The sequence below is a fragment of the Cajanus cajan genome, chromosome 11 (assembly GCF_000230855.2).
Source record: "Cajanus cajan strain Asha chromosome 11, NIPB_CcT2T_4, whole genome shotgun sequence".
NCBI classification, from domain to species: Eukaryota; Viridiplantae; Streptophyta; class Magnoliopsida; order Fabales; family Fabaceae; genus Cajanus; species Cajanus cajan.
Window position 1 is genome coordinate 12,152,115 of NC_138527.1, and position 144,179 is coordinate 12,296,293.

Genomic DNA, 144,179 nt, shown 5'->3' on the forward strand with positions numbered 1-144,179 from the left:
GGCGCGGTTGTTGGCTTACACTTGATAACGAACGGCGTGCGATCCATTCTTTGAACATACGCATCGATTAATTCTTTCTTTTTATTAATGTTTATTAATGATTTACTAGGAGGGATGTATGAAATGTAAACCTAGATCCCTCCATGATCTTTGATAAGAATGCATGATATGAGATGATGACGATGAATATGCATGCATTGTGTTTATTCAACTAAGCATTATCATGTTTTTAGGATGTCCCTAAGATGATGCATGATATTGCTTGGTTTGGATAAATAACCCTTTTTTCCTTTTTTTGGGTATTTTGTTTTTTGTATTTTTTTTGGGTGAAAAGGGAAACTACCTATATGAATGTGATGAAGGTAGATGTTAACACCATGCAATGGAAGATTCTTATTCCTATTTATTCTTATTTTAAAAAGGAATGTTGTATGTTTAAAAGGTGCAATGTATGCTCAAACAATTTCACATAATCAATGCACAAACAATTCACTCATCCACGAACAGTCACGAGCGAATCACGAGGTAGGGGTATCCTGCAGAAAAGTGCATATTCAAGGTGGATCTAACTGTTCTCACCGGTCTGAGGCCCCCAAGGTGCCCCCATTATAGGGACCCAATTCCTCTCGTCGTAAGCCGATGGAAAGCTCCAACGCACTGTCGGACTCGAGTTCATGGTTATCACCTTGAGTGATGCTTTCCGACAACGGTCTACGGGCACCTATAGACCCATTCGACAACCGGCCGTACTAACATCCACTCCCTATGGCTTACCACTCATGCCCCCGGGTATAGAGGGAACTGTTGTGTGCAAAGGTTTGTGTGCAATTTATATTTCAAACAATTGCGAGAATTTAAACATACAACAGTTATTAAAGCCATATAGATAAAACATATTATCATACAAACAAGGGGTAATAAAGTAATTTTAACTATTTTTTGTTAAAAATAATCTGTCACTAAATGGGACTGACTCTCGAGGCTTCCCCAGTGAAGTCGCCATCTGTCGCCACCGGCCCGAAACGGGCTTTCGGCATTCGCGAAGGATGGTTGGACTCTTTTATTTGTTTAAAAATATGGATTGCTAGAATGACTTATTCTCAAACTGAGACCTTGTCAAACGAGCAATTTTATTAAAAGGCTCACCAATCCATGTTAATCCCAAGCGGGACCCTCCATGGATTAGCGGTTTTCATAAAAAGGAAGGGTTCATGGAGTCGCCACCAATGTTTTACTCAAAACATTGGAAAAAGAAGTTTAAGGCAATCGATTCAAAAATCGACTTCAGCCATGACAACCAGAGTCGGGTAAGGGAGTCGGTTACGCGTGGGGAAGGTGTTAGCACCCCACAGCGCCCCTTTCGGGTTCCCTATGACAGATTATTTAACAATAATAGTGCGAAATTACTAAATTACCCCTATTTATTCTAAGCGATTATAAATTAACTATCTACATGATGACAGTTAAATATACACACAGAAAGCAGTAAAAGGAAGGTCTTAAGAAGAAACCTTTGAAGCGTGCTTTTATATTCAAGTAAAACTGGGAAGCTTTTTGGCGTTCCCTCGCTCTACAAGCCCGCTCGCTCCCTCCTAGAAAATTTTAACTATGGAAATCCGGAGGATTTCCCTTCGACTCAGTTCGAGACTCAAGCAAAAAGCTCAGAACTCGAGAACTTTGTCGAATCAACTCTCCGAGTGATTTCTAGGCAGAGCACTGCTCAAAAAAACCCAGAATACTCAAGAAGAGGGTTAAAACTCAGTGTAAAAGTGTCAAATGACGTCAAATTGACGTCATATTTATAGGAATGAGGCGCAGTACGCCCCCTGGGGTCAATACGGGCGTATTGAAGTTTTTGAACTTCAATACGGCCGTATTGAATTCAGTACGGCCGTATTGAAGTTCAAAGACTTCAATACGGGCGTACTGAGTTCGCCGCGGCCGTATTGCAGTTCAAAATACTCAATACGGCCGTAGTGAACCTCTGGGAGGCCGTATTGAGCTTCATTCCTCCCACTTTTCTTATTTTTGCTATCCTAAGACCTCTAGACCTACAGAGAACCCTCCTAGGGCCTTCCAGGAGTCCTTCTGGCTGATCTTCCTTCAGTCTTTGAGAGTCTTCTAGCTTTATTTCCGACCCGGACAATTTTAGGGGTCTACACTTCCATAGCTTTTATCTTTTGAGCTCGTGTGAGTACGGGATGTTGAAAATCCACCTTTAAGGGATAAGATAATTTCCTATTAAGCTTATTTAAATGATAATGCATGAAGGAGGTCTCTCAACAAAGACTTGGTAGCCACTCCTTTGAACGTGAAATTAAAGTGTCCCTTTTTGTAATTTTTTACGATGTAACAAAGGTCACACAAATTGGAGTTCATCAGTCTTTGTGAGAAATCTCCTAGTGATCCTAGGAATGTATGTGGTATGCATGTCCCTCCTTTTTAATTTCTTTTTTTTATTATTTTTTTTTTGAAAAATGCATGATGTCCCCATTTTAAAGAGGCGATGTATGATTCTCACAGATCTTATTTTCACACTAGGTTTTCTCTCACATGATAATGCATTTTTATTTATTTTTTTTTTTTTTTGTGTTTTTTCTTTACCTTAGGGGAATTATAAAAAATAAATGAGTGGTTTGAATAGACAAAATGCAACAAACATATGCTCATACAATCCACAAGCAGTCGCGTATAAATCCATGGTTTGTGGTCCCTGTTAAGAAAAGTGCATTGTATAGGGCGGTTCTAATTATCCTCACTTTGGTCTTAAGGTCCCCAAGGTGCCCCCATTATAGGGACCCAGTATTTCTGTCGCCGTCACCTGGCAAACTCTAAGGTCTATCGCAGTATTTCGGGCTAGAGTAACCGGTTATCACCTTGAGTGTGATTTCCGACAAGGCTCGCAGGCTCCAAGGCCAAACTTGGGTCGGTCGTACGTCAACCACTCCCTATGTTTAATACCCTCATGCCCCCAGGTGTAGGGGGAACTGTTGTGTGCAAAGGTTTGTGTACAATTTTTTATTCCAAACATGTGCGAAATTTAAATAAACAAACAGCTATCAAAGCCAAACAAAGAAAACAAACAAGGTAAAGGGGAAAGATATTTAAATTATTATTCTTATTTTATTAACTTCATCATTTATTTGGGTCTGGCCCTCTTAAAACTTCCCCAGTGGAGTCGCCATCTGTCGCAACTCAAAAAATTTTTATCTCGCGACCTATAGTTTAGACATCCTTTTAAAGATCTCATCAATTAAAGAATGCCCGGACACCAGACTAATCCTTAATCAATGGTTTTGAAAATAGGTTCATGGAGTCGCCACCAATATTTTACTCAAAACATTGAAAAAAGAAAAGGTTTTTTTAAGGTCCAGTAATGGCCTTGATAACCAGAATTGGATTCGGGGGTCGATTACGAGTAGAGAAGGTATTAAGCACCCCTACAACGCCCTAAATCGGTACCCTATGATGAAATTAACATGATAAGAATTAATAAATTAAATATTAAATCCCCTTTATTAATGTTTATTTACATGCTTAAAATATAAATTAAGTGATTAACCCTAAAATATCTACATTATGACGATTATTATAACAAAAAAGAGAGAAAGATGAGAAATAAAAGGAAGAGAAGAAGATTGACAGAAATACCTCTTGAACGAGCTTTATTGAATCTTCAAATATGGAGAAGGTGCTTTGTGGCGACCTTTCACACTACAGTATGCCTCACAGATTTCAAGAAATACAATAGGAGGGAGAGAGAAGATAGAGATGCGACACAAATCTCAAGAAATACAATAGAAGGGAGAGAGATAGAGAATTTTCGTGCTCAAAGGAGTCTTATTCAAAATTTCTCTGGCCGACTGGAGAACTGTGCCCGAGTCTTCTATTTATAGGTATCAGAAGAGGGCCAGAATGGCCCGTTTCGAATCTGGAACGGCCCGTTCTGGGCTGTCCGTTATGGGTAAAATAAGAATCTAGAACGGCCCGTTCCACAAGTGGAACAGCCCGTTCTGGGTTCGAATTTTACTTACAACAAGGTGCTCCAGAACGGCTCGTTCCAAACTAGGGTTTTAGGCCCATTTGATGATTTGAAACGGCCCGTTCCAGTATTAGAATGACCTGTTCTGGGCAAGTCTGTTATGGGCAAAATAAGAATCTGGAACGGATCGTTCCTAAAGTGGAACGGCTCGTTCTGGGATCAAATCTTGCTTATAAAAAACAGTTTTGGAATGGGCCGTTCTGGTTTGGGAACAGCCCGTTCCGGTCTTGGGAACGGACCATTCTGGTCTTGGAACAGCCCGTTCTGGGCTACTAAAACCAACTTATTTAGGCTTTAGGTCTTCTGATGTCATGGCCTGTTGTTTCCATGCTTCGGGAGCTCCTTTTCTTGATAATAGACGTTTGTTTCATTGCTTTTGTGAGCCCGGACGAAATTGGGTGTCTACAATGATGACTTTGCAAAAGTAATTTTACTTTCCTTTCTATTACCAAATTTTGTAAATGTCTTTGATATTTCACCTTGCTTGCAATCATTCTTAACTACAAACATTTTCTAATGTAATTTTATGAATATTATTTTATGTTGGAATTCTTATCTATTTATTTATTTTTTGCAAAAAATAATGTTTAATTAAATTTTGTATGAGTATGGGACAGGTATAGGTATATCCGATACTTGATGAGTACGAAGAAGGGAACACAAATTTCGTACCCGTTGGGTATGGGAACAAGGATAGATATAGGGTACGGAAACGAGGGCGAGGACAAGTATAGAGAAACTCATACCTACCCCACCGTGCGTTGTTTCTGTCTCACACACATATAAGTACACCCACGCACATGATTCTTGATCTGATTTTTAACATGGTATTAGAGCTAAGTTTTGAAATCGAGCTACTTCTTTCAGTAATTTTTTCATACCTAAGAGAGAGAAAAAATGAGCACACAATTATGATACATAAATCCTTCTAATTGGATTAATTGGATTTTATGTCATGTTGATAGGTGCATCTTCTCACTTTTGTCAAAGAAGTTAACCCTATTGTGTCACCCTTCTGTGAAACACCTCTTGAAGCAGTTGTTATTTATTTGTATCTCCTTAGCACCAATAATACAAACATTTTCTTTATTGACTATGTGTTGTAACAAAGCCTTTACACTTGTATATGGATATTGGACCAATGACTTTGTTGTTCAATCGTATGATGACTTTGCAAAAGTAATTTTACTTTCCTTTCTATTACCAAATTTTTTAAATGTCTTTGATATTTCACCTTGCTTGCAATGGGTCTTAATTACAAACATTTTCTAATGTAATTTTATGAATATTATTTTATGTTGGAATTCTTATTTTTATTTTTTTTTTGCAAAAAATAATATTTAATTAAATTTTGTATGAGTATGCGACAGGTATAGGTATATCCGATACTTGACGAGTACGAAGATGGGAACACAAATTTCGTACCCGTTGGGTATGGGAACAAGGATAGATATAGGGTATGGAAATGAGGGCGAGGACAAGTATAGAGAAACTCATACCTACCCCACTGTGCGTTGTTGTTATCCCTAATTCTATTTAAACATAAGAAAATGTTTTTTTTTATATACTTTTTGTCCCTTTTTTTTATCTTTCGCGTTTTCTGTCTCACACACATATAAGTACACTCATGCACATGATTCTTGATATGAGTTTTAACATGGTATTAGAGCTAAGTTTTGAAATCGAGCTACTTCTTTCAGTAACTTTTTCATACCTAAGAGAAAAAAAAATAAAATGAGCACACAATTATGATACATAAATCCTTCTAATTGGATTAATTGGATTTTGTGTCATGTTGATAGGTGCATCTTCTCACTTTTGTTAAATAAGTTGACCCTATTGTGTCACCCTTCTGTGGAACACCTCTTGAAGCAATTGTTATTTATTTGTATCTCCTTAGCACCACTAATACAAACATTTTCTTTATTGACTATGTGTTGTAACAAAGCCTTTACACTTGTATATGGATATTGGACCAATGACTTTGTTGTTCAATGGTATGATGACTTTGCAAAAGTAATTTTACTTTTCTTTCTATTACCAAATTTTGCAAAAGTAACCTCACCTTTCTCATATGTGATTTTCTCTCTCTGGTGCCTTACTACAAACTTAACTTCATAACCAGGGTTTGAACATGACCCAACACTATACTTCTCAAAAGATGATTTACAACCTCTTAATCACATGCCATCACCATCAATCTCCACATTTGAAGTTTTTCCTGAAGCATAACTTCTCTAATAATCGATGAACTTCTATTTTTCTGATCACATGGGGTACTAGACACCTCCAAATATTTCTTTTATGGTAGAATGCTTGAGACTTTTTTGGTAACACAACTTTCCCATGAGTAACCCTTGTGACTAATGAACTTATTTTTGGATCACATGGTTTGCTAGATACTTCCCTATTCTTTTGAGTGTTCTTAGATGTAAGTGTGCCCCTTGTAGTGCATTCACTTGTCTTTTGATCAAAACTTGAACTAGTTGAATTGCTACAACTAACCATGAACTTAGTTTTTCCTCTTGCATTACGTTCAAAAACCAACCCTGACTTCCCACTCAACAATCCTTTTGGTCTGTTAACATTTAATTTTGATTTGGGTTTCACTTACAAACTAAAGCCAGAACCTTGTTGGAAGCCTCTTCAACTCATACCTTTTTGTTTATCTAACAAAATATTTAGATCAACACCTTCCCACTTCTTGTTGTTATAGTGTTTGCCCCTTGATCTTGAGACAAAAGAAGGAAGTTCTAGCGAATTTACCCCCTACAAATCAACTCCTAATGTTAATATCTTCTCACTACTCTGAGAAAAGTTAGATTTTAACTTTCCAGAAGACATCGGTGGAATGGGTGACTTGAGTAGAACCAATCATCATCATTTTTTTCAACACTGCTAGATTTAGGTTTAAGATTCAAATCCACCCATATTTGTGCTTTAATATGCTCTAGAAAAGCTTAGTGATCGATGGCCTTCTACTTGGATACGAACCATGCTCAACTCCTATGGACCCCAAATTGAAGCTATGTAAAGATTCAAGCACTCCAATTACTAATCCATCATCCTACTTAAGACTTATTGGCATGCTTCTCTACCTCACAGATACCAGACCTAATATTTGTTATGTTATGAGCAAGCTCAACTAACATGTTGATGCTTCTACTAATGTGCATTACTCGACAACACTATCAATTACCAAGCTGCTACTAGGGTACTTTGCTACATTAAGAACACTTCTGGTGCAGGCATGTTCTTTCCCAGAAATTATAATTTATGCTTAAAGGGATTCATTGATTCAAATTGGGGGTCTTGCATTGATACTCGTCGTTCTATCACAAGTTTTTTCTTCTTCCTTGGAAATGCTCCCATCTCTTGGAAAAGTAAGAAGCAATTAGTCATCTCCAAGTCCTCTCCTGAGGCAAAGTATTGAGCTTTAGCACAAGGCACTTGTGTAGCTCAATGGTTTCTTTATCTTTTTCAGGACTTGCTAATTGATCACCCACACCGGATTGCTTTACATTATGATAATCAGTCTACCCTTCATATTGTAGCAAACCCAATCTCCCACAAGCACACTAGACACAATGAGCTTGACTACCATATTGTTCGAGACACATTACAAGCTGGAGTCATACAGCTTCTCTTTGTTGCTAAATAGGACCAAATTGTAGATATTTTAACAAAGCCTTTGCAATCTGTCCCTTTCTCCACTTTGTATTCCAAGCTTGGAATGTTAGATATACATTCCAACTTTAAGGGGTGTTAACTAATATTATTAATTTGGCTAATTTCAAACATTCAATTAATTTATCTAATCATAGTTAATTACAAAGTTAATTTAGGTAGTTTTATGTGTATATATACTTTGTATATTTTGTTTTGACACAAGAAAATAAGGTTTTTTTTTTGCATCTTTCATATTCTCTCTCGCACATGATTCTTGATTTGAAGTTTTAACTAGAGCCAAACTCAACTTCAAGAAAGGTACAGTAGAAACTCTTTAAATTAATAATATCAGAACCGGAGAAATTTATTAATTTAGAGAGTTATTAATTTATCGATAAATTAATAATTATTAATTTAAAGAGGATGACAGCGAAGATGATACAGCGAAGATGATACAGCGAAGATGATACAATGTCTTTGGAGCCTGTTACGCAAAAGGAAGCACTTATGGCATCAAACACTCTTCACAACTTTATGATACAATCCAAAAATACAACACCTGAGCTATTGGATGCAATAAAAAAAGTTAGAGATGAGATCCAAATAGACTTGAATTTTAAAGGAAAACAGACAACTATTGAATCATATTTCAATAGAGTGTAATATATTTTTTTCAGTTTCTATGAATTATTAATTTATGATTTTCTTGGGACCGAAAATTATAAAGGGATCTCCCGAAAAATTATTATCTTATTATTTGATCAATTTTTTCAATTTTTTACATTAGCCCAAGTCAGGACCGGACAAATTTATTATTTTAGAGAATTTATTAATTTACCAAATATTAATTTAAAGAGTTTCTACTGTACTCATATTAACAAAATTCCATTTACCATTGGTTTTAGTAATTTTTTATGTTTAAAGATTTTACATGTTAAATGGTTACTCTTTCTTTAATCATGAAATAGGTACAAAATAGTACTTAACATAATCTATTTCTTAATAAAACCAAAATCCAAACAAATTAAGGTTTTTATAAAGTAGGTATCCTTTTTTCATCATAGTCTATTTCATAATTAAAATCAAAAATTGAATCTTGAACAATTTGATTAAAAGACACAAGTCATTATTACTTGTATCATCTAATGTTAGTATTAAATGGTTAATTTTTATGTTAAATGGATGAAAATTTATCAAAACTTGTTATTTCTATCTAAAGCAATAAATCAGGTAGATATATCGCGTGATAATATCCATTTTTGATCCTATATTATGGGCATCCAATCAAAACTATGTTATCATACCTGCAGACATGAAATGACCAACAGAAAGGAGCACAAAACTGATGTAGATATATATCCAGAGGACAAGGAGTCCACCTTAAAATATAAAAATTCAGTGATTAGATTCATTTAGTTAAATTTGGCTTATTATTCTAAGACCGGAAGATACAAGATTCCAATAAGGCCATAGAAGGCATAATTCTAAATCACTTGAATGACGATAAGTTTCAACTTTAGGTACCAAAAAAACTAATAACATAACATTCAGATCTGAACCCATAAGCCATGTTGCCTAGGCTTGTTAAAATGGAAAAGGACGAGCATAATTCTAGCTCATCTCTTCTCCCTCACAACGCCTCAAAGCCTACAAGAATTCTAGTAAAGGAAAAGAACACGATAACAACGTTACAAAATCATAAATAAGATGAAACCACTGAACCTAGGAGGTTATTACCCCATTTTCCAGGTCATGGCAAAGTTTTTACCCACAGGGATGTTCAATCCCTTCAAAGCTACCATCACAGTCTTCGTTTCTCCTTCTCCCTCACTGTTCAAGTACTCATGTTCTAATGTACTAACTTTCACATTTGAGACACCAATCAGTGGCTTTCCATCTATCTCAAGAGAAGACACTGCCCCACTTCCTTCCAATCCCAACACAGATATAGATTCAATGATCCAACCTTTCTCCAGAGCAAACTTGCCCTCTTGGACTTCTGACCAAACTTTCACAGCTCCTTGATTCACAGTTGCATGGAGATCAACATAGGTTGAGTAGCCATTTCCAAGGTTCATTTCTGGCAATTCATCATCATCAAGGAAAAGGTTCCCGTTAGCCTCGCCTTCAGTCGCGCCAGATGGGAAGGTTACAATGAGGGTGAAGGGTGTCATTCTAGCATCCTTAGAGACCATTCCACCTTGCTGCATTGGAAGAATGGTATTCTGATACAGATGCACATTGACCACATGCAGAGGTGCGTCAAGGGTGACGTAGACCCCGTCCTTCGATGTAATGGTGTGTGTCCAATCAAGTAAACTGTACCAGCTACCAGGAGGAAAGAGAGCTTTCACTTGTGTTTTACCCTGCTCAAGCACTGGAGAAATCATGAGACTACTTCCTAGCAAGAATTGGGTGCTAAGGCCATAACACTCGGTGTAAGTTGGGAATGAGAAGAAAAGAGGTCTAGCAATTGGGGCTCCACTGACATGAGCTTCATAGTTCAGGGTGTAAAGGAATGGAAGTAGCTTATACCTTATACCTAAAGCATTTCTAGCAGACTCAGCTACTGATTGCCATTGGTAAAGCTCCTGTCTAGGGGAGTAGTAGTTTGCATGGTCCCTTGAGAAAGGGTAGAAAGCCCCTACTTCAATCCATCTATTGCATAGTTCTTCAGTTGGCTGCGGATAGAAGCCACATATATCTGAACCCACCATTGGCACCCCAAATATGCCAAAATTGAGCATTGTGGATATTGAGTACTTCAAGTTCTCCCATGTGCCTTGATTGTCACCAGTCCAATGTGCAGCATATTTGCCCGAACCAACATAAGTGGAACGCGACAAAATAAAGGGCCTCTTTCCTTGAAGCCCTTGAAGCCCCTTGTGAGTTGCAACGGATTGAGAGAAGCCATAAAGACTGTGAGCATCATACTCTAGAACACCATTGTAGTGGTATGCACTAGTGGCTATTGTTTTGAAGCCAACAGGAGCTTTAATTCCCGAGGCATTAATCTTGTATGGAGGTTCGTCCCACCGTGTTTTGGTAATGTTCTTGCAATCCAAGCAACATATCCATCCAGGTCCTGTTCCAGTTGGGCACTTCCCCTTGGGGATTTTGCACTTTCCAGAACAGAAGTTTGAAACTTCGTTCATGTCAATCCAAAGGCCATCAACAGGGACAAGTTCATGGAAGCGACGGATCTCATCAACCCACCAAGAAACTGTCTTTGGATTAAGAAAATCAGGAAAGTTTACTGCACCAGGCCAAACTTGAGCCAAGAAGGGTTCGCCGTCATACTTGATAAAAACATCATTAGCTATACCCCTTTGATATACACCATAACTGGTGTTAACAGAAATTCCAGGGTCGATAATGACAACGTATTTCATGCCAATGTTGTGTATCTTGTCCAAGAAGTTCAAAAGCTTTGGACGAGGGTAATTGACTGGGTTGAGTGTGAAGTCCTTTTTCCCATCCATGTGATCGTCATCATTCCATATCACATCAAGTGGGATTTGAGCCTTCTTGTAGTTCTCCACAACATCTTCTACCACTGATAGATTGTGATATCCCCATCTGCATTGGTGGAATCCTATAATACCAAATAAATGAGGACATCAGTTAACTACATTAACAAAAACTTCGAAACCACTTTCAACTAGATCTGCAATCATAAGGACCAAATGCTACCCACCCCTTTCATTTAATTGACAAATGAAGTAGATTCTTGTGAATGATACCAGTCAAAATACTTTTAGAAGAACTTCATGCACCACTCTCAATTAGATCTGGAATCATAAGGACCAAATGCTACCCACCCTTTTAATTTAATTGACAAATGAAGTAGCATCATGTATTGTGAATGTAGCAAATTATAGTTAAAACAATGACTCCATGAAAAAATTAGATTTCAAAAGAGTGCAGTTACAAGACAGAATATTTCATGATTTCACCCAATTCATTAAACTTTAAAAGTTATACTCTCTCAATACACTTATGGTCAGTACGGCACAGAGTTAAAATTGAAGATGAAAGTCATTGGATCGATTTTATTTTCACCTTAATTTTTACCCCAACTGTAGTAATTGATGGGTCAATTTCGTCTATCATCAAGGAAGCTTATCTTTAAAAGGACAGGAAAATCTTGCCCAATGTTAGTGCTGTTGACCCACAATCCGATACAAATATGAATATGATTTCTCTCCCAAGAAAAAGAAACAAAGTGATAGACCACGTGTACGCAATGATAGTCCTTGACCAGGACCCACAGATTGCTTTGTAGAAGCATGTCACAAATGTCAAATTCTTGACTCCAAAGTATATCAAAAAAGATGAATTCTTTTTATATGGTAAAGTTAAGTTTCCAACTTTTAAGTGGAACCTTATCTTTCCATGTGGACCTAAAAGGTATTAAATTACTCAACTACTAAAATTGGACGTACAATAGTTAGCCAAGATCCAAATCTTCCCAAGGGTGATAAATAATTAAAAGATCTTTGCAGACCTAACTTTATAAAACAAATCAGAACATCCTCTATCATACAATTATAGATAAGCTAAAGCAGAAAACATGACTCATTGCATTCTCAACTGCATTATTCACATCAACAGAATGATCTCAGAATCATGAATCGAAAAAGACTGAAAGTGAAATCAAATAGTCTCAGATTTGATAACATTTGTTTCTTTCAATTTAGTCAAAGCCCAGCATATTGGATCTCATTAAGTATTTGCATCTAGCAAGCCTAGTTTTCCCAATTAATAATTATTAAATCTACATAAATAGAGAATATTAATAGCACCCAAACCAATATCACCAATATCATATATATACCGAGTCTGATTAGATACAAGTTTAAAAGAACTTTTAAGAGCTTCTCCACTATAAATAAAGAGCTCTTCCCTGTTGAGAAGCTATTAAAAGTTCTTCTAAGCCAGTATTCAAACATACTCTAAGTAGAATACCCAACATTAAAAATAAAAGAGTGACATAATGAATCATACCAAAAGCCCAGTAAGGCATTGGAGCTGGTCTTCCAATTAAGGTAGTGTACTGATCAACAACATTGAGAGGACTAGGCCCAGAGAAGAAGTAAAAGTCGAAAACACCTCCAATAATCTTGTATGTAAGAGAAGTTCCTGTGTAGAAAACATCCATTCCATTGCTATTAAGCAACAGAACAGCATGTGCAGAAGCCTTGCCACCTGCATTTCTGAGATCCATATACACAGGGTGTGATCCATACAGATCAGCATTGAGATTAATAGCTGATATGTCAGTGGTGTATAAAGTGTAAGGGTCATTTGGGTATAGCTTGATCCCGTGCGGCTGTGTATTCTCTCCCAAACCATACAAAGAGGCATCCTTAGGCAATTTGGTGGAAATCTCAAGGTACTGGTCCTTGAAAACAAGGGAACTAAAAGGGTCAGAATCACCAGAGGAGGAATCAAAAAGGGTCTCACCATTGGACTTCCTTTTCACTGAAAAGCTAAAGGGATCTGGAGTGTAGCTGAACAGAAGCTCAGAGCCAGAATACTCAGAGACTGTTATAGGGTTCTTCCTGAACTTCCCAATGCTTTGACTCAAAGGTGGTGGTTGCTCCCTTGGCAAAAGATTGTAGGGAACCTCCCACCTTTGCTTTTGTGCATCGGTTATGTGTACCCTTAAACGGTTCTCTGCCTCATGCCTGCAAAATCAAGACCAATGAACAATGAACAAGGACAAAAATTTTATTTAAAAAAAAAGCTTTTTTTTTAATAAAAACACAATTTTTTAGGTAAATACTAATAATGCTTGGGAAAATGCAAAAGGGTACTTTAGAAAAAGGAAAATGTAGATTCATGTGCATAGTGGTGGTGGTGGGAGTGGTGACTTACTTGACATAGAACCTAAGAAGGGGAATGTCAGGGCCATAGATTTTGGTCTTCTGCTTAACTTGGAGGATCCCTATAAGGCCACCATCTGGGGTCTCTTCAATGGAGACAAGACGGTAGCCTTGGCCAATTTTTGTGGCATTTTTGGAAGAAGAAGTGGCTCCAGCTGCTACACACAGCAGAGTTAGGAGAAGAGAAAAGAGAGCTACACGGTTGGGAGAAACCATAGCTAAGCTCACTATGGAGTAATGCAGTGAGGCAGCTACTGTGAGGGTAGCAATGGTGTGTATAAATAACCAGCTAGATAGATGTTGATGTGTAGCAAATTACCCTCTTACCCATCACTGGATTGTTAATATACCTGCGGGAAAATGTAAGGGTCATTTTAGAGATAATAACGTGTGAGATAAGAATTTAGAACCAAGTCAGAAAAACGTGTATCAATATTCTCTCCATATCCAAAAGAAATACTAAAGAGGAACTTCTAATTAATTGAAGTGATTCTGGCTTAAATATGAATAATAAAGATGAACTTCTAATTAATTAAAGTGATTCTGGCTTAAATATGGAATTTTGAGTATTAGATAAGCTTCCAAACATGCCTAGTATGTAACTTGGTATCCAAAGTAGGAAATTTTTTTAGAGAAATTCTATGATACCCCTCAATTTTTTATAGGTGTTATTTTAGTTCTTAAAATTTGACTTCTATTACACGTTAATTTTATGAGTTATCGTGAAAGAGTGAAGTACAAATTTAATTTGTTAACCCTCATAAAAAAAATAAAGGAAAAGTATAAAGATTCTTGTGCTATCATTCAGTTACACATTATGTATAATAAATTTATTAATTTTTATAACAATTATTATATGAATAATAACTCATAAAATAATTTATTAATTATTATAAGAGCATTATATGAAAAAAAAATTATAGGATAATTTAGTATCGTTCATTGTGAATAATGTTATATTACTTTTACAAATCTTCTTAGTATTTTATAGAAGAAGTATTAAATGATGAAGGTAATATATTTAAGTACTATTCTTGTTTTTATTATATAGTTTTTTTTATTCGTCACTTTGTATCACTCATTATAATGTTCTTCATTTATGTCATTTTATTTTTTAAAAAAATAAAAAGTAATTGAAGAATTTTATTGTAGAATTATTGATACCTTAAAAAAATGGTATTATAATTTAAGAGTTGTGTGATAAGATCAACTTCATAACTTGAATACAATAATAGATGTTTTTGAAGGTTTTCATCAAGGATTTATTGGAGATAAATATCATATTGAGATAAAATTAAGACAAAAATTATTTGAAATAAGATGTTATTCTCTCAAAATAAGATATTTAAACAAGTATTTTTAAAGAATGAACAAAGATTTTATTTCCTAAATTGTCTCAATGTCTCATTTCTCATAATAACAAATAATTTTTTTATACTAAATTAACCTTCTATTTTATAATTAAGAACTAAATTAAATATAAATTTCTATATAAAAATACAAGAATAGTCGTAGTAGGAGTTTTATTTTAGTCAATATATTATTTATGTGAAATTTTTATTGACTTTATTGAAGTTTTTATTGACTTTATTGATTAATTTTATAAAATAATGTGGTTAATTATCTTTAGTAAATTTCCTTTTCTAACTGTTTTTATTTATAAGGCTCAATCTTGAAATTTTATTTTATCCAACTTTACTCTAATCAATTACATGATGGTGGTCATTATATGACTTTATCATTTTATTCGAGTATAATTAATATCACATGATTAATCATTAAATTAAATGTCAATTGTAACATAAGAAATTTATTAATTATAAGTTATAATCCCCATTCTACACTCTACTATAGCCTCTACTGTTAATTTCACAGTATGTATTTTCTTAAAATAACTTCTTCTTTTTAATATAAAAAGTTTCTTAAAATAATATGGTGTTACCTTCCGACAAATCTCAGAATTTAGACAAAAGTTTGTCTTGTTATATATTTTTGTCCAAATGACATTAAGAGAAGGAGTGAGTTATCGGATGCATGTGATTGTGTGTGTGATCGAGGCAATTTCTCATGGAGAGTGGGCCAAAGGGTCCCACGAGCCTCATTTGTTTCTTTCTTTAATATTTCTCTCTGTGGACCCATTTTTCCTATGCATCGCAGATTTTTCTCACCATTGCTGCAAGAATTTCCTATGCACTAATGCAGGGGATCACTCGCATGGGATATAAATGACGTTTCAATAATTTTTCTAAAAAGAGAAGAAAATAAACTATAAAAAAAACAAATTAAATTTCTCTCGAAAGAACATTAATTTCTATACAATGAATATAAAGATTTGTTTGAATTTTTCAAAAGTAATTTTTATTTATGTATAAATTATTTTTTTATTGACCATGTGTATCTTCTGTTAGAAATAATTTTGTTTGAATTAAGTAGGATCAAATAATAAATTTCTCGTATATCCAATATTTGAACTTCAAATCACTTTAACCTAAAGTAATTTTAGAGTTGTTCCAACTTCAAGTTCACTAATTTTGATAGGATCACTATATATAAAGTATTGTCTGTTTTGACGTTCGCTCAATAGTCATGATTTTATTGTGAAGGTATTTTGACCGATTCAAAATCACTAATTAAACTAAAATAACTTTAGAGTTGTTTTGATCTCAAGTCGTTAGCATCATTGATAGGATCCTGCATTTGAGGTACTTTTTGTATTAATACTCGTTGACTTGTCACAATTTTATCTTTAAAAAGATATCTTGATGACTTAAAGATATGAGGATATTTATAATCGACTTATTGGATACTTGACTCCTATATAATGTTAGACTTTATAACATACCAAAACACGCCCCCTAATCAAAGCTAATGGGCATAAGTGGTCTAGATCTTTTTACTAGTGTCAATGTTTTCAATCTTAAATCCACCGACCTTTTTAGAATCAACACCTTTAAGGTATCTTCCATTTTAGTATTCATTGGATTGTTACAATTTTACTATTGAAAAAACATGTTGATGAATTAAAGCAAGAAAGTGTTTATAAACTATCATTGATCTCAACTCTTAAACGATGAGACTTTACGACATATCGAAGTAAAAGAATTAATTTGTCGCATTATATATTAATTTGACCTAAGCAACCATTTGGTGTGAGAAATGTTTTAACTTCCTTGAAGATTTTAAATCAAGAATCTTGGTTTCACCTTACAAAGAAGAAGAAACTCATTTTTTTTAAATAATTATTTTGTAAAAAATATTTCTATACTCAAGAAAATAATATTGTAACCAAACATAAAAAATTTTATTTTTCAAGAAGGCTATATAAATTTTCCTAGAAATATTTATGAGTACCAAATGGATTTTAGCAATTTTCAAAAATCATAATTCTTAAGATTTGAAATTTTCAAAAATCATGAATTTTGGATATGAAAAAATCTCTCTCACCAAACATTAAGTGAAATTTATCTTGTTTTTTTTAACTTATTTTTTCTTCCATAAATTTATCCCAAGATGACGGAAGGAAAGAATCCTATATAAGCTTGTATTTCAATGCATATTTTTTAATCGAACAAATTTTATTTATTTATTTTAATAAAATCCAACAAATTACTGTAGAAAGTTGAAATGAGGATAGAGAATAAGAAAATGGCCGACGAAACGCATAGTGGACAAAATTCATATGTCGTCGTGACTTGATTAACACTTTCTGTTTCCAGTTTTTAATGCATTTTATATTATGAAATGAAATTGATGCAATATTTATTAAATAAAAATAAAAACATTAAACCACACTATCTATCGTTACCAAAAACAAAGAGTGCGCTACCAAAAAAAAAAAACTACAAAGAGTGTGTTATTACTTTAGTGTTTAAAAAATAAATAATATAAAAAGCTATAAATTACGTGTTTAAAACACTTAGACATTGTGTGCATCATGTTTAGAAAGAAAAAAAAATCTAGGGACGTAAATAGTAGTAAAAAAATAGTATATATTAAAAAATGAGACGTAAACAAGACGGTGTTTGCGTTTGGAATAAGAAAAAGAGGCGTGATTCTCGCCAGCTGAAATTCAGATAGATCACGTTTGCTTCCCTGACCGTACACATTAACTTCTCCATCCGCTTCAGCTATGGATTTAATTAAGTGAGGCTACTTCTACAGTACTTGTTCCATCATTCACTCATGAAATCTCTTCGTCTCTTCTTCATCTATATTTTTTTAGGTTAAAAATGTTTTACACAAAGTCATGTTAATATTTCTTTTACATATTTTTTTAACAATATTATTCCACCCAAGATTGTGTGTGTAGAATTTTAAATTCGTTGAATCCAAACTTCAAATAGTTTTAATTATGAAAAATATTTAATTATGTAAATTATAAGATGATGGAAAGTCATATCATCTCGTCTTATCAGTCTTGAAGATGTACGACTTCTATTTTGTCTGGAATGTTTCTTCGTCTTGTGTTATCCAACGACTGATGATTGTTTTGTTGACCTATATGTGGTTGACAATTGAGCTTCGTCTGATGTATATTTGGTGCTGAGCCAACTTTGTCTTGGTCTTAATTTGCTCTTGTTACTGATTTCTTATATTGCTATTTGGATTGTTCTTGTCATATCTTCATTTGGTATTCATTATCGTCTGGTGCGCAAGTCATGATCCTTATATTATTTGGCTTGATTTGTCCAGTCTTTGTTTTGCTTGACCCTGCTTCATGCTTTAGTTTTGCCTTTTCTTATACATATCTAAAACACTACTATACAAGTTAGTAATGACAATATGTATTATATTTGTCATATTCAAAATTTCGCTGAGAATTGCTTCGTTTGACTTAATAATCTACCTCTTTTTGATGATGACAAATATAATCTATCAATTTGTTTCAGATATATAGCATATGTACAGATTTATGACAATCAAGAAAATTTATATATTTCATACATCATATAAATTACTAGGTATTTTAGGGTACTAAGGCTCTCCCCCTTAGTATGTGCTCTCCCCCTCACATGATTATTCGTACTTCTTCCTGAGGTAGATTTGATAGATTCTTTTTAATTTCTTCTCCTTTGTAATCATCAAATAGTAATAGGGGTTTGTTACTCGCCTATCAGTTCCATTCCTAGCCTATCTCTTAGCCAGATATATCTATCTTCTTGAAGAGGTTTGGTAAAGATATCAGCTAATTGTTCCTCTATTTTAACATACACTAGATCGAAGGTTCCTTTTTGCACATGATCTATAATGAAATGATGTTTAATCTCAATATGTTAACTCCTAGAATGCAAAACAGGGTTTTTAGAAATACTAATTGTAGTAGTGTTATGACAGAGTACAAGAATACTACTTTCATATGTCGTAGTCTTCCAGCTGATGTTTGATACAAAGCAGCTACATAAGACATTGTCCTATAGCGACATACTCAGCTTCGCAAGTTGATAAGGCAATCGTGCTTTGCCTTTTGCTAGTCCATGAAACTAAGTAGCGACTAAGAAAGTGACATCCTCCACTAGTGCTTTTTCTCTCCCATTTATCCCCTACATAATCTGCATCACAATATCCTAATAGGGAGAAATTCTAGCTTTTATAGAAGTTGATTCCCAGGTTATTTGTTCCTTTAAGATATCTCAAAATGCGTTTAACAACTTGTAAATGTATCTCCTTAGGTCTCACTTGAAATCTGGTGCAGACGCAGACGTTGAACATAATGTCAGGTCTGGATGCCATTAGGTACAAGAGTGAGCCTACCATTCCTCGGTACGTGGTGCTATCTATGTCTGGTGAGTCTTCGTCCAGACCTAGAGTTGTAGATGGATGCATTAGAGTCTTCATTAGTTTTGCATCATCCATCTTATACTTCTTCAGTAGCTCTTTTGTATATTTCGTCTGATGAATTTTGATTCTTTCGTCTGATTGGACGATTTGGAGTCCTACAAAGAACTTTAGTTCTCCCATCATGCTCATCTCAAATTCATCCTGCATAAGCTTGGAAAACTCTTGACAGAGATTGTCATTAGTAGCTCCAAATATTATGTAATTTACATAAATTTGAACTATTATGAAATCATCTTTTAGTTCTTTTCTAAATAGGGTGCTGTCAATTTTTCCTCTTATGAAATTGTTGTTTGTTAGAAAAAAGCTTAATTTGTTGTACCACGCTCGTGGTGCTTGTTTCAGTCCATACAAAGCTTTGTTTAATTTGAAAACATGAGATGGAAGCAAATCGCTTTCAAACCCAGGGGGTTTGTTTACGTAAACTTCTTCTGAAATTGTTCCATTTAAAAATACGCTTTTAACATCCATTTGATACAATTTCATACCAGTGAATGCAACAAAAGCAAGTAATATTCCAATGGCTTCTATTCTAGCAACAAGTGCAAAAGTTTCAGTAAAGTCTATACCTTCTTGTTGTGAGTATCCTTTTGCTACTAACCTTGCTTTATTTCTTACCACATTTCCTGATTCGTCTAGCTTGTTTTTGTATACCCATTTTGTGCCAATTATTGTTCTATCTTCTGGAGCTTATACGAGTTTCCAGACATTATTCTTTTGGAATTGGGTGAGTTCTTCTTGCATGGCTTGGACCCAGCTATCGTTTGATAGGGCTTCGTCCGTGGTTTTCAGTTCAATTTGAGATAACAGCGCAATTTGTGCTTGGGTTTTGAATGAGCTTCTCGTTCTTACTGCATCTTTTGCCTCGCCAATGATCTGCTCTCGAGGATGATGAGCCTTCATCTGCTAGTTTTGATTGACAGGCTCTCTTTTTTCTTTGTCATCCTATTGACCTTTGATTCCTTCAGACTCATCTTCTTTTGATGGATTTTTATTTACCTGCATATTCTCAAAGAAGGTTCCTAGCTCTGATATTTCTTTATCAGGCTTATTTTCGTCAAATTTAACGTGAATGGCTTCTTCAACAGTTCTAGTTCTGTTATTGAAGACTCTATAGGCTCTTGACCTTTCAAAGTATCCAAGTAGGATGCCCTCATCGATTTTTGAGTCAAATTTGCCTAAGTTATCCTTAGTATTTAAAATGAAGCATTTGCATCCAGATGGATGAAAGTATGATATGTTGGGTGCTCGTCCCTTCCACAATTCATAGGGAGTTTTCTTCAAGACAGGTCTAAGATATATTCTGCTTTGTATATAGCAGGAAGTATTAACTTCTTCTGCCTAGAAATGTTTGGGAGTTGAAAAATCATTTAATAGAGTTCTTGCCATTTCTTGTAAAGACCGATTCTTTCTTTCTACAACTTCATTTTGCTGTGGAGTTCTAGGGGTTGAAAAATTGTGTTTAATTCCATTTTCTTCACAAAAATCTTGAAACTGTTCGTTTTCAAATTCTCCCCCATGATCACTTCTTATAGACGCAATTGATATTCTTTTTTTTCGTTTTTGAATTATTTTACAAAATATATGGAATACCTTGAAGGACTCATCCTCGTGGGTTATAAACAACACCCATGTCCATCTAGTATAGTCATCAACAATGACTAGTCCATATCTTTTACCACTGACAGATGCAGTCCTAGTGGGACCAAATAGATCCATGTGGAGCAGTTCAAGAGGTCTTGAGGTGGAAACATGATTTTTACTTTCGAACAAACTTTTAACTTGTTTCCCCTTTTGACATGCTTCACATAGGTTATTCGACTAGTACACAAGACTCGGTAGACCTTTTACGAGGTTATGCTTTTTTAGCTTTGAGATTAATCTCAGACTTGCATGACTGAGCTTCCTGTGCTACAACCACTGGTTTTCATATGATACTAGACAATCAACATTTTGATTTTCTAGTTCATTAGGCATTATTTTGTACAAGTTATTTCATCTGTTAGTTGTAAATAATATGGATGAATCAGTTTGACTAACGGTGCATTTATTTTTGTTGAAGGAAACTTTGTAACCACTGTCACATAACTGACTTATGCTCAGCAGGTTATGTGTCAATCCTTTAACATACAAGACATTATCAATGGTGATGGAGGAATTTATACCTATTTTACCTATCCCCATGATTTGTCCTTTCTATCCTCCTCCGAATGTGACTAGGCCTCCTTTCTTGGACCTGAGGTCTAGGAACATAGACCTTTCACCTGTCATGTGTCGCGAGCAGCCACTATCCAGGTACCATGACTAGACACTTCCTCTTCTTGTTAAACAGATCTACAACAGGTATTATTTCAATCTTTGGTACCCTAATGGATTTGGGTCCATAAATGTTAGTGTTTGAGGTTTTGGAATACCCCTTCTTGTGCAAGTTACTACACTAAGGCGTGAAATGCCCATTATAAGTAGGATATGCAGATGTACTTGCTTTGTTTTCTGATTCAGAATCAACATATCCTAATCCATACTTATCATTTTTACTCTTAGAGTATTTCAAGAGATTTTCAAGGTTCTTAGTTCCTAGAGTGAACTTTGATAAATCATATTTTAGTGTTTCAATTTCTTTGTTTAGCAGTTTTGTTTCTTTAAGTCTTTTTTCTGATTCTTTTGATAATTTTGCATTTTCATTTTTGAGCAAAAGATTTTCTTCAAGTAGTTCAGAAATTCTTTTCTTCTGTTCTTTGTATGCTGTAGAGATCTTAGCAGAATCAAGTAGAAGCTGATTATATGCATGCTAAAGATCTTTGAAATCAGATTCACTAACCTCTTCATCATCAGATTCGGATGATGAGTCTGTGTCTTCCAAGAGGCATATGTTTGTCTGTTCATCATCTTTAGATGATGTTGTGTCTAGGTCTTCCCAGGTATCATGGCCTTCTTCTTCTTGTGGAGAGTTGACTTCTTCTTTTCTTTCTCATTTTCTTTTTCTAACTCTAGACATTATGTTTTGTAATGTCCAGGTTTCTTGCGTTCATAACACAGTGGCTATGCCTTTTCTCTTGGAGTTCTGTTGTATTTTCTCCAACGTGATCCTCCGTTTTCCTTCATCATAGAATATATTTTTCTAGACAAGAGGGATATCTCATCGTCTGAATCACACGTATCTTCGTCACAACTCTCGTCGGACGCTTCTTCTGCCTTTAAGGCTTTTGAGGATGATGATGTAGGTTTCGTTTTTTGTACACTCAATGCAATGGACTTTTGTTTTCTTCCTTCTTTATCTTATTGTAGCTCCATCTCATGGACTTTGAGTAGTCCTATTAGTTCTTCCAATGAGAGCTTTTCAAGATCTTTGGATGCTCTCAGAGTGGTGACTTTGGGTCTCCACTTCCTGGGTAGACTACGAAGCAATTAGTCAATATGATTAAAATTATCATAAGTCCTACCTAGAAAAGAGAGTTCATTTACAATAGTTGAAATCTTCCAAACATAGTTTGGATAGATTTGTTCTCTTCCATCTCGAAGAGTTCGTACTTACGGACCAACAAGCTTAGCTTGTTGCGTTTTACCTCCAAGGATCCCTCATAATTTATGGCTAGGGTATCCCACATTTGTTTGGCACTCCTGAAGCTGTGTACTTTGGTGTATTCTTCCTCGGTTAGAGCACACATGATTGCGTTTCTAGCTTTGGAGTTTAGCACAAATCTTTATTTTTGATTTTTATTCCAACATCCCTTGGGTATTTCCCTGCCATCATCATCGTGCGGAAATGTAGTCTCCCTGTTCTACAACCTCCCACATGTCTATGTGACATGCGTCAAAGAATGCGATCATTCTTTGTTTCCAGTAGTCGTATTTGGTTCCTCTGAAGAGAGGTGGACAATTTACTGCCTGCCCTTCGTTAGATGAAAAACACACAGAAGAGGGGTTGAATGTGTGTGAACGAAGGATTTTAAAAATGTTTTCGCAAAGCTGCTACTTTCTGTCAGAAAATAATATTTTGAGTGTGTAAGGAAAGTGCAAGATTGGTAAAAGGAAACTTGCGTCCGAAGATCTATCATCTGTTCAAAAATGGTTACCTATGTCAAAAAAATATAAATTCGTGTAAATATTGTTTAGAGAATAGGTAGTAGTGGATGAAGTTCTTCAGTGTGATAAATCAATAAAAGTAAAACTAAGTTTCTAGTTCAAATAACAATGCACAGAGTTTTTATACTGGTTCACTCTTTCTGAGCTACGTTCAGTCTCCTTCAACTGAAGGGTTCCACCAATCACAAAGGATTACAAGTATTCTTAACCACTTCTAGTTCGTCAACTCCACTTGTTGACGCTAGTATTCTTAAACCACTTCTGGTTGCCCGAGTATTCTCAACCACTCCTGGTTGATCAACTTCACTTGCTGACGCTAGTATTCTTAAACCACTTATGGTTCTTCAAGTATTCTTTTACTAGCCTCTTCAGGCTTTACAGACGATAGATGTTTTGAGTGTGTATGTGACTCTCACAGAGAGGATAAAATGGTTTCTACACTCATTAAGGTATTCAACCTTAGTTTTACAAGAATGTGTTTAGAGTGTGTATATAACTCTCACAGAGAGGATAAAATGGTTTCTACACTCACTAAGATAAACTATCTTAGTTTTACACATATATTCAAATTTGAACAAGAAGAGAGGTGAGATTGTTTTGACCCTTGTTTTTGCTTATTGCTTATTGCTTCTCTTCTACTTCTTTTCTTCTCAGGTCTTGATATTTATAGCCTCGTGATAAATCTTCCCGTTGTTTGAATTTGAATGTGTCTATTGAGGCGGAGCTTTCCGTTGGTGCAGATAAACGTTCGCATGGCTACATAGATCTTTTTCATTTAATGCGTTCGATTTTGCATTGAATGCTTTGCTTGCTAAATTTGTGTTACGTGAAGTCCTTTGCGTAATTTGTTCCCTTTTATTTTTGACTTCAATCATGACCTAGGTATATTTGTCCTTTTTCTGTCATTGTAGTTGCGGAGGCATTGCCTTTCTCTGAAAAGTAGGTGTACTTGTCCTGACACACAACTTTGACTTGTGAATTCACACTCTTGAATTTTTCTTCTTTCTTTTCATATCTTTGATAACTCCGTGTGCTTTTCTTATGAATAGAGATGATGTATGATCTTCTTCGTTGTGACTAGTGGACTTTAGACGCTTCCTCACCATGCTTCGTTTGCGTTTGGCAATTTGAGTTTGCGTCTAAGAATTAGACTTTGACTTTGTCATCTCGTCTGATCAGTCTTGAAGGTGTACGACTTTTATTTCATCTAGAATGTTTCTTCATCTTGTGTTATCCAATGACTGATGATCATTTTGTTGACCTATATGTGGTTGACCATTGAGCTTCGTCTGATGTATATTTGGTGCTGAGCCAACTTTATCTTGGTCTTAATTTGCTCTTGTTTCTGATTTCTTATGTTGCGCTTGTAACACCCCAATTTTCAAAAAGGTTATTATTATTATTATTAGATGGTATTTGGTCATAATTATTTTAATAATTATAGAGGAATATTATTTTGTACGTTTTAAATAATTATTATTTTGGACAATTATTTTGTACGTATTAAATAAGTATTTTTATTAGCATTTTTAAATAAATATTTATATGTTTTAAGAGAAGGTTGATTTTATATGATATTTTGTTATTGAAATTATATTATTATATTTAGGGTCAGAAATATATTATTATTATAGAGAAAAAATATTTTATAATATACATGTATTTATTTTATTTAATTATTTTGAGGAAAATTAGAAGTGGGTTAGAAGAGAAGGAAAATGGGTTGGGTTGACCCAGTCCAATGGATTAATTTTAAGAAAGGAGTCAGGTGGTGTTAACCCTATCTGCCTCATTTGCGTTCTGAAGGGTTAGGGAAAAAAAGAGGAGAAACAAAGAGCTCTAAGGAAGAGTACTCAGGAACGATCTTAGATCACACCAAGACCATTCATCTTCTGCTCATCCAGGTACGGGGGAGATGGGTTTCTTCATATGTGAATATAGGGGTGTTCGGGTAGTGAGGGCAATCCCTAAGTCCCTCTAGGAACTCTATTTAAAATTCTGAACGATTATATGTGCAATCGATGTTCTAAATTCTTAATTCATTTGGAAGAACTTATTTCTTGAATTGTCTTTGAATTCCATTGGGGCTTTCTTGTTAATTCTTTATCCTTAAATTTGATGACTTGAATTTTATGTGTTAAGAAGAGTTTAGATTTTTTTTGTAAAACCAATGGAAACCAATTTTTGAGGCTTGAGATGTGTATGGATTGATTTGGAACGTATGAAGAATATAAATGGAGTTAAACTGAACCAACGGGGTGTAGAAGTAGTGAAAATTGGTAAAAACCTTGTTGAAACTCGTAAAACGCAGGTTTAAATTTCACAGAGGGGAGTCTGGGCAGAGATTTGGGCGCTCAGCGCCAGTTTTGGGCGTCGTCGGGCGTCGGGACCCCGACATACTTTTGTAATTTTGCGATATCTTTCTGTGTAGTTATCCAAATCGAGTGTCGTTTGTTTTGTTAGAAACTAGACATCTGGGGATACCATTTAGACACAAGAATCGTGTAAAAATATTAATATTTGATCAAGTTATGTGAGTTTCAATTTGAGCCTTCCAATCTGTGTGCGAACCACAACATCAATTTTTGTGAGCCCTGAATGGTAATCTAAACGACTTTATTAGGATTTGTGTTCTTCATGAAAGTTGTAGATATTTATGTTAGGATTCTAATGGAGTTGGGATCACTTAGAAAGGATATGTATATCTCGAGTTATGGTTAAATTATTAACTGAATGTCATAGATATTGTGATGTGTGTGAAGAATTATGTGAAATTTGTGGTCTATGATGTTGATAACTAAATGATAGGTACCTAGCATGTGAGGATGATATTGCATGGATTGTTATTGACATGTGATGATGTTATATAATGGAGATGCATTAATTATGAGTTACGTGGGATGCATGAGTTGCATGAGACTTATGAGTTGCATGTGGTGCTTGAGAAGCCAGACGTGGCTATATTGCATTGGACCCTGGGCCCAGAGAGGGGTTGAGACAGGGGGGACCATGACGGGAGGCATTCCATGCGTGGGCCGTTGGGTGTTTAACTGCGCAGCTCACTGGCCACAGAGGGTTTAACGGTGGGTGGATTGCCTTTGCACGGGCCGCTGGGTGTTTAACCGTGCAACATACCGGCCCTGGGAGGGTGTGAGAACGGTATGCCCGCATTGGCAACAACTAAGGGAATTGACGAGGTACGCCCATTGTGCGGAGTGCCAAGTTGAGACTCTTAGGAGAGGAGATGTGTATGAGCATATAGTGAGCATGTGTATGAAAGCTTGTATGATTGAAAAAAAATGATGTTTAGTAATTATATGAGATGTATTTGTTGTTTATAGTTAATGATGATATTTTGGTGCACGGTGTGGGGTGGGAATTGGGTAGCTCTATGTTCATATATGATGTTATCTATCTCTCACCGTCCTGTTTTTATGTGGTTTTCTTTTAGGTGAAGATGAAGGCACTCATAGTGTTGAGTTCTAAAGGGAAAGGGTTCTGCTCTGATAGGATGTGACATTGGGGCATGAATTTAGGATGCTTTAGTTATGAATTGTTATTTGTCGTTTGAGGAGACTTATTTTTAGGAGTTTTATATTCACCTTATATTTGTAAATTCTGGATCCCTTTCATTTTTCTTTAGAGACCTTGATAATTTTCTTTTAAGAGTAAAACTTTATTATTATTATTATTATTATTATTATTATTTCTATTTATTTCAAGACTTGTGAACCTATGAGTTTTTATTAAAATATGTGGACCCTTCTTGATGTTATATTTATTGAATTATTCTTATTGTTGTTACTTATCTATTATGGGGTAGAAGGGTGTCACATTTAGTGGTATCAGAGCAGGTCGATCCAATCGGCCGTGAGTTATGAGTCTACTATGCTTGTTTGGTAGATGAATGATGGAATATGTTTTGCTTTATGATGAGGATAATGATGATGATGATGATGTTTCCCTTGTGTTGTTAGTGTTGTGCTTACACTTATATTATTTTCTCAGAATTTGGCTGAAAGACATGATATAGCTTAGTTGAGGCTATTCATGATTGCTTATTTGTTTTGATACTTCTTGCTTACGTAAGAAGTAGTGGTTGAGTGATATCCTTGTGTTGCAATCATATGTGCGAGTAGTGATAGACGAGATATTGTGCTAATATTTTAGGAACTATTGAGGCCTTAGCTTTGGTTAAGACATTAATTTTTTTTAGTGTATTAAGAGTTTACGATTGGTGGAATTTTTGAAAGCTATAGTTGTAGCGATTGAATCCAAGGATGATGTATGTTGAGAATTGGAGTTTTGGTATTCTTAAGGAGAGATTGAAGTGTTGATGATTTCTAGAGTTTGATGGTTGTATGTTGACCTTTTATGGTTTAGGTAGTATGTGAATTTTATTTTCTAAGTCTTTTGTACTGAATATGTGAGTTGTTTGGTTTAGATTTGTAGTGGGAAACTTTGATATGAAGTTGAGGTGTGAGTTTGGAAGGGTTGAGGTATTTTTGTGGCCTTAGATATATTGATACACTAATGCTGTTTGGTGTAGAGGATATTTTCGCTACAGTTTTGTTGTGCCAGTATGAGTACTGTATTGACAGATTTAGATTTTATGGTCTTCACAAAGGTTGTAGCCGTGGACGTTATCTTTCCAATGGAACTAGAATCAGGTAAAAGGGAGGTCTAGAACTTCAGTTATAGCTACTTTGGTGATCAAAGGTCTAGCTGTAAGCGCCGAATATATCTGCTGCGGTTTTTGAAATTTTTAGCTAAGAAGAGGATCTTTTAGAATTTTATGTCTTCATAAGAGTTTTAACTTATTCTCTTAGCTTTCTTTTGAGATAGGTTTGAGATCATTTGGATGAGTATAACTCTCTAGGTATCATTTTCTTTGATCATTGTTGAAGGGATATGTATGGTGTCATGATATTTTTGAATCGTTAGACAATGCAAGGATAAAAAAATTGATTTTTGTCATGATTCTAAGATGTTAGGTGGATTGAGAGGTTGTTTAAGATTGTATGATGTTATGTGGTAAAGTTGATTCATGCTTTATGGTGTAAACGATGATTGATTCGTATATGCTTAGGGATAGTATATATGAAGATTTTAAAGTAGGTATTCTAATATGATTTGATATGCATGTATGTATATATGAGGATAGATGACTTTATGGATCAATTAGTGGATGTTTGTGTATTAATGAGATTGATCTTAGGATGTGATATCACCATATTAAGAGTTAAGTGTGAAGATATATCCAAGATAAATTTAGGATAGATTATCTAAGTATGATTTTTGACTGTATGAGATGAGTGTTCTAGGCCATGTAATTTTCTTGCGGAGGTATAACGTAGATCTATCTAAGATAGAAGTTGTGCTTAAGTGAGAGATACATGAGTCTATTAGAGAGGTTATGAGTTTCTTGGATTAGCTCATTGTTGTTGGATATTTATTGAGTAACTTTCTAAGATAGCATTACCTTTGAACATATTGAGTAAGAAGAGTGTTATTTTTGTGTGAGATAGTAAGTGTGATAGTAGTTTCCAAATTCTTAAGGAAAGATCGACTAGTGCGCTAGTGTGAGCATTGGCCGATCTTAGTAAGCCTTTTGTGATATATAGTTATGCTTCTAAAGATATGTTTGGGAGGAGTATTGTGACAAGAAGGAAAGGTAGTAGGTTATGATTTTAGGCAATTGAAAATTCATGAGAGGAATTTTCTTATCTATGACCTTGAGTTAGTAGCTTTAATATTTATACTAAGATTTGGAGACATTATGTATATGATTCTAAGCTTGAAGTATTTTTTGATCGTTAGAGCCTTAATTATCTGTTGACCGAGTAGTTAATTATGTGACTAAAAAGATAGTTTAATTTCTAGAGGACTAATATTTCAAACTTAGTTGTTAATTGAGTAAAGCTATTATGGTGACCGATGTTTTGTGTAGGAAACCTTTATATTTATCTTCCCTTATGATTAGAGAGATGAATCCTTTTGGCTCAAATTAGAGATTTAAGTTTGGCTTATAAGGTTACTCTTAGTAGTGTGAGACTAAGTATGACTTGAGTAACGAATGGATTGTTGAAGGAAATTGGAGAAGCACAATTTTGGTGACAAGATATGAGGCTATAGGATAAGGTGATGGATAAGAGTTTGACTTGGGTGTAGATGGAGTGGTGAAATTAGAGATCTGATATGTATACCTAGTGAACTTGCTTAGGTGCTTAATCTTTAGAGATGATCATAGAAGTAAAACCAATGTTGTAGCAGATGCCTTGATTATGATAACCTCTGGTATATCGTTTATGATGATTTAAGGGTTGGATTTGATTGAAGAATTTAGAGACTTATGCTTTGTGTGTGAGATTATCCTTAGGAGCATTGAATTGATTATGTTGAAAGTGACTAGTGAATTAATGGATGAGATTAGAGAAGCCTGGGAGTTAGAGCCTTTCTTAGAGAACCAAGTGGAAAAGATTGGTAGGAGTGTAGATAATTTTTTTGAGTAGAATCGATGTTATTTTGAGGTGCAAGAACAAATTTGGGTGCTTAGTAACCTTCAATTAAGAAAGATGATTTTAGAGGAAGGACATTCATTTAGGAGCTACTGAGATGTATCGGGACCTTAGGAGGATGTATCAGAGTGGTGCAGCGGAAGCATGGTGGCCTAAGGTGAAGAGAGGAGTAGAGAAATTGTATGCTCGTGTTTAGTATGCAAGAAGTCTTTTGGAATTTTGTAGCACTTAGACGTCCCATTTTGGAACTGTAATGGTGAGTGGATAGACCTTAATTGTAGGTTTGTCTGAGATACTTAAGAGATCGATTCTATTTGTGTTTTAGTGGATAGACTCGCCAAGTTTACTTGTTTTACCTTTAGATATCCTTTGGTGAAATTGATAGAGTTGTACATCAATAAGGTAGTGAGGTTGCATAAGGATTAGAAAGTAAGAAGAGAGAAGTCTACCATTACAAAAATTTCGGGGACGAAATTTCTTAAAGGAGGGGAGTATTGTAACACCCCAATTTTCAAAAAGGTTATTATTATTATTATTAGATGGTATTTGGTCATAATTATTTTAATAATTATAGAGGAATATTATTTTGTACGTTTTAAATAATTATTATTTTGGACAATTATTTTGTACGTATTAAATAAGTATTTTTATTAGCATTTTTAAATAAATATTTATATGTTTTAAGAGAAGGTTGATTTTATATGATATTTTGTTATTGAAATTATATTATTATATTTAGGGTCAGAAATATATTATTATTATAGAGAAAAAATATTTTATAATATACATGTATTTATTTTATTTAATTATTTTGAGGAAAATTAGAAGTGGGTTAGAAGAGAAGGAAAATGGGTTGGGTTGACCCAGTCCAATGGATTAATTTTAAGAAAGGAGTCAGGTGGTGTTAACCCTATCTGCCTCATTTGCGTTCTGAAGGGTTAGGGAAAAAAGAGGAGAAACAAAGAGCTCTAAGGAAGAGTACTCAGGAACGATCTTAGATCACACCAAGACCATTCATCTTCTGCTCATCCAGGTACGGGGGAGATGGGTTTCTTCATATGTGAATATAGGGGTGTTCGGGTAGTGAGGGCAATCCCTAAGTCCCTCTAGGAACTCTATTTAAAATTCTGAACAATTATCTGTGCAATCGATGTTCTAAATTCTTAATTCATTTGGAAGAACTTATTTCTTGAATTGTCTTTGAATTCCATTGGGGCTTTCTTGTTAATTCTTTATCCTTAAATTTGATGACTTGAATTTTATGTGTTAAGAAGAGTTTAGATTTTTTTTGTAAAACCAATGGAAACCAATTTTTGAGGCTTGAGATGTGTATGGATTGATTTGGAACGTATGAAGAATATAAATGGAGTTAAACTGAACCAACGGGGTGTAGAAGTAGTGAAAATTGGTAAAAACCTTGTTGAAACTCGTAAAACGCAGGTTTAAATTTCACAGAGGGGAGTCTGGGCAGAGATTTGGGCGCTCAGCGCCAGTTTTGGGCGTCGGGCGTCGGGACCCCGACATATGTTTGTAAGTTTGCGATATCTTTCTATGTAGTTATCCAAATCGAGTGCCGTTTGTTTTGTTAGAAACTAGACATCTGGGGTTACCATTTAGAGACAAGAATCGTGTAAACATATTAATATTTGATCAAGTTATGTGAGTTGCAATTTTAGCCTTCCAATCTGTGTGCGAACCACAACATCAATTTTTGTGAGCCCTGAATGGTAACCTAAACGACTTTATTAGGATTTGTGTTCTTCATGAAAGTTGTAGATATTGATGTTAGGATTCTAATGGAGTTGGGAGCACTTAGAAAGGATATGTATATCTCGAGTTATGGTTAAATTATTAACTGAATGTCATAGATATTGTGATGTGTGAAGAATTATGTGAAATTTGTGGTCTATGATGTTGATAACTTAATGATAGGTACCTAGCATGTGAGGATGATATTGCATGGATTGTTATTGACATGTGATGATGTTATATAATGGAGATGCATTAATTATGAGTTACGTGGGATGCATGAGTTGCATGAGACTTATGAGTTGCATGTGGTGCTTGAGAAGCCAGACGTGGCTATATTGCATTAGACCCTGGGCCCAGAGAGGGTTTGAGACAGGGGGGGACCATGACGGGAGGCATTCCATGCGTTGGCCGTTGGGTGTTTAACTGCGCAGCTCACTGGCCACAGAGGGTTTAACGGTGGGTGGATTGCCTTTGCACGGGCCGCTGGGTGTTTAACTGTGCAACATACCGGCCCTGGGAGGGTGTGAGAACGGTATGCCCGCATTGGCAACAACTAAGGGAATTGACGAGGTACGCCCATTGTGCGGAGTGCCAAGTTGAGACTCTTAGGAGAGGAGATGTGTATGAGCATATAGTGAGCATGTGTATGAAAGCTTGTATGATTGAAAAAAAATGATGTTTAGTAATTATATGAGATGTATTTGTTGTTTATAGTTAATGATGATATTTTGGTGCACGGTGTGGGGTGGGAATTGGGTAGCTCTATGTTCATATATGATGTTATCTATCTCTCACCGTCCTGTTTTTATGTGGTTTTCTTTTAGGTGAAGATGAAGGCACTCATAGTGTTGAGTTCTAAAGGGAAAGGGTTCTGCTCTGATAGGATGTGACATTGGGGCATGAATTTAGGATGCTTTAGTTATGAATTGTTATTTGTCGTTTGAGGAGACTTATTTTTAGGAGTTTTATATTCACCTTATATTTGTAAATTCTGGATCCCTTTCATTTTTCTTTAGAGACCTTGATAATTTTCTTTTAAGAGTAAAACTTTATTATTATTATTATTATTATTATTTCTATTTATTTCAAGACTTGTGAACCTATGAGTTTTTATTAAAATATGTGGACCCTTCTTGATGTTATATTTATTGAATTATTCTTATTGTTGTTATTTATCTATTATGGGGTAGAAGGGTGTCACAGCGCTTTGGATTGTTCTCGGCATATCTTCGTTTGGTATTCATTGTCATCCGGTGTGCAAGTCATGATCCTTATATTATTTGGCTTGATTTGTCCGATCTTTGTTTTGCTTGACCCTACTTCATGCTTTAGTTTTCCTTGTTCTTATACATATCTGAAATACTACTACACAGGTTAGTAATAACAATATGTATTATATTTTTCATATTCAAAATTTTGCTGAGAATTGCTTCGTCTGACTTAACACCCTCTTATGCTTAACTACTAGTAGACCAAATATTATTTTTTTAGTTGGATTATGTGCTAGATTTTAGTCTTTAACTTAAGGACCACACTTAACAATCATAAAAAGAATCTTTAGATATTTTATTGGAACTATTAATCATGGCTTATGGTTTGAGAAATGATGAAAGTTTGACATAATAGGGTATAATGATGTTGACTTTGCTAGTGACAAAGTTAAAAGAAAAAAAAACAAGTGGAACTTGTTAAGTTTAGGAAGTTCCCTTGTATCATGGTGATCAAAGAAATAAGCAATAATTACTTTATCCACTATAAAAGCTGAGTATGTAGCTATAGTTGCATGTTGCACACAAGTGATCTGGATTAGACAATAACTCTTGGATTACTCACTCAAATTTGAAAGGATTCCTATCTTATGTGATAATACTAGTGTAATTAAATTGATCAAGAATCACATTCAACACTTCAGATCAAAGCATATTGATATCAACATCATTTCATAAGAGATCACGTTTATGAAAGAGACATTGAAATAAAGTTCATTGAAACCAAGTTTCAATTAGTTGATATCTTCACCAAACCACTCTCAAAAAAATAAGTTCAATTTTATTAAAGAAAAATTAAATATTAAATGTATAGATTGCATTGTGAGTGATATTATGCCCTAGTTATTTCAAATTCATGAATGAATTCTATGATATGATTGTGCAACTGGATACACAGTAAAAGTATAACTTTTGATTAAGTGCACCTTCTAAAGAGTATAAGATAATATTTTTAATTAAAAATTAAATAGAACGATTTAGTCATGGGGGCTTATTGGTAATAAAATATTACTATTATAGCCCCAATAGTAACTTCCTTGGAAGTTTCAAGAGTAATTAAACGCTTTTTCACTCTTCTATTACTATTTGAATGGAACAGTAAATCCCATGTTGTCTCTCAACTTCTTTCAACCTCTTCCAATCTTCTTTTCCACATTCTCTTCCTCCCAATCTACTCCAACCCATTCATTCTCTTTCTTTGAAAATGTCCAAATCATGTCTTATTCCCAACGCCTATTGACAGAAGAAAAAGGCAAAAGGATTACATCTCCAGAATGTGTCACTCTTTCCAACAATAATGATGATGTATGAATTCTTGACTCACCACCAAAACCCACTAGGGTGGTCTTCAAAACTCCTAAGGGGATGTCCATAAAGAACATAAAAACGCGCACACTAAAGAGGAAGTGTGAAAGCAAACTCTATTCAATGATAAAGACCTTTTTAATGTCTTTAACAAGTCTTGGAAAGATTAAAGGGTTGTTTATAGTCATACTACCAATTTGAAGGACATCAAGCAAGTAGGCAGGAATCTCCTTTGTTTTGTCAAGAAATAAGGATGGAAGAAGTTCCTCAAGCTTAAAAGACCAGTCTACCCTAGATTGGTAAGGTTTTATGCTAGTGCAAAGCTAGATGAATATGTCAACCACTACAAGAAAATGACAATTTTGCGACAGTTATATGGCCTACATTGCGACGGTTAGAACTGCCGCAAAGACAATATTGCGACGGTTTGGGAACCGTCGCAGAATTGTCCGTCACCAGGCAATTTTGCGACGGTTATCAGAACTGTTGCACAAACCGTCACAAACTTGGAATTGCGACCCTTTCATCAATTGTCGCACCAACTGCCTCTAAATTAATATTACGACTCTTTTTTTACTTGTCGAAAATTATAATTTTTTTTTTAATTTTAATAAATTTATTAATGTAACAATCCTCATATTTGACCTCTCAAGGGTTCTATTTCACAATATTTCACTATTTAGCGTATTTTATCGTTACTTGTGCAATTTCTGGGAAACTTCCCAGAAGGTCACCCATCCCTGTACTACTCCAAGTCAAGCACGCTTAACTGTAAAGTTATAATGAGTAGGCTACCCAAATGTATATGTATGTTGTTATAGTATAACTTGTACAAATTTATTCATTTAAGTTATTCTCAAATATACAATCTCATATTTGTACTATAATAATAATATATAATAATTTTATATTATGAATAATAATAATAATAGTAATAATAATAATAATAATAATATATTTAGTTATTCTTTATTTATATGTACTTACTTTTATAATTAACATCTACTTATTTCTATTTAAAATTATAATTTAAATTATTTAATTTTATAATTTATAATGATAACATAATTTATAAAATTATAAATATTTATTTATTACATACTTATAAATTAAATTTTAATATTTTAAATAATTATTAATTAATTTAATATATTTATTTACCTTAAATCAAACATATAAAATTCAAAAAAATATATTTATCCTTGTTTTATTCTCTAATTATCAACTATTAATAAAATACTAACTTAAAATCTTATCTAATTATATATAATATTCTCATATCAAATTTTAAAGCAGATATTAGTTATACAAAAATATTAAGATCATATAGTAAATTGTCAATAAGATTTTAGTTAAATAATTTAAAATAATTAATGTTTCAATTATATTGTTAATTAGCAAATAATTTATTCCAAAACTAATTAAATTTTTTATATTAATTATTAGTAAAATTTAATAACTTTTAAATTAACATTTAATTGGATCGATGAAATTCAACACACCATGAGTTATTGAGCGGAATAACTTTACCAAGAATTATTTTGTAAGTTATCTTAAATCAAATATATAATATTCAAAAAATGTATTTATCCTTGTTTTATTTTTTAATTATCAACCATTAATAAAATACTAACTTAAAATCTTATCTAATAATATCATAATATTTTCATATCAAATTTAAAACCAGTTCTTACATTTTCGACAAATATAAATTTTTCTGAAATATTCCATCAATAATATTATAGCTTTTCCTACAACAATTTTCTCATCGAAAATATAAATTTTCCTACAGATTGAATTTAATTTTATAAGAAATCATCTTCGATTAATATAACATTTTGTATATATGATTTAAAAGTAAAAGATATTCAATTTAGCGGTTGAATTTACAAAATTCACATTTAATATAAAGTTATTGAGCCGTGTAACACTTAGTAAAATTTACACGATGTAATTATAACCCCCCTCATATATATATATATATATATATTAAATGTGACTTTTACTAAGTATTACACCGCTCAATAACTTTATATTAAATGTAAATTTGGTAAATCCAACTGTTAGATTGAAAGTTCATATCTCTCATAGATTATATATACAAAACTTTATATTAATCCAAGATGATTTGATACTTCATTTTTATAAAACAAAATTGATGTAATATATTCATTTCAAAATACACTAAAATATAAACACTTTGATTACCTTCCAGTTGTTCAATTTTAACAAAATTTGATATACACTTATAAAGTGATATGAACTTTCAATTTAACGGTTGGATTTACAAAATTCACATTTAATATAAAGTTATTGAGCGTCATAATACTTAGTGAAAGTTACACCGGTAGAATTGTTATTATAAGATATTTTAAAATAAATTATCATCTAAAAATATATATTAGATATTAAAAACATATTTATATCATAAATAAATTAAACTAGATTTTTATAAAATTTAACATATTTATTTTTATATTTTTAATAGTATTATAAAGATGGAATTTAAAATAAAACTTATAAAATTTAACATTGTAAATTATTCAATAATATGTGATCTGATAACTCAAAAATTAAGTTATAAAATGATAATTATATTTATTTATATACTCTAACACATCTTACATACAAGATAAATTCATATGTTTGTTAAAAGATAAATTTATATTCTAGTCACGATTTTGAAATTATATAAAGAAAAAAAAATCGTGTACCTCATATTAAAGGAAGTATATATAAAATTGTTAATAAAATATAAGTTTATTAAGATAATATACATAATACTTAAAAAAAATTTAAATTTTAATAAAAAAAATTGTCTTGTAGATTGCGACGGTTTATAGTAAACCGTCGCAATGCTGAAAATTTTGCGACGGTTTATGACTAACTGTCGCAATGTTAAAAAAAATTTGCGACGGTTTATGATTAACTGTCTCAATCTTCAACAAATTTTGCGAAGGTTTATCAAAAATCGTCGCAAAATTGTTCAACATTGCGACGCTTTATCGTAAACTGTCGCAAAATTTGTAGAACATTGCGACGGTTTATCACGGTTTTAAAATACTGTCGTATGAAGGGTCGCAATATCAAAGCGACGACGGTTTCTAGATAACCATCGCAATTTGTTCGTCACAATTTATCATTTTCCTTGTAGTGAACATTATATTAGTATATCTCAAGGGGACTAATATCTTGCTTATTATGAATATCTGGGAAAGATTCTAAGATTACCAACTAATGGATTGGAATTATGGAGAAATTGGTATGAGACATTATAGGTCTTAAAGAAAAAGGTTTTAAAGTAGGTTCTAGAGATGGGCAAACAAGAGTTGAAAGCCTCCAACTTGAAGACTTTTGGAAGAATAGTTCATAATATATGCTTCATTTGTTATTGCTAAGGGCTGAGACTTTCCAAGAAGTCATAGATTGGAAAGCCCGGACACCAGACTAATCCTTAATTAATGGTTTTGAAAATAGGTTCATGGAGTCGCCACCAATGTTTTACTCAAAACATTGGAAAAGGAAAAGGTTTTTTAAAAGTCCAATATTGGCCTTGATAACCAGAATTAGGTTCGGGGGTCGGTTACGTGAAGGGAAGGTATTAAGCACCCCTACAACGCCCTTAATTGGTACCCTATGATGAAATTAACACAATAAGAATTAATAAATTAAACATTGAATCCCCTTTATTAATGTTTATTTACATGCTTAAAATATAAATTAAGCGATTAACCCTAAAATATCTACATTATGACGTTTATTATAACAAAAAAAGAGATAAAGATGAGGAATAAAAGGAAGAGAAGAAGATTGACTGAAATACCTCTTGAACAAACTTTATTGAATCTTCAAATATGGAGAAGGTGCTTTGTGGCTACCTTTCACACTATAGTATGCCTCACAAATCTCAAGAAATACAATAGGAGGGAGAGAGGAGATAAAGATGCGACACAAATCTCAAGAAATACAATAGAAGGGAGAGAGATAGAGAATTTTCGTGCTCAAAGGAGTCTTATTTGAAATTTCTCTGGCCATCTTGAGAACTGTGCTTGAGGCTTCTATTTATAGGAATCAGAAGGGGGCTAGAAAGGCCTGTTCTAGATTCGGAACGGCCCGTTCTGGGCCAATCATTATGTGCATATTACTTACCCTGGAATGGCCCATTCTGAAAACGGAATGGCCCATTCCAGCGTGGAAATTAACACAAATTTTTCCTTTCCAGAACGGCCCGTTCCAAATTTGGCTTGTTTGGAACGACCCATTCTGGTATTGGAACGGCCCGTTCCAGCCAAGACTTTTTAGGTGTTTTAGTCACGTTGGAACGACCTGTTCTGATATTGGAATGACCCATTCTGAGGTTCGGAACGGCCCGTTTTGATTTTGGAACAGCCCGTTCCGGGCTACTAAAACCACCTTATTTGGCCTTTAGGCCTTCTGATATCCTGTCTTGTTGTTTGCCTGCTTCGAAAGCTCCTTCCCTTCATAACGGAGGTCTATTTCCTTGTTTGAGTGCTCCCGGACGAAATTGGGTGTCTATAGTTCTATAGTATGTTGTAATCTTCTTGGGTATATTGATCCTCAAGCTTAGTGACTACCACATCACCTTGTGTTATGATCCTCCATAGGGGGTATTGGGTGGTCTTAATGAACATTTCTATTCAGTCCTTCCAGTATGGTAGTCTTCTCCATTGAAGGCTATAGGCCTTGTAAGAGATGTTCCTTCTGGTAGATAATGTCTTTCACTACTTCCCCTCTGGATCTTTTTCCTTTAGCACTATTAGATGCTCAACCCCATCAAAGGCTGAATTGTGACACCAAACTATGGAGAAAAAATAAATATTAGAAGGGGGATTGAATAATGTATATAAAAATATTGCACGTTTTCAAGTATGTGAAGTAGTATCTATAATAATGTATATATGAGTAATCAATAAGCACAATGTTTTTATACTGGTTGACCTCAACCATCGAGGCTACGTCTAGTTCTTAATCCAACCAGATTAAGTTCCACTAACTTTTAGTAAAGTTATAAGTATTCTTTTACCAAGCCACTTTTGGCTCAAACAAGTGTTCTTTGATTGACCTCTTAAAGGCATTATCTAAGTATTTTTTTTTTCAGACAAGCCTTTCTAGGCTCAAACCTAAGTATTCTTTTACAGACAAGTCTCTCTAAGCTCAAACCCAAGTATTCTTTTATAGTCAAGCCTCCACTAGGATATGTCAAATATGATTTAGAAGTTAAAACAAAAACATATGCATCTTCTTCGTATGAAAAGAACAGACATTTTACATCCAAGTGCAGTCACATGCACAAGATGAGGGATTCCAAAACCTCTAGTGCTAACACTCATGGACCCAAATCCATTTGGGTACCAAAGACTGAAATAATCCTTATTGCAAATTTATTCAACAAGAACAAAAAATGTACAGTCATGGTACCTGGATAGTGGTACTTGCGACACATGATGGTCGAAAGGTCTATGTTCCTAGACTTCAAGTCCAAGAAAGGAGGGCAAGTTAAGTTTGGAGGAGGACAGAAAGGACTTATCATGTGGATAGGTAAAATAGGTATCAACTGCTCTATATCCATTGATAATGTTCTGTATGTTAAAGGACTAATGCATAATCTACTAAGCATAAGTTAATTGTGTGATAGTGGTTATGAGGTATCCTTCCTCAAAGATAAATGTACTGTTAGTCAACCTGATTCATCTATATTATTTATAGTTAACAGATGCAACAACCTGTATAAAATTATGCTTAACAAACTAGAAAATTAGGATGTTGATTGTCTAGTCTTATATGAAAATTAGTGGATCTGGCACTAGAAAATTGGTCATGCAAGCTAGAGATTAATCTCAAAACTGAAAAAGCATAACCTCGTAAGAGGACTACCAAATCTTGTACATCAATCGAACAATGTATGTGAAGCATGTCAAAGGGGAAACAAATTAAAAGTTCATTTCAAAGTACAAATCATGTTTCCACCTCAAAACCTTTTGAACTGCTCCACATAGACTTATTCGAACCCACTAGGAAAACATTTCTAATTGGTAAAAGATATGGATTGGTCATTGTGGATGACTACGCTAGATGGACATGGGTGTTGTTCATAACCCACAAGGATGAGTCTTTTAAGGTATTCCATGTATTCTTGATGAGTCAATATTTTCCCCTATTTTCTTACCTTTCTCTACTTATTTTAATCTCTGATTTGTGCTTAATTGTTTATATTCTGCATTGTTTTCTATTTGGGCTTTAATTGGACCGGTAATTCATATTTTAACTAATTTGAATTTTCTGAATCTAATAATTCCAAATTTTATTTTTAGGGCAGTTTAATAATTATTTCGGCTTGGAATTAATTTCTGGACTTCAAGTGGAGCTGCCACGTCATCTTCCATGTCACTGCTACACCATTTTCCATCTCATCATTCATTTTTAGTTTTTTAGTCTATTTTATTGTAGTTGGGTCAAACTTGTAATTGTTGGGGGGCCCAATTCATTTTTTCTCATAGGACCCTAGGGTAGGGCTGACTTGGCAGCCACTAGATGAGGGGTCTGATGTGACTACGTGAACAGGAGCCTCTCTTTGTTTTTGGTTTTTATGTTTTCTCTCTTGTCGCTGCCTCTTGCATTTTGCTTCCCTCTGGTTCTGGGTTCTTTTACGTTTTGCACTCTAAGTGAGCTACCATTTTTGTTTTGCTTTTCTTTTCTCTGGTTGTAGAACTTGAGCATTTATATTTGAAGAATACAAATTACTCTTCATTTTTTTGCTCTCCTTCCTTGCATTTTCGTTTCTATTTTCACTCTATTTTCGTTTTAATGGAAGGCTAAAAACCCTTGGGTTGGCTCCTTGAGCAGATTGCAATATCTATTTGAGGTTTTATTTATATTTGAATCTGTGTTCTGCTTTGTTCTTCTTCATTGAATCTCTGAAACATTTCTGCAACCTGTTCATGCTTAATGAATCAGGTTGCTCACAAGTTGCTTAATCTTGTGGGGAGGTTTAATGTTATATACGTTTTCTTAATTCGTGTAGGGAAATCTTGAGTTAATCTTCGCTTAGTTGGTTAACTCGGATGGAACAAGGATTAAGTTATGAACAGAGAAATCTTTTGAGAACCAGGGATAAAAGAATTGCAATCTGAACAGGGAACCAAACCCCCCCCCCACTTCGTGTGTTTAAGCCTTTAACAGTAAAAGACGGTCCTTGGGAGACGACCTAGGAGTCACTTCCTAGTACTACATTTAATTGCATTTATTTGACCGGATACGGCTTCGATCAAATTTGGCGCCGTTTCCGGGGACCATCGGTTCCTGTTAAAGGCTGTGTGTTATTTGTTTTTGTTGTGTGTTTAGTGTTTTAAGAGTTTCTATTATGTTATGTGTGTAGTGTATTAGTGTATCAGTTTTTGCCTCAATTTTGTATGTATGAATTTTGTGTATCAGTTTAGTGCTTGCGTTTTTGTGTCTCATTATATTTTATGTTGTGTATTTGTGTTTGTTATTAGTCTCTCCAGGTGTAGCAAGTGAGCCAGCTGAAGAATTCATGTTGTTAAGTCTGATGAACAGTAAACCAATGGAACAGTTTTTGGTGCATTTGCTGTCTGATATCTATTGCATTCCATAGCTCATTGACCAATTATTTTGATTCCATTTGGTGTGCTAAATCATTGCTGTGTTGTGTTGAGTTTAAGTTTTTGCATGTGTTATTTAATTTAGAATCTGAAAAATCAACTGAAAAGAAAATCTGGTGCATTTTGGCTCAAAATCTGGTGCGTTTTGGCTCAAAATCTGGTGCGTTTTGGCTCAAAATCTGGTGCATTTTGCTATGTTTTTGGTGCGTTTTCTGGTCTATTTTTGGTGCGTGTTCTGTTTTGGTTTGGGCATTCTCAGTTTTGGCTGCCTACTACTCCTTTGTTCGGGTGCCAAAAATGTGGGAAATTGGTGTGCAAGTGTTGCAAAATCTGGTGCAATTTGGTGCGTGTGAATAGTGCCAGAATTTTTCAATTAATTGTGATTTTTGGTTTTGATAGCTACACTTGTTATTTTTACCTAATTTTTTTTGTGGCAACTTATTTCAACCTATATTTTGTGTAAAAAATAGCTAGGGCACCCAGTTTGGTCAAAATTTGGAGATACCAAAATTTTTGAAAATTGTTTTCACCAAAACTTCAAAGGGCCATAACTTTGGCTCTGGTTATCGGAATTAGGCAAACTTTTTTTTCATTTTGTGTAGAAAAAAAAGATCTATCAAACCCACATAGGTACGCCATGTGGCCCCAGCTAGATCTTCAAAAAAACGTCGTTTACTATTTCTTTTTTATTTTTGAAGTTTTATTTCACTATTTTTCCAAACTTTTCTTAAGTAGTTCATGTAGCTAGGCTTTGAGTTTTGTTCTCAAATTTTTTGTGGTAGTTTCTAATGATTTAAGGATGATGTTGGTGCATTATTTTTAAGGGTTTCCAAATTGGCATGAAAATTCTAATGAATTTTGTGGTAGTTTTTACTGTTGACGGTTACTACTCATGCATGTGTTTCATGTAGTGCATGACTAGGAGCAACCCTGATTTTTTTGCATCCATTTGATCCTGAGATTGATAGGACATTCCATAGATTAATTAGAGAGCATATCATTCCATCTTTAGATAGTGTTAGTCATAGCCATAGTGATAGTCTTAGTGATAGTCTTAGTGTAAGTGTTCCATCTGAACTTGATTCAAGTCAACCCGAAAACATGGGTGAACATAATGGACCCCGTGAGAGGACTCTTAGGGAGATGGCTGCACTTGATTTCACATATGAGAGTCTATGCATTCAATATCCTGAGGAAGATGTTCCTTTTGTGCTTAAAACTGGACTAATCCATTTGTTGCCTAAGTTTCATGGTCGTGCAGGTGAGGATCCACACAAGCATCTCAAGGAGTTCCACATAGTTTGTTCCACCATGAGGCCTCATAATGTCCCTGAAGATCACATCTACCTAAAGGCATTCCCTTTTTCATTAGAGGATCTTGCCAAGGACTGATTGTACTATCTGGCTCCTGGTTCAATAACAGGTTGGGATGACTTGAAGAGAGTGTTCCTCGAACAATTCTTCCCTGCATCTAGGACCACTGCAATCCGGAAAGACATATATGGAATTAGGCAACTCACGGGGGAGAGCTTATACGAGTACTGGGAGAGATTCAAGAGGCTGTGTGCTAGCTGCCCTCACCATCAAATTTCTGAGCAGTTATTATTGCAATATTTCTATGAGGGGTTGAACATAATGGATAGAAGCATGATTGATGCAGCTAGTGGAAGAGTTTTAGGAGATATGACACCTGCTTATGCTAGAGGGCTGATTGAAAAAATGGCATCCAACTCAGAACAATTCAATATGAGGAGTGATGCCATAGTTGTGAGGGGTGTGCATGATGTGGTAGCCTCAGATTCCACTGAACACAAAAAGCTGGAGAGTAAGATTGATGCTCTCACCACCTTGGTTTCACAACTGGCTGCAAATCAAAAATCAGCTCCACCACCAGCAAAAGTATATGGCATCTGCACTTCTATTAGTCATCCAACAGATGCTTGTCCCTCCTTGCAAGACTCTTCTACAGGTCCTGATGCCCCACAAGCATATGCTGCCAACATTTACAACAATAGACCTCCACAATAGCAACAACAGAATTATGATATGTCTTCCAATAGATACAATCCTGGTTGGAGGAATCATCCTAACTTGAGGTGGGGAAACTCTCAGCAGCAGCAAAATCCACCACCTTTCCAGAATAATCCCTCAAGTTCTACATACCAGCCTCCTCAACAGAGACTTCCTGCACCACCAGCTCCTCAACCTTCTACTTCTGAACCTTCATTGGAGGAGTTAGTGAGGCAGATGACTCTTCAAAATATGCAATTCCAGCAAGAGACCAGAGCTTCCATACAGAGTTTGACAAATCAGATGGGGCAGATGGCTACTCAGCTGAATCAGGCACAGTCTCAAAATTCAGACAAGTTGCCTTCACAGACTGTGCAGAATCCAAAAAATGTAAGTGCCATCACATTGAGGTCAAGCAAACAGATTGACATACCCACTACAGTACCTCCACCTCCATCATTTGCACCTGTGACAGTGCTAGTTCCATCATCTACACCTGAGAAAATTGACAAACCAGTTGGTGCCCAAAATTTTCATGCATGTGGACCTTCTTCCAGCACCAATTTTGATTTGCAGCAGCCTCCGATCCCTCTTCCATTTCCGCCAAAATCAATTCCAACCAAAAAGATGGAAGAGGTGGATAAGGAGATATTGGAGACCTTCAGGAAGGTGGAGGTGAACATACCTCTGCTGGATGCCATCAAGCAAATTCCCAGATATGCTAAGTTCCTGAAAGACTTGTGCACCCACAAGAGGAAGCTGAAGGGCAATGAGCAAATCAGCATGGGTAGAAATGTCTCAACACTCATAGGTAAATCTGTTCCACATATTCCTGAAAAGTGTAAGGACCCAGGTACATTTTGTGTACCTTGCATTATTGGTAACAATAAATTTGAAAATGCCATGCTTGATTTAGGAGCTTCAATTAATGTCATGCCTCTGTCTATTTTTAATTCTTTGTCTCTTGGTACTTTGCAACCTACGGGTGTGGTCATTCAGTTGGCCAATAGGAGTGTTGCCCACCCCACAGGTTTTGTAAAGGATGTCTTGGTTCAGGTTGGTGAACTAATTTTTCCCGCTGATTTTTATGTTCTTGATATGGAGGATGGATTCTCCCATGGTTCTGTCCCAATCATTTTAGGCAGACCATTTTTGAAAACAGCTCAGACCAAGATTGATGTTTATGTTGGCACCTTGTCTATGGAATTTGGTGATATTGTTGTTCATTTTAACATTTTGGATGCCATGAAATTTCCTTCTGAAGCGCATTCTATTTTTCGTGTTGAATTGATTGATGATCTAGTTGATGAACACATTCATGATTTCGATTCTTCTCATGCTAAGAAGCATTCATTTTCACTTGATTTGTATAACTGTCTTTCATGCATTGAGTTTGAGTCTGAATCTAAATATCAATCTGAATGTGAAACTGATTATGAGGCATCTGAATTTGACACTTTGGGTGCTGTACCTCTTGCTCTTGATTTTATACAGTCCGAATGCACTAACCATGTTGCAGGAAGTACAAAAGAATCTGACTTGCAGGTTGAGGTACAGGCTGCGGAACCCCTTCTCCCTTTTTTGGTTCCTTCTGATGTTCAGCCACCACCCACACCAGAATTGAAGCCTCTTCTAGAGAACCTCAAGTATGCTTACTTGGAGGATAATGAGAATTTTCCAGTGATCATTTCCACCTCCCTTGATGCTGTTCAAGAGGAGAAATTGTTGAAGGTTCTAAAAAAGCATAAGAAAGCCATCGGTTGGACCCTACCAGACATTCCTGGTATCAGTCCATCCACATGCATGCACAGGATATTATTGCAGGATGGATCTAAACCAGTGAGATAGCCTCAGAGGAGACTTAACCCAGTGATTTTGGAAGTTGTGAAGAAAGAGGTCACCAAGCTTCTGCAGGCTGGGATCATCTATCCCATTTCAGATAGTCAGTGGGTGAGTCTGGTTCAGGTGGTCCCCAAGAAGACAGGCCTCACTGTTGTTAAGAATGAGAGGGATGAGCTCATACCCACCAGAGTCCAAAATAGTTGGAGGGTCTGTATTGACTACCGGAGGCTCAGCCAAGCAACAAGGAAGGATCATTTTCCTCTGCCCTTCATTGATCAGATGCTTGAGCGTCTGGCAGGTAAATCTCATTACTATTTTCTTGATGGGTTCTCTGGTTATTTTCAGATTCATATTACTCCTGAGGATCAGGAGAAGACCACATTCACCTGCCCTTTTGGTACTTTTGCCTATAGAAGGATGCCTTTTGGCCTATGCAATGCCCCTGGCACATTCTAGCAGTGCATGCTCAGTATTTTTAGTGATTTTCTTGAAAATTGCATAGAGGTGTTTATGGATGATTTTACTGTTTATGGATCCTCTTTTGATGCATGTTTGGATAGTTTGGATAGAGTTTTAAATAGATGCATTGAGACTAACCTTGTTCTTATTTTTGAGAAATGTCATTTTATGATAGAGCAGGGTATAGTTTTAGGGCATATCATTTCTAGTCGAGGCATTCAGGTTGACCCTGCAAAGATATCTGTCATTGCACAATTGCCTTACCCCTCTTGCATGCGAGAGGTGCGATCTCTTCTTGGCCATGCAGGTTTCTACAGGCGTTTCATTAAGGACTTCAGCAAGAAAGCCCTTCCATTATCCAGCTTGCTTCAGAAGGATATTGAATTTGATTTTGATGACAGGTGCAAGGAGGCGTTTGATTGCCTCAAGAGAGCCTTAACCACCACTCCTATCATTCAGGCACTAGACTGGACAGTTCCCTTTGAGCTGATGTGTGATGCTTCAAATTATGCACTGGGGGCTGTCCTAGCATAGAGGGTTGACAAATCACCTAGGGTGATATACTACGCTTCTAGGACATTGGATGCTGCTCAAGCAAATTACACGGCCACGGAAAAGGAACTTTTAGCTATTGTTTTTGCACTTGATAAATTTCGATCATATTTGCTTGGTTCTTGTGTCGTTGTTTTTACAGATCATGCAGCTCTGAAGTACCTATTGAAGAAGGCTGACTCGAAGCCTAGGCTGATCAGATGGATGCTCTGGCTTCAAGAGTTTGACTTGGACATCCGTGACAGGAGCAGAACACAAAACTTGGTGGCAGACCATCTCAGCAGGATTGAGAGAGCTGAGGATGAGGACACTTTGCCCATTCAGGATGATTTTCCTGATGAACACTTGTTAACAGTTTCTATTCCTTCCCCCACCCCTTGGTTTGCGAACATTCTCAATTATTTAGTTGCTTCTATTTTTCCTCCTTTAGGATCTAGAGCTCAGATTGATAAACTTAAGAGTGATGCTAAACATTATGTTTGGGATGACCCCTATTTGTGGAAGTTTTGCAGTGATCAGGTAATCAGGAGATGCTTGCTGGACCATGAGATTGACTCGGTCTTGCAGTTCTGTCATTCTTCTGCATCTGGTGGTCATCTTGGCATTCAGAGGACAGCTCGCAAGGTGCTTGACTGTGGTTTTTACTGGCCCACCATCTTTAAGGATGCGTGGAAGATTTGCAGCATTTGTGAGCAGTGTCAGAGAGCAGGAGGAGCCCTTTCTTGGAGACAGCAGATGCCTCAGCAACCCATGCTATTCTATAAAGTCTTTGATGTCTAGGGTATAGATTTCATGGGTCCTTTTCCTGTCTCTTTTGGTTTTTCATATATTCTCCTAGCTTTTGATTATGTTTCAAAATGGTTGGAAGCCAAAGCCACCAGAACTAATAATGCTCAGGTTGTTGTGGATTTTGTCAGATCTAACATATTCTGCAGGTTTGGAGTACCCAGAGCTATTATTAGTGATCAGGGCACCCATTTTTGTAACAGATCCATGCAGGCTTTGCTCAAGAAGTATGGGGTTGTTCATAGACTCTCTACACCCTACCACCCCCAGACTAATGGGCAAGCTGAGATTTCAAATAGGGAGATCAAGAGGATCCTAGAGAAGATTGTGCAGCCCAACAGGAAAGATTGGAGAAATAGGCTAGTGGATGCTCTCTGGGCACATAGGACTGCTTACAAAGCACCCATAGGGATGTCTCCTTATCGGGTTGTCTTTGGCAAAGCATGTCAGCTTCCTGTGGAGATAGAGCACCGAGTGTCGCCACCGGCCCAAACGGGCCTCGGCGGTCGCGAAGACGGTCGAGCTCTCTTTTATTTTAGTTTGAAAATGTATTGGATTATTAGAACGACTTGTTCTCAAACTGAGACCTTGTCGATCTTATCCAATTTATTTATTAAATGTCTCACCAATCCATGTTAATCCCAAGCGGGACCCTCCATGGATTAGTGGTTTTCGTAGTAAAAGGGTTCGTGGAGTCGCCACCAATGTTTTACTCAAAACATTGGAAAAAGGGATAAGGCAATTGATTTTATAAATCAACTTTGGCCATTACAACCAGAGTTGGGTAAGGGAGTCGGTTACGCGTGGGGAAGGTGTTAGCACCCCACAGCGCCCCTTTCGGGTTCCCTATGACAGATTATTTCTAAAATAACAGTGTAAAATTACTAAATTACCCCTATTTATTCTAAGCAATTATAAATTAACTATCTACATGATGACAGTTTAAATATGCACACAGAAAGCAGTAAAAGGAAGGATTTAAGAAGAAACCTCTTGAAGCGTGCTTTTATATATTGAGTAAAACTGGGAAGCTTTTTGGCGTTCCCTCGCTCTACAAGCTCGCTCGCTCCTTCCTAAAAACTTTTAACTATGGAAATCCGGAGGATTTCCCTTCGACTAGGTTCGATCCTCAAGCAAAATGGCTCGGGGCTCAAGAACTTTGTCGGATCAACTCTCCGAGTGATTTCTAGGGCAGAACACTGCTCAAAAACCCCAGAATACTCAAGGAGAGGGTTGAAACTATCTGAAAAAGTCCGGAATGACGTCCAATTGACGTCATATTTATAGGGAATAGGCGCAATACGGGCTACAGAATCAATACGGCCGTATTGAAATTTTTGAACTTCAATACGGCCGTATTGAATTCAATACGGCCGTATTGAAATTCAGAAATTTCAATGCGCCCGTATTGAGTTCACTGCGGCTGTATTGAAACTTCAATACGGCCGTATTGATTTCATTACGGCCGTATTGAAGTTTCAGAAACTTCAATACGCCGTATTAAGTTCACTGCGGCCGTATTGAAGCTTCAATACGGCCGTATTAAGTTCAGTACGGCCGTATTGGGCTTCATTCCCTCCACTTCCTTATTTTGAGCTATTCTAAGACCTCTAGACCTACAGAGAACCCTCCTAGGGCCTTCCAGGAGTCCTTCTGGCTGATCTTCCTTCAGTCTTCGAGAGTCTTCAAGCTTTATTTCCGACCCGGACAATTTTAGGGGTCTACAGTTGCCCCCCCTTTACTTAGTTGGACGGCCTTTTGGTGTACCGGCTGACAAGTAAAGGAGTTGACCCAATTGTCCGGGTGATGCGCCGACCTTCTGACTTGTAGCGTCTTCCGGTGGAAAATTGTCGAGTAGCCTCTCCAGGTTTTGCTTTGCTTGCTGCCCAAGCTGGAAGCTGTGAGTACCGCTTCTCCAGGCTTAGCTTCACTCTTTGTTCGAGCCGGAAGCTAAGTACCCTTGTGACAACGGTAGCAGTGTGAGTTTCGCCTCTCCAGGCTTAGTCTCGCTCTTTGTTCGAGCCGGAAACTAAGCACCTTTGTGACGACGGTGAGCAGTGTGAGTTTCGCCTCTCCAGGCTTTGTCTCGCTTGCTGCCCAAGTTGGAAGCTGTGAGTACTGCCTCTCTAGGCTTAGCTTCACTCTTTGTTCGAGCCGGAAACTAAGCACCTTTGTGACGACGGTGAGCAGTGTGAGTTTCGCCTCTCCAGGCTTTGTCTCGCTTGCTGCCCAAGCTGGAAGCTGTGAGTACCGCCTCTCCAGGCTTAGCTTCACTCTTTGTTCGAGCCGGAAGCTAAGTACCCTTGTGACAACGGTAAGCAGTGAGTACCTCCTTTCCAGAGATAGCTTCGCTCATTGCTCGAGCCGGAAGCTGCATACCTCCGTGTTTGTGACGACGGGGGTAGCGTGAATATCTCCTTTTCAGGGATTTGTGATGATTTTGTCTCCACAGTCCACGATGCTGCTTCGACGGTTATTTTTCGATTTTTGTGCCACTGAGGGCTGGATAACGCAGGGATCCGTCTAGGGGATGTGCAGTTACTCATAGGTTCTTGTGTCCCAACTTTCCATTACGTAGTTGGTGCCCACTGGGGAATTTCTGATTCCTTTGGGTGCAGACACAAAGATGCTCTTTCTGATGTGAGCGGTGCCTTATGATTGGCTGACGTCCTTTCGACGTTGGTGGAGTATCCCGGTTATCCTTGTTCAGGTGTCTCTTTTGGTTTTCTGATTTTGCTGCCTCTGTGTAGGCTGTTATCCACTGGGGGATTTTGTCATTGATTTTGATTAGCCTCTTCTGTTAGGCATATCACCTTGATGTTCAATGATTGGCTGAGAGCCAGATTCCACTTGGGGAATGATTATTGATCTTTTTGATTTTTTCTCTTTTTGAAGGGGTGCCTCTTGAGTAGGCGACTGGGGATTTGAAGTTCAGTGTTCGGCTGAGTGCCAAATTCCGCTTGGGAAATGGTTATTGATATATTTTTTTTGATTTTTCTCCTTTTGCAGGGATGCCTCTGAGTAGGCGATTGGGGAATGAGGGATCTTATGTATCCCAGAGTATTATTTAGGAAGCCTCTGCAGGCTTAGCCTCACTCAGCGCTTTGAGTTGGAGAGCTATCTTCACTGAGGAAGTTTAAGTCCTTTGACTTGGATATTCTGCTTGGGAGATCGTACTTCCATTGGGGATTTTGACGATCTTGCTTGATAGCTCTTGCTGGGGATTTTGAATCCAAGAGCATGAGTTGAGGTTCCCTCTGGGGAGTATTATTTCTGCGAGCCTCTCCAGGCTCATTGACTCTGTACAGTTGGGGGAGTATTATTTCTGCAAGCCTCTCCAGGCTTTAGTTATTCTGAGGAAGTATTATTTCTGCAAGCCTCTTCAGGCTCAATTATTCTGAAAGAGTATTATTTCAGCAAGCCTCTCCAGGCTCAATTATTCTGAGAGTATTATTTCGGCGAGCCTCTCCAGGCTCAATTATTTTGTGCAATCTTTTTGTTGGATTTTCTATATCCTTGCCTTTTTCATTTTCGGCTTTTTCTATTTTGCCTTTTCTTCTGATTTGGCTTTTTCTGTATTTTGCCTTTTTTATGTTTTTGGCTTTTGCTGTACAGAATTTAAATTGCTAAAGAAATTAAATTCAGTTATTATGAGAGAGTATTATTTCGGCAAGCCTCTCCAGGCTCAGTTATTTTGTAGGAGTATTATTTCGGCAAGCCTCTCCAGGCTCAGTTATTTTGAGAGTATTCTTTCGGCAAGCCTCTCCAGGCTCAGTTATTCTGTATGATGCTGTTGATTTTCTGAATCTTTGCATTTTGCTTGCTGCTGTCATACACAAGCAATTTTCTATTTTTCTATTTTATGCGGTTGCCTCATGATAAGGTCTTTGAATGTGCGACTAATGTGTGTGTGATGCACAAATGCAATACAATTTTTTTTTATTTTATTTTATTTTATTTTTTTGTTCATTTATTTAGAAAAGTGAGCGGCTCTCCCTATCCTCTTCTTCTTGGAGGACTTTCTGTCATTGACGCGAGGGAGTATTTTTGTGAGCCTTTATGCAGGAGATTATGGATTTTACAGGAACCCCTCCAATTTTCTTTTATTGACCGATTATTAATGGGATTTCGTACAATTTTTATGAAAAATCAATTCAGAGGCATAATCACATGGTCAAGAAAGAAAAGAAACAAATGGATATTTTTATTGATATTCAAATGTTTATACAGAAAGGTTTACAAAGGGATTTTCTGAAGAATGGCTGGCCAGGGTAGGCTGTACATTTTTGGCTTAAACAATTACATCTGTGATTGCTGCCCTTCCCGTTCCCTAGTTGCTTCGGGTGAGATGCCTGAGCCAGGAGTGTAGATGCTGCAAGACGCTTGCTTCTAGAAGATTATCACTTGAACCGCCTTTCGGTTTTCGATTCAAGTGATCGTTGCTTGCTTTACTTTTTGCATCTTATTCTTTTGCCCCTAATTTTTGCCTAGGACATGTCCTAGCGGGGATAATTTTGCCTTTGTTTTGCCTAGTACCCTTGTACTGGCGGGCTTTTCGTTTTGCCCTAACTTTTGCCTAGGATGCCCTTTTTGGGTTTTCATCCTAGCGGGCTGATGCAAGCAACGTCTTCAAGCATAATACTTCTTTACCACGTCAGCGTTGACTGGGTATCGAAGTTCTTCTCCGTCCATGTCTGTGAGAATCAATGCTCCTCCGGAGAAGGCTCGCTTCACCACGTATGGTCCTTCGTAATTTGGGGCCCACTTTCCGATTTTGTCCTTTTGAGCTGGTAGCAATTTCTTCATCACCAGCTCTCCCTCATGGTAGATTCGAGGATGGACTTTCTTGTCAAAAGCCTTTTTGATCTTCCTTTGGTAGGCTTGACCATGGCATATGGCGTTCAGTCGTTTTTCTTCGATAAGGTTCAATTGGTTGTATCGACTTTGAACCCATTCTGCCTCGGAAAGTTTTGCTTCCATGATTACTCTAAGAGACGGTATCTCGACTTCAACCGGCAGAACTGCCTCCATTCCATAAACAAGGGAGAATGGAGTAGCTCCTGTGGATGTACGTACTGAAGTCCTATAACCATGGAGAGCGAAGGGTAGCATCTCATGCCAGTCTTTGAATGAGACAACCATCTTTTGTACTATCTTCTTGATATTCTTATTGGCTGCCTCGACTGCCCCATTCATCTTTGGTCGATATGGGGAAGAGTTGTGGTGCTGAATTTTGAACTCTTTGCACAGTTCTTCCACCATCTTATTGTTCAAATTGGATCCATTATCAGTGATGATTTTGTCGGGAATACCGTATCTGCATATGATATTCTTTCTGATGAAGGATGTTACCACCTTTCGGGTCACATGAGCATACGATGCCGCTTCTACCCATTTGGTGAAATAGTCAATGGCCACAAGGATGAACCTATGTCCATTGGATGCCTTTGGCTCGATGGGTCCAATAACATCCATGCCCCACATTGCGAATGGCCATGGTGAAGCCAAAACATTGAGTGGCGTTGGTGGGACATGAATGTTGTCGGCGTATGCTTGACACTTGTGGCATTTCCGGACGTATTGGTAACAATCCCTTTCAATGGTCGACCAATAATATCCTGCTCTGAGGATTTTCTTAGCCATTGCAGGCCCGGGGATATGGGTACCGAAAACCCCCTCATGTATTTCTTTGATTACATTTTGAGCTTCGACTTGGTCTATGCACCTCAACAAGACCGAGTCATAATTCTTTTTGTAGAGGGTTTCTCCAATCAACAGAAATCCCATGGCCCTTCTTCGGATATGCTTTTTATCATTATCGCTAGCCATATCAGGATATTCCCCTTTTGACAGATATTGTTTGATGTCATGGAACCATGGATGATCGTCAACAGCTTCATCTATCAGTAGGCAGAACGCTTGCTTATCGTGCCGCCGGATATTGATGATGGGCATTTCATGCTCCTTATCCAAGGCGAACATCGATGATAGTGTGGCAAGGGCGTCAGCGAACTGATTTTCCTCCCTTGGGATATATTCAAAGACGACATTTTGAAAGAATTGTATCAGGTCTTTGATATGCTCAACATATGGTATCAGCTTAGGATTTCAGACTTCCCATTCACCTCGCAGTTGGTGGATGACTAAAGCCGAATCTCCAAATACTTTGAGCTTTAGGATACCATTGTTGATTGCTGCTTGGATTCCTAACGTGCAAGCCTCGTATTCGGCCATGTTATTTGTACAGTCGAAGTTGAGTCTTGCCGTTAAGGGGATATGCTTTCCTTGTGGGGAGATTAATACTGTTCCAATCCCCTGTCCAAGCATGTTGGAGGCTCCATCGAAATACATGGTCCACGTATCATCCTTAGGATCTTTATGTTGTAAATGCATTATATCCTCATCGGGGAAATCATCCTGAAGGGATTGATAGTCATTGGTCGGCCCGTGTGCTAGGTAATCAGCTAGGGTACTACCCTTGATGGCCTTTTGTGTGACATGTATGATGTCAAATTCTGATAATTGCACTTGCCATCGGGCAATCTTCCCAGTGATTATCGGTTTGTCGAACACGTACTTAATTGGGTCCATTTTGGAAACCAACCAAGTAGTATGCCTAATCATATACTGCCTGAGCCGTTGTGTTGCCCATGTTAACGCACAGCACGTCTTTTCTAGTGGCGTGTAGCGGGTTTCATAATCAAGGAACTTTTTGCTCAGGTAGTAGATGGCTTGTTCTTTCTTCTTTGTTTCATCTTGTTGTCCTAGCACAGCTCCCATGGACTCATCAAGCACCGTTAGATAGAGGATTAATGGTCTTCCCTCGACAGGTGGCACCAACACTGGTGGATTGGCCAAGCACTGTTTGATCTTATCGAAAGCTTGTTGACAATTCTCATCCCAAACTTCGGAATGATTCTTGCGCAACAGCTTGAATATTGGTTTGCACGTGTCAGTCAACTGTGCGATGAACCTTGCGACGTAGTTCACCCTGCCGAGGAATCCTCTAATTTCTTTCTCAGTTTTAGGAGGAGGCATTTCCATTATTGCCTTTACTTTATCGGGGTCCACCTCTATGCCTTTTTCACTGACGATGAACCCGAGAAGCTTACCCGACCGAACTCCGAAAGTACACTTAGCCGGGTTTAGCTTAAGCTGATACTTACGAAGCCGATTGAATAATTTTCTCAAATATTGGATGTGGTCCATCTCGTCTTTTGACTTTGCGATCATGTCATCCACGTATACTTCAATTTCTTTGTGGATCATATCGTGGAATAGCGTCACCATCGCTCGTTGGTAGGTGGCACCCGCATTTTTAAGTCCAAAAGGCATCACCCTGTAGCAGAAAGTGCCCCAGGGTGTAATGAAAGAAGTTTTCTCGCGGTCTTCTATATTCATGTTGATTTGATTATACCCCGAGTATCCATCCATAAAGGAATAGAGTGTGTTTGTGGCGGTGTGATCCACAAGTGTATCGATGTGGGGCAAGGGAAAATCGTCCTTTGGACTGGCACGATTCAAATCCCTATAATCAACACACACTCTAACCTTCTCATTCTTTTTGATGACTGGCACAATGTTAGCCAGCCATTCGGGATACTGGGATACGACCAAGAATCCCGCATCTAATTGCTTTTCTACCTCCTCCTTAATCTTTAAGGACCATTCGGGCTTGATTCGTCGAAGCTTTTGCTTAATGGGTTGAAACCCCTCTTTTAATGGCAACTTGTGTTCGACGATGTTGGAGTCCAAACCGGGCATATCATGGTACGACCATGCAAATACGTCCTTGTATTCCCTCAACAATTGAATCAATTGCGTTTTTATTCCATCACTGATATGGGTCCCAATGTTGACCTCTTTCAATTCTTGACCCTGCCCCAAATTTACGGTTTCCAATTTCTCTTGATATGGTTGGAGTAGGCGAGCTTCTTGATCTAGCAGTCTTTGCAGATCCGGAGAGATGGTCTCCTCATCACTGTCCAACTCAACCCATTCATCCTCGGCTTTCGGATCCCGGTCAGAGCGAGCAATCACAGACATAATTATTTATTGGTTCTGTTTAGGTTTAGAGTTTATTAATATTAATGAGAGAAAGAGAATAGAACAAAATGAGAGAATAATGTGTGAAAAATGCCTCTTTATTGATATATGTATGTAAAACTGTACAAAACCCTTTATTTACATGAAAAGGTCCTCATGATCTCGGGTACTGATCATGAGTCCCTAAAAGAAAAAATGTGGAGGGGCCCTATCATGGCTTGCCCTTCTCTCTACTCCTGCTGCGGTAGAGGATTCTTGCTCACGTCGGGTGCCGTCGAATCGAAAGTGACCCACCCAGCATCGATAAGGTCTTGGACCTTATACTTGAGAGCTCTGCAGTTCTCCGTTGAATGCCCCGGTGCCCCCGAATGGTATAGACATTTGTCTTGTGGATTGTACCAATCGGGGTAAGGTGGATTCACTTTCTTTGGTGGAATGTAAGCTATAAGACGCGCCTCCACTAGCTTCGGCAGGAGATCGCTATAAGTGGTCGGAAGTTTATCAAACTTCTTCACAGAGTTGTTTTGCGATTTGCCTGACTTCGAAGCGGAAGAAGATGGAGAAATGGTTACAGCGTTGACTCCTCCTTCTTTCTTCTTCCCGAAGGCCTTCTTAGCTTCATATGGTTGGGAAGGCTTAGCCAGCTTCCCACTTTTAAGTCCTTGTTCCACCCTTTCTCCAATGGTGATGATGTCCGAGAAGAGTGTCGTTGTGTTCCCTATCATTTTATCGTAATAGGGACCAGTCAACGTGTTGATGAATAAGGACACCGTCTCCTTATCCGACAGCGGGGGCTCTATCTGTGCCGCCAACTCCCTCCAACGTTGGGCGTACGCCTTGAAGGATTCATCGTTCTTTTTACTCAAGGCTTGAAGATCAGACCTATCGGGTGTTAGGTCGATGTTGTATTTATAGCGCTTGAGAAAGGCGTCGGCCAACTGCCTCCATGTATGTACTAGATTTCCATCTAGCTGCATATACCAGTTGAGTGCAGTTTCAGCTAAGCTCTCTTGAAAGCAGTGGATCAAGAGCTTTTCATTTGTGGCATATGCGGCCATCTTGCGACAGTACATGGTGAGATGACTTTTGGGGCAAGTCGATCCCACGTACTTTGGGAAATCCGGCACTTTAAATTTAGGAGGGAATTGGATGTCCCTCACTAAACACATGTCGGCGGCATCCTTGATGTCAAAATCATGCCCCTCCATAGCCCTTAGCCGATCCTCGAGGGCGTGGAATTGTTCCTTTGATACTTCGGGCTCTTTAATCATAATTCCAGCCCCAAGGGGTACAGCGTGTGGAGGATCTTTTTCATGCTCTTCCTCCTCTCCCTCATGATGGGACCCATGATCACTGTGATGAGATCCATGGATGTTGTGATGACGCATGAGTTCCATCATTTGCGTCATTTGGTCTTTAAGTTGTGAAAGCTCGGTTGTGAGCTTTTTGTTTTGCTCCTCCAATGCTTCCATTTTCTTGATCTTCTTTGCGCGTGTGAGGACAGAGAGATGACCAGCCACTTTCTAAAATGAATTTTTTAATCTAATTAATTTATGGAATGAATACGCTCTTGATGTGAGCTTGATAATCTTTCATCTTTGAGGCGCTGCCTTTTTAAGATGAAAGTTTATCACCCTCCCTAGGCTATTATCTCTCCACAACGGAGAATCTCAATAGTCATGGGTCTCTTTCACTCACATCGAGAGGGTATTAGTGAACCTATAAATGATGATGAGGATGCATGAGGTATTATTGATAATGATGCCTATGCTCCTTACTTTTATTATATTTTCACACATTGGTTTTTCCTCTCATGTCATGACATTTTCATGCATGGGGATTATTCTTTAGACCTTATCACGAGGTTATTTATTAATGCACAAACAATTGCACATAAGCATTTACACAAACAATTCACTCATCCACGAACAGTCACGAGCGAATCACGAGGTAGGGGTATCCTGCAGAAAAGTGCATATTCAAGGTGGTTCTAACTGTTCTCACCAGTCCAAGGCCCCCAAGGTGCCCCCATTATAGGGACCCAATTCCTCTCATCGTAGGTCGATGGAAAGCTCCAACGCACCGTCGGACTCAAGTTCATGGTTATCACCTTGAGTGATGTTTTCCGACAACGGTCTACGGGCACCTATAGACCCATTCGACAACCGGCCGTACTAACATCCACTCCCTATGGTTAATCACTCATGCCCCCGGGTATAGAGGGAACTGTTGTGTGCAAAGGTTTGTGTGCAGTTTTTATTTCAAACAATTGCGCAAATTTAAAAATACAACAGTTATTAAAGCCAAATAGATAAACATGTTATCATACAAGTGAGGGGTAATAAAGTAATTTTTAACTATTATTTGTTAAAAACAATCTGTCACTGAATGGGACTGACTCTCGAAGCTTCCCCAGCAGAGTCGCCATCTGTCGCCACCGGCCCAAACGGGCCTCGGCGGTCGCGAAGACGGTCGAGCTCTCTTTTATTTTAGTTTGAAAATGTATTGGATTATTAGAACGACTTGTTCTCAAACTGAGACCTTGTCGATCTTATCCAATTTATTTATTAAATGTCTCACCAATCCATGTTAATCCCAAGCGGGACCCTCCATGGATTAGTGGTTTTCGTAGTAAAAGGGTTCGTGGAGTCGCCACCAATGTTTTACTCAAAACATTGGAAAAAGGGATAAGGCAATTGATTTTATAAATCAACTTTGGCCATTACAACCAGAGTTGGGTAAGGGAGTCGGTTACGCGTGGGGAAGGTGTTAGCACCCCACAGCGCCCCTTTCGGGTTCCCTATGACAGATTATTTCTAAAATAACAGTGTAAAATTACTAAATTACCCCTATTTATTCTAAACAATTATAAATTAACTATCTACATGATGACAGTTTAAATATGCACACAGAAAGCAGTAAAAGGAAGGATTTAAGAAGAAACCTCTTGAAGCGTGCTTTTATATATTGAGTAAAACTGGGAAGCTTTTTGGCGTTCCCTCGCTCTACAAGCTCGCTCGCTCCTTCCTAAAAACTTTTAACTATGGAAATCCGGAGGATTTCCCTTCGACTAGGTTCGATCCTCAAGCAAAATGGCTCGGGGCTCAAGAACTTTGTCGGATCAACTCTCCGAGTGATTTCTAGGGCAGAACACTGCTCAAAAACCCCAGAATACTCAAGGAGAGGGTTGAAACTATCTGAAAAAGTCCGGAATGACGTCCAATTGACGTCATATTTATAGGGAATAGGCGCAATACGGGCTACAGAATCAATACGGCCGTATTGAAATTTTTGAACTTCAATACGGCCGTATTGAATTCAATACGGCCGTATTGAAATTCAGAAATTTCAATGCGCCCGTATTGAGTTCACTGCGGCTGTATTGAAACTTCAATACGGCCGTATTGATTTCATTACGGCCGTATTGAAGTTTCAGAAACTTCAATACGCCGTATTAAGTTCACTGCGGCCGTATTGAAGCTTCAATACGGCCGTATTAAGTTCAGTACGGCCGTATTGGGCTTCATTCCCTCCACTTCCTTATTTTGAGCTATTCTAAGACCTCTAGACCTACAGAGAACCCTCCTAGGGCCTTCCAGGAGTCCTTCTGGCTGATCTTCCTTCAGTCTTCGAGAGTCTTCAAGCTTTATTTCCGACCCGGACAATTTTAGGGGTCTACACCGAGCCTACTGGGCTGTGAAGACTTGCAACTTCTCTATTGATCAGGCTGGAGAGGAAAGAAAGTTGCAACTGAGTGAGCTTGATGAGATCCACCTTGAAGCCTATGAGAACTCTAAGTTCTACAAGGAGAAAACCAAGAAGTTCCATGACAGCTTGATAGCTAGGAAAAACTTCGTGGTTGGCCAGAAAGTTCTGTTGTACAATTCTCAGCTCGGACTCATGGGTGGTAAGTTACGATCAAAGTGGATTGGGCCTTTTGTTGTTACTAATGTTTATCCTTATGGTACAGTTGAGATCAAAAGTGAATCCACAGATAAGAGCTTTAAAGTCAATGGGCACCGGCTGAAGCCATTCCTCAGCAATCCATCTTTGTTGAATGCAGTTGTAGAGGAGATGTCTCTGCTCGACCCCGCCACTCTCCCACCATGACTTAGGGAGTTTTCTTTCCCCTTCTCCTTCTTTACTTTTATTGCACTTGTCCAGATTTATTGATTGTTCTAATTGCTCTAATCTTCTGTTTGGGCAACATTGGGACAATGTGTGATTTAAGTGTGGGGGGGAACTGTTTTTGTTATATGCTTTTAGGGTTTAATTGTTATTTTTGGGTCTAGGATTTATGTTTAGTTGTTATGTACAGTTTTGCATGTTTCTCTTTGATTTCTGGGTTTTGATTGTTTGTAGACACTTACTTCATTCTTGGATAGGAGTTTCTTGATACTTTATGGTTTGAAATCCCTGTTTTTCTCTGCTTGAAAATATGATTTTGAGGTTTGAGAGGTTGTTTTAATTGTGACAGATATACCCTGTGTGAGGATTTGAGCCACTCTCTGTTCTTTCTTGTGTGTTATGCCTCTTGATTGCCTGCACAGTTGCCTTGTCTTAACTCTGTTTGATACTTCTTGATTCACATGCATGTTTGGATATGATTAAGGCATTTTGATTCTCATAAGCCTCTAGCCAAATAAGCCTACCTTGAATTAACTCCTCTGATAACCCCTGCTGAGCCTAATTCCCCTTCTTTGTTTGAAGCTCATTACAAGCCTTTAGCGAAAAACCATGATTACCTTCACCTAAGGGAGTTTAGGAGCTTTGGAATTGTTTTGGGAATAAGTTCTTGAATAAGTGTGGGGGTGTGTGTATGTTTCATTGGATGATGTATATTGGCTAGTTGATTCCTTATGCTGTACACTTTACTTCTCTGCATGTTATCTTATCTCATTTTAAAGAAAATCAAAAAAATCAAAAAAATAAAAAAAAAATCATCTAAAAAAAACGAAAAAGAGAAGTTGTTTGAGGCAAGAGAAAGAGGATTAATATTATCATAGAGGTCATTAGAGGTTTCTGGGTTTGTTTCTTGTGCGTATTCTTGACTTATTCCCCATTGCTCCTCTAGTTCCTCTGGTTTGTAGTTACTTATCCCATATATTATCCTCTACCCTGTCCTTGGCCTCATTACAACCCTAAAAAGACCTTTTGATCCTTATGTGCATGTTTATTGGGTGTTGATTTTAGAGGCTTTCCAAGTCTATCTGTTGCTTTTTTTCATGAGTGCTTTGAGAGTATACAGTTGCCTAGACACTTGAGAGATACAGTGATACAGTGCATCTAGTGGCTCTTTTACTTTTGATTCACCTCTTGAGCTGATTGATTGTCTTGCCATGTTTTGAAATGCTTGGATGATTTCCATAAGTATCTGGTTTCTCTGACTCTTTTTGTGTTGGATGTTGTCTACTCCTTTTCTTTTCCCAGGATTCATTGAGGATTGTGTAAATCTGTTTGTGTTGTTGTGTGTGTTCTTGTTTCTGTTTCTTCCTGTTGTGTCACTCTCTTTGATGTCTTTGGAATTGTTCCTTGCTCTGCTTTTTGATTTTGCCCAGGAGTGCAAAAGGCTAAGTGTGGGGGAATTTGATGAGTCAATATTTTCCCCTATTTTCTTACCTTTCTGTACTTATTTTAATCTCTGATTTGTGCTTAATTGTTTATATTCTGCATTGTTTTCTATTTGGGCTTTAATTGGACTGGTAATTCATATTTTAACTAATTTGAATTTTCTGAATCTAATTATTCCAAATTTTATTTTCAGGGCAGTTTAATAATTATTTCGGCTTGGAATTAATTTCTGGACTTCAAGTGGAGCTGCCACGTCATCTGCCATGTCACTGCTGCACCATTTTCCACCTCAACATTCATTTTTAGTTTTTTAGTCTATTTTATTGTAGTTGGGTCAGACTTGTAATTGTTGGGGGGCCCAATTCGTTTTTTCTCATAGGACCCTAGGGTAGGGCTGACTTGGCAGCCACTAGATGAGGGGTCTGATGTGACTACGTGAACAAGAGCCTCTCTTTGTTTTTGGTTTTTACGTTTTCTCTCTTGTAGCTGCCTCTTGCGTTTTGCTTCCCTCTGGTTCTGAGTTCTTTTACGTTTTGCTCTTTGAGTGAGCTGCCATTTTCGTTTTGATTTTCTTTTCTCTGGTTGTAGAACTTGAGCATTTATATTTGAAGAATACAGATTACTCTTCAATTTGTTGTTCTCCTTCCTTGCATTTTTGTTTCTATTTTCACTCTATTTTCATTTCTATTTTCGTTTTAATGGAAGGCTAAAAACCCTTGGGTTGGATCCTTGAGTAGATTGCAATATCTATTTGAGGTTTTATTTATATTTGAATCTGTGTTCTGCTTTGTTCTTCTTCATTGAATCTCTGAAACGTTTCTGCAACCTGTTCATGCTTAATGAATCAGGTTGTTCACAAGTTGCTTAATCTTGTGGGGAGGTTTAATGTTGTATACGTTTGCTTAATTCGTGTAGGGAAATCTTGAGTTAATCTTCGCTTAGTTGGTTAACTCGGATGGAACAAGGATTAAGTTATGAACAGAGAAATCTTTTGAGAACCAGGGATAAAAGAATTGCAATCTGAACAGGGAACCAATCCGTTTTACTTGCTGTTTTATTTCGTTTTATTGTGTTACAAACTGAAAATCCTCAACCAAACCCACCCCACTTCGTGTGTTTAAGCCTTTAACAGTAAAAGACGGTCCTTGGGAGACGACCTAGGAGTCACTTCCTAGTACTACATTTAATTGCATTTATTTGACCAGATACGGCTTCGATCAATTCTGTAAAAGAGTTCAAAATGAAAAGGGAATATCAATCGTTTCTATCAGAAGTGATCACGGAGGAGAATTTAAAAATGATCAATTTCAAGAATTTTCTGAAGAAAATGGAATTAAACAAAATTTTTCAACACCTAGAACTCCACAGCAAAATGGGCTTGTAGAAAGAAAGAATCGCTCGTTACAAGAAATGGAAAAAACTTTATTAAACGATTTCTCCATTCCCAAACATTTATGGGCAGAAGTAGTTAATACTTCATGCTATATTCAAAATAGAATATATATTAAGCCTTTATTGAAAAAGACTCCTTATGAATTGTGGAAGGGACGAGCACCCAACATATCATATTTTCATTCGTTTGGATACAAATGCTTTATTTTTAATACCAGAGACAATTTAGGAAAATTTGACTCAAAAATCGACGAGGGTATCCTACTTGGATATTCTAAAAGGTCAAGAGCCTATAGGGTATTCAATAACAGAACCAAAATTATTGATGAAGCCATTATCTTAAATTTGATGAAAACAAGCCTGATAAAGAAATATCAAAGCTAGGAAATTTCTTTGAGAACATGCAGGTGAACAATAATCAGACGAAGAAGCCTGAGTCTGAAGAAATCGTAACTCAACAGGACGAAAGAGAGGAAAGAGAACCATTTAATCGCAACTGGTAGATGAAATATCATCACCCATAAGAACAAATCATTGAAGAAGCAAAGGATGTAGTAAGAACTAGAAGTTTGTTCAAAACACAAGCACAAATCACTCTGCTATCTCAAGTTGAACCAAGAACCACGGACGAAGCCCTGTCTGACGAAAGCTGGGTTCAGGCCATGTAAGAAGACTTAAGTCAATTCTAGAAGAATGACGTTTGGAAACTTGTTCCAAAGCCTGAGGATAGGATGATCATATGAACCAAATGGGTATAGAAAAATAAATTGGACGAATCAGGGAACGTGGTAAGGAACAAAGTAAGGTTAGTTGCAAAAGGGTATTCTCAACAAGAAGGTATAGACTTCACTGAAACTTTTGCACTTGTTACCAGAATAGAAGCCATTAGAATTTTACTTGCTTTTGTTGCATGTACTGCCATGAAATTATATCAGATGGATGTTAAAAGTCCATTTTTAAATGGAACAATCTCAGAAGAAGTTTACGTATGTCAGCCTCTTGGATTTGAAAACGAACTATTATCATCGCATGTTTTTAAACTAAATAAACCCCTGTATGGACTAAAACAGGCACCCCGTGCATGGTACGAAAAATTAAGCTCTTTTCTAACAAATAATAACTTTATAAGAGGTAAAATTGACAACACCTTGTTTAGAAAAGAAATAAAGGATGATTTCATAATAGTTCAAATCTACGTAGACGACATAATATTTGGTGCTACTAATGAAAATTTTTGTCAACAGTTTTCCAAGATTATGCAGGATGAATTTGAAATGAGCATGATGGGAGAATTGAAGTGCTTTCTAGGACTTCAAATTGTCTAATCAGAAGAAGGAATCAAAATTCATTAGACGAAGTATACAAAAGAATTACTGCAAAAGTTTAAGATGGAAGATGCGAAACTAATAAAGACACCAATGCACCCTTCAACTACTCTTGGTCTGGACGAAGAATCCCCAGATGTTGATAGCACGATGTACCGAGGAATGGTTGGCTCTCTCTTGTACCTAACAACGTCATGACCCGACATCATGTTCAGCATCTGCGTCTCAGCTAGGTTCCAAGTACGACCTAAGGAGGTACTCTTACAAGCGATTAAAAGAATTTTAAGATATCTTAAAGGAACACCTAACCTAGGCATCAGCTTCTATAGAAGCCAAATTTTTTCTCTTCTAGGATATTGTGATGTAGATTATGCGAGACAAATGGGAGAGAAAAAGCACTAGTGGAGGATGTCATTTCCTCGGTTGCTGCTTGGTTTCATGGACTAGCAAGAGGCAAAGCATGATTGCTTATCAACTTGTGAAGCTAAGTATGTTGCCGCATGGAAATGTCTTATGCAATTTCTTTGGATCAAACATCAGCTGGAAGACTATGACATTTTATGAAAGTAGTATTCCTGTACTCTGTGATAACACTGCTGCAATTAACATTTCTAAAAATTTTGTTTTGCATTCTAAGGAGGATGATGAAGGAATGGAAGAATTTGGAGGTTGGGTAGAAGGTGTTTAATGAAAGGCTTGAGAAGGTGCACTATAGGGTTGGCTCACTTCATGGTGATGAAGGCCACTTCTAGGGTTTTTCTCTCAAGGCGGAGATGGTAGGGTTTGGCTGAAAATAGCCAAGGGAGACTAAGGAAAATATCAAGGCTCAAAGGCTCACTCAATATCATAATTTCCAAAGTGTGTACAAGGTGCTAGGCTATGGGTATTTATAGGAGTGGAAGGCATCTAGGGTTGCATTTGGAGAGTGCATGCCCGAAAATGCAAGGCCAAATGCAAATCAAATGAAACCCAAATTAACCCTAGATGCAACTTGGTGGCCAAGGATGGAATCTTTGGGTTTAGTTAGGCTACATCTAGGTGCATGATAAGACCATGCAACCTTTGCGTCTAGCCCTTTTCTCACCCTAATCAAATACCTTAGCCCAAAAATAAAATCCTATGATCTAAAGCACCCCATAATACAAGGGTAAAATGGGAAATACAAGTGAAAAACCCTAAACCCTAAACCCCAAAATACAAGGGTGAAAATGGGAAAATTAAAGATAAGGTTAAAATAGGAATAAAAATAAAGTCTATGCCAACAAGGCTTAAGAGGATGATCAATATGAGAAGCATATATTTAGGGGTATTAGCTCCCCTATCCTTTTCCAATCTCCTAGACATGGGCCTAGTGATGGGTCCCATATGAAGCTCTAAGGATGGTCTTCCATCATCCTCTCCTTCTTGAGAATGATTTGACCTCAAATCTTGAAGCTCTTCCATTCCATTGGTCCTTCAAAAGATGTGAGACCACAATTAGGGAAGTAAACTACTAAAACTTAGCTATGCAATCCTTAAGTACACAATTTGTTGAATGAAAGTGTTAGGGGTATTGAGGGAGCGAAAAAGGCATCACCAACCAAGTACACAAGCAATTTTTGAAAAGTTATTGACCCCATGCAATTCATTCATCAAATCATCTAGCTCAGGGATTGGGTGCCTATATTTTATTCAATGACGGCTTTCTAAAATTGCTGCACATCTTCCATTGCCATCTTTCTTTGGCACCAAAAGAATGAGGATGGCACAAGGGTTAAGGTTCTCTTGAACCTAGCCCTTCTTTCTCTCCTAGCACAAAGGGAGAATTCTTTTCTTTTCTTTTCTTTTTACTTTTGTTTTTGCTTTTCTCCTATTCATCTTTCTTGGCTTGTAATTTGAGTTGGTCCTTATTCACTTGAAAAGGTGATAAAGGAAACCACACAAAATTTCTTTCCTAAGTGTTGGAAACTTATTTTATTTGTGAGGTCATCATGGATTGTTTTCTTGTCAAATTTCCATGGCCTCCTAAGCAAGACATGACTAACCTCCAATGGTACTATGTCACACAAAACTTCTTCTTGATATGTACCAATGGAGATTGGTATGCTTTCTTGTTGGTTAACTACAATACCTCTTTCCTCATTGATCCATTGCATTTTGTAAGGTTTAGGATGAGGTTTTGTAGTCAAGGCTAGCTTGTCAACCAATCTAGTACTACAACAATTAGAAGTAGACCTACTATCTACAATGAGAGAACAAGTGCTTTATAGAACTTTGCATTTAGTTTGAAACAAGTTTTTCTTTGAGATTGGTCAATTTCACTAGATTGATTTCTAAGGAGCCTTATAACCAATAATAAGTCTCCTTCACAAGGTAAGATTTCTTCCTCGGAATCTATGGCTTCATCTTCACTACTAAAGGAAGATGAAGTAGCTTCATCAAGGCTACTATAGTGGTCTTGGGTTTTTAAAACCATAGTTTTCTTTGTAGGACATTGGGAAGCAATATGTCCTCTTCCAAGACACTTGAAGCACTTGATTTCACTTGACTTGGACTCTTTGGAAGGTGCTTTGAAATATGATTTTTCTTTTTCTTTTTCTTTTTCTTCTTTGGGATAAGGTTGGGAATAGTGGCCTCCTTCTTAAAGTTCTTGGAATAAGAGGGAGTGATGTCTTTTTGAAAAGATTTTCTTTTTAGTTGATGTTCCACCCTTGAGCAAAGTCGAACAAGTTCATTCAAATCTTTATAAGGCAAAAGTTCAACTTTGTCTCTTATCTCAAGATTAAGACCAATTTGAAATCTAGAGATTGTGGTCCTCTCTGCCTCCCTAATCCAAGCCTTCATTATTAGCAACTCCATAGATTGCCTATATTCTTCCACACTAAATGACCCTTGTTTTAGTCTTTGAAGTTTATCCATGAGTTCTCGGTCATAGTATGGAGGAATATGCCTCATTTTCAAGGAACTACGGAGCTTGTAACAGCCCAATTTTCACTGGGCCAAGAGCCCAATTAAGGTGGTTTAGTAGGCTAGAACGGGCCGTTCCAAAATTGGAACGGGTTGTTCTGAATTACTAAATAGACCTACTTTTGGTAGCCCAAAACGGGCCGTTTCAAAATTGGAACGGGCCGTTCCAAAATACAAAATTGTCTACAAATTTTAGATGGGAACGGGGCGTTCCCAAATTGAGAACGGGCCGTTCCAAAATATAACCGTTGTGAGTATTAAATGCACCCCAGATCGGGCCGTTTTGGTTTGAGAACGGGCCGTTCTGGATGTGATTTTTAGTCGTGAGTTAAGGGTCCAGAACAGGCCGTTCTGGATTTGGAACGGGCCGTTCTGGCGAAGCCTGATGCCTATAAATAGAGCACTCTGCCACTCCCAAAAGGCACACCTCTCATTTTCTGAGTTCTTTTTTTCTTTTCTCTCTTATCTTCTTCTGCACTCTCTGAAGACCGAGGGGAACCCAGCGAAGGAGATCAACCAGATCCTTAGTTTTAGCTATTGTTTATCCAGGTACGGGGGAAAAGGGGATTATTTGTATGCAAAGTTACATGAAGGAATTGGGTAGAAGAGGAAGCTCGTAGAATTATGAGTAATTTTATCATTACTTCTGTTTGGAGAATTATTGGTCTTATGTGATTCTGTATATATTTAGGATTATGAATATATATTTAGTTTGTAAGAATGATGATTTGGGAGAGAGAACGAAATTATAGAAAAGTTCCTGTAGGCTAGGTTTTGGAAAAATTGGATTATTTCTGTTTAAGAAATTGATGATCCCATTAGATTCGGTATATGTTAAGGATGAGAAATATATATTTAATTTGTAAGAATGATGATCTGGGAGAGAGAACGAAATTGTAGAAAAATGCTTGTGAGTTAGGTTTTGGAATAATTGGGGATTTTACCATTTATGTTAAGATTATATTAAATTGCTAATTCTATTGATTATTATATTAATTTATGAATGTTATTGTTATATTATTTGATAAAATTGATGATCTAGGTGAGGATTCATGGTGAATTACTTGAGGGGTATGTGAACCACCATTTTGTGTGGATTGTGTGTTTGTATTGTGGAATTGAGATGTGGATGTGATTGTGGTTCCTCACACTTGTGACCAGGGGTGGCACGAACTTAGACAAGAGATGCTACAGGCGTGACCTTGGCATAGTATGGGATGGGTGATTCCTCATGCTTATGTCGGGGGTGGCATGACCTCGTGCAAGAGATGTTGCAGGCGTGACCTTGGCACAATGTAGGATGTGTGATTTCTCATGCTTATGTCGGGGGTGGCACGACCTCGAGCAAGAGATGCTACAAGCGTGACCTTGACATAGGGTTAATTGCAAGATTTGTGATGGATTGGTGTGATTGTGAATTGTGATGTGAAGATGTTGCGTGATTGATAAAATTAGGATAGATAGAAATGCTTGTAAATACTTTAATAAGTAACGAGTTATGATGAGACAATATTATGGATTTTTCTTGTGTGCTTTTCATATAGATGTTTTCTTTTCTCACCGTATAATTTGTGGATGTTTTAGGTGAGAAAGATCCGGCTATGAGTGGCATCTAGAATGCCAACCATTGAGTTATGGGTATGCTCTGATATTGTGACATCGGGGCAGAGGACTTCTAGGACATGGAATTTATTTGTAAATGGAGTTGTACTTATTATTTTGAAAACATTTTATAATCTCTTATGTTTTATTTTCCAAGTTTCATTTTCAAAATATTTTGGATATCGAAGAATGTTTCTAAAGGTTTTTATGTGAATCCTTTTACCAACTTTGAAAGTTTATTTTTCTTAATTTAATTACATTATTACAATGTATGTGTTGGGGTAGTAAGGGTGTCACAAAGCTCATTCCAATATTGGATTGGGGGCTCTTGATTTATTCTTCTTTCCTTTTCTAAGGAGGTCCACCAATACATGGCATGCCCTTGGAAGCTAAGGGTTGCCAAAGAAACCTTCCTTTCTTCACTCACTCCATGGCAAGAGAACAATTGTTCCACTTTCATTTTGCTATCTAAATAATTTTCAACATTGTCTTTGCCATGAAATGGGGGAAGAGTGATGTTGGGTTCCCTACTGGAAGACTCCTTATGTCTTGGTTGCCTTTGGGGGTCTTTGATAGTAATCATCATTGTGATGACTACTATAAAAGTTATCACTTGGAGGATGGGTATGATGCCCTTCCTCCTCATGAACACTTGAGGGTATTCTAACCCCTTTTCCCTTTGAGGATTTAGGGGAAGACACTCTTGGTCTTGAGCCACTAGCTTCTCCTCCCACAACTAACCTAACAAGCAACCTTTTTATTTCTTCATTATTTTTCTCATTTTCTTTTTCTCTTCTTCTCAATTCTTCCTCTCTTTTTATATTTTCTTCCTTTTTTTTCTGAAGTATTCTTTTAATTGTCTAAGCTCATCCCTAACACTAGACCTAGTACTACAAGAACTATGACCATGTACACTAGAATGATCACTCATCTTTGATCAAGAAAAAGGTTTTCACAAATTTGTTTCAAAAGGGTTAAAAAAAAAGATTTTGACATAGAGTGAGTGATAAAATGTTTTCACAAAAAAGTTTTCAAGGTGCAAGTTTGGTATGAAAAGGCCTAAATGTACAAAGTGAACTATCAAGAGAGGTGGACTACAAGGAATCACTTAAAAACCAAGCCTTTTCAAGTAAAAATCGCTAAGCCTTTTTACACTTTTCTCAAACAATTTTTGCACAAAAGTTATGTGTGTGTGCATGGCCCCCTAGTAGGCAAATTGAAGCCTTCTAAACGAAACAAATAGAAAAAGTAAAGTCCTAGGCAAATATACTACAAAAGCTTTAAAGCATGCAAAGGAAAGCACTTAAAGCATATGCTAGTTGGATTCCTAGGTGAAGGTTTTCAAATCACCTTCAAACTACATGAAATTACTACCAAATTGAAGAGGTTTAAAATGGCCAATTACAACCCAAAATGAAAGAAAGAAAAGGCCAAATTACAAAAAGGCCAAAAATTAAACAAGAAAGAACAAGTAAGAAAAAGAATATTTTGAGTCTTCAAGTCTTCAAATCTCCACCCCTTCACATGGGACACCCAAGGTTATCCTTTCAATGGTGTTTGCACTCTTTGATTTAGTGTAATCCTCCAAAGCTACTTGAACTCAAATCGGAAAGCCCCTCCACTCAATCCACCAAGAAAGTGTGTGCTGTTTAGAAGCTTTCCTCACCTAGGCCAAGAAGAAACCAAAACCCAAGAGGACAAGAGGCCAAGGAAGAAAAACTAAAAAGGCACAACTAAGAAAAGGATAAACTCAAATGGAATTGATGAGACAAACTTAAGAGTAGAAAGAAGACACAAAACTGAAATTAAGGCACATTAAGAAAGGCAAGCACATAAAAGAATAAGTCCTAGAATGACACTAGAATAGAATTCAACAAGTAGGCTTAAAAGAAAGTGATGCACTTAAGGTGTTTGATTAAATGTCTCATAAGGTCAATAAGCATTGTCCAAAAGTCCAAGAATAACTCCAAGTGCCAAGGTATGAAAAATTTGGTCCAAAACTCCACAAGTCAAGCAAAGGTTTCCCTTTATCCTTTTGTTTTTTATTCTTCTTGATTTTGTTTGTTTTTTTTGTTCCTTTTGATACTTGACTAGGTCTCGGTTTTTGAGGTCCAAAAGTCCAGCCAATTCTTTTTTTTTTTTTTGAATTTTATAGTTCTCCTTTGCTTAGGTTTTACACTTGTGTCTTGTTAGTTTTATGAGCAAGTCCTTGGAGTATCCTCTTAGCAACTTACAATGGCTTAAAGAGACAAGTTTTGAGTGTTTTCTTAAGGTTTTTAATGTGCAATGTCCAGCAACAAGAATTTGCACATAAAAGTTATTTTCATACTCAAAAGATCAAACAATACATAGGCATATCAAGTGTGTCAAGGAATACACAAAGTCGCCGAAAATTTTAAAGCAAGTATGATGGACTCCTTCCACCATGGGAGAGACCAAGACGTCTAAGGTAGGAGAGAGACTCCTTGCTTAGGCCAAGGTAATGACCTCAATGGTGGATGTTCCTTCAAGGGTGGAGAAATAAGGATGATGGGCGTGAGGTGTTTATGGTGGGCAAATAGGAGGAAGTGGAAGGGAAATGTGTCAAGGTGGTTCTACGTTGGCTTACTTCACCAAGTGGGGATTAAGGCCACTCAATAAACCCTAAACTCACTCAAGGGAGGAGAGGGGAGGTCTAGGCCGTGATGACCTAGGTGACTAAGGAGAGGATTTGAGGCAAAAAATGCTCACTAAAATTCATATATTCTAAAGTATTTACAAGGTGCATGGTTTAGGGTATTTATAGGGGAGGGAGCATCTAGGATTGCATTTGGAGCTGTATGGCTGAAATTTGCATGCCAAATGCACTTCAAATGAAACCCAAATTAACCCTAGATACTACTTGGTGGCCAAGGATGGAATCTTTGGGTTTGCCTAAGCTACAACTAGGTGCATGATAAGACCATGCAAACTAGGTGCCCTCCACTTGGGCCTAAGCCTTTGCAAGTCCAAAAATAGATCAATGTTCACCAAAAAATATGTCTAGGCCTATTTCTCACCCTAATAGAATACCCTAATCCAAAAATAAAATCCTATAATTTAAGGCACCCCATAATACAAGGGTAAAATAAGAAATACAAGTGAAAATAAATCCTATGACTAAAATACCCCAAAATACAAGGGTAAAATGGGAAATACAAGTAAAATAAATCCTGTGTCTAAGATACCCAAAATACAAGGGTAAAAATGGGAAAAATAAAGACAAGGGCAAAATAGGCACAAAAGATAAATTCTATGCTAACAAGGCTTAGGAGATTGATCAATATCCTTTAACCACAAGAAGTATGTCTATAGGTTGTTAGCTCTCTATACTCTTCCAATCCCCTAGTCATGGACCTATTGATGGGTCCCACATGAAGCTCTAAGGATGGTCTTGCATCATCCCCTCCTTCTTGAGAAGAAGTTGACTTCAAATCTTTAAACTCATCCATTCCATTTGTCCCTTCAAAATATGTGAGACCATAATTAGGGAAATAAACTACTAAAACTTTTATACTCAATCCTTAAGTACATGATTAGATGGATGAGAGTGCTAGGGGTAGTGGGGAGGCCCAAAAAGGCATCACCAAGCATGCATATAAGCAAATTTAGAAAAATTTAATGGCCCCATGTAAGCCATTCATCAAATCATCTAGCTTAAGGATTGGGTGCCTATATTTATTGATGGCTTTCTAAATCTAGTGCACATCCTCCATTGCCATCTTTCTTTGGCACCAAAAGAATGAGGATGACACAAGGGTTAAGGTTCTCTTGAACCTAGCCTTTCCTTATTTCCAAAGGAAAAACTCTTTTCTTTTCTTTTGTTTTTTTACTTTTGTTTTTGCTTTTTTCCTCTTCATCTTTCTTGGCTTTCAATTTGAGTTGGTCCTCATTCACTTGAAAAGGTGATAGAGGACACCAGACAAATTTCTTACCCAAGTGTTGGAAACTTATTTTATTCGTGAGGCCATCATGGATTATTTTCTTGTCAAATTTCCATGGCCTCCCAAGCAAGACATGACTAACCTCCAATGGTACTATGTCACACAAAACTTCTTCTTAATATTTGCCAATGGAGATTGGTATGCTTGCTTGTTGGTTAACTACAATACCTTTTTCCTCATTAATCCATTGCATTTTGTAAGGTTTAGGATGAGGTTTTGTAGTCAAGGCTAGCTTATCAACCAATCTAGTACTACAATAATTAGAAGTAGACCCATTATCTACAATGAGAGAACAAGTGCTTTCTAGAACCTTGCATTTAGTTTGAAACAAGTTCTCTCTTTGAGATTGGTCAATTTCACTAGATTGATTGCTAAGGAGCCTTTTAACCAATAATAAGTCTCCTTCACAAGGTAAGATTTCTTCCTCAGAATCTATGGCTTCATCTTCACTACTAGAGGAAGATGAAGTAGCTTCATCAAGGCTACTATAGTGGTCTTGGGATTTTAAAACCATAGTTTTCTTTGTAGGACATTGAGAAGCAATATGTCCTCTTCCAAGACACTTGAAGCACTTAATTTCACTTGACTTAGATTCTTTGGAAGGTGCTTTGAAAGATGATTTTTCTTTTTCTTTTTCTTCTTTAGGATAAGGTTAGGAAGAGTGACCCTCCTTCTTAAAATTCTTGGAATAAGAGAGAGTGGAGTCTTTTCTAAAATATTTCTCTTGAGTTGATGTTCCATTCTAGAACAAAGTTGAACAAGCTCATTCAAATCTCTATATGGAAGGATTTCAACTTTGTCTCTTATTTCAAGGTTAAGACCACTTTGAAACCTTAAGATGGTGGTCCTCTCTTCTTCCCAGCCCTCATCATTAGCAACTTCATAGATTGCCTATATTCTTCCACACTAGATGACCCTTATTTCAACCTTTGTAGCTTATCCATAAGCTCTCGATCATAGTATGGAGGAATATGCCTTCTTCTCAAGGCACTACGAAGCTCATTCCAATATTGGATTGGGGGCTCTTAATTTATTCTCCTTTATTTTTCTAAGGAGGTCCACCAATACATGGCATGCCCTTGGAAGCTAAGGGTTGCCAAAGAAACCTTCTTTTCTTCACTCACTCCATGGCAAGAGAACAATTATTCCACTTTCATTTCCCAATCCAAGTATGTTTCTACATTATCTTTGCCATGAAATGAAGGAAGAGTGTTGTTAGGTTCCTTATTGGAAGACTCCCTATGTCTATGTGCCCTTGGGGGTCTTTGATAGTAATCATCATTGTGATGACTACTATAAAAGATCTCACTTGGAGGTTGGGTGTGATGCCCTTCCTCCTCATGAATACTTGAAGGTGTTCTAACCCCCTGTCGCCACCCGCCGAAACGGACATTGGCATTCGCGACGATGGTCGGACTCTTTTTAAGTTTTGAAAGATGATGGATTGTTAGAACGACTTATTCTCAAACTGAGACCTCATCGAGCTAACAATTTTGTTTAAATGACTCTCACCAATCCATGTTAATCCCAAGCGGGACCCTCCATGGATTAGTGGTTTTCGCAAAAAGAAGGGGTTCTTGGAGTCGCCACCAATGTTTTACTCAAAACATTGGAAAAAGATATAAGGCAATTGATTTTCGCAAATCAACTTCGGCCATTACAACCAGAGTTGGGTAAGGGAGTCGGTTACGTGTGAGGAAGGTGTTAGCACCCCACAACGCCCCTTTCGGGTTCCCTATGATAGATTATTTCATAAATAATAGCGTAAAGTTACTAAATTACCCCCATTTATTAGAAACGATTATGAGTAAAATATTTACATGATGAAAACTCTAAACATGCAATGCAACAATCAAAAAGCAATAAATAAAAGCGGTAAAAGAAGGGATTTGGAAAGAAACCTTCGAAGCGGGCTTTTATATATTCAAAACGAAGTTTAGGAGGCTTTTTGGCGCTCCTTCCCACTACACGTCCGCTCGCTCCTTTCCCTAAAGATAATTTTTACTATGGAAATCAAAGAGATTTCCCTTCGACTTGTTCGAGTCTCAAGCTAATGGCTCATGACTCAAGAACTTCGTCGGATTGGCTCTCGGAGAGACTTCTAGGGCAGAGAATAGCTCAAAAACCCAAGAATACTCAGCACGAGGGTCCAGAAGTGTGGAAAAAGTGTGGAATGACGTGCAAATGACGTCCTATTTATAGGATTGAGGTGCAATACGGCCTGGGAGGTCAATACGGCCCGTACTGGGTTTTTGAACTACAGTACGGCCGTATTGAATTTGGTACGGCCGTACTGAAGTTCAAAAACTTCAGTACGGCCGTATTGAGTTCACTACGGCCGTATTGCAGTTCAAATGGCTCAGTACGGCCGTACTGAACCTCTGGGAGGGTGTATTGAGCTCCAATCCTCGCACACCCTTATTCTAAGCTACTCTAAGACTTCTAGACCTACAAAGAATCATCCTAGGGTCTTCCAGGAGTCCTTCCGGCTGACTTTCCTTCGGTCTTCGAGAGTCTTTGAGTCTTATTTCCGACCTGGACAATTTTAGGGGTCTACAGCTGCCCCCCCTTTACTTAGTCGAACGGCTTTTTGGTGTACCGGTTGACAAGTAAAGGAGTTGACCCAATTGTCCGGGGAGTAAGCCATCCTTCTGACTTGTAGTGTCTTCCGGTGGGAAAATTGTTGAGTGGCCTCTTGATGGAACGAAGCCACCTTCCATCACCTCTCCAGGTTGAGTATTAGCCGTCGCCTCTCCAGGCTCGTGCATACCTCGGTGTTTCTGACAACCTCGGTAGCGTGAGTTTGCCCTCTCCAGGGTTTGCATGCCTCCGTGTTTCTGACGACGTTGGCAGCTGCATACCTCCGTGTTTCTGACGACGGGGTAGCTGAGTATTAGTCGTCGCCTCTCCAGGCTCGTGCATACCTCGGTGTTTCTAACAACCTCGGTAGCTTCATACCTCCGTGTTTCTGACGACGGGGTAGCTGAGTATTAGTCGTCGCCTCTCCAGGCTCATGCATACCTCGGTGTTTCTGACAACCTCGGTAGCTGCATACCTCCGTGTTTCTGACGACGGGGTAGCTGAGTATTAGTCGTCGCCTCTCCAGGCTCGTGCATACCTCGGTGTTTCTGACAACCTCGGTAGCTGCATACCTCCGTGTTTCTGACGACGGGGTAGCTGAGTATTAGTCGTCGTCTCTCCAGGCTCGTGCATACCTCGGTGTTTCTGGCAACCTCGGTAGCGTGAGTTTGCCCTCTCCAGGGTCTGCATGCCTCCGTGTTTCTGACGATGTTGGCAGCTGCATACCTCCGTGTTTCTGACGACGTCGGTAGCTGAGTATTAGTCGTCGCCTCTCCAGGCTCGTGCATACCTCGGTGTTTCTGACAACCTCGGTAGCGTGAGTTTGCCCTCTCCAGGGTCTGCATGCCTCCGTGTTTCTGACGACGTTGGCAGCTGCATACCTCCGTGTTTCTGACGACGGCGGTAGCTGAGTATTAGTCGTCGCCTCTCCAGGCTCGTGCATACCTCGGTGTTTCTGACAACCTCGGTAGCTGCATACCTCCGTGTTTCTGATGACGGGGTAGCTGAGTATTAGTCGTCGCCTCTCCAGGCTCGTGCATACCTCGGTGTTTCTGACAACCTCGGTAGCTGCATACCTCCGTGTTTCTGACGACGGGGTAGCTGAGTATTAGTCGTCGCCTCTCCAGGCTCGTGCATACCTCGGTGTTTCTGACGACCTCGGTAGCGTGAGTTTGCCCTCTCCAGGGTTGCATACCTCCGTGCTTCTGGTCACTTTGGTAGCGTGAGTTTGCCCTCTCCAGGGATTTGTGATGATTTTGTCTCCACAGTCCACGATGCTGCTTCGACGGTTGTTTTTGATTTTGGTGCCGCTGAGGGCTGGATAGCGTAGGGATCCGTCTAGGGGATATGCAGTTACTCATAGGTTCTTGTGTCCCAACTTTCCATTGCGTAGTTGGTTCCCACTGGGGAAATTCTGATTCCTTGGGGATGTAGATACAAAGATGCTCTTTCTGATGTGAGCGGTGCCTTATGGTTGGCTGACGTCCTTTCGACGGTGGTGGAGTATCTCAGTTATTCTTATTCGGGTGACTTTTTGATTTTTGGTTTTGTTGCCTCTGCGTAGGCTGTTATCCGCTGGGGGATTCTGTCGTATTGATCTTGATTGGCCTCTTCTGTTAGGCGGATTATCTTGACGTTCGGTGTTTGGTTGAATACCGAATTCCGCTTGGGGAATGGGTATTGATCTTTTTGGATTTTCCTTTTTTGGAGGAGTGCCTCTGAGTAGGCGAATGGGGATTGAGGATCTTATGTATCCCAGAGTATTATTTAGAAAGCCTCTTCAGGCTTAGCTTCACTCGTCGCTCGAGTTGGAAAGCCATCTTCCACTGAGGAAGTCTAAGTCCTTTGACTCGGATATTTTGTTTGGATGATCATGCTTCCATTGGGGAATCTTGCTGATCTTGCTCTGATAGCTTTCACTGGGAATTCGGCCCAAGAGTGCAAGCTGAGATGTCTCTGGGGAGTATTATTTCGGCAAGCCTCTCCAGGCTCAATTATTCTGTACGATTTGTTGGATTTTCTGAATTTTTGCCTTTTTTGTCGATTTTTCGGCTTTTTCTGTTGGCTGCTATCATACACAACAAATTTTTCCTATTTTTCTATTTTATGCGACTGCCTCATGATAAGGTCTTTGAATGTGCAACTAATGTGTGTGTGATGCACAAAATGCAAGTTTAATCATTTTGTTAATGTTTTTAGAAAAATGAATGGCTCTCCCTATCCTCCTCTTCTTGGAGGAATTTCTGTCGTCGATGTGAGGGAGGATTTCTGTGAGCCTCTTACGCAGGAGATTACGGATTTTATAGGAACCCCTCCAACTTTCTTTATTGACCGATTATTAAAGGAATTTCGTACAATTTTTAAGAAACACCAATTTAGAGGCATAATCACATGGTCAAGAGAAGAGAAATGAATAGATATTTTATTGATATTCACAAATGTTTTTACAGAAAGATATACAAAAGGAATTTCTGAAGAATGGCTGGCCAGGGTAGGCTATATACATTGGGCTTAACAATTATATCTGTAATTGTTGCTCTTACGTTCCCCTAATTTCTTCGGGTGAGATGCCTGAGTCAGGAGTGTAGATACTGCAAGACGCTTGCTTCTAGAAGATAATCACTTGAACCGCCTTTCGGTTTTCGATTCGAGTGATCGTTGCTTGCTTTGTTTTTGTGTCTTATTCTTTTGCCCCTAATTTTTTCCTAGGACGTATCCTAGCGGGGATAAATTCGCCTTTGTTTTGCCTAGTACCCTTGTACTGGCGGGCTTTTTATTTTGCCCTAACTTTTGCCTAGGACGCCCTTTTCGGGTTTTCATCCTAGCGGGCCTATGCAAGCAACGTCTTCAAGCATAGTACTTCTTTACCATGTCAGCGTTGACTGGGTATCGAAGTTCTTCTCCATCCATGTCCGTGAGGATCAATGCTCTTCCTGAGAAGGCTCGCTTCACCACGTATGGTCCTTCGTAATTCGGGGCCCACTTTCCGATTTTGTCCTTTTGAGCTGGTAGCAACTTCTTCATTACCAGCTCTCCCTCATGGTAGACTCGAGGGTGGACTTTCTTGTCAAAAGCCTTTTTGATCTTCCTCTGATAGGCTTGACCATGGCATATGGCGTTCAGCCGTTTCTCTTCGATAAGATTCAACTGGTCGTATCGGCTTTGAACCCATTCTGCCTTGGAAAGTTTTGCTTCCATGATTACCCTTAGAGAAGGTATCTCGACTTCGATCGGTAGAACTGCCTCCATTCCATAGACAAGGGAGAATGGAGTAGCTCCTGTAGATGTGCGTACTGAAGTCCTATAACCATGAAGGGCGAAGGGTAACATCTCATGCCAGTCTTTAAATGAGACAACCATCTTTTGCACAATTTTCTTGATGTTTTTATTGGCTGCCTCGACTGCCCCATTCATCTTTGGCCGATATGGGGAAGAGTTGTGGTGTTGGATCTTGAATTCTTGGCACAGTTCTTCCACCATTTTGTTATTCAAATTAGATCCATTATCAGTGATGATTTTATCGGGAATACCGTATCTGCATATAATGTTCATCTTGATGAAGGATGTTACCACCTTTCGGGTCACATGAGCATACGATGCCACTTCTACCCATTTGGTGAAGTAGTCAATGGCCACAAGGATGAATCTATGTCCATTGGATGCTTTCGGCTCGATGGGTCCAATAACATCCATGCCCCACATTGCGAATGGCCAAGGTGAAGCCAATACATTGAGTGGAGTCGGTGGGACATGAATGTTGTCGGCGTATGCTTGACACTTATGGCATTTTTGCACGTACTGGTAACAATCCTTTTCCATGGTCGACCAATAGTATCCCGCCCTGAGGATCTTTTTAGCCATTGCAGGCCCGGGGATATGGGTACCGAAAACCCCCTCATGTACTTCTTTGGTCATATTTTGAGCTTCGACTTGGTCTATACATCTCAACAAGACCGAGTCATAATTTTTCTTGTAGAGGGTTTCACCGACTAGCAGAAATCCCATGGCCCTTCTTCGGATATGCTTCTTGTCATTGTCGTTGGCCGCATCAGGATATTCCCCTTTTGTTAAATATTGCTTGATATCATGGAACCATGGACAATCATCGACAACTTTATCTATCAGAAGGCAGAACGCTTGCTTATCGTGCCGCCGGATATTGATGATGGGCATTTCATGCTCACTATCCAAGGCGAACATCGACGAGAGCGTAGCAAGAGCATCGACAAAATGATTCTCCTCCCTTGGAATGTATTCAAAGACGACACTTTGGAAGAAATGTGTCAAATCTTTGATGTGTTCAACATATGGTATCAGTTTAGGATTTCGGACTTCCCAATCACCTCGTAGTTGGTGGATGACTAAGGCCGAATCACCAAACACTTTGAGCTTTAGGATACCATTGTTGATGGCTGCTTGGATTCCCAACGCACAAGCCTCGTATTCAGCCATGTTGTTTGTACAATCGAAGTTGAGTCTTGCCGTTATGGGAATGTATTTTCCTTGTGGAGAGATTAGCACTGTGCCAATCCCTCGTCCAAGCATGTTGGAGGCTCCATCAAAATACATGGTCCACGCATCATCTTTAGGCTCTTCATGTTGTAGATTCATTATATCCTCATCGGGGAAATTATCCTGAAGGGATTGGTAATCGCTGGTCGGCCCGTGTGCTAGGTAATCAGCTAGGGTACTACCCTTGATGGCCTTTTGTGTGACATGTATGATGTCAAATTCTGATAACTGTACTTGCCATCGGGCAATCTTCCCAGTGATTATTGGTTTGTCGAACACGTACTTAATTGGATCCATTTTGGAAACCAACCAAGTAGTATGCCTAATCATATATTGCCTGAGCCGTTGTGTTGCCCATGCTAACGCACAGCACGTCTTTTCTAACGGCGTGTAGCGGGTTTCACAGTCGAGAAATTTCTTGCTCAGGTAGTAGATGGCTCGTTCTTTCTTTCCCGTTTCATCTTGTTGTCCTAGCACAGCTCCCATGGACTCATCAAGCACAGTTAAGTAGAGGATTAATGGTCTTCCCTCGACAGGCGGCACCAATACTGGTGGATTGGCCAAGCACTGTTTAATCTTATCAAAAGCTTGTTGACAATCCTCATCCCAAGATTCGGAATGATTCTTGCGCAACAGCCTGAATATTGGTTTGCACATGTCAGTCAACTGTGCGATGAACCTTGCGACATAGTTCACCCTGCCGAGGAATCCTCTTATCTCTTTCTCGGTCTTAGGAGGAGGCATTTCCATTATTGCCTTCACTTTATCGGGGTCCACCTCTATGCCTTTCTTGCTGACGATGAACCCGAGAAGCTTACCCGACCGAACTCCGAAAGTACACTTAGCCGGATTTAGCTTAAGCTGATACTTGCGAAGCCGGCTGAATAATTTTCTCAAATATTGGATATGGTCCATTTCATCCTTCGACTTTGCGATCATGTCGTCCACGTATACTTCGATTTCTTTGTGGATCATGTCGTGGAATAACATCACCATCGCTCGTTGGTAGGTGGCACCCGCATTTTTGAGTCCAAAAGGCATCACCTTGTAGCAGAAAGTACCCCAGGGTGTAATGAAGGAAGTTTTCTTGCGGTCTTCCACATTCATCTTAATTTGGTTGTACCCAGAGTACCCATCCATAAAGGAATAGAGTGTGTTCGTGGCTGTATGATCCACTAGTGTATCGATGTGCGGTAAGGGAAAATCGTCCTTTGGACTGGCACGATTCAGATCCCTGTAGTCAACACAAACTCTAACCTTTCCATTCTTTTTAATGACTGGCACGATGTTAGCTAGCCATTCGGGATACTGAGATACAACCAAGAACCCCGCATCTAATTGCTTTTCTACCTCCTCCTTGATCTTTAAAGACCACTCGGGCTTGATTCGTCGGAGCTTTTGTTTGACGGGTCGAAACCCTTCCTTCAACGGTAACTTGTGCTCGACGATGTTAGAGTCCAAACCGGGCATATCATGATACGACCATGCAAATACGTCCTTATATTCCCTTAATAATTGGATCAATTGCGCCCTTATTTCATCACTGATATGGGTCCCAATGTTGACCTCTTTTATCTCTTGGCCCTGCCCCAAATTCACGGTCTCCAATTTCTCTTGGTACGGTTGGAGTAGACGAGCTTCTTGATCTAGCAGTCTTTGCAGATCCGGAGAGATGGTCTCCTCATCACTGTCCAACTCAACCCATTCATCCTCAACTTTCGGATCCCGGTCGGAGCGAACAATCACAGACATAATTGTTTTATTGGTTCTGTTTTTGGTTTAGAATTATTAATGTTAATGAGAGAAAGAGAGAAAAGAATAAATGAGAGAATGATGTGTGAAAAATGCCTCTTTATTGATATGTATGAAAAACTGTACAAAAAACCCTTATTCACATGAAAAGGGTCTCATGATCTCGGGTACTGATCATGAGTCCCAAAAAGAAAAGAAAAATGTGGAGGGGCCCTATTGTGGCTTGCTCTTCTCTCTACTCCTGCTTCGGCAGAGGATTCTTGCTCACGTCGGGCGCTGTCGAATCAAAAGTGATCCACCCGGCATCAATAAGGTCTTGGACCTTATATTTGAGAGCTCTACAGTTCTCCGTTGAATGCCCCGGTGCCCCCGAATGGTATAGACATTTGTCTTGCGGATTGTACCAATCGGGGTAAGGTGGATCAATTTTCCTTGGTGGAATGTAAGCTAGAAGATGAGCTTGCACTAGCTTCAGTAGGAGGTCGCTATATGTGGTCGGAAGTTTATCAAACTTCTTCACAGGGTTGTACTACGACTTTCCCGACTTCGAAGCGGAGGAAGATGAAGAAATAGTTATGGCGTTGACTCCTCCCTCCTTCTTCTTCCCAAAGGTCTTCTTAGCTTCAAATGATTGGGAAGGCTTAGCTAGCTTCCCACTTTTCAGCCCTTGTTCCACTCTTTCTCCAATGGTGATGATGTCCGAGAAGAGTGTTGTTGTGTTCCCTATCATCTTGTCATAATAGGGACCGTTCAACGAGTTTATAAACAGGGACACCGTCTCCTTATCCGACAGCGGGGGCTCTATTTGTGCCGCCAACTCCCTCCATCGTTGGGCGTACGCCTTAAAGGATTCATCACTTTTCTTACTCAAGGCTTGAAGATCGGACCTATCGGGTGTTAGGTCGATGTTATACTTGTAGCGCTTGAGAAATGCGTCGGCCAACTGCTTCCATGTAAGCACCTGATTCCCATCCAGCTGCATATACCAGTTGAGTGCGGTGTCAGCCAAGCTCTCTTGGAAGCAATGGATTAAGAGCTTTTCATTAGTGGCATATGCAGCCATCTTTCGGCAATACATGGTGAGATGACTTTTGGGGCAAGTCGATCCCACATACTTTGGGAGATCGGGCAGTTTAAATTTGGGAGGGAATTGGATGTCCCTCACTAAGCACATGTCGACGGCATCTTTGATATCAAAATCATGCCCCTCCATAGCCCTCAACCGGTCCTCGAGAGCGTGGAATTGTTCCTTTGAAATCTCGGGCTCTCTAATTGTAATCCCCGCCCCAGGGGGTACAGCTTGCGGAGGCTCTTGCTCATGCTCCTCCTCATGATGGGACTCATGGTCACTGTGTTGAGTCCCGTGCATATTTTGATGACGCATGAGTTCCATCATTTGCGCCATTTGCTCCTTGAGTTGTGAGAGCTCGGTTGTAAGCTTCCTGTTTTGTTCCTCCAACGCGTCCATTTTCTTGAGTTTCTGCGCGCGCGTGAGGACAGAGAGATGACCAGCCACTTTCTAAAATGAATGCTTAATCTAATTAGTTTATTTATGGAATGAATACACTCTTGACATGAGCTTGATAACCTTCCATCTTTAAGGCGCTGCCTTTTTAAGATGGAGGTTTACCACCCTCCTTGACTTATGATCTCTCCCCAACGGAGAATCTCAATAGTCATGGGTCTCTTTCACTCATGTCAAGGGGTATTGGTGAGCCTAAAATGAATGGTTATGAGGATGCATGATGTCTTATTGGTAATGATGCTCATGCTCCTCACTTTTATTATATTTTCACACATGGTCTTTCCTCTCATGTCATGACATTTTTCATGCATGGGGTTATTCTTAGACCTTATTACGAGGTTTATTATTAATGCACAAACAATGTCACATAGACCTATACACAAACAATTCACTCATCCACGAACAGTCACGAGTGAATCACGAGGTAGGGGTATCCTGCAGAAAAGTGCATATTCAAGGAGGTTCTAACTATTCTCACCGGTCCAAGGCTCCCAAGGTGCCCCCACTATAGGGACCCAATTCCTCTCGTCGTAAGTCGATGGAAAGCTCCAACGCACTGTCAGACTTGAGTTCATGGTTTTCACCTTGAGTGATGCTTTCCGACAACGGTCTACGGGCACCTATAGACCCATTCGACAACCGGCCGTACTAACATCCACTCCCTATGGCTTTCCACTCATGCCCCCGGGTATAGAGGGAACTGTTGTGTGCAAAGGTTCGTGTGCAGTTTGTATTTCAAACAATTGCGAAAATTTAAACATTCAAAAGTTATTAAAGCCAATTAGATAAAACATATTATCATACAAGCGAGGGGTAACGAAGTAATTTTAAACTATTATTTTAGAAATAATCCATCACTAAATGGGACTGACTCTCGAGGCTTCCCCAGTGGAGTCGCCATCTGTCGCCACCCGCCGAAACGGACATTGGCATTCGCGACGATGGTCAGACTCTTTTTAAGTTTTGAAAGATGATGGATTGTTAGAACGACTTATTCTCAAACTGAGACCTCATCGAGCTAACAATTTTGTTTAAATGACTCTCACCAATCCATGTTAATCCCAAGCGGGACCCTCCATGGATTAGTGGTTTTCGCAAAAAGAAGGGGTTCTTGGAGTCGCCACCAATGTTTTACTCAAAACATTGGAAAAAGATATAAGGCAATTGATTTTCGCAAATCAACTTCGGCCATTACAACCAGAGTTGGGTAAGGGAGTCGGTTACGTGTGAGGAAGGTGTTAGCACCCCACAACGCCCCTTTCGGGTTCCCTATGACAGATTATTTCATAAATAATAGCGTAAAGTTACTAAATTACCCTCATTTATTAGAAACGATTATGAGTAAAATATTTACATGATGAAAACTCTAAACATGCAATGCAACAATCAAAAAGCAATAAATAAAAGCGGTAAAAGAAGGGATTTGGAAAGAAACCTTCGAAGCGGGCTTTTATATATTCAAAACGAAGTTTATGAGGCTTTTTGGCGCTCCTTCCCACTACACGTTCGCTCGCTCCTTTCCCTAAAGATAATTTTTACTATGGAAATCAAAGAGATTTCCCTTCGACTTGTTCGAGTCTCAAGCTAATGGCTCATGACTCAAGAACTTCGTCGGATTGGCTCTCGGAGAGACTTCTAGGGCAGAGAATAGCTCAAAAACCCAAGAATACTCAGCACGAGGGTCCAGAAGTGTGGAAAAAGTGTGGAATGACGTGCAAATGACGTCCTATTTATAGGATTGAGGCGCAATACGGCCTGGGAGGTCAATACGGCCCGTACTGGGTTTTTGAACTACAGTACGGCCGTATTGAATTTGGTACAGCCGTACTGAAGTTCAAAAACTTCAGTACGGCCGTATTGAGTTCACTACGGCCGTATTGCAGTTCAAATGGCTCAGTACGGCCGTACTGAACCTCTGGGAGGGTGTATTGAGCTCCAATCCTCGCACACCCTTATTCTAAGCTACTCTAAGACTTCTAGACCTACAAAGAATCATCCTAGGGTCTTCCAGGAGTCCTTCCGGCTGACTTTCGTTTGGTCTTCGAGAGTCTTTGAGTCTTATTTCCGACCCGGACAATTTTAGGGGTCTACACCCCCTTGCCCTTTGAGGACTTAGGTTGGGGAAATCTAGGGTTTGACCCACTAGCTTCCCCTCCCACAACTAGTCTAGCAAGTAGTTGTCTTATTTCCTCATTATTTCTAGCATTTTCTTTTTCTCTTTTCTTAAGCTCTTCCTCTCTTTTTATATTTTCTTCCTCTTTTTTTCTCAAGTATTCTTTTAATTTCCTAAGTTTATCCCTAACACTAGACCTAGTACTACAAGAATTATGACCATGTACACTAGAATGATCACTCATCTTTGATCAAAAAGGTTTTCACAAATATGTTTCAAAAAGGTTGGCAAAAAGGTTTTCACAAAGAGTGAGTGATGAAAAGATTTTCACAAAAAGTTTTTAAGGTGTAAGATTGGTGTAAAAAGGCTTAAGTGCAGAAAGTGAACTATCAAGGGAGGTGGACTACTAAGAATCACTTAAAAACCAAGTCTTTTCAAGTAGAAATCACTAAGCCCTTTTTACACTTTTCTTACAAAACAATTTTGCACAAGAATTAGGTATGTGTGTGCACGGCCCCCTAGTAGGCAACTTGTAGCCTTCTAAAACGAAACAAGTAAGAATAAAGAGCCTAAGCAAATATACTACTAAAGCTATAAAGACATGCAAAGAGAAGCAACTTAAAGCATATGCTAGTCGGATTCCCTAGGGTAGGAGCTTGGAGTGACCTTGGTGGTATTCAAGCCAGTCCCACACTACTTCGAGTTACCCTAAAATGAAGAGGTTTAAAATGGCCAATTACAACCCAAAAATAATGAAAATCAAGGCCCAAAATACAAGAGGCCGAAAATTAAGCAAGAAAGAACAAGTAAGAAAGAAAGAAAATTAAAAGTCTTCAACTCCTCCAATTTGGCTCCCCTTCACAAGGAACAAACTAGGTTAGTCCTCTCCTTTTGTGTTTGCACTCTTTGAGATATGGTATTCTTCTCGAAAGCACTTGGGACCCCATGGATTTAATCTCCACTCAATCCCCCAAAGAAATTTTGTGAAGGGTTGGAGGTAGTACTTCACTTACACCCAAAGATAACAAACCAACCAAGAACAAGAAGGAGGCCAAAGGAATAAAACTGAAAATGCTCAATTAAAAGGCTAAACTCAAAGATAGATTAATGAGACAAACATAAGAATTCCAAATAAGACAAGCAAAAAATTAAGACATATTAAAAAGGCTAGCACATAAAGGAAAAGTCCTAGAATGACACTAGAATGGAGTTAAAACTTTAATGGTTTGCACTTGTGAATTTTTAAGTCCTTTTTGGTAGAGGTCCAACCACGACTTTGTGTCTCAAAAGGGTCCAGTAAGGTCCAAAAATTCAGTCCAAGTCCAACTCCAATGATGGAGAAGGTAGGAGGAGTGAATGTTGTTCTTCTCCTATTCTTCACCTAGGCTTGGATCTTCTTCAAGAAGCTTGAATCCGAAGATGGAGAACTCTAGAATGATGAATGAACACGAGTAGAATGAGGTCTAGACTTGGATGGAAGCATCCAAGCTCAAGCATCAATGGAGAGCACACTTCAAAGAGAAGGATTCTAAGGTGAAATCCTAAGGTTTTGAAAATGAACTCTAAAGGACTTTTGAGAGAGGAAACTCGGCCAATGGCTCACAAATTTCTATTATGTTCAAAAGTGAATACAAATTGTTTTAGGAGGGATCATATAGGTCACCGAATTTGGGAAGCCACTTGGCGCCACATGATAGGTCACATGTTGGCGCCAAGATTTGAATTCAAATTCAAATTTGAATTCAAACCTTGTGTCACATGTGCATAACCGGTCATGTGTAGCTAAATGCAAATTAAGCTGAATTTAGTATGTATTTAGGGTTGCATTTCGGTGTCACACTTGTGTAGCCAAGGTGGTACCAAAAGTGTGACCTAAATGCAACTTAAATCCATCCTAAATTTAACCTAATTTGTCCTAACTCAAATGAACTACTAATCCTCCTTAAACCCTAATCTAATGACCAAAATACAATGGTCTAGTGAATACAATGAATAGGAAAAAATACAAGAAGGAGAATGAGCCCAATATTGGGTATCAAAAGCCCAAAGCCCAAGAAGCCCAAAATTAAGCCCAATACACCTAAACCCTAATCTATGGTCAAAATACAAGACCAACAACAAAGTAAATTCCTATACTAAGAAAATACAATTAAACATGGTGTTTAATCAATCAAAGCCCAAGTGAGAAGCACCCTAGGCCCACCAAGCCCATTGGGCCCACTAAGCTCTGAAGCAGTCAAATCTTCAAGTAACCTCCTGGCCATTGCTCTAGTGGTTGGGCCTTTAGCCCATGCTCTTCCATCATCCAATGTGCAAGGGTAATTAGGTCAAATATCGATAAGTTTAGCAACAAATCCTTTTGTTTTCTTTTATTTTCTTTTAGCCTTTTTGCTCACATTTTTTTTCAATATTTTTGTCAAGATTTTGTTTCTATTTTTCTTTTAAATGTTGCTTGTTTTTTACACTTGTGGGTGATAAAAAATGCAGCACATAAAGGAGTCAAATTTAGAGAGACAAGTGGCAACACATTTGTGGGTGATGGGGCATATTGTGACTGGAGTGTGTCTTGTACTAATTCTTTCTTTTTGTGCAGATTTTTTTGTCAAAGATTCCAGCACCCACACAAAAAATTTAACCACTCAAACATGTGCACAAAGGAAAAAGGAATAATCATGTAATGATGTGCATGGAAAGGTGCCCAATCATGTATGTGTAGGAGGCAAATAACACATAGATTTCAATACAAATTTGAAGCATGCCAAGGACTAATCAACATGAATGAATGACTTCTAAATGGTGCAGTAAATTTTCAGCCACCTCGTGGAAAAGCACATACATCAAATATTTTCATTTTTCTCACACATCAAATGGGTGCACCATACATATAGATTTTTATCTTTTTGAGATGGGTGAGAGAAACACAATTTTGACAAAACTTAAAAGGTAAAAAGAACAAAAAGAGATGCAAGACATGTTCTTGATGTTCATAATATATTTTTCCAGCACTCAAGAGTAAAAGCAAAAATGGCACATAAGAACCTAAGACTCAAGAAAAATCCTAAAGCACAAAAGGAGGCTCATGAACAAGTAATGAACCATGGAGCAACATAAAAAGACATTTTTAATAAGGTTTTCATGGATGACAATGAGACTCAAGAAGACGCAAATGATGACTCAAAAAAGATAAAGACTCAAAGAAATGAAGAGGAAGCTAGTTACCCTTAAAGATAACCAAAGCTCATGATACCAAATGATGGCCTCCTTCCACCATGGGAGAGACCAAGACGTCCAAGGTGGGAGAGAGACTCCTTGCTAAGGCCAAGGTGATGACCTCAATGGTGGATGTTCCTTCAAGGGTGGAGAAATAAGGATGATGGGCTTCTCTTTTAGACGTGATTACAACAATTTGTTTGAGTACAAGAAAGCTCTTGAAGAAGATTTTCTTAAAGATGAGTACAAATCATTTTTTTATAATTACACTTCTATTCTGTATTATGTATCGTGTATTTATTTTGAGTTTTAGAGCTTCTTATATAGTAACTTTGAAAGAGATGGTCGTTGCAGCTTCTTGAGTCTGATTCATAAAATTGCTTCGTCTACTCCTTCGTTTAATCTTTAGAAAGGAAGTATTCATTGGTTCATTAAATGCTTCAATTAATGCCTTTCACCTAAACGTACTCCTTATCTTTGATTGATCAAGCTACTTATCACAATGGAGTAGCAAACACTACAAGAAAAAGTTAAATTTTCGACGGATAATTTCCCACGGACAAAAATCCGTCAGAAATTTCCCACGGATTTAGATCCGTCGGAAATTTCTGACAGAATTTCTGACGGATTTAAATCCGTCTGAAATTTTTGACGGAATTTTTGATAGATTTAAATCTGTCTGAAATTTCTGATGAAATTTCCCATGGATTTAAATTCGTCTGAAATTTTCGATGGAATTTCTGACGGATTTAAATCTGTATGAAATTATTAAATAAAATATAAGCAAATTATTTTTCAAGTGCAAGCAATTCTGATCTCATCGATACACACAATAATGCACTATATAATATTTTCATTATTATATGGGTGTTTTCAAAATATAAATATATTGTAATGAATAAGATAAATATAAATCAGAGTGAGTGAGGTATGTCTTACCTATATATAATTATATGTTTAGGTTATTATAAATTATAAACTAATTAGCATAAATGTATTATTTTTACTTATCTTGAAAAATACCAACACATGACGTCCAAATTTAAGAATAACATATCTTTTCTTTAATTTTTAAAAATCACTCATCTCTTTGAAAATAACGTTATTAATTAAATAAGGGGGGACAAAAAGTTAAATTATGTTCTGCAAATCATATATATGTATCTATCATTTATTTCTAAATTACATCCAATACTATGTCATTTTCATGAAAACTTTCATTGATCTTCAATTTTGAAAATAAGATTTTTTTCAATTCATTTTTAAAATTATTACATAAATTTAATATATTTTTTAAATCATAGTGTGCATGATATTTAAAATAAATTTTAAAAAAGTTGAAATAATGAAATAAGAGATCAAATCTCATTTAATTATTGATATTTGTATTAATAAATTATTTTCTCTTAATAGTATATAAATAGTATTATCTTATATAAGTAGTTGTATGTGCCACTTAAATAAATAAATAAAAAAATTAATACTCACTTAAAAATTTGAGAAGAAATATACGTATGACGTTATTGAGAAAAACTTCAATTAGGGGTTAATGAATTTTTTTCTAGATTAAATCTTCTTTATTTAAAACTTAAAACATTAAAGTTAAAATAATTACACTAAATAATTATTTTTGTTCCTAATAACTGATTGATTTAAAAATATCTCTTCAAGTTGTAGTAATTTCTTAAATTTACATTTTATTGATTTCTGAATTTTATATTTAAGTAAATCAGTAAAATACAAAGTAACGAGTATAAATATGAGTATTTAAAATTTCAATGAATCTATATATAGAAAGTAGAGATAAAGACAGAGAAAATGAATGGAAGAAAAATAGTTAAATATATAGTTGTTTGATTATCTATAGTAAGAGATAAAGGGAAATATACGTCATCTTGTAACTGATTTTGTCTAAAAAATAATAGATAATCATACCCTTAATTCTTAAGAAATAAATAAATAATTTTTAATTATTTTACTTTTAAAAATATTTAAAGACACAAATTGTCTATTTCCTCTTTTAATTCTCCTAGTATATATATATAATGGTACGTGATAAACTAATTTAATATATATATGAAGAGGGATCTTTTTACTCAAAGAGTAAGTTTACCTAGACTTACTCCATTTAATAACTCATGTTCAACATTAAATTTTAACGATCCAACTGTTCAATTTAAAATTCTTAATGCATAGATCAAATCTGCAAATTTTTAGAAAATTTGAAAATCATTTGATACTTCATTTCATTAATTCAAATTGACGGATAATCATAAAATCATTTTATACATTGATTCAAATTAATGAAATGAAGTATCAAATAATTTTCAAATTTTCTACAATTTACATATTTGATCTATGCATTAAGAACTTTAAATTGAACGGTTAGATCGTTGAAATTTGATATAAAACATGAGTTATTGAATGGAATAAGTCTAGCTAGACTTACTCTTAAAGTAAAAAAATCCATTATCTTTAATATATACACCATATATATATGTATATATATATACATATATATTAAATGATTTTATCTATAAATTTTGTTAAAAATAAAAATAATATTAAAAATTAAATATTTTTATAAATACTAGGAGGGTTGAATCACTTTGTGCCACTAATAGAGATGGCAACGGGTCGGGGCAGGTACGGGTTTCATGATACCCGTCCCCGTCCTCGCGAGCCAAATTCATCCCCTTCCTCGTACCCGTACCTGTCGGGTATGTGATTTTCATCCCCATCCCCGTCCGCGTCGGGTATCGGGTATACCCGTACCCGTACCCGTCAAAATTTTTATTTTTTATTTTTTTAAAAAATATAATATTTTTAAATTATTATTTTTAATTATATTATAATTATAATTAGGTTATTTCTTTATCTCATATTATAATAAATAATCACACATAAAAAAAATATTAAAATTCTTTAATATAATTAAATTGAAAGTGAGTATTAAATTAAAAATGGGAACGGGGACGGGTACGGGTATGGGGCGGATAAGTACATACCCGTACCCGAACCCGATTTAATATATCGGGTTTTACCCGTACCCGTACCCGGTCAAACCGGGTATTCCTCGTCATAGTCGGGACGGGTTCGGGTATTACCCGCGGGTACGGGTATATTTGCCATCCCTAGCTAATAATAATGATATGTAGATAGAATATTAGAAGATTGTATGTAGTTATTTAGAGAGAATATAATTTTTTGAGAAATTTTATGGTACCCACATTGTTTGAGAGGGTATCCTACAGTTGTAATTATAAATTTATTTATATTTTATATTTTTAATAATTCATTAAAATAATATTTATGATATTTTATTCTTTTAATTTTTAAACTATTTATTCATTTTATTTTTATTTTATATATTCTAATTTTATTTGTAATAATATGATTATATATTTAAATATTTTAATTTTAATAATTTTTTAAGTATATTTTTGTCTTTTCACTTAAAATATTTGAATTTCTATATTTTAATTTGAATTATTTTTTAAGTATATTTTTGTCTTTTTGTCTTAAATTTTTGAATTTCTATATTGTAATTTTAATAATTTTTTATTTCTATTATTTATTAATTCTTTTCTTTTTTAATGTTTTATAACATTATTAAAATTTTATAATTTTAATCTCTATAATTTTATCTTACTTTTTATTTTATAAATATAATTTGTATTATTCATTTTATAATTAAAATTTTTTATGAGTTTACATTCTAAGAATATATTGAAACCCCTCAATCTTTGATTATTAGATAGCAACAACATGAATATTCTGATTATTAGACATTATGTTATAAGTCTACTCATCGTACTATATATTTTTAAATTTGAACTCCTAAACTTTATTTGTTATGTATGACATTTTATTTTGTATGAATGAACTTGTTTTGATTTACATAATTATGATTGATTTAATATCTTTAAATAGGATAATTATTTAATACAATTTTGAATTAAAAAAAAAATTTCACAGAATTTCCCACGAATTTTCCACGGACTAATCCGTGGGTAATTTTCCACGGATTTTATCCGTGGGTAATTTCCCATGAATTTGTCTGTGGGTAATTTCCCACGGATAAATCCGTGGGTAATTTCCCACGAACTAATCCGTGGGTAATTTTCCATGGATTTGTCTGTGGGTAATTTCTCAATAACTTTATATTAAATGTGAATTTTGTAAATTCAACCGTTAAATTGAAAATCTTTTACTCTTAAATCATATATACAAAATGTTATATTAATCAAAGATGATTTCTTATAAAACAAAATTAAATCTGTCGGAAAATTTATATTTTCGATGAGAAATTTTTTGTAGGAAAAACTATATTATTGATGAAATATTTCAGATAAATTTATATCTGTCGAAAATGTAAGAACTGGTTTTAAATTTGATATGAAAATATTATGATATTATTATATAAGATTTTAAGTTAGTATTTTATTAATGGTTGATAATTAAAAAATAAAACAAGGATAAATACATTTTTTGAATTTTATATGTTTGATTTAAGATAACTTACAAAAAAACTCTTGGTAAAGTTATTCCGCTCAATAACTCATGGCGTGTGTTGAATTTTATCGATCCAATTAATTGTTAAATTAAAAGTTATTAAGTTTTACTAATAATTAATATAAAAAATTAATTAGTTTTGGAATAAATTATTTTCTAATTAACAATATAATAGAAACATTATTTTAAATTATTTAACTAAAATCTTATTGACAATTTACTGTATGATCTTAATATTTTTGTATAACTAATATCTGGTTTTAAATTTGATATGAGAATATTATATATAATTAGATAAGATTTTAAGTTAGTATTTTATTAATAGTTGATAATTAGAAAAAAAAAAGGATAAATACATTTTTTGAATTTTATATGTTTGATTTAAGGTAAATAAATATATTAAATTAATTAATAATTTATTTAAAATATTAAATTTTAATTTATAAGTATGTAATAAATAAATATTTATAATTTTATAAATTATATTATCATTATAAATTATAAAATTAAATAATTTAAATTATAATTTAAAATTGAAATAAGTAGATGTTAATTATAAAAGTAAGTACATATAAATAAATAATAATTTAAATATATTACTAATATTATTATTATTATTATTATTATTTGTAATATAAAATTATTATATATTATTATTATAGTACAAATATGAGATTGTATATTTGAGGATGACTTAAATGAATTAATTTGTACAAGTTATTCTGACAACATACATATACATTTTGATAGCTTACTCATCAGAACTTCACAGTTAAGCGTGTTTGACCTGGAGTAGTACAGGGATGCGTGACCTTCTGGGAAGTTTTCTAGAAATTGCACAAGTAAGGATAAAACACGCTAAACAGTAAAATATCGTGAAATAGAACTCTTGAGAAGCCAAATATGAGGGTTGTTACATTAATAAATTTATTAAAATTAAAAAAAAAATTATATTCCAACGGAAAAATCCATCGAAAATTTCTGACGAATTTTTCCGTGTCTGTGGGTAATTTCCCATGGATAAATCCGTGGGAAATTTCCCACGGATATATCCGTGGGTAAATCCGATAAATCCGTGGGAAAATCTGTCGGAAAGTTACCCACGGATAAAAATCCGTCGGTAAATATTTCAGACGAGCAATTTACCGATGGATTGGTGTCCGTCAGTAATCCGTCAAAAATGCACTATTACCCACGAATTTTTGGCATTTCCCACGGATTCTGGCCGTCTGTAATAGCGAATTTTCTTGTAGTGAAAGCAGGAACAACAAGAAGCAAAGTCAGTGTGCAAGCTACAATGCTATCTTTTTCAAATACTTTTTCCTTGAAATTCGGGATCTTTGTCTTTTGTTTTGCTACTCTTTATACTTTTATACATTTTAAACAGAATGTGAGTTGCAATACAACAACTTTTGATCTGTTAAGGTATAAAGCATTCATTTGAACATTTAAACTTGTCAGTCACAACAAATAATGATTGTTAGAAACAGTTTGTATGCTTCGTTTAATTAGTTTCATCTTACACACGCTACTTTGTCTTACTTAGTCTAAAACAAAAACTTTTACAGCGTGTTTTCTTACTAAAAAATGTAGTGTTTTTTATCATTAAAACTTATAAAACATGACGGTTCTAAAATCGTGTTTTGACTTAACAAGGTGGTTGTGTAGTAGTGTTTGTGTATCAATAGGTGGTTGAGTTATTCTCTATCAGCAATTGATTGTGAAAGTGAAAATCCCACAAGTTTGTGTGAGGACTAGATGTAGCCTAGTTAGGGTGAACTAGTATAAAATCTGTGTGCAATCTCTCTTACTCTATCTTTTTACTTGCTTTATTTACCTTACTACATATCTTGTATTTTATTGCTGCATAATCTGTTTAAAAAACCAGTAAGTTAAAAAACTATTTTTAGAATCTACCTTCTAAAGAACAAAATTTCATAAAGAACTAATTTTTAAAGAATAAAAAAATTTAAATCCCCATTCTTATAGTCTAACATTCACTTTAGTTATATATTAAAAATTAAGGAATTGAAAATCTAGTCTTTTCTATTTTGAGTTTTTACTAATGAAGAATAAATGATAATTTCTTTATTAATACATATCGATAATATAATTTCCTATTAAAAAAGATGTGAATATGCTAATAATACTAGGTCTTAGGTTGGTGAGATAATTTATTTAAAATTCAAAAATATTTATTATATATAAATTAAGAAGTAAATATTACAAAATACTCATTAAAATATGAAAAGTGGGATAAAAAGACACAAAATCATAAGAAATAAACAAGATAATAAAAAAAGAGTTAATAAAAATTTAAAAATTACGAGTAGCAAAATTATAAATTTAGAGAAAATAAATACATATATTATTTTTAAAGTCAAGAGTGTGAGTGCACTCTTCAACTATATGCAGATCTCTCAACTGCTTTAGCGACTACTTTAAAATATTAATTAGCATAAATATTTTATTGGGAAAGGTATCAATGTATATTACTTTATTTTATAGTACTATATATATATTTAATGTAACTTTTTATTATTAATTGTTTGACTTGTGTATTGAAGGGGGAGATTTTTTATTTCGTTAGAAAACCTAGTGATTGTGTCTGATTCTCACATGTGGCCTCGTAAGTTACATGTGCATTTTGTAACACTTTTTTTCTAAACATTATTTAACTTTGTGCCATCTATCTATTATTAAATAAGCTGGAGGCTATTTCTATACTACCTTAAAAATAAAGAATATGATTATATTATTGTGTAATTTAATAAATTTTAAAAATGTAAGTTTTCATTATAGTAATGTTTAATAAAAATTATAAACTTTTGCATGAAGGGCTTATTTAATTTGTTTTTAATTTAGAATTAGTTTCTATAACTACGATAAACATTCTACAACAAAATTAGAATGGATATTAATGTAATTAGTTCAATAATTTCAGCTTAATTCTATTAAAATTTATTTTACTTAATTTACAATAAACAGACCATTTATGTGGGTCACACATTCTATATTCTAATACAAAGTAAAAACTAAAAAATTGTGGATGAAATGATCCAAAAAAAGTTGTTATTAAGAGAAAAAATAATGAAAAGAGAAAAACTATGAAATTTACAAATTTGCTTTCAGAATTACTTATTCATAGCCTTGTGTAATGTTTCGAAATTGTTCAAGAAGTTATAAACTAACACTAGAAAAAGGAAAAGAAAAAAAAAACTGCATTATGATCAGTTGATCACACAAAAGAAAAAACACTGTACCAACATTAAAAGCTATAAGAAAAAAAAAAAAAGGTTATAATCTCCCACCTTGATAATTGTGATCCTGTTACTGATATATTTGACCATGGTTTTATGTTTGCAATTAATTTGACATGTTTCATGTCATATATATGCTGGATCTGGTTCTTTACTTTTGGATCTCGTGCTTCCGAATCTCATGGTCACACCCATCTTTCATTTTTATAATTATTTAATAAATTAATTTTAGTTCAATTTTAAAATGAATATCTGAACAATTAGTTATAGAGTAATACATTATCAAAATGATATTTTTATGAATTGTTATTCTTAAAACGGTCTAACTTACTACTTTATTCCTTTTTGTCTATAATTTTCAATGCAAGGGGCTAATTTTTATATTTGTAAAGAATTATATAAATAAATAAATATGAATCATTTAAAATAATTATTATAAAATCGATAATTTTACTTAGATATTCAACAATAGCAAATATTAGAATAAAACGTTGCTAAATATAATATTTCTATCCAACTTAAACAAAATTACTTTCTGTAGAGGATAAATGTATTATTTTTCAATAATTTTACCTTGCATGATACTTATAATTTGGGTAGTAGTATAAACAGTTTTATATTAGATTGGTTAAAATACTAATTTAGTCCCTTATAATATTTTTGTTTCAATTTAGTCTCATTTTAATTTTTTTTTAATTTGGTCCCTAATAATTTAAATTACTGCAATGTCAGATTTCCGTCCAAATTATTTAAACGGAGTTAACTATTGGCCACGTGGATACCACGATAGATGCCAAATTTCTTTAATGCATCTAGAACCAGAACGACCCGTTCTGCTTGCACTTTTGGTGCGTTAATTTTTCACCTGGAACGGGCCATTCCAGATGCATTATTTAACAAAGAGCGAGTGCAAGTAGAATGGGCCGTTCTGAAACCAGAATGAGCTATTCTGGTTTTAGAACGGGCCGTTATGGATTCAGAACGGGCCGTTCCAGAATGCCAACAACATACGTATGTTCAACAAAATGCAACAATGTGGATCAAAAATTGAAAACAAAAATTCATAACATAACATAAATTCAAAGACGGAAAATATGGTTTAGAGACTGAAAACAAAAATTCATAACATAACATATACTAAGAAAGTTCAAAGAAATTACTGAGAAGAGAAATCATCTGGATAACGCTGAAGGTGCCAATAATACATCTTATCCACCATATAATTATAGTGTTATTGGCGTTCATCCATCTCTTGCAATTGACGATCCATACACTGAATGGCTGACAGGATATCAGCATTATCTACCTGTACATGTTGTTGTGTGGTGAAGTGTTGGTCCTGTGTGTCCTCTTCCTCTACTTCAGGTTGTACCTCCTCAAGAAAAGGTTGTTGTTGTTAGGGTACATCGGTCAATGCCTTCAAGGGAAAACACCATGTCGTTTCATCCTTGTCTGTATAGTGTCGATTTGGTAGTAAGTGGTTCACTCCAGTTTGACTAACAATGAAATAAAACCTTCCACCATTGTCCTTAGTGATACATTGCATTGTCCTTAATGATACACTGTATAGCCCAAATGTTTAGCAATTGAAGTTATCAATCCCCATTGACAATATTACCAAATCCAGTGTTTGAAATGCTTTGTGCCTTTGGTCTTTTTCCTTGTACGATTCACAACTGTTATTTAGAATCACAGGCGTGAACTATAATCATCGACCGTTTGTGTTTGGCATTCTAGAATCAGAATGGTCCGTTCTGAAACCAGAATAGCTCGTTCTGCTTGCACTATTGGTGTGTTAATTTTGCATCTGGAACGACCCGTTCCAGGTGCAAAATTAACACACCAAGAGTGCAACCAAAACGGGTCATTCTGGTTCCAAATGCATTAAAGAAATTTGGCATCTACCTATGCATCTACGTGGCATCCACGTGGCTAACAGTTAACTTCGTTTAAATAATTTGGACGGAAGTCCGACATTGTAGCAATTAAATTATTAGGGACTAAATTGAAACCAAAAATTAAAGTGGGACTAAATTGAAACAAAAAAATATTATAAGGGACCAAATTACGATTTTAACCTATTAAATTCTTCTCTTTTATTTATTCTTTTTAATTATTTTATTTATTATTTCATCTATTATTCTTTTTATTATTTTATTTCTTTATTTACCATTTTATTTATAATTCTTATATACCAATAAATAATCATGTAGATAATAAGTATTTTTTATTATGTAAATAATATTATTAAATAACAAAAGGGGATAAGATATTAAAAATATTATTTATTATTATGCTAATTTCATCATATGGTACCAATTTAGGGCGTTGTAGGGGTGCCTAATACCTTCCCTACACGTAACCGACCTCCGAACCCAGTTTTGGCTATGAAGACCTTTATTTTGATTTCAAAATCTTTTTTTTTTTCTAATATTTTGAGTAAAACAATGGTGGTGACTCCATGAACTCCTTTTTCAAAATAATTAATTAAGGATTAGTTTGGTTTCCGGGCATTCCCTAATTGATGAAATTTTTCAAAAGGTAGTCCAAACCATTGGTCTTAAGATCAGAAATTTTTGGGTTACGACAGATGGCGACTCCACTGAGGAAGCTTAAAGAGGGTCAAGCCCAAATAAATGATGAAAGTAGCAAAATAAGAATAACAGTTCAAATATGTTTTCACTTTTTTACTTTGTTTGTCTTATTTGTCTGGCTTTGATATCTGTATGTTTTTTTAAATTTTGCACCTATTTGAAATAAAAATTGTACACAAACCCTTGCACATAATAGTTCCCTCTGTACCCGAGGGCATGAGAGTATAAACATAAGGAGTGGTTGATGTACGACTAGCCCAAGAATGGCCTTAGAGGTTGCAAGTCTTGTCAGAAATCACACTCAAGGTGATAACCGATTACTCTAGCCTAAAATACTACGACAGACCTTAGAGTTTGCCAGGTGACAGCGATAGAGGTACTGGGTCCCTATAATGGGGGAACCTTGGGAGCCTTAAAGACTAGTGAGATTAGAACCATCCTATACAATGCACTTTTCTTGACACAGACCACAGACCAAGGATTTGAACGTTACTATTCGTGGGTGTACATTTGTTGGAGCATATGTGTGTTGTGTTGAGATTGGGGGAGCCTGAGATTGTTGAGATCACCTCTGAAGATTAAAAGTTTTGATGATGACAAATGTGTGGAACATGCTGACCAAGGACATCAACAACTTAGAAGTAAAAAAAAAGTCAAAGGAAAATGTTATGTAATAGGAGTAGCTTTTAAATTGTTTTTATTGAGTTTATATTTTGTGTGTGCTTTGTGCATTAGCTAATCTGTATCTAATCTGATTAGGGAGTATATGATGATGAGTTTAAAAGGTTAAGAAGTTATTTTGAGACTTAAAATAAAGTTTTGAAAACTAACTCAAAATAATCGATTATCATTAAATATAATCGATTATTCCAGCAACAGGCAAAAAGGATGCCTTGCTGCAATAATCAATTATTTGTGAAATAATCGATTATCCCAGAAATGACTCTCTGGAATAATCTATTATCCAGCAAAATAATCGATTAAATTATTCTTGGTTGATTTCCAGAAATCATGAAGAACAAAATAATCGATTATTCTTTAAAATAATCGATTATCTGGTTCTGAAAAAATTATAAATAGTTTGACCATTTTGAAACTTCAGAACAGAGTTAGAATTGAGAATCAAATTTAGAAAAACGTGATTGTTAAGTCTTTGTGACATTCTTGGGGAGTTTTCTTTGTGAAACCAAGAAGAAAAACATTTTTGAAAAGCTTTGAGAAAAGATCATCATCATCATCACATTCTTGAAAGGAAAAAGATTAAGATTTGCTTCTAAATTTCAGGTGAATTCGTTCCTTAATTCTTTGTGAATACTTGTAAATCTTGAGTAGGTTGCTCAAGTGGTAAGGAATTCTTGTAGTGGATTTCTACAAGGGGTGCTTTCTTGAGGTCAAGAAAGTGGTTATCTTGAATGTAGGAGTGTATGCATGTGTGGTATGCTTGTAAACTTTTTCTTCATTAAGATATTGGAACAAATCTTGATCAAGTTATGATTGAGGACTAGATGTAGGTCACATGTGGAGTGGCTGAACCAGGATAAAAGACTTGTGCAATCTTCTCTTACTCTTATCTTTTACTTTATGTATATAAAGCAATGTCTGCTCGAGTTGAAAACCGAAAGGCAGCTTGAGTATTCCCTTTAGAAAGCAAGAATTCATAAAGGCTTCACTCCGAAGTTGAAACACCCACATTCAAGCAAGTGGGAATGTGTTCCTAACGTAGTTCAACCAATCGTCAACCATGCCTCTCTAGGGGGCAACCTCGGTTAATCACTCTATGTACGAATCACGAACTCGGGGCATGCCCGGGCCTCCGAGCTTTGCTAAAGGGGCATGTGTAAATTGGAAATACTATTTTAAATGCCATAACATTCTTTCATTTCTCTTCTCCCTTTAAATATTCACTCTAGGCCTCATCTATTAACCCTTAATAAACAAGACGTATTTGCGACAAAGATGTTACTCAATAATAGCATGGAAAGGATAACAAAGGAACAATCAAGAGTCCAAACATGACTGGGCATCCCATACAAACGTTGCAAAAATGAAAGCCAGGTAGAAACCCACTAAGGGGGGCTACGCAAAATTAGGGCAAGATCCGCTAGGGGCTCACATTCGAAAAGGGAAACCTAGGCAAAAGTAAGGATCAAAAGAAAAATGTCTGCTAGGAAACACATCCAAAGTGACCTAGGCAAAAGTCAGGACGTTAAAGCCACTAGTGACCTGAGCTGAAAACTGAAAGGCAGCTCAGGAGGGAACATTTAATCAGAGCATGATCCCAAGTCATCACTCCACTTTCCAAAAAGGCTAAAACACAATGATAGCTTCTTTGTAGCAAATATGCTTTGTTTAATAACCCTAAACACCAAAGCCCACCTTGGCCAGCCATTCTTCTAAAAAACCCTTTTGGAAAAAGCATCCATTCTAACAACCCTTCTAAAAAAATACAAACATCCATTCTTCTAAAAAACCCTTTTGGGAAAAACATCCATTCTAACAACCCTTCTGAAAAAATACAAACATCCCTTCTTTCTTTCCTCTTGACCCTTATGACATTAAAATGGTACCGAAAATATACACGGAGAGTGCACAGTGAATACTCACAAAGGAAAGATTGAGACGTCCTCGAACAGAGTTGGGAGACACTTGACTACACATCGACTAGATAATCAAGGAGCCACTGAAACCTTGAGTTCAAAAGAACATATCCCGGCGATAATCACAAACGGCATGGATAAAAAGGAACCGTCAACATTAACCTTAACGCGCACAAGTTAATTTCCTAACATTAAAAAAAAATTGAATTGCATGTTTATGACTAAACACATGAGCATAAACTGCATCGCATGCATATGAGTTAGGGGCATATGGAAGGGTGTTACACAAAAAAAATGGAATGAATAAAAGAATCATTCCTGTCTTGCATTTTCATTGCATCCATGCATCCATGCATTCTACTTGCTATGGGTCAGAAGGACTCATCAGGACAAAACACTCGTAAAAGCTCAATAGCCAAGCATGAGCCATAGCAGTGTTAAATGGCAACCCTAAGTGATTCTATGTGCCCACTAAGCAAAGACATATCAACAGTGGAATAGAATGGAATCAACCAAATAAACAAGTCTGTAAGCATGAAGAGGCCATCGTGCCTTACTCCTCAACTAAATGAAGGATGATCCAAAAATGCCAAGACCAGGAATGACTTCCTAACCAAAGCCAGGAGTGGCTTTCAAAATAATACTCATCAATAAAGATTGAGCAAATAACATCATGGGAATGGAGCCCTCCACCAATGATGACAATAAAAAGAAAAAGCAACAACATGAGAAAAAGGCAAGCTTCGTACATGTTGAAAAAGCCGAAGCATTTAAGAAAAATATCAGAAAAAGGCAAGCTTCAAATATGAAAAGCTGAAGCTAAACAAAAATAAAATTCAGAAAAAACAAACCTACCATAAGCAGGCGTCTGGAGAGGCATGACAATACTCACATGGCAAGGGCAACACTAGAATCCCTGTCATCCATCTATCTTTGCCCACCAACACATGGGCACATCAAACATCTCCTGCCCATCCACTTAGGGGCAGTCTTTCATCCCACAACACCAACAAGAAGACATCAAGTACAAGATTGGTAAGGGTTGCTAGATCCCCAAAACTAGTACAAGATCGGAAAAGGTTGCTAGATCCTCAAAACTAGTACAAGATCAGTAAGGGTTGCTAGATCCCCAAAACTAGTACAAGATCTGAAAAGGTTGTGATGGAATAACACTAAGGCCGAGAAGTCCAAGAGGTGATGTATTGAAGGAAGTAAAAGGAATGGGTTAGTGTTGAAAAACCATAGGAGAAGTGAGGCCACTTTTGGACCTTAGTTCCTAAGTTCTTATTAGCATATCATTTATTTTTATTCCTATTTTGCCCTTATCTTTGATTCCAAATTTACCCTTGTACTTTGGGGTATTTTAGTCATAGAATTTATTTTACTTGTATTTCCAATTTTACCCTTGTATTTTGGGGTGTTTAGGACTTAGAATTTATTTTCCCTTGTATTTCCCATTTTACCCTTGTATTATGGGGTGCTCTAGATGATTAGGGTTTTAATTTTGGGCTAGGGTGTTAACTAGAAGGGTGACGCATTTTTTGGTGTTCATTGGATCTATTTTTGGTGTTAGAAAGGCTTAGGCCCAAGGGGAGGGCAAAGGTTGCATGGTCTTATCATGCACTTAGATATAGCCAATCTAAACCCAAAGATTCCATCCTTGGCCACCAAGTTGCGTCTAGGGTTCATTTGCATTTCATTTGGAATGCATTTGCCTACTCCAAATGCAACCCTAGATGCCTCCCCTCCTATAAATACCCAACCCCCCACACCTTGTAAATACTTTGGATTATATGAATTTGAGAGAGCATTTCTTTGCCTCAAATCCTATCCTTAGTCCCTAGGTTAGTTTCGGCTAGCCCCCTTCATTCTCCACCCTTGGAGAGTGAAACCCTAGATTGGCCTCCACCTACACTTGGAGTGAGCCAACCTTGAGCAACCATACACCACCACCCTAAAAAACTTCCGCCACCATACTCTTGTTCACGCCTATCTTCCTTTTCCCATCCTAAATCATCCTTTGTCTACCCTTTGGTGAACCTAGATCAAGGGCAAGGTGTCTCCCTTCACATACCATCATCAACCATGGAAGGAGGGACTTCATCAAGTTCCCTTCCTCTTGAAAAGGATTTGACCTCAAATCAAGAGGTTCCTCATGGTGGGCATCATGACCAACAAGAACATAAAAGTAAGCATTAGAGGTAATAGTATATGATAGAAATGGAAAGTGTATCCTAAGAGGAGTTCTACTAAAAATGCTAAAAAGATTGTCTAAATTAAAAGGACTAGACTCTCTAATGTTAAGGATAGGATTCTCCCCACGGTGAAGTCTAGGTGTATAACTAAAACCTAAAAAGTTAAAAAGACTAAAACTATAGCACACTAATGTATTAGTCCTAAAAACTAAAATATTTTGTTCGAAGTGCCCAATGTAATGACCTAGGTATGTACTAGAAAATAAAGAAAACTTAACTAAAAAATTTCCTAAACAACTTTGTATTGCATTATTTGTTAGATACATATGAGAAAAAGGTGTGAAAAGGAGTCTAAAAAACTCATATAATCTAAGTTTGTCTTGTAGGGAAGTGACCAAGTTAAGTTCAAATAAGTTTGAACTTCCCTCAAGATCAAAAATAGAAAATAGGACACCATGAGATGTATCCAACAAATCATACAAATCTAAAGTTGGGTGCTTTATGAAGGGAACTAAAGTGGAGAAAGTCTTAAAGAAGGAAGGCTTATCTTCCTTGGGCACCACCAAGGAAGTAGCACAAGAAGTGGGACTAAGTGAAGTCCACTTCTTCTTCACTAAATCTTGAAGTTGAGATTCTTTTTCTTTAAAAAGGACTTGTTTTTGAATCTCCACTTCATGACTAGTGGCAATGTGAGAGAAAGAGTTAAGGTCTTGATGAATAAAGAGAGTTTCTTTTAAATCATTTTCAATGGAAAAGTGACTCTCTTCAAGCATAAGCTCTTTGGAGGAAACATTATCCTCCTTACTCTTCTCTAAGAGTGTTGGTTGTGTTGCATTTTCTAACCACTCTTGAACTTTCTCTATACTTTTCTTCATTTTTTCTTTCTTTTCTATTTTCTTTTCTTTTTCTTTTCCTCTAAGTTCTTCCTCTCTTTTTGTATTTTCTTCCTCATGCATACTCTTAGGGATTCTAACCTCTTTGGAATTTTGATACCTAGTTGAGACAACCCTAGGTTTGGATCCACTAGTTCCTCTCCTCTCAACTAATTTTGCAAGTAACCTTTTTATTTCTGCATTATTCTTTTCAAACTCTTTTTCTTTTCTTCTCAATTCTTCCTCTCTTTTTATATTTTCCTCTTCTTTTCTTATTAGGTACTCTTTGAGTTGCCTAAGTTCATCCCTAACACTAGACTTAGAACTATAAGAATTATGACCATGGACACTAGAATGATCACTCATCTTTGATCCAAAAAAAGGTTTTCACAAAGTTGTTTTCAAAAAGGGTTTGAAATGGTTTTCACAAAGAGTGAGTGATAAAAAGGTTTTCACAAATGTTTTTCAAGGTGCAAGATAGGTAGGAAAAGGCCTAAGTGTACAAAGTGAACTATCAAAGGGAGGTGGACTACTAGGAATCACTTAAAAACCAAGCCTTTTCAAGTAAAAATCACAAAGCCTTTTCCACTTTTCTCACAAAACACGTTGGCACAACAATAAGATGTGTGTGTGCACGTTACCCCTAGTAGGCAAAAGCAAGCCTTCTAAACGTAATTGTAACAAAGATAAAACCCTAACAATTATACTACCAAAAACTATAAAACATGCAAAAGGAAAGCAATTAAAACATACTCTAGTCGAAGTCCTAGGTGAAGGTTTTCAAATCACCTTCAACTACACGAACTAAAACCAAAGTGAGGAGGTTTAGAAATGGCCAAATTACAAACCAAAAAGAATGAAACCAAGGCCCAAAAACACAAGAGGCCGAAAGGAAAAGAAATCAAGCAAAATTATGAAAAACAAAAGTTCTAGGTCTTCAAACTCCTCCACTTGGGTTCCTTCACAAAGAGCAAACTTGTTAGTCCTCTCCAAGTGTTTAGACACTCCTTTTGTTGTGGTGTAACTCCCTCCAAAGGCTAGGTTTGGATTCGGTTCACTCCTCCACTCAAATCCACCAAAGGTGTGCTAGTTTGCTAGATAGGTTCTTCACCTACACACAAAATGAAACCAACCCAAGAGCAAGAGTCCAAGAAAATAAAACTGAAAAAGCACAATTAGGAAGGCTAAACTCAGAGGGAATTGATTAAGACAAAACAAAAGAGGCCAAAGAAAAGACAAACTAAAATTAAGACTCAATCACAAAAAGGAAGCACACAAAAGAGTAATCCTAGAAAGGCACTAGAATGGATTAGTGTTTAAGCTCACTTGATTAAGTCTTTTAAAGGATTCGGTCCAGCCAATATTAAGGTCCCAAAATAAGGTCAAAATGTCACAAGTCCAACTCCCAAATGCTTAGGTAAAGGTTCCAAGTCCACAAGTCTAGCAACAAGTCCTTTTTGGTCCAAATTTTTTTTTGATACTTTTTTTTTTGTTCTATTTGCGTGTCAACTTTTTTTTTTTTTGAATTTCCTTGGGTCCAACTTCTTTTCTTTAATATTCAGCCCATTGTTGCTTAGGTTTTGCACTTGTGGGTGGTGAAAATTAGGTCAAATTTTAGGAGAAGGAGAAGAAGACAAGTGGCGTGATTTTAGAGGTGTTTAGGGTATCTTTGAGTGGAAAATGTTTTGTACTATCTAGTACAAGTTGTTTGCACAAAATTTTTCAGCACACCTCTTAGATTCTTTTAGGGTTTCTTTAGGCATACAATGTTGACTAAACCAAGTGAGAATGCAAGGAAAGTGGGCGGTTATGCATGTGCAAGGAAATGTTTACACATGGAAATCAAAGATCACATAGAACATGCTAGGACTAGGTAGCATGCATGAATGACTCCTAGAATGATTGCTATATGTCACGCCCACTATGTCATGCAATATGGTATATTTTTTTTTTGTTCATGTAGTCATGCAAAGTGTTTGGCACATACATGGAAATTTTTTTTGTAGACAAAATACAGGAAACATAAAATGACAAAACTTAGGTGGATTCAAAAATCAAAAGCATGTTCATGGCATGTTCATGTGAGACTCAACCTAAAAATTTGAAAATCATGGCAAAAACCTAACAATGGAAACCTAAAATGTTCAAGGAAGGTTCACAAGAAGCAAGAATATGAACCCAAACATTCGATCATACAAAGAAAGAAAAAGAGAGACAAAGACCGAATGGAAAGAAGACAAAGGAGACAAGGAAAATAACGTTTACCCTTGATGATCCTTGGCTCTAGATACCACTTGATGGAGTCCCTCCTTCCATGGTTGATGATGGTATGTGAAGGGAGACACCTTGCCCTTGATCTAGGTTCACCTAAGGGTAGACAAAGGATGATTTAGGATGGGAAAAGGAAGATAGGCGTGAACAAGAGTATGGTGGCGGAAGTGTTTTAGGGTGGTGGTGTATGGTTGCTCAAGGTTGGCTCACTCCAAGTGTAGGTGGAGGCTAATCTAGGGTTTCACTCTCCAAGGGTGGAGAATGAAGGGGGCTAGCCGAAACTAACCTAGGGACTAAGGATAGGATTTGAGGCAAAGAAATGCTCTCTCAAATTCATATAATCCAAAGTATTTACAAGGTGTGGGGGGTTGGGTATTTATAGGAGGGGAGGCATCTAGGGTTGCATTTGGAGTAGGCAAATGCATTCCAAATGAAATGCAAATGAACCCTAGATGCAACTTGGTGGCCAAGGATGGAATCTTTGGGTTTAGATTGGCTATATCTAGGTGCATGATAAGACCATGCAACCTTTGCCCTCCACTTGGGCCTAAGCCTTTCTAACACCAAAAATAGATCCAATGAACACCAAAAAATGCGTCACCCTTCTAGTTAACACCCTAGCCCAAAATTAAAACCCTAATCATCTAGAGCACCCCATAATACAAGGGTAAAATGGGAAATACAAGGGAAAATAAATTCTAAGTCCTAAACACCCCAAAATACAAGGGTAAAATTGGAAATACAAGTAAAATAAATTCTATGACTAAAATACCCCAAAGTACAAGGGTAAATTTGGAATCAAAGATAAGGGCAAAATAGGAATAAAAATAAATGATATGCTAATAAGAACTTAGGAACTAAGGTCCAAAAGTGGCCTCACTTCTCCTATGGTTTTTCAACACTAACCCATTCCTTTTACTTCCTTCAATACATCATCTCTTGGACTTCTCGGCCTTAGTGTTATTTCATCAGGTTGCTAGATCCTCAAAACTAGTACAAGATCGGTAAGGGTTGCTAGATCACCAAAACTAGTACAAGATCAGAAAAGGTTGTTAGATCCTCAAAACTAGTACAAGATCGGTAAGGATTGCTAGATCCCCAAAACTAGTACAAGATCGGTAAGGGTTGCTAGATCCCCAAAACTAGTACAAGATCGGTAAAGGTTGCTAGATCCTCAAAACTAGTACAAGATCGGTAAGGGTTGCTACACTACAACAAAATTTAATATTAATGACAATTATTTAATGACAATAATTTAATTGCCGCCATATGTAAAAATATTAATGGCTAATATATAATAGCCACTAAAAATATATTTATATTACACTAAAGTTTACTTTTAGCGACAATTATTTATTAAAAAACACTTAAGTCCCACATCGATTAGAGATAAGATAATTAAATAGTATATAAGTGAGTAATAACTATCACCTTACAAGTTCATTTTATAGGGTTGACTCCTAATTCACTATTCTAAATTGATATCAAATCACTCATTGTTACCAAGTTCAATAGTGCTATAAAATAATTAGAGAGCAACTTTCACCTTATAAATCTCACATCTCTTAAAAGACAAGACAATTAAAAAAATAAATTAAAAAATATATAAATAAAATACAACTCTCATCTTACAAATCCTACATCGAGTAGAGATAAAAAAGTATATAAGTTATGAATTTAGAAAATGAAATTATAGGAATAAATTATTTAAAGTAAAGGAGACAATTGAAAAAAATAACTTTTAATAGCCTTTAAAATGGCTACTAGAATTGCCACTAAAAAAATAATTTTTTTTCGACATTTTAGTAGATCTTTACCGACATTTAATATAAATGCCGGTAATAGTATTAGCGACACTGGATACACCAACCATTAGTTAAATGCTGGTAAAAAAAATAATGGCTATTTATATGGCCGCTAAATAATAAATTAATTGCCACAAAAAACTAATTTTGGTGTAGTGCTAGCTCCCCAAAACTAGTACAAGATCGGTAAGGGTTGCTAGATCCCCAAAACTAGTACAAGATCGGTAAGGGTTACTAGATCCCTAAAACTAGTACAAGATCGGTAAGGGTTGCTAGATCCCCAAAACTAGTACAAGATCGGTAAGGGTTGCTAGATCCCCAAAACTAGTACAAGATCGGCAAGGGTTGCTAGATCCCCAAAACTAGTACAAGATCAGTAAGGGTTGCTAGATCCCCAAAACTAGTACAAGATCGGTAAGGGTTGCAGGACATAAAACTAGCATTGGGCCGGCTGAAGCCCTAAATATCAGTCCAGCCTGGAGAGGCTGAGCTCAGAATATACTCCCTCTTCAACAAGCTACAAATAAAAGAACACACTACCATGAAGCAAGCAAAAGCAGTAGGAAGCATCTACATCAAGACTAAAAGCCTAGATGTTTCAGTTTACCATCCTTGCACACCCAACGGAGCATATAACCCAACACTCAGTTGCTTCAATGGGCAACGATATAGGAAAGCACCATCTACCTGAAGGAAATGATGTAGGGGGCATCTACACTATTGAAGTAAAGGAGAAGATTCGAACACAGAAAATGACATGGGGCATTCACATGGATCTTGAAGCCTAGATGTTTCGGTTTACCATCCTGGACACCCAATAGAGCATATAACCCAACACTCATTTGCTCCAAGGGGCAAGGATATAGGGAACACCGTCTACCCCGGGGAAACAATGTGGAGGCATCTAATGTCAAAACAAGAGTGAAGACCCGAATCTCCACCTCACTATCACAAGAGAAGCAATTAGATCCATGGCATGGAGCATCTACTCGAAGACTGAAGATCAGGTGTATAGTTTGTCACCCTTGTTACCTAATAGAGTAGGCAACCCAACACTCAGTTGCCCTAAAGGGCGAGGATACGAGAAAATACACTTATCCAAGGGAAACAACGCAGAAGAACCAAAGAGATAAAGAGAAGACCCAGACGAAATGTCTACGTCTTTACTTGCCTTTGGAAAAGCAACACATTACTATTCCAAAGGACAAGTAAAGAGGGGAAGCTGTAGACACCCAATTTCATCCGGGGGCATACAAACAAGGAAATGGACCTCTGTTATAAAGGGAAAGAGCTCTCAAAACATGCAAACAACAAGATAGGAGATCAGAGGGCCCAAAAACCCAAATCAACTTTTTTTAGTGGCTTGGAACGGGCCGTTCCAAAATCGGAATGGGCCGTTCCCAAGTCCAGAACGGGCCGTTCTTGAATTGGAACAGGCCGTGCTAAGGCTCCCTAAAAGGCTTAAAAATTGTAGGTTAGAACAGGTCATTCCAGACTAGAACGGGTCATTCCAAACCAATCAAAGGGCCTAAAAAACTTGGTCTGGAATGGGCCGTTCCTAAAAAAGAACGGGCTATTCTAAGAGGCTAAAAAGGCCTAACAAACCTAGTTTGGAATGGGTCATTCTGGGAAAAGAATTTAGTGTTAATTTATACCTCGGAACGGGCCGTTCTAGGGTGCAAAATTAACACATAACGTTTGGATCCGGAACAGGCTGTTCTGGCCCACATCTGATGCCTATAAATAGAAATCTTGGGCACAGTTCTCAGGACTCCAAAATTTCGTCCAGATCCTTACAACTCGAAATTTCTCTCTTTTTTTGCTCTCTCTCTCTCTTTTGTATTACTTGAGATTTTGTGAGACATTGTAGTGTGAAAGGTTGCCACAAAGCACCTAAAATCTTCCTGTTTTGAAGATTCAATAGAGCTTATTCAAGAGGTATTTCAGTTAATCTCTTTCTTTTTTTTTATTATTTTATTTCTTATCTATAATAAATATTGTTATAATAAAAATAATCATGTAGACATTTTAGGGTTAATTGTATAATTTAAATTTCAAGCATGTAAATAATTACTAATAAAAGGGGATTTAATATTTCTATTATTATCATTTATAATGCTAACTTCACCATAGGGTACCAACTAAGGGCGTTGTAGGGGTGCTTAATACCTTCCCTACACGTAACCGACCCCCGAACCCAATTCTGGTTATCAAGGCCATTATTGGATTTTTAAAATCCTTTTCTTTTTCCAATGTTTTGAGTAAAACATTGGTGGAGACTCCATGAACTCATTTTTCAAAACCATTAATTAAGGATTAGTCTGGTGTCCGGGCATTCCTTAATTGATGAGACTTTCAAAAGGATGTCTAAACCATTAGTCGCGAGATCAGAAATTTTTGGGTTGTGACAAGCATTACTTAGTGACTAGGGAATTCATCATACACACCGATCATGAGTCACTTAAGTACATTAGAGGGCAAGGGAAGTTAAACAAAAGACATGCCAAATGGGTTGAATATCTTGAGAAATTCCCTTATATTATCAAATATAAGAATGGAAAGAATAATGTGGTGGCGGATGCTTTAGCTAGAAGGCACTCATTATCTTTTCCTTAGGGTCTCAAATCCTTGGTTTTGATAATATAAAGGAGTTGTATGAGGATGATCAAGATTTCCAATCCATCTTCACCAAATGCCTCCAAAAGCCTTTTGATGGGTTCTATCTTCTTGAGGGGTACCTTTTTAAAATGGGAAAACTTTGTATACCCCAAGGATCCATTAGAAAGCTTTTGGTTAAGGAAAGTCATGAGGGAGGTCTCATGGGCCATTTTGGGGTTGATAAAACCCTAAGCCTTTTGAATCTAAATTTTATTGGCCACACATAAAAGTGGATGTTCAAAGGCATTGGTTCAAGTGTATCACTTGCCTTCAAGCAAAATCAAGAGTAATGCCTCATGGACTCTACACCCCTCTTCCTATAGCTAGCTCCCCTTGGGTTGACATTAGTATGGACTTTGTGCTTGGTCTCCCAAGGACCCAAAGGGGGTTTGATTCTATCTTTGTGGTTGTGGATCGTTTTAGCAAAATGGCTCATTTTATACCATGCCACAAAGTAGATGATGCTAGCTATATTGCTAAACTTTTCATCAAAGAGGTGGTCTGTTTGCATTGGTTACCCAAGACTATTGTGTCCGATAGGGATGCTAAGTTCCTTAGTCACTTTTGGAAAATTCTTTGGGAAAAAATATGAACAAAGCTTGTCTATTCCACTACTTGCCACCCACAAACCGATGGGCAAACCGAAGTAGTGAATAGGTCCTTATCCACATTGTTGAGGGTCATTTTAAAAGGGAACAAGAAAACTTGTTGATGGAAGACTTGTTGAGAAACCCGATTGATGTTGATTCCCCTTCAAGCTCCTCCCTAGATCTTTGGCTCCTTGATTCTTCCTAGGCTTTGTTAAGGTCTCCTATGGAGGAGGAGGCCTTAAGACCACCACGGTTGGTGGAGAAACTCTCCCAAGAGGCGCCACTCCTTGTTGTAGAGATAAGCCCCTTCAATTCTCACCACACTCTTTTATGAAGGGATAAGAGAATTGGATGCACTCAAAGAGGTTTAAGGACTTTTGGAAGAGAGAAATCTGAACTCAAGTCAGAAAATACAATCTCATTTACATCAAAAGTGTTTTACAATGAAGGAAAAACGAAAATATAGGAGTAGAAAGCTTGGAGAGCAAGCTAGTCTTAACCATGGTTCACTAGGAACCATGGTAAGGTCTAGCTAACCTCCATGGTCTAGAGGCTTGGAGAGCAAGCTACTCACTTAGCTTGCTTAGTGTAGACCCCTAAAATTGTCCGGGTCGGAAATAAGACTCGAAGACTCTCAAAGATTAATGGAAAGTCAGCCAGAAGGACTCCCAGAAGACCATAGGATGACTATCTATAGGTTTAGAGGTCTTAGAGTAGCTAAAAATAAGAAAGTGAGAGGAGTGGAGCTCAATACGGCCTCTTTGGAGCTCAGTACGGCCCGTATTGCATTTTTGAACTGCAATACGGCCGTACTGAAACCAATACGGCCGTATTGATGTTTTTGAACCTCAATACGGCCGTATTGAATTCAATACGGCCGTATTGAAGTTCAAAACTTCAATACGGGCCGTATTGACACCAGGGGCCGTACTGCGCCTCACCCCTATAAATAAGACGTCATTTGGACGTCATTTGACACTTTTACACACTTCTTGGACTCTCTCCTTGAGTATTCTGGGGTTTTTGAGCAGTGTTCTGCCCTAGGAATCTCTCCGAGAGCCGATCCGACGAAGTTCTTGAGTTCTGAGCATTTAGCTTGAGAATTCGAACTAGTCGAAGGGAAATCTTTTTGATTTCCATAGTAAAGATTAATTTTTAGGGAAGGAGCGAGCGAGCGTGTAGTGGGAGGGAGCGCCAAAAAGCCTCCTAACATCTGTTTAGATATATAAAAGCACGCTTCAAGAGGTTTTCCTTAAAATCCCTTCTTTTATTGCTTTCTGATTGTCGCATATTTAATTTTGTCATCATGTAGATATTTAATTTATAATCGTTTATAATAAATAGGGGTAATTTAGTAATTTTGCACTGTTATTTATGAAATAATCCGTCATAGGGAACCCGAAAGGGGCGTTGTGGGGTGCTAACACCTTCCCCGCACGTAACCGACTCCCTTACCCGACTCTGGTTGTAATGACCAAGGTTGATTTATGAAATCAATTGCCTTATCCCTTTTTCCAATGTTTTGAGTAAAACATTGGTGGCGACTCCAAGAACCCTACCTTTTGCGAAAACCACTAATCCATGGAGGGTCCCGCTTGGGGTTAACATGGATTGGTGAACCATTTTAATAAAATTGTTAGTTCGACAAGGTCTCAGTTTGAGAATAAGTCGTTCTAACAATCAACCACTTTTCAAAACATTAAAAGGAGTCCGACCATCGTCGCGAATGCCAAGGTCCGTTTCGGCGGGTGGCGACAGATGGCGACTCCACTGGGGAAGCCTCGAGAGTCAGTCCCATTTAGTGATGGATTCTTTTCAAAATAATAGTTTAAAATTACTTTATTACCCCTTACTTGTGTGATAACATGCTTTATCTATTTGGCTTTAATAACTGTTGTATGTTTAAATTTCCGCAATTGTTTGAAATAAAAACTGTACACAAACCTTTGCACACAACAGTTCCCTCTATACCCGGGGGCATGAGTGGAAAGCCATAGGGAGTGGATGTTAGTACGGCCGGTTGTCGAATGGGTCTATAGGTGCCCGTAGACCGTTGTCGGAAAGCATCACTCAAGGTGATAACCATGAACTCAAGTCCGACAGTGCGTTGGAACTTTCCATCGACTTACGACGAGAGGAATTGGGTCCCTATAATGGGGGCACCTTGGGGGCCTCAGACCAGTGAGAACAGTTAGAACCACCTTGAATATGCACTTTTCTGCAGGATACCCCTACCTCGTGATTCGCTCGTGACTGTTCGTGGATGAGTGAATTGTTTGTGCATTGTTTATGTGACATTGTTTGAGCATACATTGCATTCTTTAAACATACAACATTCCTTTTTAAAATAAAAATAAATAGGAATAAGAATCTTCCATTACATGGTGTTAACATCTACCTTCATCACATTCATATAGGTAGTTTCCCTTTTCACCCAAAAATACAAAAAACAAAATACCCAAAAAAAAGAAAAAAGGGTTATTTATCCAAACCAAGCAATATCATGCATCATCTTAGGGACATCCTAAAAACATGATAATGCTTAGTTGAATAAACACAATGCATGCATGTTCAACGCCATCATCTCATATCATGCATTCTTATCAAAGATCATGGAGGGATCTAGTTTTGCATTTCATACATCCCTCCTAGTAATTCATTAAAAAAAAAAACATTAATAAAAAGAAAGGATCAATCGATGCGTATGTTCAAAGATGGATCGCACGCCATTTGTTATTAATTGTAAGCCAACAACCGCGCCAAGCGAGCGCACATCAACTCCGTTGTTGGTAATCAAGACGAATAAAGGGGAAGGTCCGACACCGTTAAGGATCACTGCTTCAAGACCTTTTCCCTACGAATCAAATAAGGCTGTGCCAAGGATATACGACATCCTTTCTTCTGCCAACAGCGATATCTCCAACATCGCTGGACTTGGGGGCATGACTAGGAGTGGCAGGATCTACACTCCCGAAGATCTTCATGATAAAGCTCCCAAGAATAAAGGGAAAGAAAAAGAAGAGAAAACCGAGGAAAATAAAGAATCCAAGGAGGAGACTGATAAGCTGTTAAAATATATCCGACAGAGCGAGTACTCCATCGTGGATCAACTTCATAAGACGCCAACAAAGATTACTCTGTTGTCGTTGATCCTATGCTCCGAACCGCATCGACAAGCTCTGTTGAAAGTCTTGAACGAGGCATATGTGTCGCACACTATCTCCCAAGACAAGTTTGAGGGGATTGTTAGTCACATCAAGGCTAATGATCACCTCACTTTCACCGATGAAGAAATCCCTGCTGAGGGACCGAACCATAACAAGCCCTTGCACATCTCTGTAAAGTGCAAGGAGTATCACATCGCTAAAGTCTTGGTGGATAATGGATCTTCCTTGAATGTGATGCCAAAAAGAACGCTCGATCAAGTGGCAATCAAGGGAATCCAAATGCGCCCGAGCAACATGATCGTTCGAGCTTTCGACGGTTCTAAAAGAGAAGTGGTGGGAGAAGTCAATCTCCCAATCCAAATTGGACCCACCATCTTCAACGTCGAATTTCAAGTGATGGACATTACTCCCGCATACAGCTGTCTCCTCGGCCGACCTTGGATTCATGATGCAAAAGCTGTTCCTTCTACGCTCCACCATAAAATCAAATTCATTGTGGGTGACAAGCTGGTGACTGTACAAGCTGAAGACGATATACTCATCAGCAAGCCATCCACCATACCTTACGTGGATGTAGCGGAGGAAGCTTTAGAAACTGCCTTCCAAGCATTGGAGATTGCCAATGTTGAAACGTTTCCCCGAGAAATGAAAAAGGTAGCCTCCATGCTCACCAAGAACGGATACTTGCCAGGACAAGGACTTGGCAAGGATTCCCAAGGAATTCCCGAGCTACCCGTTATCAAGGATAATCCGGGGAAACAAGGGTTAGGATACAACCCTAATAAAGATCAAAGGACGAAGAGGAACCAAGATCCTTCTCGACGTTCTTTAAGCCAGATCTTTAGGAAGGCCGGTTCACAAGCGTCAAGGCCGGTCGTGGTCATCAAGTGCTCTCCTCCTTCCGATAGGGATGTATAGACCTGATGACTATTAGAGATTACTCCTCGGGGACAGCCCGACCCCCGAGCCTCGATAGGGCACATGTTTCCACTATGATTATAATAAAATCGTTCTTTATTATTTCTTATTGCTTCTCTTCTTGCTTATAATAAAATTCTAAACCACATTATTTTTAAACCCTATTTGAATAAACATGAATGAAGTTAAAATCATCTTAATAACAATAAACCCGCATCATTTTTATGTGGAAGTGTGTGTGACAACTTGGAGCACCTTCCCTTGGCCTCGACAAGTGCCATCATGGATAAAAAGAAATCCTTTAAAATAAAAGAAGCTCGGCAGGAAACCCAAAAAGGGGGCTGCGCAAAAATAAGAGCAAAAGACCCGCTAGGAATCCCACGAAAGGGTGACCTAGGCAAAAATTAGGGTTGCAAAAATAAACAAAAACAAAGGTCCGCTAAGACGCCATAAAAGGGTGTTTTAGGCAAAAAATAAGGACAATCAAAAAACAAAAGAAATCCATGATGGTACCATGAGCCGAATTCAAAAAAGGTTCAAAGGAAGCTATCTAAGTTGTCAAAATCACAACGTCAATAACAAGATTTTCTTAACTTCATAAATGCTTAAACAAACAAGCCTAAACACAATAAGCCTACCTTGGCCAGCCATTCTTACAAAAACCATTTTTCAAAATGAAAATAAAAACCCCTCTAAAACACAAACTTTCGAAAAATATATACCTTTCCTTTCTTTTCTCTCTTGTCCCAAGCGATTTTAGGATAATCTAGTGGAAACATGGAGATATAGTGGTCAATAGGAGGGTTGACATATCTTCTAAAGGAAGGGAAGAATCACTTGGTTGATAACACCAAATCTCAATATAATACGCATCATTCCTCGGTTATAGAAGACGGCAGCGCACAGTCCGTCTTGAGGAATGGCAGAATCCAAACAAAAACGCATCGGTTAATTCTTTTGAAAGATAAATCAAATAGAATTAGGTGCATCATACCGCATACATGCATACAGATGATAGGTGTAATGGAAGATCACTTATTCTCTGTTTATTCAAAAAAAAAAAAAAAATCAAATCAAATCAAATCAAATCAAACTTCAGAAACAACAAATGCGCCCGTATCATGTTCAGTACACCCGTACTAAAAATAGGGTTATGAACAAATTTTCAACTCAATACGGGCGTACTGAAATGGATATGGCCGTATTAGCCACAAAGAAATTTTCAAAGACCTCTTCATGAGGCAATTGCATAAAATAGAAAAATAGGAAAAATTGCTTGTGTATGGCAGCGGTCAACAGAAAAAACCGCAAATCGACAGAAAAAGCAATCAAATACAAGAAAAAGCCAAAAAATGACAAAAAAGGAAAAAATACAGAAAAAGTCAAAATTCAACAAAAAAGGCAAAGATTCCGCATCGTACAGAATAACTGAGCCTGGAGAGGCTTGCCGAAATAATACTCATACAGAATAACTGAGCCTGGAGAGGCTTGCCGAAATAATACTCTCTCAGAATAATTGAGCCTGGAGAGGCTCGCCGAAATAATACTCCCTCATCAGAATAACCGAGCCTGGAGAGGCTTGCCAAAATAATACTCTCTCAGAATAACTGAGCCTGGAGAGGCTTGCCGAAATAATACTCCCTCATCAGAATAATTGAGCCTGGAGAGGCTTGCCGAAATAATACTCCCCAGAGATATCTCAGCTTCTACTCACAGGCCAAATTCCCCAGTGAGAGCTATCAAACCAAGATCAAGCAAGATTCCCCAAGGGAGGCTTGATCATCTAAACAGAATATCCAAGTCGAAAGGACTCATACTTCCTCAGTGGAAGATAGCTTTCCAACTCAAGCGATGAGTGAAGCTAAGCCTGAAGAGGCTTTCTAAATAATACTCTGGGATACATAAAATCCTCAATCCACATTTGCCTACTCAGAGGCACTCCTTAAAAAAAAAAAAAAAAAAAAAAAAAGCAAAAAATCGAAAAGATCAATAATCATTCCCCAAGCGGAATTCGGCATCAAGCCAATCATTGAACGTCAAGATGATCTGCCTAACAGAAGAGGCTAATCACAATTAATGACAAAATCCCCCAGCGGATAATAGCCTACACAGAGGCAACAAAAATCAGAAAATCAAAAAGAGTCGCCCGAATAAGGATAACCGGGATACTCCACCACCGTCGAAAGGACGTCAGCCAATCATAAGGCATCGCTCACCTCAGGAAGAGCATCTTTGTGTCTGCATCCCCAAGGAATCAGAAATTCCCCAGTGGGCACCAACTACGCAATGGAAAGTTGGGACACAAGAACCTATGAGTAACTGCACATCCCCTAGACGGATCCCTGCGTTATCCAGCCCTCAGTGGCACAAAAATCAAAAACAATCGTCGAAGCAGCATCGTGGACTGTGGAGACAAAATCATCACAAATCCCTGGAGAGGGCAAACTCAACTGCCTAGGTTGCCAGAAACACCGAAGCAGAGCCTGGAGAGGCGGTACTCGGCTACCCCGAGGTTGTCAAGAACACGGAGGTATGCAACTGCCAGTGTCGTCAAGAACACGCTGGTATAGCCTGGAGAGGCGGTACTCGGCTACCCCGAGGTTGTCAAGAAGACGGAGGTATGCAACTACCACGAGGTTGTCAAGAACACGTTGGTATAGCCTGGAGAGGCGGTACTCGGCTACCCCGAGGTTGTCAAGAACACGGAGGTATGCAACTACCACGAGGTTGTCAAGAACACGTTGGTATAGCCTGGAGAGGTGGTACTCGGCTACCCCGAGGTTGTCAAGAACACGGAGGTATGCAACTACCACGAGGTTGTCAAGAACACGTTGGTATAGCCTGGAGAGGCGGTACTCGGCTACCCCGAGGTTGTCAAGAACACGGAGGTATGCAACTACCACGAGGTTGTCAAGAACACGTTGGTATAGCTTGGAGAGGCGGTACTCAGCTACCCCGAGGTTGTCAAGAACACGGAGGTATGCATGAGCCTGGAGAGGCGACGACTAATACTCAACCTGGAGAGGCTACTCAACAATTTTCCTCCGGAAGACACTACAAGTCAGAAGGATGGCCTACTCCCCGGACAATTGGGTCAACTCCTTTACTTGTCAACCGGTACACTAAAAAGCCGCTTGACTAAGTAAAGGGGGGGCAGCTGTAGACCCCTAAAATTGTCCGGGTCAGAAATAAGACTCGAAGACTCTCAAAGATTAATGGAAAGTCAGCCAGAAGGACTCCCAGAAGACCATAGGATGACTATCTGTAGGTTTAGAGGTCTTAGAGTAGCTAAAAATAAGAAAGTGAGAGGAGTGGAGCTCAATACGGCCTCTTTGGAGCTCAGTACGACCCGTATTGCATTTTTGAACTGTAATACGGCCGTACTGAAACCAATACGGCCGTATTGATGTTTTTGAACCTCAATACGGCCGTATTGAATTCAATACGGCCGTATTGAAGTTCAAAACTTCAATACGGGCCGTATTGACACCAGGGGCCGTACTGCGCCTCACCCCTATAAATAAGACGTCATTTGGACGTCATTTGACACTTTTACACACTTCTTGGACTCTCTCCTTGAGTATTCTGGGGTTTTTGAGCAGTGTTCTGCCCTAGGAATCTCTCCGAGAGCCGATCCGACGAAGTTCTTGAGTTCTGAGCATTTAGCTTGAGAATTCGAACTAGTCGAAGGGAAATCTTTTTGATTTCCATAGTAAAGATTAATTTTTAGGGAAGGAGCGAGCGAGCGTGTAGTGGGAGGGAGCGCCAAAAAGCCTCCTAACATCTGTTTAGATATATAAAAGCACGCTTCAAGAGGTTTTCCTTAAAATCCCTTCTTTTATTGCTTTCTGATTGTCGCATATTTAATTTTGTCATCATGTAGATATTTAATTTATAATCGTTTATAATAAATAGGGGTAATTTAGTAATTTTGCACTGTTATTTATGAAATAATCCGTCATAGGGAACCCGAAAGGGGCGTTGTGGGGTGCTAACACCTTCCCCGCACGTAACCGACTCCCTTACCCGACTCTGGTTGTAATGACCAAGGTTGATTTATGAAATCAATTGCCTTATCCCTTTTTCCAATGTTTTGAGTAAAACATTGGTGGCGACTCCAAGAACCCTACCTTTTGCGAAAACCACTAATCCATGGAGGGTCCCGCTTGGGGTTAACATGGATTGGTGAACCATTTTAATAAAATTGTTAGTTCGACAAGGTCTCAGTTTGAGAATAAGTCGTTCTAACAATCCACCACTTTTCAAAACATTAAAAGGAGTCCGACCATCGTCGCGAATGCCAAGGTCCGTTTCGGCGGGTGGCGACACTTAGTAAGCAAGCTAAGGAGAAGCTTGTGCTTCAAGCTTCTAAGCTTGAGAAGAACCAAGCAATTTGGCCAAGTGTGAACACAAGTGTGAACACATCTAGGTGGGTGGCTCTTTGGAATTAATTTACTCCAACCGGTTTTGAAATTGTTAATTTGGTTTAGTTAGGTTCATCCAATGTGAATGGAACCTAGCTAAATCAAATCTATGAAAAATTAGGAGTAAAATGAGTCCAATATGTAAATTTTAGCCTAGGACCACCTCTTGGCTAAATTGCTAGTAACACTCTCTAGCTTGCTAATGGCACTCTCTAGCTTGCTAATGCCACTCCCAATCCTACTACTAGAAAACTAAGAAAAGAGTGTATTTCTAGGTTAGGTTAAATGGAGTCAAAGTGCCCAAGTAACCTACCCTAGAAACAATATACAATAGCTACTAAAAAGGAAATAAAGTTCCTCACAAATACAAAGGCAAAAATACACCTATACAAGTATCTACTATATACAAGGTACAAGAAATCAAACTATACAATATATTTACAATAGAGACTATGAGACTAAAAAGAGGAATCATACTCAATACTCATATTGAGCATAGGTCTAAGAAGCACCTCCTCTATAGAAGCCTCCTCTAACCTTCTAACCATAGACCTAGTTAGAGGCCTAATGGTCTTCATGGGTGAGCCTCCTTGGATCAACCTTCACCTTTCTTGGTCTTACCTCTTCCAAATGGATCCTTGGGGATTAGATTTCCATCACTTGTGATGAATGCCTCCCCCACATAGAGTTTTCCTATAATCGATTAGTCCACAAGACTACTAACCTTTCTCCTTTTGAGGTTGTATATGGCTTTAATCCGCTTACCCCTCTTGACTTGATTCCACTCCCTAATACTACTTCCTTGTACCACAAAGAATGAGTATCTACGACTGAATTTATAATAAAATACCATGAAAAAGTCAAGAGCCAAATTGAAAAACAAACTAAAAAATATGCCAAGTACAACAACAAAGGGAGGAAAAAGGTAACCTTTGAAATTGGGGATTGGGTTTGGCTTCACTTGAGGAAGGATAGATTCCCTACTCAAAGGAAGTCCAAACTAAACCCTAGAGGGGATGGCCCCTTTCAAGTTCTCAAAAGGATTAATGACAATGCATACATTCTAGACCTTCCCTCTAATTATGGAGTTAGTTCCTCTTTTAACATTTTTCATCTTACACCTTTTGTAGGGACTAATGACATGGATGGGGATGACGATTTGAGGTCAAATCCTTCTCAAGAAGGAGGGGATGATGGAGGACCATCCTTGAAGCATCATATAGGGCCTATCACAAGGTCCATGGCTAGGAGAGTAGAGGAAGATGAAGAACACAGCACACCAAAGTCCATGATCATCATGTGGAATTTAAGCCCTCTCCTTAATTTGTTGCTTTCTTTTCCCATTTTTCCCTTGTATTTTGGGGTACATTAGATATTAGGATTTATTTTTTATTTTTATTTAGCCTTTGTATTATGGGGAAAATTAGTCTTAGGATTTATTTTAGGACATAAGCCTTATTTTTAAGGTCAAAATTCCATTTCTTTCTTTTTTTGACCTAAGGGTACTTTAGTCTTTTAGGAGGGATGAGAGCCATTTCATTTGGGATGCATTTAGGGTTCATTTAGGGTGCATTTGGACTCCAAAATTTCGTCCAGATGCTCCCAAGAAACCCTAGATGCCTTTCTCTCCCTATAAGTACTTTAGGTAACCCACTTTGTAGCCACTTTGGAAATTAATGATATTGAGTGAGCCTTGTGCCTCTTTATTCCTTCCTTAGTCCCCTAGGAACTCCATGGCCCTCTATCCTCTCTTCTCTTCGTTGAGTGAGCTTGGGTCTTCCTTGGTTGGCCTTCATCATCCTAAGTGAAGTGAGCTAGCCTAAAGGAGCTACACCACCAAACACCTTCCCTTCCTCCCCTCCATTTTGTGCGTCAACCATCACCTACCTAAACACCATCTCCACCACTTCCATACCCTTGAAGAGATCACCCTTCATGTCATCTCAACCTTGGAGGAGAAAAGGAATCAACCACTAGCCCTCATGGAGAAGTTGGTTCCATCACAAGCACTACTCAAATTACCCTAAAAACTACTAGGTTTAAAGAGGCCAATTACAAACCAAAATCAATGAAAATAAAGGCCAAAATACAAGTGGTCGAAAATTGCACAAAGGAAACAATTAACAAAAATTAGGTCTTCAAGTTTCCAACTTACTTTCCCTCACAATGAACACCCAAGTTAGTTCTCTTCTTGATGTTTGCTCTCTTAGTTTTTGTGTAGTCCTCCAAAGCACCTTGGACACCAAATCGGACGGCCCCTCCACTCAATCCACCAATAGAGTGTGTGGTGTTTAGAAGCTTTCCTAACCTAGGCCAAGAAGAAACCAACCCAAGAGTACAAGAGGGTAAGGAATAAAAACTAAAAAGGCACAATTAAAAAGGCTAAACTCAAGTGGAGGTTGATGAGACAAACTTCAGAATAGAAGAAAGACTCAAAAAATAAAATTAAGGAACATTAAAGAAAGGTAAGAACTTAAAAGATTAAGTCCTAAAATGGCATTAGAATGGAATTCAATCAAATAGGTCTAAAATGAATAATGCACTTAATATGTTTGATTAAAGGTTTCATTCGACCAATAAGTATTGTTCAAGAGTCCAAGAATAACTCAAAGTGCCAAGGTAAGAAAATTGGTCCAAAATTCACAAGTCTAGCAAAGGTCCCTTTTTCTTTTGTCTTTGATTCTTTTGTTCCTTTTTTTATGCTTGGATATGCCTCGGTTTTAAGGTCAAAGGTCCAACTACTTTTCATTTTTTTTTTTTTAATTTTATACTTCTCCTTTGCTTGGGTTTTACACTTGTATTTGTTGATTTGGTTAGCAAATTTTGGAATATCCTTTTTAGTAACTTATGAAGGCTCAATAAGACAAGATTTGAGTGTTTTCTTAAAGTTTTGATGTGCAAATGTCCAACAACAAAATTATGCACATAAAGGTCACTCTCATGCTCAAATCATCAAACAATATATAGGCATATCAAGTGCACAAGGAAATACACAAAATGGCCAAAATTTTAAGCAAGTATGTGCAAAGAATTTAATCACACATGATATTAAGTCAAATAAATGCAAGGTTTTTAATGAGACAAATATAATACATGCTGTTATTTCTAACAAGAAGTGTAGTATTCAAATATGTATAAGAGTAGGGAAAGCTAAAGTATGAAGCAAGGTCAAGAAAAATAAGGATCTGACAAAACAAGCATACGCATCAGACGATACAAGACGATAGTCGGAAGCTTCATATAGACAAGTCAAAACAAATCTTCAAGCATCGAACAAATACGAGTCAAAGAAAAATAACTCAAAGGAAAGTGGTCAAACAAAACGGAAGTCAACAAGACTCAGACAAAGGTTGGTTAAAGATTAAAAAGAAACTCAACTGAATAATCAGACAAAGAACAATACAGACTGATAAGCATTTTAGATGAAAATGAAAGTCTGTTCATATCCAAATTAACCAAACCAAAAGAAGTCAAAGCATTAATGACTAATGCTCAGAACAAAGTCAAGGCTTGAGACGCACGTGGACTACTAGACGCAGATGAAGAATGCCATAAAAGCATATAAAGAATCAAGTCTCAAAGGACAAATCAAGGCATCCTCTACGACCACACAAAAGCTCTCAATGTAAAACGCGTGATCAAAAGAGAAGAGAAAAAGAAGAAGAAAAGAACGCAAAAGCAATAGCATGGATGTGTCAAAAAAAAAAGTACAACACTTTTTTAGACAAGGACAAAACTGTACAACTATGTGACTCTCCCACTATAGCTCACATAACTCAGGCTAACATCACCGACCTGGATCTGAGATTAGAGTCCCATGACAACTGGCCAAGCTTAATCGACGAGCTATCCGATCTTTAAATTGGTAAACTCCCCGGCCAATGCATGAAGATAAGTCAGCAGCTAAGTCCAGAGCTGCAATGATAATTCATAGCTGAGATCTCCAAGAACGCTGATCTTTTTGCATGGTCAAGGGCGGACATGCCAAGTATAGACCCTAACCTCATTTGTCAAAGATAAGCAATCCACAAAGAAGCCAAACTAGTGGCTCAAAGAAAACGAAAAGTCAGAGGAGAAAGAAGAGAGGCCTTAATAGCCGATACACAGAAACTTATGAGAGCAGGTTTCATCCGAGAAGTCAGATACACCACGTGACTAGCCAATGTGGTGCTTGTAAAAAAAAGCTCGGGGAAGTGGCGTATGTGTGTCGACTATACCGACTTCAATAAAGCCTACCCAAAGGACACGTACCCCCTTCCGAGCATTGACAGGTTGGTCGACGGAGCCTCCGGCCACGCCCTCCTCAGTTTCCTAGACGCATATTCAGGCTACAATCAAATCATGATGTACCCACCAAACGAGGAGAACACAGCCTTCATCACAGATCAAGCCAACTTCTGCTATCATGTGATGCCATTCGGCCTCAAGAACGTTGGAGCTACTTATTAGAGGTTGATGGACAGGGTTTTTCACCAGCGAATTGGAAAGAACATAGAAGTCTATGTAGACGACATGGTCGTGAAAACCACATCGGCTGAAGCCAATGCTGCTGACCTGCTGAAGTATTCAACTAGATACAAAAACATAACATGTGCCTAAACCCCAAAAAATGCGTCTTCGGGATCTAGGGACGCAAGTTTCTCGACTTCATGATCACCAATAGGAGTATTGAGGCCAACCTAGAAAAGTGTAGGGCCATCATACAGATGCATAGCCTCGAAAATGTCAAGGACATCTAATGATTGGCAGGCAAGTTAGTCTCTCTCTCTCTTTTCATACCCAGGTTGGTAGAGAAAGCGGGACCTATCTTTAATCTACAGCGAAACCTAAGCACTTCGAGTGGACTAACCAATGTGAAGAAGCCTTCAAGAGCTTCAAAAGCTTTTTCGCCACACCGCCAATCCTGCAGAGGCCGAACCATCATGCCGACCTCCTCCTTTACTTGGTCGTGGTAGAGGACGCAATCAGTGCAGTCATAATACAAGAGCACCACAAGGAGCAAATTCCCATGTACTTCATCAGTCAAGTCCTTCATGACATAGAAAAGTGGTACCAAACAATTGAAAAACTGGCGTTGGCACTCGTCAAGGCAGCTTGGCACCTCTACCTTATTTCTAGAGTCACCAGGTCGTCATCAAAATCGACTATCTAATCAGGCAGATATTGAGAAAACCAGAGCTTTAGTAGAGTTGTCTAAATTCAGCATCAGATATGAAGCCCAAGGACCTCTAAAAGCCCAATGCCTAGCAGACTTTGTAGCCAAGCTCACCCCGACCTCACCATAGGAAAGTCCAACCTGGACCCTACACGTCGATGGGTGATCGAAGCCGTATCCGGTCAAATAAATACAATTAAGTGTAGTACTAGGAAGTGACTCCTAGGTCGTCTCCCAAGGACCGTTTTTTACTGTTAAAGGCTTAAACACACAAAATGGGGGGTTTGGTTCAGAAATTCAGTTTGTAACACAATAAACGCAGATAACACAGTAAGTAAAATGGATTGGCTCCTTTTTCGGATTACAACTCTTTTATCCCTGGTTCGAAAGATTACTCTAACCACTTAATCCTTGTTCCATCCGTGTTAACCAACTAAGCGAAGATTAACTCAAGATTTCCCTACACGAATTAAGCAAACGTATACAACATCAACCTCTTCACAGATTAAGCAACTGTGGCATTGAAGCACAACCCATTAAGCATGGACAAAAAGGTTAAATGGAGAAGAACAAAGTAGAACAGAGACATACAAACATACCCAACCTCAAACAGAAATTACAATCCACAACAAGAAGCCAACCCAATGGTTTTTAGCCTTCCATTAAAATACAGAAACGAAAATGGCAGAGAAGGAAAATGAAAATGAGTAATCTGTATTTCAAATGTAAAGGTTCAGTTCAGATACAAAATGCATATATGAGGAGAAGAAGAGAGTAAAACGAAAATGGCAGCTAAAGAGAGCAAAACGTAAATGAAAGCAACAGGGAATCAGAAATGTAAAAACACTGTAGCTGCATGAAAGAAAAACGTCTAGAAAACTCAAGAGAGGCAGCCCCAACGTGGTCACATCCAGTCTGAAGGTTGGTGGCTGCCCTAGGACCCTAAAAATAAACCTAAAAGAGTCAACATGGGCCTAGGTCAGGTCTGACCCAAAAATTACAAATAAAACCGAATAAAAAAAATGAAATTAAATGCTGAGGTGGAAAATGGTGCAGCGATGACATGGCAGATGACGTGGAAAATGATGTGGCAGCTCCACTTGAAGTCTAGAAATTAATTCCAAGCCCAGATAATTATTAAACTGCCCTAAAAATGAAATTTGGAATAATTAGATTCAGAAAATTCAAATTAGTTAAAATATGAATTACCGGTCCAATTACAGCCCAAATAGAGAACAATGCAGAATATAAGCAATTAGGCACAAATCAAAGATTAAAATAAGTACAGAAAGGTAAGAAAATAAGGGAAAATATTGACTCATCAATGGGTCCTCCAACACTAAGGGCGGGGGCGCAGGAATCATACTTGGAGGCCCTAACCAGATCGTCATCGAGCAATCCCTCATGTTTAGGTTCAAAATCACCAACAATCAAGCCGAATACGAAGCACTACTAGCAGTATTAAGGTTGGCATGGGACATTGAAGCACAAAGAGTAAGTTGCAACAATGACTCAAAACTCATGGTAGAACAGCTTAGCAGAACCTACCAGACCAAGGATGCTCTACTATAGAGATACTATCACGCAGTGTCTCGATGGACCTCATCTTTTGAGGAGTTCACCATACATCATGTGCCCCGGGAGTAGAATGTCAGAGTTGATCTGATGTCCAAGTTCGCCAGCACAAAATTCCCTAAACAACATCGAACCGTCATCCAAGAAACCTTAAACTCTTCTAGCCTAGAAAATAAAGTCGTCAACACCAACGACATCGAAGATAAGGGATGGATGACAGACATATAGAACTACTTAAAGGAGGGGATACTGCCGAGGACAAAGACGAAGCTTGGAAGATGAGGGTAAGATCATCTAAGTTTATCATCATTGCAGGTGAACTTTTCAAAAGAGGCATCTCGGCTCCGCTGCTAAAATGCCTAACCAAGTCTCAGGCCACCTATGTCATCGAGGAGATCCATCGAGGTATATGCAGCATGCACTCCGATGCATGCTCGATGACGACTAGGGTGATTCGAGCTGGATAGTACTGGCCCACGCTGAAGTCAGACTACAAAGACTACGTATAGAGGTGCAAGGAACGTCAATAATTTGATAATGCACATCGGCAGCCACCTGAAGTCCTCCACAAAATGGCATCCTCATGGCCCTTTTCCGAGTAGGGAATGGACATCCCCAGACCATTCCCCCCTGCAAAAGGCCAAGTAAAATTCCTGCTCGTCTTTGTCAATTACTTCACCAAATGGATTGAAGCATGCCCACTAGTTAAGATCACCGCCGAGAACGTACAAAAATTCATGTTGAAAACCATCATCTGCCACTTCGGTCTCTTGCACTCTATCATTACCGACAATGGCCGACAATTCATTGTGCATAGCTTTGAAAGCTTCCTCCAAGAACTCGGCATCAAGCACCTCGCCACCTCGTTCGAACACCCTCAAACCAACAGTCAAGCCGAAGCCGCCAACAAGGTTATACTCTGAGAACTCAAAAAATGGTTGGGAAGCGCCAAGGGGCAATGGGTTGACGAGCTACCGAGCATCCTTTGGGCATACAATTGCACCCCGCAATCGACCACCCAAGAAACACCTTACAAGCTAACCTATGATGCAGATACCATGATCCCAGTCAAAGTCGGCGAAACTTCTCATCGGCGTCAAACCTTTAACAATGAGCAAAAAACTCAGGAAATAGCAAGCAATCTCGACCTAATAGACGAACTCAAAGAGGAAGCTTGGATCAAAGAAGAAGCCTGCAAACTTCGAGCCTCCAGAAGGTATAACATGCGAGTCTGACCCTACTCTTTCCGAGTCGGAGACTTAGTTTGGTGACTACAAGGTGAAGCAAGGAAAGACCCATTAGAAGGAAAACTCGCACCTAATTAGGATGGTCCATTTTGAGTTACTGAAGACCTAGATAATGGAGCATACTGACTAGAGGAACTCAACGGCAAAACCATCCCAAGAACTTGGAATGCCACTCACCTCAAGTTCTATTTTAGCTAAGTTATAAAAATGGGGCGTGGCACTCTTTTCCCTACTCAGTCTTCTGTCCCAAAAAATAGAAAACTGGGTTTTGGCTGAGAGGGTTTTTAACGAGGCACACCCACCAACATCAATAAAAACAACTCACTTAACTCATATACCTTTTATCTCACACCGTCTAGTTTATATCAAGCCAAGGTCGAATTCAAACCTTGGTACGATTTATATTAAGCCAAGGTCAAATTCGAACCTTGCTACGACTTATATTAAAACAATAACGAATTCGAACCTCGATTTATATTAAGCCAAGGTCGAATTCAAACCTTAGTACGATTCATATTAAGCCAAGGTCGAATTCGAACCTTGGTACGATTTATATTAAGCTAAGGTCAAATTTGAACCTTGGTACAATTTATATTAAGCTAAGGTCAAATTCGAACCTTGGTACGACTTATATTAAAACAAGGTCCAATTCGAACCTTGGTATGATTTATATTAAGCCAAGGTAGAATTCAAACCTTGGTATGACTTATATTAAGCCAAGGTCGAATTTGAACCTTGGCACAATTTATATTAATCCAACTTTGAATTCGAACCTTGGTACGATTCATATTAAGCTAAGGTTGAATTCGAACCTTGGTACGATTTATGTTAAGCCAAGGTTGAATTTGAACCTTGGTACGATTCATATTAAGCCGAGGTCAAACTCAAACCTTGACAACTAGAAAATCAACACAAGTGTAAAATTATGCGAAGATGCCAAGACAATAAAGATAATGCATAGCAGAATATGTAAATTCATTTAACAAACTCAGAATTCAACAAAGCTACACGGCAAGAAAAATAAACTAAGTGTGTTATAAACATTATCTAAGCCTATGCGACAGTGTTCTCACTTTAATTCTCAGAAAGATCGTCCTCGTTCACCAACTGTCCATCCCGCACATCCTTATCAACGTGCATCAGGGAGAAGTCCACCCCAAGAGCAATCACTCGGGCTTGACGAGCCGCCTTGGAAAATCCCCTCTTATGCTCGACCACAACAACGCGCTAGGTCACAAGAAGCCTCTTCTCCACTTCTTTCTTCAAAGAAGCCAGCACCTCCAAGTCTACCTTCAAGGCACTAATCTCCTCGCCTCAGCCAACAAGAAGCACTTCATCACAAAGATTCTTCTCCTCAACTGCCCGTAATTTGGCCCTCAAGGTGACATTCTCCTCTTCCAGCTCCCGAGCTTGACCTTGGGCAACCTCTACCTTGCCCTTAGCGGACTTGGCAACGTTCACTAACTCGCCGACCTTGACGGCGTATGCCTCGTTGGCCTCCACAGAAATTTCCAAAGACTTCTGAGTCTTTGAGAAAACCTTCCTTAAGGCTTGCAGCTCGGCCTCGCCCTTTCGCGCCTTCTCCAACTCGGCCTGATGCTTATGCCATCAACGCCTCCAATGGTCCACTATGGCGATGGACCTCTACATGAAGACCTCAGCTGAGTCCAGGCCCTCGGTCGGCCCTACCTTCTCTATGATAGCCTTGTCAGATTCATAGGCTAGGTTCTCCTTGTAAAATTGCTCGGCGGTAATGTAGGGATTCCACAGCGAGGCGACGTTGGGCGACATATTGACATGATGGAGCTTCGCCAAAGGTCGGGTCACGTCGAAGCATTGATGAAGGCACCTTTTCTTCAAGGTAGTCGCTGGAACAAGGCCAGACGATGTTGGGTTCAAAAGAACCAATGTCGGCACCGTAGCGCTTGGACCTTCCCCCTGAAGATCGCCCACGGTAGTCGTCGGAGCCACCTACAAGAAAATTCCAAATTTAAGGAACCTCTCCCAAGTTACGCAAACAACGAAAAAAAAATTCTACTAAGGAAAAGATGACGTAAAACCTATCCCCGCGAGGTTGCCTCCACCACAGGCTGCCTCGGTGGCGTCTCGGCCCAAGGGCTAACAGTCAAGTCAATCATATCGGTGGGATCAGCAACCTTCGACGTCACCTCCTCTAGAATCGCAGCGTTAGAGGCCCCGCCGACCTCATTCGAGCCCTCTTACTTTTGCAACGAGTCTCCAAGGGCCCAATCACTAGAGTTAGCCGCCCACCTTGCCTAGCTTCCTCTTTGGCCAAATTGCTTATCTAATTCTCACGGAGTTGAGAAGCTTGTGCTACAAGCTTCTCCTTAGCTTGCTTCCCAAGAAAGCTAAGTGAGAAGCTTACTCCACAAGTTTCTAAACTCACCTAGAAGGTCAACTAATCTTACCATGGTTCCTAGTGAACCATGGTTAAGGTTAGCTTGCTCCTTAAGCTACCTACCTCTATATATTTGTAATTTCTACTCTTGTAATCACTTTTGACATTTATGAGAAAAGAATTCAGAAATTCTCTTTCAATCAAGAGTCCCAAAACCGTAGAGAACTCTCTCTCTAGGTTCTCCCTCAAAGGTTCTTCAACCTTTGGACTTGGTTCCTCAAGCTTCTTCAAGCTTCTTGAAGTGGCCAAACCTCCTTCATTGCTTCCTTCACCATTAGAGTTTCTTCAAGGTGTCTTCAAGCATCAAAACGAGTCTCCTCAAGAGTGAAAAGGTCTTGGACGGATTGGACTTGGATGGACATCAATCTTCTTCAAGTTCCTTCCATCATTTTTATTATCAGAGCCTTGGTGCTCTTGAGGTTATGTGTTCCTAACTTTCTATATTGAATCCGTGTTGTTTATTCCTTCTCCTATGTTTAAATTTGTGTTTTTTGTATGGATCTAAGCCTAATACACATTTTGATGGATCCTATATTTCTCATATGAATTAATTGATTCATGTTTGCTTGTTCCTAATTTTTCCTTGAATCAATTGTCGTGTGCGCCTAGGTTCATGTACTTGTGCGTTTTGATTTTTGCTTGAGTCTCTCATTTCCTATAACATTAGTTTGTGATTGGACATTTCTTATTGTTTAGTGTATGTTTTTTCTTTTAGAATCATATTGTTTTGTCTAGAAGTTATGCGTAGTCCTTTACATGTTGTTGAATCCTAGACTAGCTTGTTTGACCTAATTTTTGTGTTGTTTTAGTCAACTCTTTTGTTGCGGTTTTTGCTTATTGTTCTTGTGCCTACTTAAATGTGCTTTTGATTTACATATTTTAGTTCATTATTTGCTATTAGTTCTAGCAAATTTCCTAGAGTTAGGTTTCCTTTATGTCACATTAAAAAGTTTTGTCAAGAAAATTTCTAAACACTATTCCTATTAAGTTTCTTTGAGTCTTACTTTGTGGCTGAAACTTATATCACTTTTTAAGTTCTCAAAAAAGAGGAAAAATAGAGGTGTGAGTGTATTAAAAGCATTAGAAAATCAAAAGAAAAAGTGCTTAAAAATTTGATCTAAAAATAGCACACAATTGTGAAGTACTAGTTGAAAACCTTACTTGATTACCTCTTGTTTTGTGGAATTATTTTGGCAGCAATTTTAACTCTTAAAATTCGAGATTATTACATGATTAAAAGGCATTAGACTCCTGTGTCAAAAATAAAAATAAAGAGCAAAAGAAATTACAAAAGAAAACAAAAAGAAAGAACACAAGAAAAAGCTAAGGAGTAGAAATTTTTTATTAAAATTGCTCTCGGTTTTTGGTGTGCTTGCCTTCTAAATTTTTGCCCAGCCACATGTTAATTGTTTGAGTCTTATTTTCTTTTGTAATCTTAGCTTTTAATTTGTTAATCCATTATAGTTCCATTGATAGGTTTTCTTTTGTGTGCTATCCTTTCATTTGTGCCTTATTTGTTGTTTGTCTTTCTTTGGACATCTTTCTAGTCTTGTCTCATTTCTTTCCACCAATTACCCCATAGAGCATGCAACCCAACACTCAGCTACTCTAAAAGGTAATGATACGAGCAAATACACCTATCCAAGGGAAGAAACGTAGAAGCGTCACACAAAGAGACGAAGAGAAGACCCGAACGAAATGTCTACGTCTTTACTTGCCTTTGGAAAAGCAACACATTACTATTCCAAAGGACAAGTAAAGAGGGGCAGCTGTAGACACCCAATTTTGTTCGGGGCATACAAACAAGGAAATGGACCGCTATTATGAAGGGAAGGAGCTCCCGAGGCATGCAAACAACAGGACAGGACATTAGAAGGCCCAAAAGCCCAAACAAGCTGATTTTAGTAACCTGGAACGGACTGTTGCAAAACCGGAATGGGCTGTTCCCAATTTAGAATGGGCCGTTCCAAGCTCATAAAAAGGGGGTTAAAACCTTAATTGGAACGGGCCATTCCCAAACTGGAACGGGCCGTTCCAAGTTATGAAAAAGGCCTAAAAACCATTCTTTGGAACGACCATTCCAACCTAACCAATTACGTGTTAATCACATCGCTGGAACAGGCCGTTCTAGTTTTAGAACGGGTCGTTTCAGTTACAAAATTAACACGGAACGGTCAGATCCAGAACGGGCTGTTCTGATTTTGGAATGGGCCATTTGGACAATTTCTGAAGTCTATAAATAGATAGCTTGGGCACAGTTCTTCGACCCGAAAAATTTCATCCAGGACTCCTTAGAGCTCCAAATTTCCCTCTCTCTCCTATTGTATTTCTTGAGTATTGTGAGGCAATTGTAGTGTGAAAGGTTGCCACAAAGCACCTAAAATCTTCCTATTTCAAAGATCCAATAGAGCTCATTCAAGAGGTATTTCAGTTAATTTCTTTCTCTTTTTTTATTTATTTCTTATCTATAATAATTAGTTATAATAAAAATAATCATGTACACATTTTAGGATTGTAGACACCCAATTTCGTCCAGGGGCATACAAACAAGGGATTGGACCTTTGTTATGAAGGGAAGGAGCTCCCGAAGCATGCAAACAACGAGATAGGACTTTATAAGGCCCAAAAGCCCAAATAAGCTAATTTTAGAAGACTCGAACGGGCTGTTCCAAAACTGGAACGGGCCGTTCCCAATTTGGAACGGGTCGTTCCGAATTTGGAACGGGCCGTTCCAAGTTCCTAAAAGGCCAATAACCCTAATTTGGAACAGGCTGTTCCTAAATTGGAACGGGCCGTTCCAAACTATTCAAAAGAGGCCTAAAACTTTAACTAGAACGGGCCGTTCCTAAACTGGAACGGGCCGTTCCAAGTTATAAAAAGAGCCTAAAGATCCTTGTTTGGAACGTCCGTTCCAGTATACCAAATGACGTGTTAATCTTATCTCTGGAACGGCCCGTTCTAATTTCAGAACGGGTCGTTCCAGTTACAAAATTTACACGTAATGGCCATATCCAGAACGGGCCGTTCCAATTTTGGAATGGGCCGTTCTGGACCATTTCTGAAGTCTATAAATAGACAGCTTGGGCATAGTTCTCGGGGACTCGAAAAATTTCGTCCAAAGCTCCTTAGAGCTCGAAATTTCTCTCTCTCTCCTATTGTATTTCTTGAGTTTTTTGAGGCTTATTGTAGTGAGAAAGGTTGCCACAAAGCACCTAAACCTCCATATTCAAAGATTAATAGAGCTCGTTCAAGAGGTATTTCAGTTAATTTTCTTCTCTCTCTTTTATTTCTTATCTTTGATAAATATTGTTTATAATAAAAGCAATCATGTAGACATTTTAGGGTTAATTGTATAATTTAAATTTCAAGCATGTAAATAATAATTAATAAAAGGGGATTTAATATTTATACTATTTACATTTATAATGTTAATTTCACCATAGGGTACCAATTAAGGGCGTTGTAGGGGTGCTTAATAACTTCCTTACACGTAACCAACCCCCGAACCCAATTCTGGTTATCAAGGCCATTATTGAATTTTTAAAAACCTTTTCTTTTTCCAATGTTTTGAGTAAAACATTGGTGGTGACTCCATGAACTCATTTTTTTAAAACCATTAATTAAGGAGTAGTCTGGTGTCCGGGCATTCCTTAATTGATGAGACTTTTAAAAGGATGTCTAAACCTTTAGTCGCGAGATCAAAATTTTTTGGGTTGCAACAGATGGCGACTCCACTGGGGACGTTTTAAGAGGGTCAAGCCCATATAAATGATGAAATTATCATTATAAAAAATAATAACTTAAATATTTTTCCCCTTTATTTTGTTTATTTTATTTGTTTGTATTTATTATCTGTATGCTTGTTTGAATTCTACACATTTTTGAATTAACAAATTGCACACAAACCATAGCACACAACAGTCCCCCTACACCCAGGGGCATGAGGGTATTAAACATAGGGAGTAATTGACGTACGACCGACCCAAGTTTGGCCTTGGAGCCTGCGAGCCTTGTCGAAAATCACCAGTTACTCTACCCCGAAATACTGCGACAGACCTTAGAGTTTGCTAAGTGACGGCGACAAAGATACTAGGTCCCTATAATAGGGGCACCTTGGGGGCCTTAAGACCAAAGTGAGGATAATTAGAACTGCCCTATACAATGCACTTTTCTTAACAGGGACCACAGACCAAGGATTTGATCATGATCATTCATGGATGTACATTGATTGAGCATATGTGTGTGCATTTGTTTGTATTATTTTGTTCTAATAAGATGGATTGGAATTTTATAATAATCAAAAAATAAAGATAATAATAATAAAAATTTTATACCCCTTTGTACATTCTTAGGTCAGCATTCCATTAACATCATATAGGTAGTTTCCTTTTTGTAAAAAAAAATCAATAAAAGAAATCTCATCGTTACCAAGCATCATTCCCCTTTAGATAATAGAAACATGATAAAGATTAGGCAAAAAAAAAAATGACATGCATTCTAGATTAGCTCATTAATTTCATTCATTTTATTTTATTGGCTAAGTAGGATTAGGTTGCCGTATGTGTAGAAAGTTAAGAAAAGTGAATGCTCTAATATACGACAGTATCTGGGCTATAAAGAAAAGCCCAAATCAATTTTTTAAAAATACTATGGTTGGGCCCTTGCTTTGATATGTTTGTTGAAGTAAGTCTTCTTAGAATCTAATATAGATTCTCACTTAATACTGTTGAAATCTATCTGAGCATTCACAAATAAACAAATTAATGAGACTGATATTTATTATTCTCAACTTTCTCTACATTCTACATTACATTCATTTAGAACATATCCCTCCTTGTAAAAGAATAAATGAGAATAAAAAAGGAAATTAACCTATGTGCGTTAATCGGAAGTAATGAAAGCAAGCCATGCATAAAGAGTTGATGGTAAAGAACTCCACAGTCATTAAGACGCCAACTCTTACCCTAAGAGGATAAAGCTGTGTTGTGCAATCGTGAAATCCAAAGGGAATGGGAATGGATGGACCCACACTCTTAACGAGTTTCAAGCTTATAAAAAGAACCTGAGGAGGATGAATCCTTCAAATGCTAAGGCAAAGTGAATAGAGCTTTCTTGAAAGATGATTTCAACAAGAGTGAAGCATTGCTTGTTAAGAAGCTGCTAGGATGAAAACCTACAAAGGGCATTCTAGGTAAAAAAAAAAGAGAGCAATGTTTGTTCGAGCTGAAAATTGAGAGGCAGCTGGAATGTTCCTCTTGAGAAGCAAGACTCCATGAAAAGCTCTATCATTGCTTCTACTCATTCTTACTTCTTAGGAAAGTCTCAGGATATGGGTTGACAACACCTTCATGAGAGAAGAAGCCAAAGGACCTCCCTCTACACAAGATTTTCTAAAGTGCCACATCCAAGCAAGTGGAGGACTAGCTCTACAGTCAGATGACCTAGGCCTCTCTAAAGGGCAACCTTCTTCTACTTTTTTGTGTATGAGTCACGAACTCAGGGCATGCCCGGACCCTTAAGCTACATTGAATGGGCACGTGTAAATTGAAAATTATTTTAATGCCATACACTTTTCTACTTCATTTCTCTTTTCCCTTTTATCTACTCTAAGCCTCGTCAACAAACCTTAAATGAACATGTACATTTGAAATAAGGACGTCATTAGAAACAATGGCTTAATATGCAATAAAAGAAAACATAAAGATCAATCAAACTTGGCATGACTTGTGGATAAAAGCCCAAACGAAATTAGTACAAGGGGCATCCCCCTTTAATGAAGGAATGAAAAATGATCACAAATGCTGCAAAGACAAAGGCCCGGCAGGAAACCCACTAAGGGGGCTGCGCAAAAGTTAGGGCAAGATCTGCTAGGCAACCCACAATTAAAAAGGGTAACCTAGGCAAAAGTAAGGATCAAAAGAAAATGTCCGCTAGGGAACACATCTCAAGTAACCTAGGCAAAAGTTAGGACAAAGTAGCATCCCGAGCTGAAAACCGAAAGGCGGCTCGAGAAGATCATTTAATCAATATGCAATCCCAAGTCATCGCTTAACTCTAAAGGAAATAATAAGCTAACGTGGAAAATGATTTTCTCATTTTGAATGTGCTTGTTCATCAGCCTAAACCACTAGCCTACCTCGGCCAGCCATTCTTCTATAAACCATTTTTTAAAAAATCCTTTCTACCAAAATTTTTACAAAAAATATATATATATCCTCTTCCTCTCTTTCCTCTTGACCTATATGGCATTAAGATAAATTTGAGAGATACACGGAGTATGCACTGTGAACACTCACAAGGAAAAGATGGAGGTATCCTAGAATAGAGTCTAGGTACACCTAATCTAAGGGCTAACATATCATATCCGATACAAGCGAGAGGGCTGAACTATACAAACCTTAGGTTCAAGAAGCAACACTGAATTCGAAAAGGCTAAAAAGGCTAACAATCCATGTCATTGATCAATGCGCATAAATTAATTTCTTGAAAGAAAAAATAAATTTGCATTGTAAGTATTAGCATAGAAGCATCATTGCATAACATGCATATGGAACAAGTGTGCACAAAAGGGTATAAGTTCACAAAAAAAAATTTTAAAAAAAATCCAATGCATTTCTGCTTTGCATTTTCTTTTGCATTCTTGCATTCTTGGTGTGTGTCTACCCATCACTTGCTGGAGGAATCAAGAGGCTGAAGCACTCGTAAAAAAGGATCAACAATTACACAGTGCCTTAAAATTCGAGATCATGTCAAAAGGCATAGCCCCAACAAGGGCATTCCATACAAGTGGTTTCATATAACCACCAAGAAAAAAAACATATCAACAGCAAGACGGGATAGAACCGAAGTCGACCGAATAAGCAAGCCGATAAGCATGAAGAGGCCATCGCGCCCTACTCCTCAACTAAATGAAGGATGATCTAAGAGAATTCCAAGACCAAAAATGGCTCGTTAACCAAAGCTAGGAATGGCTTCAAAAATAATACTCACCAATAAAGATTCAGCAAATAACATCATGGGAATAGATTCCTCCACCAATGATGACAATAAAAAAACAAAACCAACATGAGAAAAAAGGAAAGCTTAAAAAATGTCAAAAAAGCTGAAGCATTCAAAAAAAATCATAGCAGAAAAAGACAAGCTTCAAAGATGAAAGAGCCGAAGCTAAATAAACATGAAATTAAGAAAAAAACCTACCACAAACAACGCCTGGAGAGGCATTACAATACTCACCTTAATAAGAACAACACCAAACTCTTACCAAACATCTCATATGAAGGCGCCTAGAGAGGCATCTCAATACTCACATGGTAGGGGAAGCACCAGAATCTCTGTCAACCATCTACTCCTTTGCCCACCAACACAAGGGCACCACTTACCAACAATCCTCATCAAGGGGCAATCACATCATCAGCACCAGCAGATATCCTGGAGAGGCTATAAAAATACTACGGCCTGGAGAGGCTATGAAAATACTACGGCCTGGAGAGGCTATGAAAATACTAGGGCCTGGAGAGGCTATGAAAATACTAGGGCCTGGAGAGGCTATGAAAATATTACGACCTGGAGAGGATATGAAAATACTACGGCCAAGAGATGCTACGAAAATACTAGGGTTTGGAGAGGCTATGAAAATACTAGGGCCTGGAGAGGCTACGAAAATACTACGGCTTGGAGAGGTTACGAAAATACTACAACAACAAAGTGGGTTACCTGACCTTAGAGGAGGCGGGCTGAAGCCTTAAAATATCAGTCCAGCTTGGAGAGGCTGAGCTAAGAAACTACTTCAACAACAAAGTGGGTTACTTGACCTTAGAGGAGGCCGGCTGAAGCCTTAAAATATCAGTCGAGCTTGGAGAGGTTGAGCTACGAAACTACTTCAACGAAAAAGTGGGTTACCTGATCTTAGAGGAAGGCTGGCTGAAGCCTTAAATCATCAGTCTAGCTTGGAGAGCCTGAGCTACAAAACTACTTCAACGACAAAGTGGGTTACCTGACCTTAGTGAAAGGGTTGCTAGATCCCTAAAACTAGTACAAAGTGGGTTAGCTGACCTTAGTGAAAGGGTTGCTAGATCCACAAAACTAGTACAAAGTGGGTTACCTGACCTTAGTGAAAAGGTTGCTAGATCCCCAAAACTAGTAAAAGATTGAAGAGGGTTACCTAACCTCAGAGTATAGAAGCTACAAATAAAGAAACTCATTATCAAAAGGGAAACAACACAAAAGCACCAAAGAGACGAAGAGAAGACCCAGACGAAATGTCTAGGTCTTTTCTTGCCTTTGGAAAAGCAACACATTACTATTCCAAAGGATAAGTAAAGAGGGGCAGCTGTAGACACCCAATTTCGTCCGGGGGCATACAAACAAGGGATTGGACCTCTGTTATGAAGGGAAAGAGCTCCCGAAGCATGCAAACAACAAGATAGGACTTTAGAAGGCCCAAAATCCCAAATAAGCTAATTTTAGAAGACTTGAACGGGCTGTTCCAAAACCGGAACGGACCGTTCCTAATTTGGAATGGGCCGTTCCAAGTTCCTAAAAGGGCCAATAACCCTAATTTGGAACGGGCTGTTCCTAAATTGGAACGGGCCGTTCCAAGATTGGAACAGGCCGTTCCAAACTCTTCAAAAGAGGGCTAAAACTTTAACTGGAATGGGCCGTTCCAAGTTATAAAAAGAGCCTAAAGATCCTTGTTTGGAATGCCCGTTCCAGTATACCAAATGACGTGTTAATCTTGTCTCTAGAATGGACCGTTCTAGTTACAAAATTTACACGTAACAACCATATCCAGAACGGGCCATTCTGATTTTGGAACGGGCCGTTCTGGACCCTTTCTAAAGTCTATAAATAGACAGCTTGGGCACAGTTCTCGAGGACTCCAAAAATTTCGTCCAAAGCTCCTTAGAGCTCGAAATTTCTCTCTCTCTCTCCTATTGTATTTCTTGAGTTTTGTGAGGCTTATTGTAGTGTGAAAGCTTCCCACAAAGCACCTAAACCTCCATATTCGAAGATTAATAGAGCTCGTTCAAGAGGTATTTCAGTTAATTTTCTCCTCTCTCTTTTATTTCTTATCTTTGATAAATATTGTTTATAATAAAAGCAATCATGTAGACATTTTAGGGTTAATTGTATAATTTAAATTTCAAGCATGTAAATAATTATTAACAAAAGGGGATTTAATATTTATACTATTTTCATTTATAATGCTAATTTCACCATAGGGTACCAATTAAGGGCGTTGTAGGAGTGCTTAATACCTTCCTTACACGTAACCGACCCCCGAACCCAATTCTGGTTCTCAAGGCCATTATTGAATTTTTAAAAACCTTTTCTTTTTCCAATGTTTTGAGTATAACATTGGTGGCGACTCCATGAACTCATTTTTTTAAAACCATTAATTAAGGATTAGTCTGGTGTCCGGGCATTCCTTAATTGATGAGACTTTTAAAAGGATGTCTAAACCATTAGTCGCGAGATCGAAAATTTTCGGGTTGCGACAAGGGTTAATTGTATAATTTAAATTTCAAGCATGTAAATAGTTATTAATAAAGGGGATCTAATATTTAATTTATTAATTCTTATCACGTTAACTTCATCATAGGGTACCGATTGAGGGCGTTGTGGGAGTGCTTAATACCTTCCCTACACGTAACCGACCCCCGAACCCAATTCTGGTTATCAAGGCCATTATTGGATTCTCTTTTAAAAACCTTTTATTTTTCCAATGTTTTGAGTAAAAAATTGGTGGCGAATCCATGAACCTATTTTCAAAACCATTAATTAAGGATTAGTCTGGTATCCGGGAATTCCTTAATTGATGAGATTTTCAAAAGGATGTCTAAACCATAGGTCGCAAGATCAGAAATTTTCGGGTTGCGACAATTGTTTTATTCCTGCTTTACCTTTGTACTTTGGGGTATTTTAGTCTTAGAATTTATTTTACTTGTATTTCCAATTTTACCCTTGTATTTTGGGGTATGTTAGTCATAGGATTTATTTTCTTTTGTATTTCCCATTTTACCCTTGTAATATGGGGTGCTTTAGATCATAGGATTTTATTTTTGGGCTAAGGTATTTGATTAGGGTAGGAACAAAAACCTAGACGTATTTTTGTGGCTATTGGACCTATTTTTGGTGTTAGAAAGGCTTAGGCCCAAGTGGAGGGCAAAGGTTGGATGATCTTATCATGCACCTAGATGTAGCCTAACTAAACCCAAAGATTCCATCCTTGACCATCAAGTTGTATCTAGGGTTAATTTGGATTTCATTTGGAGTGCATTTGGCGTTGTGATTTTCGGCCATGCACTCTCCAAATGCAACCCTAGTTGCCTCCCACTCCTATAAATACCCAAGGCACCACACCTTGTAAATACTTTGGAATACATGAATTTGAGTGAGCATTTTTGCCTCAAATCTTCTCCTTAGTCAGTAGGTCAATTCGGCCTACCTCTCTTATCTCCTCCTTAGAGTGAGTTTAGGGTTACCTTGAATGGCCTTGATGGAATCATGCTTTGGAGTGCAAGAGGTGACATACTCAAAGATCCAAGAGGAGTTGGCTAGACATGAAGGTTTGGGCCAGTCAGGGCCCAATGGGCCTGATGGGCCTGGGAAGGCCCATGTTGAACTTTTCATGGGCCATATTTTGTTATAGCTATTTTTATATGTTTTGTATACATCATGTTAGTATAGGTATCATATATTTTGGTCTTGTATTTTGGACCACATAGAGTAGCATTTTAGGTTTTAGGCTTGTTGGGCCTAGTTTTGGGCTTCATGGGCCTTTGGGCTTTTGGTACCCAATATTGGGCTCATTTTCATTCTTGTAATTTTTCCTTTCCATTGTATTTGTTGGACCATTGTATTTGGGTCATTAGAGTAGGATTTAAGGAGGAATATTAGTTTAAGAGGATTAGGCAAAATTAGGTTTAATTTAGCATGCATTTAAGTTGCATTTTGAGTCACATGGATTATGCCTCCTTGGTTGAACATGTGTGACTTAAATTCAACCCTAAATGCACACTAAATCAAAGCCAAATGCACCAAGCACCCATGGGACCGGTCATACACATGTGTGACAAGTTTTGAATTCAAATTCAAATTTGAATTCAAAAAACTTGGCGCCAACATGGTGGCCACTCATGTGGCGCCAAGTGTCCACCTAATTTTCGGAAGCTATATGTTCCCTCCTTCACCTTATTGTACTCACTTTGACATTTATGAAATTTGAGAGCCATAGTTGCCGAATTTCTTCATCAAAGTCACCTTGAGAATTCTCCTTCAAACCTTAGGAACTTACCTTCTTCCTTCTCTTTGAAGTGAGCATTCCATTGTTCCTTAAGATTGGATGCTTCCATCCAAGGCTTAGGCCTATCTTCATCCGTGAATCCTTCATCCATCAAGTGTTCATTTTGTTGGTTTCCATTTCCTTGAAGGAGATCCGTGCATAAGGAGAGCTAAAGAGAAGAACACCTACCACTTCTCCTAACCTTTTCCATTATTTTTGGTATCAAGAGCAAGGTTCTTCAAGGAGATAAGTTCTCTTGTTTTTGTGTCCGTTTGTTTTGTTGTTTGTGTACTCTTGTTTGTCCTCTTGAGTTTTCAATTCGGATCTATTTGTTTTGAAGAAAATTGTTCCATAGATCCATTGTTTGATTGTTCTTGATTTCTTCCACAATCAACATGTTTAGGACCTATTAGCTTGTGCTTGTTTTGAGTTAATTTGAGTCTCTTCATTCCTTGTATGTGTCCGTGATTGGACCTCATGCATTTCATTTAGATTTTGGTTTTGAATCTATGTTTTGTCTTAGAAGTTTGTGTTTAGTCTTTATATGTTGCAAATTTCTTGAATAGCATGTTTAACCTAGTTTTATTTTGAACTTTGTGTCTACATATTGCTCTCGGTTTTGCTTCTCTTTTGCCTACCTATATGTGCTTTTTCTTTTACCTTATTGTGTTCATAATTTGCTATTAGTCCTAGCAAGTTTCTTTAGAGTTAGGTTTCCATTGTGTTCTTAAGTTTTCAAATCACTTTCCATTGAAAATCTTATAAAAAATTTTGACTCAAAATTTCAAGTGCTTAATTCTACTTCTAGTGCACTCTTTCTTGTGGATTCAATTTTAAAAAAAATTAGAGGCTGAAAACAGAGATAAAACATAGCCTAAAACAAAAGAAAAGACCTAAAGTTCAAAAGGAATCCAAACCAAAACCTAAAGACTAGTGCACTAGTTTCTCATTTTCACTTGAATTTTGACCTAATTTTTGGCTAACTTGTAGTCTCGGTTTCTATAGCTTGGAATCATAGAAAAATTTAAAACAAAAGGCAAACACCTTCTCTGGAGTCTTAATTTGAGACTAGAAAAAGAAAGAATTAAAAAAAAAATTTTATAAGACATTTTAAATTGAAAAAGCCGTGAGGTGTGTATTGATAGAAAATCATTTGATTCCTTGTTATTGTTTTGACTACTACTTTTGCTATACTTATCCAATTGCTTTCAATTTTTTTTGTTTTGTTCATCTACTCTAGTACCTATCTAGGAACATTCCTAACTGAGTGCTAGCTTTATTTGGAGTCTTATTTTCCAGTTTTACTTGTTGAGCCTCTTTGAGTCTTGTCATATACACCTATTACTCTCAATTTTGGTATAAGCCTTTCAAATTGTGCTTCTATTGCTTGTCTAGTTTTCTTTCAATAATTTCCCTGTTCTGGAAGTGGCCTCAAATCCTTGCTCAAGGATCAAGCATTTCTCAACAAAGAGTAGGAAAAGTTTGGACACTAAGACCTAAAAATTTGACCTAAATTAGTGACCAAAACTTCTCCTAAACTTCCTTCACTTGAGTGACCATTCCTTTCACTTTGTGAGGCAGCCACCATTAACCTCTTTTGTTGTGATTCTTTGCAGGTCCAGGAGCATCAAATTTGAAGGATTAGTGGCGGATTAAGATACTTAAACAAGTGTTAGAAAAGTTGAACACAAAACCGTCACTAATTGGTCACCAAAACCGCCATTTATTGCTTTCTAGGCTAGTTTAAATTTTGCAATCTCTCTTGTATTTTAAAATCAATTTGTAAAGCTTGGAGGGAGTATTAAGAAGCTGGTCAGGTATATCTAAATCCTTGTTAGCATCCTCACGTGTAGTGCTAGTGGAAGTGGCTTGGAAATTTCATATGTTTCAAGCTTCCACTTAGGGAACCCGACTAGTTACTTATCTTGCTTCCTTTAAGTTCTTTGTATTTTAATTGCTTTATTTTGCTGCCTTGAAACGTCTAGACTTGTGTAGTTTTACTTGCTCACGTTTAGTTTAGTCTCAAAAACAAACAAATTGTGAAAAAGCATTCAAAATTTTTGTGAAAAGTTTTGGGGAATTGGAAGTACCACAAAGGAGTTTAGTGATTTCCACTTGAAAAGACTTGGTTATTAAGTGGCTCTTTGTAGCTCACCTCCCTTGATAGTGCAACTTGTACACTTAGACTTCCAAGTGTTATTTTCATTCCTAGAAAATACCAAAAACATTTTATAACTTTTTGCATAGCATATAAAATCTTATTGCTTAATCATGAGTCAACATTCTCAAAGTAGTAGTTGTAGACCCCTAAAATTGTCCGGGTCGGAAATAAAGCTTGAAGACTCTCGAAGACTGAAGGAAGATCAGCCAGAAGGACTCCTGGAAGGCCCTAGGAGGGTTCTCTGTAGGTCTAGAGGTCTTAGAATAGCTTAAAATAAGGAAGTG

At 37.6% G+C, this 144,179-nt stretch overlaps 3 protein-coding genes across 3 annotated transcripts; 1 reads left to right on the forward strand and 2 right to left on the reverse strand.

The window, feature by feature from the left end:
- Positions 1 to 9,167: 9,167 nt before the first annotated feature.
- Positions 9,168 to 13,870, reverse strand: LOC109793289 (alpha-xylosidase 1). Its single transcript, XM_020352751.3, has 3 exons — positions 13,592 to 13,870; positions 12,719 to 13,401; positions 9,168 to 11,306 (listed from the first exon to the last, which is right to left on the reverse strand). Exons 1-3 carry the CDS (start codon positions 13,813 to 13,815, stop codon positions 9,445 to 9,447), a joined length of 2,769 nt encoding a protein of 922 aa, XP_020208340.1. The 5' UTR covers positions 13,816 to 13,870; the 3' UTR covers positions 9,168 to 9,444.
- Positions 13,871 to 22,713: 8,843 nt separating this feature from the next.
- Positions 22,714 to 23,102, reverse strand: LOC145953369 (uncharacterized). The gene is made up of 2 exons (XM_083067309.1): positions 22,900 to 23,102; positions 22,714 to 22,831 (listed from the first exon to the last, which is right to left on the reverse strand). Exons 1-2 carry the CDS (start codon positions 23,100 to 23,102, stop codon positions 22,714 to 22,716), a joined length of 321 nt encoding a protein of 106 aa, XP_082923435.1.
- A 20,947-nt stretch (positions 23,103 to 44,049) lies between these two features.
- Positions 44,050 to 59,808, forward strand: LOC145953370 (uncharacterized). The gene is made up of 12 exons (XM_083067310.1): positions 44,050 to 44,529; positions 44,719 to 44,866; positions 45,044 to 45,223; positions 45,317 to 45,480; positions 45,559 to 45,852; positions 45,979 to 46,062; positions 46,201 to 46,252; positions 46,490 to 46,805; positions 46,890 to 47,503; positions 47,705 to 47,763; positions 47,866 to 48,097; positions 59,669 to 59,808. Exons 1-12 carry the CDS (start codon positions 44,050 to 44,052, stop codon positions 59,806 to 59,808), a joined length of 2,763 nt encoding a protein of 920 aa, XP_082923436.1.
- The last annotated feature ends 84,371 nt before the right edge of the window (positions 59,809 to 144,179 follow it).

Excerpts from the sequence above, each read along its gene's own strand:
- LOC145953370 (XM_083067310.1), top strand. The coding sequence starts at position 44,050 with ATGTCTTCCAATAGATACAATCCTGGTTGGAGGAATCATCCTAACTTG. Across the intron at positions 44,867-45,043 it reads TGAAAAGTGTAAGGACCCAG|GTTTTGTAAAGGATGTCTTG; the intron begins GTACATTTTGTG and ends CCCACCCCACAG. Across the intron at positions 45,481-45,558 it reads AATTTGACACTTTGGGTGCT|GTTGAGGTACAGGCTGCGGA; the intron begins GTACCTCTTGCT and ends TCTGACTTGCAG.
- LOC109793289 (XM_020352751.3), bottom strand. The coding sequence starts at position 13,815 with ATGGTTTCTCCCAACCGTGTAGCTCTCTTTTCTCTTCTCCTAACTCTG. Across the intron at positions 13,402-13,591 it reads CTTCTTAGGTTCTATGTCAA|GCATGAGGCAGAGAACCGTT; the intron begins GTAAGTCACCAC and ends TTGATTTTGCAG. Across the intron at positions 11,307-12,718 it reads AATGCCTTACTGGGCTTTTG|GATTCCACCAATGCAGATGG; the intron begins GTATGATTCATT and ends TTGGTATTATAG.
- LOC145953369 (XM_083067309.1), bottom strand. The coding sequence starts at position 23,102 with ATGTGTGCTCTAACCGAGGAAGAATACACCAAAGTACACAGCTTCAGG. Across the intron at positions 22,832-22,899 it reads TTTGGAAGATTTCAACTATT|TCTACCCAGGAAGTGGAGAC; the intron begins GTAAATGAACTC and ends ATTGCTTCGTAG.